Raw genomic sequence first — 144,179 nt, 5'->3', positions numbered from 1 at the left:
TGTTATGGTGCATCTTGAAGCCTTTGCTATTCCCATCCCCAGCCCTTTCTCTGCTGCTGATATGCGCTCGCACACACACACACACACCCACACCAAGAGACACAGATGCCTTGGAGATTCAGTGCCCTTTCTCAGTCTGGAGAGTCTTGTTGAGGATGAATTGCTGCTATATGTCTTTGATCTGGCTAGACTGCCCCATTCAAATTGCTTGTGCAGAGCAATCTCAGGCCCCTCTAGTTGGAATTAAGTTCTGCTGTGTTCATTGGGATTCCAGATAAGTGGGAATGGGGCTGCAGCCTTACAGCATTTTTGCACTGAAGCCCTAAACTGCTGGACTCCTATGCGCAACCGTCTGGAAACGTAGCCTAGTTGAGAAACCCCTTTCTGGATTTCAACTCCTTCCTCTATTTTAACCACAGTAGTGACCTGCTCGAACTCCATTTACAATGCCCTGCTTTGGTGGCTTTTCTTTCTTTTTTACCACTCCTCAATCTGTAGAAAGAAATAAGAAAAAAAAAAAACCATTACATTTAACCATTTTTGCTATCACTTACGCTAGAAGGGGAAAATGTCAGAACTATTGTTAGTTTCGCCTGGTTAGAAACAAATCAATAAAGCAAAGATAGGTCCATCCTGTCAGTGTCCTATTGTTCCATCAATGAATTTATATCAGACAAAATTACAGTTTCATCCATGAAGTTGTAAAAAACGAAGACTGGTCCACTATTTCACTATTTCATGTATAAAATTGCAAATGAATACATAAATAAATATTCCATTGTTTCATTGTTCCATTAGTGAATTTGTTAAAAAAAAACAACCAAAGTTTCACCTTTTCACTGGTGAACTTGTTTTTTTTTTAAAAGGGGGGGGCATGGAGGACAGCAGCCAGCGATTGGAGAGGAGGTGGCATTTCTGTCACAACACACAGTACCCAACTGGAATGGAGATGTTTGCCCAGAATGAAATGAAACGTATCAGGTGAACTGGACAGAACCACTTGAGCCAGCACAAGTTGAAAAGAAAAAAGAAAAACATTATGCATAGCAGAAAAAGACAGGCAGACATTGCGTTCCCAGTAGGGTGGGGGCAGTAGAAGACAATGTTGTGTGTTTCTGCCCTCCAGAAATGGTCAACGGCTAGTATGTGTGCTGGTACAAGCTGGTCATGAAAATTAGACCTTAAAGAACAAGCTCGTCTGTTTTCTTTTATGAACATAGATTGAAACTGTGTTATGAGAGAGAGAGAGGGAGAAGTCTCACCTCCTTTAGTGTACCTGTTTAATATCTTAGTGTTGTGTCTGTCTTCTTCTGTTTAAACAGGAGTTGTGGGATGGATTTGCAGAACATAATTATCAAACCCTCTTTCAAGCTGATTTGACTTCGAGTGGGGAATGTATTGTGGTTTGTCTCCATCCCAAGGATTTTTTAATGACATTCTGCAAAGTGCAAGAAATTGCTGGTGCTTCCAAATGAGTTGACCCTTCTTTTTTCAGGATATTTTATGAAAGGCCCAGACAAGGGCATCCTTAAATTGCATTTTTCAGATTTTTTTTAAAAATGCAATTAAGGAAAAGGCAGAAGTGTTATGTTCTATCTAATCATTCCTCTTCCTGGAAATACCCAGAGTTAATGTGATGCTTTCAGGCTAGCTAGTCAGGGGTTAGCTCAGTGAGCACATATATAGCATATAGAAGGTCTCAGAAAAGTTTGCACTCAGACATGTGGCTTCTAGAGCATTCAACATCCATTGCTCTGTTATTCCTTCTTTCCCTATGTAACAACTTTTCTTTGGTAAGCAAAAAGGTGGGAAAATTGGCAGGAAAATATAGGAAGTTTCCAAAGGAAGGATGACAGTGATGGCTGGGAACCCCTCCCCCTTAACACTGCAGGAATAAAAGCAATTGTACAGTAAATTCTTTATTTAGAAATGCCCATAATCTCTGGCATTTTCAGATAGAATTAGAAAATATTCCTCTTTGAAACCCTGCAGAACCTCTGCCCTTCTTCATGGTCTAAACTAGATGGACCACTGTTGACTCAGCATTAGGCAGCTTTGTAGATATTCAATGTGAAGTATGGTTTCTTCTTATTTTAGCAAATTCCGGAGGCTTCGAACAGGTCACAGGAAGTATGAAATGATAACAAAACGACCAAGAATAATAACCAAATCCAAAATGAACTGTGAAAAGTCAATTCTGCCTGGCACACCGGTGACCTACAGATGGCCCATTTGCAGTTTCTCTTCCTGGGCACTTGAAGAACGAAGACCGTAACAAAGCACTGATGCTCCAGCTATGCTAGAAATCAACAGCTCACCAAGTCTAAACTTGTCATTGCCCGTACCTTGATGATGACTTTCAGATGCTCCCCAGCTGCCACGCTGATGGCTCTCCCCTCCCTTTCCTCTTTGATGCTCCACAGTACCATGCTAGCAGCTCTCTTTTTCCTGATTCAACTGATATGACAAGACAGGCTGGAAAGAGAAGGTATCACATCCCCTTGCCAGTCCAGATACACGCTACCCACAAGACTGTGCTTTTGGCAACCATTCCAAGATACCAAAAATAGATTTAGGTCAGCTATGCAAAGTTGTATGTGCTAGGGATAGAGGGGGGGGGGGGAAAGTAAAGTCTTCTTGAAGACAAGCTTGATGCCTGTGGCTTCATGGACAGCTCCATGTTGTTTTCTTGGCAGCGACCCAGAATCCAATAGTTTCCCTGTGTCCTTTTCTAGGATTTTTTTTTTAAAAAAATGGAAAAAAATCAGTCTACTCTATAGCCCTAGCACTTGCTGGTAGTTTCCCATCCAAATACTGTACTAACCAGACCCAAATCTGCTTAGCTTTTTGAACTTAGCTAAGGTTACTAAGCCCCTTCATGGATCACTGCCTTGTCGTGGCGAAGGGGCTTGCGTAACTCAGTGAAGCCATGAGCTATACCGTGCAGGGCCACCCAAGATGGACAGGTCATGACAGAGAGTTCTGACAAAATGTGGTCCACTGGAGAAGGAAATGGCAACCCACTCCAGTATCCTTGCCAAGAAAACCCCATTGACAATGTTAAAAGGCTAAAAGATATGACGCCAGAAGATGAGCCCCTCAGGTCGGAAGGTGTCCAATATGCTACTGGGGAAGAGCGGAGGGCAATTCCAAGTAGCTCCAGAAAGAGTGAAGCGGCTGGGCCAAAGCCGAAAGGACGTTCAGCTGTGGATGTATCTGGAAGCGAAAAGAAGGTCCGATGCTGTAAAGAACAATATTGTATAGGTACCTGGAATGTAAGATCTATGAACCAAGGCAAGCTGGATGTGGTCAAACATGAGATGACAAGACTGAACATCGACATCTTGGGAATCAGCGAACTGAAATGGACGGGAATGGGTGAATTTAATTCGGGTGACCATTATATCTACTACTGTGGGCAAGAAACCCTTAGAAGAAATGGAGTTGCACTCATAGTCAATAAGAGAGTCGGAAAGGCAGTAATGGGGTACAACCTCAAAAACGACAGAATGATCTCAGTGCATATCCAAGGCAAACCATTCAATATCACAGTCATCCAAGTCTATGCCCCAACCACTGATGCTGAAGAAGTTGAGGTTGACCGCTTCTATGAAGACCTACAACACCTTCTAGAACTAGCACCAAAAAAAGATGTCCTTTTCATCATAGGGGATTGGAATGCTAAAGTAGGAAGTCAAGGAGTAATCAGAATAGCAGGCAAGTTTGGCCTTGGAGTACAAAATGAAGCAGGGCAAAGGCTAATAGAGTTCTGTCAAGAGAACAAGCTAGTCATAGCAAACACTCTTTTCCAACAACACAAGAGACAACTCTACACATGGACATCACCAGATGGTCAGTACCGAAACCAGATTGATTATATACTTTGCAGCCAAAGATGGAGAAGCTCTATACAGACAGCAAAAACAAGACCAGGAGCTGACTGTGGCTCAGATCATGAGCTTCTTACTGCAAAATTTAGGCTTAAATTGAAGAATGTAGGGAAAACCACTAGACCACTCAGGTATGACTTAGATCATATTCCTTGTGAGTACACAGTGAAGGTGATGAATAGATTTAGAGGATTAGATTTGGTAGACAGAGTGCCTGAAGAACTATGGACGGAGGTCCGTAACATTGTACAGGAGGCAGCAACTAAAACCATCCCAAAGAAAAAGAAATGCAAGAAAGCAAAATGGCTGTCTGATGAGGCTTTACAAATAGCTGTGGAAAGAAGGAATGCGAAAAGCAAGGGTGAAAGGGAAAGATATAAGCAACTGAATGCAGATTTCCAGAGAATAGCAAGGAGAGATAAGAAGGCCTTCTTAAATGAACAATGCAAAGAAATCGAGGAAAACAATAGAATGGGGAAGACTAGAGATCACTTCAAGAAAATTGGAGATATGAAAGGAACGTTTAGTGCAAAGATGGGCATGATAAAGGACAAAAAAGGCAGGGACCTAACAGAAGCAGAAGAGATTAAGAAGAGGTGGCAAGAATACACAGAAGAACTATACAAGAAAGATCTTAATGTCCCTGATGTCCACGCTGGTGTGATCGCTGACCTTGAGCCAGACATCCTAGAGAGTGAAATCTAGTGGGCCCTCGGAAGCATTGCTAACAACAAAGCTAGTGGAGATGACAGTATTCCAGCTGAGTTATTTAAAATACTAAAAGACGATGGTGTTAAAGTGCTGAACTCAATATGCCAGCAAGTTTGGAAAACGCAACAGTGGCCATGGGATTGGAAAAGGTCAGTTTACGTTCCAATTCCAAAGAAGGGCAATGCCAAAGAATGCTCAAACTATCGCACAATTGCACTCATTTCACATGCTAGCAAGGTTATGCTCAAAATCCTACAAGCTAGGCTTCAGCAATACATGAACCGAGAACTACTGGATGTACAAGCTGGGTTTCGAAGAGGTAGAGGAACTAGAGATCAAATCGCCAACATTCACTGGATCATGGAGAAAGCACGAGAGTTCCAGAAAAATATCTACTTCTGCTTCATTGAATATGCAAAAGCCTTCGATTGTGTGGATCACAACAAACTGTGGCAAATTCTTAAAGAGATGGGAGTACCAGACCATCTTACCTGTCTCCTGAGAAATCTGTATGCGGGCCAAGAAGCAACAGTTAGAACCGGTCATGGAACAACTGATTGGTTCAAAATAGGGAAAGGTGTACGACAAGGCTGTATACTGTCACTCTGCTTATTTAACCTATATGCAGAGTACATCATGAGAAATGCCAGGCTGGAAGAATCACAAGCCGGAATTAAGATTGCAGGGAGAATCATCAACAACCTCAGATATGCAGACAATACCACCCTAATGGCAGAAAGTGAAGAAGAACTAAAGAGCCTCTTGATGAGGGTGAAAGAGGAGAGTGCAAAAGCTGGCTTGAACCTCAACATTAAAAAAACTAAGATCATGGCATCTGGACCCATCAATTCCTGGCAAATAGAAGGGGTAGAAATGGAAGCAGTAACAGACTTCATTTATTTGGGCTCCAAGATCACCGCAGATAGAGACTGCAGCCATGAAATTAAAAGACGCTTGCTCCTTGGGAGGAAAGCCATGGCAAACCTAGATAGCATATTAAAAAGCAGAGACGCCACCTTGCCAACAAAGATCCGCATAGTCAAAGCTATGGTTTTTCCAGTAGTAATGTATGGCTGTGAGAGCTGGACCATAAAGAAGGCGGAGCGCCGAAGAATTGATGCCTTTGAACTGTGGTGCTGGAAAAGACTCTTGAGAGTCCCCTGGACTGCTAGGAGGTCAAACCAGTCAATCTTAAAGGAAATCAACCCTGATTGCTCATTGGAAGGATTGATAATGAAGCTCAAGCTCAGATACTTTGGTCACCTAATGCGAAGAGAGATCTCTTTGGAGAAGACCCTGATGCTGGGAAAGATTGAAGGCAAAAGGAGAAGAGGACGGCAGAGGATGAGATGGTTAGATAGCATCACTGAAGCAATGAGCATGAAACTGAGCAAACTCAGGGAGGCAGTGAAGGACCGGAAGGCCTGGCGCAATATGGTTCATGGGGTCACGAAGAGTTGGACACGACTTAACGACTAAACAACAACAACAACAAGGTTATTAAGTGCAGCCACCCAGCTTGATGGGATAAAGATACCGAGGAAAAAATACATAAGGGGGTGGGTTATGTGTTTTACCTGCCTTAAAGTATCCTTTTCAAAACTCAGCTCAAGCACAGATAAAATCCACGTCTAGTTTTGGGTTTAATTTGAGCTAAATGCCTTATGAAATGAGATACAAATGCATTCCCAATTCACAGAAAATGAGTATCTCTTTGTATCTGCTAGCTACCATATAGTCTAATTTGGATAGCTTTATTTCTACCAGCTTATATAAAAGAGAATGACAAGAATTTCTCTCTGCTACTTTTATTGACTGAGCTGATTAAGGAATGCCCACAAATAATCTAAAAGAGGAAGGGTCATGGAATGTTAAAAATGAGAACCAATGCTTTGATGGAGGGAGTTTGGGTAGCTAAAATACATTTTTGTTTTGTAAGAGAGAAATGTCCATACCCACTGGAAAGATCATAAGAAATGAGTCACAGAAGAAAATAGCATGAAGATTTTCCACTTAACAGAGTCTGTGGAAATTGATTGAGGATTGCAGCATCATGCATTGATTCCAAATAATTAGTTCTTCGGCTCAAGATTATTTAATTATATAAAAATGAAGCCCTTGGTTGGATATTGCAGGATGAAACACAATAATATCCACTAATAAATTGCTGTGGAGTTCTCTTTTTTCATATAAAAGTAAAATTTACTAAATTTGTTCTCTTTGCTCATTAGACAGTGTTCCTGGACATGTACAGAGTGCTCTTACTATTATTTTCCACTAATGACAGTTGCAGGGGTGGAGCAAATTTCTCCTCAGGATCTCTTTATTCAAATATCACAATTTCCTGCAGCTCATGACTACTCAGTTGTCATATCTTCCCTATATTCAACCCTCTAAAATCTAAGTTCCTTGCTGCTTAAAAACTTGGCACCTTTCTCCTTCATAATCTAAATTGGAACATTTTAAAATCTAAGATTAAGGATAAAGATCTTGAAACCTCAGGTAATGGCTTTCAGCAAGATTTCAGCCCCAGGGCATGATGTCTTATTCTGGAAATTAGGTAGAAACAGACCTTAAAAGATCATAATTTTTATGTCAGAGTAGGATAGTGCTCGATAGAGTAGGCTAGTGCTAGAGACCCAGTTTGGTGTAGTGTTTAAGGCACCAGGCTACAAACTGGGAGACTGGGAATTCCAGTCCCGCCTTAGGCATGAAGCCAGCTGGGTGACCTTGGGCCAGTCACTCTCTCTCAGCCCGAGGAAGGAGGCAATGGCAAACCACTTCTGAAATCTTGCCAAGAAAACTGCAAGGACTTGTCCAGGCAGTCACCAGGAGTCAACGCTGGCTCAAAGGCAAAAACAAAACAAGGATAGTGCTCTTCTCAGCACCAGGACATTATAAGGGCCACTGTGGTGTAGAGGTTAAGAACTGCACCTAAAGGAGACAGTCCCAGGTCTCACAATCTTATAGGCTTGTTGCTGTGAGCATAAAATGAGGGGATGATCCTGCAGTGCAGATGCTAATTTAAGTCTAAATGTAAATATTGGAATAAGATTGCAAATTCCCAGTTCTGCCCCTTGTCACCCAGTACTTTAGCATTAATGGCAGAAAACCTGGCTGTGAACTCTGATACATCATAGGAATGTAGGACGCTCTTATCAATGGGGAGGAGGCAGATTGCAAACTGAAAACAACCCACAACCACAACAACCAAAGCTCCATATATACTGTATGTTAAGGTGCAATGGCTTTCTCCACAACCTTGGAAACCCAAATTTTCCGCTCTACCTGGAGGTCACTTATTAGGGGAATTAATCTGGATGTTTCTGTATGAAAAGCATGTACTCTACCACCAGGCAATGGCTTTATAAGCATTGTTAACCTAATTGTTATGCTGCAGGCATGAGACCAGGGAGAAATTCAGTGGTGCAAGGCTTTCTGGACAACTGAGCTCAGGAGCAAGACACAACATCATTTAACATTACTTTAGACAATTGCTGGCAGACTGATATTTTCCCTATGTATCAAATGGCTTTTTTTGCACCAAGGACAAGAGCCCTTCTCACTTCATCTCATCCCATCTCACTTATACGACTGATTAAACTAAAATATTTGGTGGCGATAGTCATATTTATGCACATGAGAGAAAGATGTATTTTGAGGCAGTGGTTGGGTCACAGTCCCCAGTGTGCTTTTGTTGCATTTTGGCAAATCTGTGGGCTGTCTGGATCTGAAACAGCCATCTTGGGGAAGCTAAGCAGGTACCATAGGTGTTTATGCTGAGCCCAAAACCCCAGATTTATCCCTGAAGTCCCCTGAAAGAAAGGCAGGTGACTTTCTATAATGTTTTGATATAAAAATAGAAGTTAGCATTCCCTTATGGACAACCTGTTCCTTTGTTCCTGTTCTTTTAAAGCAGTCAACATGTGAGGTTTGGAAACCAGGTTTTTAATGAGCAAGTTCCGGATTTTGCCTGGAAAAGTGCAATAACAACAACCCTAATAATAATATCATTGTAGGAGGGATTCCTTTTTAAAAGATTGTACCCACCAACTCGTTCCCTCCAACCTGTAGATTGGCAAATGCCTCATTCAAATGTCAGAATCCCGCCATGTAGTTTTCGATGTGTCGGGATTTGCCAGCAATTGGTCAGAAGGAGAGAGAAGATGACTCATTTAGCCCACAGCCTCAGTGAAGAATATTTTTAGGAGCTCATTAAAAGAGAAAGGAGACTGAAGAATAATGATCTTAAAAAGAGATGCTGGTGAGAGAAAGGAAGGGAGTCAAAGCTTAGCTATTATTTTTTATTCCACTGACAGCTCTTAGCACCGCCACTGGGCCTGTCAGATGGAGCAACAGCATGTTTGAGACTAATATGGTCAAGACCTTTTCTGCATGCACGTGGGTGAGAAAGAACTGGCATGCGTGCACTGCAACAGGGTGTACATAGGCAGGGCTGTTCCCCAGTCCCTTCAGAGCTTGGAGTAAACTATGGGGAACAAAGTTTGGGCACAAAACTTCATTTTTCTTCTTGAATCTATGCACTAAAAAAACTGATGATTTCCCCCACCCCCCGGTAGTTATTCAAGGTTGACAGATAATAAATACAACAGAACGTATTATAGAGGAAAAGCTTAGAAATTTGGCTGCACCTTTTTCATACTTTTTGACCTCATCCAAAACAGGAGCATCCAGGAAGAGGTTAAGAAAGTCAAGAGGGCAGCTGTGACCCTGCAGCTGAAGCCCTGCCCTCCTTTTTTACACGCCCTGCATATGCATGATGGACTAGAAACAGGGGTGGGGTTTCGATTGTGTCCCAAGGATGGCATCTTGACTTTTTGGACCCTCTTGTGGGGGCCCCTGACTCAAGATGCATGTTTTCAGTCCTGTCCACCTGAGGGCAACCATAATCATTTTGAGAGCAGGGAAAATGCACATACATAGGAGATCTCTGCTTGTCTGCATCTTTTCAGGAGGTGTTATAGGGCTGAACTAGTTCTCTCTGGATTTAATGGATAATGGAAGAACAGAGGGAAAACCACTTTCCTATTCCCTTTTCCGCCTGCATGAATTTCAGAATGTAAACGCTTCAGGGAACCATCGGTATAAAATCTACACCCAATATGATAAATGGGATGAAGTCTATAGAATCTACCAACCCAGGATATAGCCATAAACTTTACAATTTTAAAACAATTTTATTTGGGCAAATGCAAACATGACAGGAAGAGCTATATAATCTTTGCCAGTAATTGGTGGGAAGCTTCTATTTGGCTATTGCTAATAGATAGACTGTGGAAGTAAATAAAATGGGAAAAAATAGAAGCAATTGTTATGTTTACATACTTCTCACTAGAATAAAATCCAGAGCTTGCTCCTGACATGGGTAAATTATCAAACCACTTTATAGGAGCTTTAGTTCTGTGTAGAAGGAGGTTGGCCACCTAATCTTAATTAGTACTAGGCTAATCTTAGCTCTCTAACGCTTTCTTTCTTTTTCATTAGATCCTAGGGACTGTGATATAATGCTAGAATGGAGAGTTATGCGTGGCCCATGCAAAATAGTTGTATTGTTGGTTGTGGGGATGGGTGGGTGAGAATAGCTGATCCAAACAGGTCCTCTGATTTGGATTATGCTTTATTTCTCTTTACAAATTTGGCTGACTGCAGGGTAGTTAACAGGCAGCAGTGACAAGGAATATCTTTTAGTAATGGGCGTGTTGTTCCCTTTCCTGGAGAAGACAGATCTGTTCACACAAATTTACGCTGTAATAATATCCAAGTTAGGCTAGTGGAATATACTCATATCAATGTTCAGAAATGTCAATCCCCCCAAAGTTGTGACTAGATACATAGCAAGTTTTTGGTGCATACGGTTCTGATAATGAATGTAGCTATGAATTTGTTTCTGGCTATTGCACAAGTTGTAGGTCTGAATATTCTGGTCAAGATTTGTGGCCCCACATTGTGAATGTTCCACCTGTTTCAGAAAGTGAAACCTGTAGGTCAGCAAAACAGGACCTTTCAATGGTGTAACCATAACTATAGATTAATGTCCCAAAGGAGTTATCCCTGGCTCAGAGCAAAAATCAGCTGTGAGAGCTTTTCATCTTTATTGGAATATAATTTTATCACTTAGTATCTTTTTCTAATTGCTAGATCCCATGAATGGTACTGAAGTACATCTAAATGGTAGTGTATTGTTTAAATCTGTTGCAATCTGCCTTGTGAGTCCTTTCAGATGATGTGGCATATCTAATATCATAATCAATCTATCCGTCTTCAAATATGGGCAGATCTTTGAGCCATGTTTAATGAATATAGGTAATATCCTAGGCATATAATAAATTGGGGAATAACATAGGGAGGGGTCATAATTGGGAAACCCGTCAGTTTGAACCTATAAATTGGTTCAGAAAATTAGGATGGCAAAATCTGAATTTTAAATTTGATATTTCTCAGGTGACTTTCAATTTGTTGAGTAGATTTTGGCTTTTAATGAGCAACCTTAAGTTCTCCTCTGTGTGGATGTGTGTGTGTATGGGTGTGTGTGCACTTGGGAGACAGCATGACAGTTCTTTCTCAGCAGCCCAATTAATTCTGATTAGCTCTACCACACCCCCTTCAAAAGCGGGGGGGGGGGAGGTTACACAGAACACTTATCAAAATCTCAAAGAAACCCACAAGGCCAAAAATGAAATTTCCATCCCTAACACAATGCTTTATAACAGCGAGAGAAATGGAGCAGATGGGTTTTTTGAAATTCTTAGTAAAAAAAGGAAAAAAGCTCTAGTTAAGATAAATTAAATAAGAATAATTGCCTGCCTGTTCTGAAACTTTTTCTTTTTTTGGCCCAGGGTAGTATCTTTATCTGTTGCTACAGTAAGTAAAACTGCAGGTCATAAATGACTAATTGATTTCTTACACGAATTAAATTTGAAGTACTTTACATGAGCAATGTGAGAAAAATAAGGAGGTCATGGAGGCTATGCCGCGTCGTGAAACAGACAAAGAAATTGATTTGAAAATCAATGCTTTGAGAAATGATTAAATGTTCTCCTTGCCAAAATGGACCTAAATGAGTCTCTGAGGTTCTCACCAAGATGAATTAATTAGAAGATTCTACAGATGCCGGTGGGATGTTGTGTTTGAGCTCCAATTTGTTCTTCTAACCTGCTGCATTGACGAGAAAGGAAGAAGCATATCAAAGGCCTTGGGGAGATGATGGAGAAAAGAATGTTCAATATGTTGCTGCAAGCATTTGAGTAAGAGGGATGTCTTTGCCCCCTCTGGCGCAGTGTCTTTGACACGGATTTTGCCCCTTGTAAAACAGCTGGAGCTGGACAAAGCTAATTCTCCCAGGGGACAGGATGGAAAAATGGTTCCTGGAGCCTCTCGGTATATTTAGTCCTTTGGAAACAATGCCCTCTTCGATGCTGTTGTAACCCTATCCCATATCCAACATCAGTAGCTTGATAACATTTTAAGCAGAAGGGAATGGGGAAGGTTTTCTGCAGGAAATGTTTTGAGTTGGGAGTTTCTACTTTAATGCTAGTTTTGTTCTTTAAACTCTTGTAGAAATCTATGATGTAATGAAGCTGACAGTGCTTGTCCACACAATGTTCTTAATTACTTTTAAAATCAGAGATAATCTTGAATATTCTCTTAGTTTTTCCTTTTCCTTTTTAAAGTAGCTACATGTATGGCCCATCATTTCATATATATTAGAACAAACAAACAAAATAATTAGGCTAGTATTCTTGAACTCCTAGGGAGAGGAGGCAAGGCAGCGTAGGATGATATAAGCTTCCCACAGCATATTCTGATGATACAAAGATCTCTGGGGGATCTTCTTCATCACTGAAAGCTCTATCATCATCATTATGCTATCTGGTTTGCTGCTTGAGCAGTGGAACCAAAGCCAGGGAGTTCTAAGATCACATCAGTGAAAGCCTTAGATCTACAGGTGGTTCTCATTTAATAACCGCTCATTCAGTGACTGTTCAAACTTGCAACGGCACTGAACGAGTGGTACTTATGACCAGTTCTCCAAGTTCCAGCCGTCACAGTGCCCCTGTGGTCATGTGATCATGATCCAGGCGCTCAACAACCAGTGTTCTTTTCTTTAAGCCAACATTCCTTTAAAAAGTCTTTCATACATCTGGTGCCCCTGATGAAATTGAAAGCGTAGAACATGTCTTCCGGAGGGGTATATTTTACAAGGAATTGCACTCTCAACTAATTCAACCCTTAATGGATAGACAGCCTGGCTGTTCATACCAATAATGTTTAGAATTTTACCTAGAAGAAAAAAGTACTCTGAAATCGCCTATACAATAGTTAAATTCTGTTTCTAAGCCATAAAGGCTTTGCTATATTCAAATCCAACAAACAGAAGTGATTTACTTAATTAATGAGAATTTATTGTATTTTTAAATTGTATTTGGTTGTTTTAATTTTTATGATCTGGTCTTGGACTGTAATAATAAATGTTCAAAAATTATGGAATTAAAGGAGCTGGGTTGGACTTTTTAGGATGGAGCAAGGGAAACCAGTGACACTCTGAGTTTAAATCAGAACATGTTTTCCTGAGAACTCGTTGTTATGCATTTCCTCGCTATACCTTGGAGGTTGCGTGGCAGGACATGACTCAAAAGCAGAATGCCTTAAGTGACTGGAAGAGGTCACACAGTTCTGTCTCTTGGTCAGTCTTAATGAAGAGCCATCTCTGAGTAAATCACAAAGTGTTCAGTTTCAGAAGGGGAGTGCTTACTGCAATCTTCCTGGACTTAGTGTCCTTCAGATGTCTTGAATGAGAGCTCTCATTAGCCATAGACCTGAAGACTATCAGGAAGCTTCAATTAGTCCAGAATGCAAGCCACCTGTTTATTGGCTGGCACTCACCACCATAAACATATTTCATCTCTACTGCAAGCCCTGCACCGGCTTGGTTTAGTTTCCAAGTGTAATTCAAGGTATTGGTCCAATACAGCTTGGCACCAAAGTATCTTAGGAATACCTTCTCCAGTTGGGATCAACCTACCCAACTTGTTTGTCCTGGGGGAAACTGCTGGTACCTTCATTTCTGTGGGTACTTATAATAAGGAAATTTGTGGTGATGCTGTTCTATGGTGCTCCCAATATTTTGAATAGCTGTTTGCCTTGACTGAGGTTGACCCCTACAGAGCTAGAGTGCTGTTTTGGAGGCCCTATGGAGATGGACATTGCTTAAGAAGGATGACTGTATTATATTTTTTGGATTGGGGGGGGGTTATGATTTCATAATTATGTAATTGGAAGTTTTTACTATGGTTGTTTTATTTTTTGTGTTTCATTACTCTAAATTACCGAGAGTCTTATGACTGCAGCAGGTAATCAATAAATGATGATGGTCATGATGACCATGATGATATGAATATGAATAACTTTAACCAGCAGTTAGAAATGATTGAAGTTATAGTGCCAAACCTCTAAAAGTAACCTAGCTTAGGAAATCAGTCAATATTTCCACTCCAGCTATGGCCTTGTTCTCACTGTGCACATAACTAGGGTGTGTGCGTGCCTGTGTGGGATGTAGTGTATTATGGAATACCAAAAATGGGTTAATTAATTCAGTCAGGGAATTAAGATTTAGCCTAAAGAGACCCAGTCATGCACAGGTTAAAGAATTTCACCCACTAATGAGAGTATCTAAATGTATCAACTGATTACAGTTAGTGTAATTATCCAGTTATCTATGGGACCTCCATTCTCCAATTGTGCCTATTCTCAGAATGGTATACATATATAGTCCATCTTCCCTCTCTCAGAGCAGAGAGATACAGATGTTATAGTATGTCGTGTCCCTTTGTACGGGGTTTTACATAACTTCCATCTCTCCTCTTTGACACGGTGGGGGGGGGGGATTTCTCTACTTTCACACAGTGTAAATCCTGTGTGGTATTTTCAGTTACATTGAAGTCATGGACCTTTGCACTTTAGATGACTATAAGCAGTGTATTAGCTTTAGGAATTATCCAGGTCCTGGCACTGGTGGGGTTGCCAGAAGCGATATCTAGAAGCTCTCGGAATGGTATAAATCACGTACGGAACATTCTGATAGCTTCGATATACCCCTTGCTGCAGCTCCAGGACCAGAGTAGCTCTAAAGCCAAAGACCAGCATAGAACAATACAATACAAAATGTATTTAAAAGAGAAAAAAATAAATCACATGGTGAAGACAGGGAAATGTATAAAATCAATCATGGTATAGTCAAAACTGCCCCAGTAGGTACTAATAACCAAAACAGTAAAAAGTCAAAGCTGTAAGAGTATCTAATAGGCAAGCTAATCCTTGATAGTGATAAAATGGATAAGATCAAGATAAAACTAGAATCATTATAATCTTACCCTGTATAAACATACTAGATAATGCATCAAACAGGAAAATATCTGCTCATTTAAAAAGTGTGTCTCAAAAACCCTGGCTGAAAACAAACAGCAAACATGTAAACACAATTATTCCAAAAAAATGTATTACAAAGGAACTTAGGAGAAAAAAGGGGGGGGGGGCAGTCAGAGGAACAAACCATTATTGGTAACTCTTTGAAAGAACCAACATCTTCCCGATGTTACATGCTGCCACATAACATTTTGCCACATTTTACATTACATTCGAGCTTGTCAGAAAATAGGAAAATGCGTAAAAATGCCTGGGCAACCTGGGAAGTCTACTAGCCATGGTGTACTATGGGTACTTTGTTACTGATTATGTGCCATCAAGTTGTTTTGACCACATTGATAGATTTTCTCCATGATGATCTGCCCCTAACCTGGTCCTTTAGGTCTTCCAACAGTGCATTCATAGCCACTGTAACTGAATCTATCCACTTTGCTGCTGATTGTCCTCTTCTATTTCCTTTCACCCTTCCCAGTATCAGAGCCTTCTTCAGAGAGCTGGGTGTTTGCATAATGTGACCAAAATAGGATAATTTAAACTTGGTCATTTGTGCCTTGAGTGAAAATTCTGGGTTGATTTGTTCAGTGATCCATTTGTTTGTTTTCTTGGCTGCCCATGGTATTCTCAGGAGCCTTCTCCAACAGCAAAGTTCAAAAGCATCAATACTCTTCCTATTCTATTTCTTCAAAACCCAACTTCTGGGTTCTTAGAGTGTCACGGAGAATACCACTGCTTGCACAATTCTGATCTTTGTAGGTATAGACACATCACGGCATCTGGATGTCTTTTCCAAGGCTTTACCAGGTCCTAGTAATCTCTTTGCTGCCATCTAGAGATCATCTGGATTTTTACCCCAGATATGGTAGCCCTAACTTTAAAATAGCCCTAAAATGTAGGCCAGTATCATTACCCCATGTGAACTTAAGGCCAGAGTGAAATTGTGGAGTCCTTGGGGTTCTCTGAGTTTGGTTCTTTTCTTGCAAACGTTTCATTACCCGGTTAGGTAACATCTTCAGTGCTAAAATGGGATGGGGTTTGCTCTCTATTTATGTGCTGTGGCCTGCCTTGCCAGTGCTGGTAAGGGTGGGGATTTTGTTTTGCTCCTCTGGTAGTTCTTTGATTGGCATATGTTTGCTGCTTGATTGTGTGCCTGGTGCTTGATTGTGTGCCATATGTTTGCTGCTTGATTGTGTGCCTGGTGGTAACCTTTGCTTATCTGGGTGATGATTGCTGGTGATTGGTTGTTGGTGAGGCGATCTTCTGGTCTTTTGTCTCTTTTGAATAGTATGTAGATGCTGTTAATCTCTGTGTGTCTGTTAATTGCTGCCTTGTCTGAATACCAGGCTTCCAAGAATTCTCTTGCATATTTGGATTTAGCTTGGTCTAAAATGCTGACGGTTTCCCAGTTAAAACTATGGTTGAGTCTGTCCATGTGTTGTGAGATTAAGGAATCTTCATCATGTCTTCTGACTGCTAGTTGGTGCTCATGGATGCGCTCTGCTAGTCTTCTGCCTGTCTGTCCTACGTAGTGTTTGTTACAGTCCTTACACTGTATATTGTAGATGACTCCTGCTTTTTCTTCTTGGGCTACTGGGTCTTTTGGTTTACTTAGGGTATTTTGGAGTGATTTTGTCGGTTTATGTGCTACAGAGATGCCATATGGTTGTAATAGTCTGTTGGTAGTTTCTGAGACGTTTCTGATGTATCACCTCACCAGCAATCAATCACCAGCAATCATCACCCAGATAAGCAAAGGTTACCACCAGGCACACAATCAAGCAGCAAACATATGCCAATCAAAGAACTACCAGAGGAGCAAAACAAAATCCCCACCCTTACCAGCACTGGCAAGGCAGGCCATAGCACATAAATAGAGAGCAAACCCCATCCCATTTTAGCACTGAAGATGTTACCTAGCCGGGTAATGAAATGTTTGCAAGAAAAGAACCAAGCTCAGAGAACCCCAGAACTCCACAATTCAACCCTGAGCTACACATATTCACCTCTATCAGAGTGAAATTACCAGCCCACATTGCTGTGATATGCAACTATTACTCCTGGCAGCTGAATCTGCCCTTTATTTGCCTCTTAATGCTTTGCTTAATTTTCAGCATGTTTACCTGGCATACCTCCACCTGAACTCAGTGGAGCTTTTCAGTGTGCAAAGGATTGCAGTATTAATCTCTGCTTTCTCTCATAAAAATGCCTAGGAACGCTTTTGAAATCTTTGGGTCTGCTTTCAACAAATATGCGGGCAAAGGGTTGGGTTGGAAATATATTCATATAAAAAATTCCAAATTCAAGCAAAATGTATTTCCTAATAATTTGGGTTTAAAAACAGGGCACGTGTCAGTATGCTCACTGAATCTCTGTATGTGTGTCAGTATACCACTGCATGTTTCCCTTGATGCGATGTGGGCAGACGTGTATTGGGTGGTAAGGTAGTCCATGGATTAGAGATTCTAACTTGCATAAAGTAACATGAGAATACTTGGAGTAAAACTGGGCTTTGGTTGCACTTGTGGCATTCTGGCCAAGATGTACCAAAACTGACCAGTACTGTCCTAACCATTAGCAGGATTAATGTGGGCCACAGGTCTGAAGACAACTGGTAACCTAGTCTATACCTTGTTTAATCTTACTAAAAATGTAAACACCTTGATTGCACGAAGTCATGATGGGCAATTGTTCAATATCTCTAGGTCCATCTGATAATGATCAAAGCACATGGAAAATTACAATTTGGAATTTAAAAAGAGGAAATGGCAAAGAGCATAAAACTAAGGGAAAAAAGGATACAGTATAATATATCTAAATGAAGATGGACTTTATCGCTTCAGCTTGTGGAGTATAGTTGATAAATATGTGCAGGAATTGAAGATGAGATTTAATTATGAATGAAAGAACTAACGTGTGTCAGTTGTATGAAATGGTGTCATCTAGGTTGTTGTGGGTGTGTATAAAAACAGGAATGCATGGGTTAGTGATAGTTGTGTGCTACACTCCAATGAGTTGTTGTGATAGTGAAGGAACCAGGTATAGCTTTGGGAAATTATATAATATCCTGAACAAATATGATCTGAGAAAAAAACTATTCTAATGGATGATATGAATGGAAGAGTGTACAGTATACAGAATATATATATATATATATATATATATATATATATACACACACACACACATACATACATACACATACATATATATATACACGCACGCACACTGTATGCATGCATACACACCCTCATACAAACATACATACATACATAGTATATTCAATATTCAGAAAAGGTGATTGGGCCATTCAGAGACCTAAGAACAAATGAGAAAAAGGTCTGTTTGTTTGGAATACACAGTTTAACCATAAATCTATTTATATGTTTGCATGCCAAAGGAATTAATACAAATCTAAAAGTTCAGATAATCTGCTTCCTCCAGGGTCCTCTGAAGCTGCAGTGCAACCACCTTCTCTACAACCTTCCCTAAAAAGGGAAAGTTGGAAACTGGATGAAAATTGTCCAGAATGGTGGGGTCTAGCAATGGTCTCTGTTGGGAAGAGGGCTAAACAAGAAGCTTCCAGCAGAGTGAACAAAATTAAAAATAAATGTGATGAAATTATTTGAGATGATACTGAAGTGAGGGAGTGCCAGAAGGAGTATTTTAAAATTGTAATGAGAATGTTAGTGATATATTGAAGAATGGAACTGAAACAAATGCTAAAAGTGTTAGTATCCAAATAATATCAAAGAACATGAAGTCATAGATGCTTTGGAAATGTTGGAAGATTATAAGGCTGCAGGTGTAGACTGTGGAACTGGAGAAATGTTAAAATATGGATATGGTTTCCTTTGGAGTGGCTGTGCCACTTGTTTGATGTGTGTAAAGACTGCATCTTTGCTTGACTGTTGGAAGATAGGCCTTATTGTTTCCCTATATAAAAGGAAAGGTAGCAAGAGTGGATGCAAAAACTCACAGCAATGTCAATTTTTAAGTGTGCCTGGGAAGGTATTTAGCACAATTCTGATCAGATTTGGGAAGTGTGATTTGGCTTTATGTCAGATAGAAGATGTGCAGAACAGATTTTTGGTTTTCAGCAGATCACTGAGAGAAGTATTTATGACACATTTGTTGTTTTAGAGAAAGCATATTGTAAAATGTATAGGTTTGAATTATGGAATTTTTGCACAGCTGTGGGGGAGAAGGTTGATTAATGAATGTGATAAGAGCAGTATATGGTAAAGGATGCATGAGAATAAATAGTTCAACGATGAGCAGGGAGTAAGACAAAGATGTATGATTGGTTGTTTAATGTATTTATAAATAAATGAATCAATAAATGTATTAAGAATAGTTGCCATAACATAAGATGTTTATTGGTTAAGGGTCTGAAAATATGTGTGTTTTTATGCATACATATACACAGGTGATGCTGTGCATCCAAGCACCCATAAGATTTGCAGTGAATATAAAATACCTTGTATGATGCAATAGGGAGCAGGGCTCTAAAAATTAATGTGTCAATGATCAAGGCTGTTACATTTCACAGGGAAAATAGAATAAATGACTGAAAATTGTGAATGTGTGTATACTTTGGTTAGAGCTTGGAAAGCCTATGATTTGCAGAAAATGTTAGATAGGTAGTTGTGATTGATAGTGGAAATAATGTGGCCAATTGCAAGTTATATATATATATGGAGAAAAAGTAAAACAAGTAGAAGACATTGTGTAGCTTGCTGGAATGTTTCTGAAAATGGATGGAGACATTTAAAGGCCTGTAAATCCTGGCAGAAAGGTGGTGGGTAACATTTGGACTGTGGCTAGGAATGAATGACAAAATAAGTGAAAATAGCTATGTATAAGAGCACCTGCCCACTTTGTTATCTGGAAGTTAGAGTTGGGTATGTGAGGAGAAGTACAAAAGTAGAATGCAGCAAGAATGTTTACTTTAAGAAAGTTCTGTGATAAAGAAGAGATAAATTCAAGAATGAATGGGTGCTGAATGAATGTGGATTGAATACAAATGTGAGTGACTAGTATGAAAGAGATACATTGAGGTGGTTTGGTTACCTAGAGAAAAGGAAGTTGTAAAACAAAGGTAGGCAAGAAGAGTGAATGGACTGAGAAGAATGGGAAGGCCCTGACTGGAGGGAGTTGATGAGATCCTCAAAAAGAGAGAAATAAGAATTTAAAGAAAAAGCAATATAAGAAGTTATGGATGGATATGGTAGCAGCAAAGATGGTTTGCTGGGATTAGAAGGTATGGAGAGATAAAGTGATCGTTGCTGATACAAATTAGGCCTAGCTTCATTTCTTTTTCTTATCACATGCCTCTAATTTCTTAGGCTTACTATTTACTCCTTTCCTGCACTCTTCATGTCACTTATCCCAGAAGGGAATCACATGGTAGTTGTGTATGTAAGGATCGTTGGATACCAACAAAACTAGAGAAAGGAGGGTCTACTGTCATTACTTTCTTTCCAAGAAGTGGTGCTACCTGTGGTAATGGCATGTGGTACAATGCCTGCACAATAAGTACTGAACCATTCACAAGTCTTAATAATGCAGAAAGGTTTGCTCTGCCAGAACACACACCATGATGGCTATGTGTGTTTGGTTTGTAAAAACTGAGCTATTTAGAATGGCATATTCAGACTGGTTAACAAGCTTTCTTTGATCACTGCATTTTCTTTGGAGGCATATTTAGCACTGCATCTCTTGAATGGTATCAGCTGCTAAAGGAATGGCCCACTTATTTTGTACAACTATACACTTGTCTTTAACACTGTCCAATATAATGACAGCTTATTATTATTATCCTACTTCGGACACATTATGCCAGTGTTTCTCAACCTTGGCATCTTTAAGAAGTGTGGACTTCCACTCCCAGAATTCCATGCTGGCTGTGGAATTCTGGGAGTTGAAGTCCACACATCTTAAAGTTGCCAAGGTTGAGAAACACTGCATTATGCAAACACCCAGCTCTCTGGAAAAGGCTCTAATGCTGGGAAAGGTGGAAGGAAAGAGAAGAGGATGATCAGCAGCAAGGTGGTTGGACTCAGTTACAGTGGCGATGAGTGCACTGTTGGGAGACTAGAAATAACAGGTTAGAGATAGATCGTCATGGAGAAAATCTATCTATGTGGTTGCTAGGAGTTGAAAACAGCTTGATGGCACATAATCAATCTTCTTTTTGCTTTTGAGTGCCATGGACTAGTCCATGCAGTTTTTTAGGCAACATTTTCAAAAATACGTTGCCAATGCCTTCTTCCTAGGGCTGAGATAAAACCACTAACCCAAAGTCACCCAACTGGTATCTGTGCCCAAGGCAGGTCTTGAACTCAGGTCTCTTCTAGCCCAGCACCTTAACCCTGATTAAACCAAACTGGCTGTCATAATGGCAGCTTAGTGAGTAGAAAGGAAAGTTGCTATTTCTATGGTGTAAGCCATTCTGAATTTCCCAGAATTAAAAACATCTCATAATAGGTTATGTGGGGATACTGTTGAGTCAGTGTTAACTCCAGGCAACTGTCTGGACTAGTCCCTTCAGGTTTTTTTGGCAAGATTTCAGAAGTGATTTGCCATTGCCTGCTTCCGAGGGCTGAGAGAGAGTAACTGGCCCAAGGTCACCCAGCTGGCTTTGTGCCTAAGGTGGGACTAGAACTCACCATCTCCCAGCCTGGTGCCTTAATCACTACCCCAAACTGGGTCTCTTCCTCATAATAGGACTTTATAGAAAAAAACAAAATGGTGCCTGTTCTTTCTCTTTACTGCTGAAACATAACTGCAGCAAAACAACGGACTTTGAAATGAATGGAATTTCCAGAAATATTTCTTGTCAATTCAGTATAGACTCACATTGCGCCACCTCTCCAAGTTAGACCCCCTCCTGCTCTTCTTCTGTACTTACTAGGTCCACATTCTGCTTTGGAAAAGGGAAAAGAGCAATACGTACAGAGCCAGCGAGTGCAAAATCCTGCTTAAAAAATACATTAATGTTCCTCCTAACAAAGCCACAATTCCACAGAGGCTGCGTTTTTCTTCATTTCTTTCTAGTGCTTCATCTCCCTTTGGGTACCTGTCATTTCTTATCAATGGCCGCTGATATGGCAGACAATGCGATGCCCAGCCTTCAGCACTGCAGGCAGCTGCTGGCTCCAGGTCAGACCAAGCTCTCTTTGGCTTGTCTCCCAAAAGGGTCCAGTCTTGCTTTAACCATTTGGTGGCTTTCTTTCCACCAAGTTACACTTCTCCCTCCACACACACCTTATTGTACATTACACTCCATATACCTTATTGTTACGGCAAGAAGGATGTGGGATAACACAATTCCTGAGTTTTAAGCATGCTTGCCCTTGATTATAGATTCACTTAGGCCAGGGCAAAGTGATAGCATCCAGAATCATGCTGGAGCAAAGGCTAATCGAAGCAACAAAACACAAGATTTAGCAGTTTTGGTGCACAGATTGGTACACAGGCAAAACTATGGTGAGCATATTGTAAAATATTATGAAGTAGAGAACATCAGCCCAACCAAACCTCAGTGGGAGGCTCAGACTGCATAACATTAACATCCTAAAGACCCAGCGAGGGACATATAGTCAAGAGCAACATACCTTTCCCTGTAAATTCTGACAGAATAAAGTCTGGTGGAATGTCATTGCCTTAGGGATTTAATGCTCTTGGTTTCCTTCATAGCAGTTCCTTGCAAAGGGCAATGATACCACATAGAAGAGATACCAAGACCCTGCTAAGCTTTAGCATCCCAAGAGAGCTCACCACGGATCAAAACTTCTGTTATTGTAACTTCTGCTGCCCACCCTCCTTGCTCCCACACAGTCCCTGGCTCTCTTCATTGCAACCTGCATCTTTCTGAGATTTGGTGGGAAAGGGGCACCCAGATTCTGTCTTGGGCAGCTACTGTTCCAGACATCAGCATGCATCTGAATGTGTAGTTTGGCAGGAGCGGCTGGGATTGTGAAGATCTTCTCACAAACAGCCAGTTGCTGAGAAAGGGATCAGTCAGTGGTGAAGTCCTGCAGCGGGCTCAGGCCACGTTCTAATGCCCAGCTACTTTAAGCAATTTGTTATTGATAAGATCTGGACTGATGGGTGTCTGTTTCCAGCCCCGTCCCCTTCAGCTGTTTTGTTCCAGTTTTTTCTCCTTCCTCCTGGGCTCCCCAGTGATATGAGGACAAACAGGCAATGACAAGATTCAGGATTTGGGGTAGAAAAAGGGAGGAAGAACTGCCATGTGACTCAGAGGACATGACAAATGGTAGCTGTAGGGTACATTTCTGGAAATGGTTGTATTAAAGATAATATCAAAGAGAGATTTGTTTTCTGTGAGTTTTTTTTTTCAAAGAATGGTTTTTAAAATAATAGGTGCTGGTAAACTTGTACAATGAAATGTCTTATTTCGATAATCCAAAACTGTGTTCCAGACAATCCTCTCTTGTAATATCTCTTTCCTTACATAAATATGGTCATTTTAAATCTATCTAATATATGAGAGGACAAACTTTTAACGACTGAATGATCTTGGATGTTGTACCATTCAACCTCAAGAGGAGTATGAATAAGGCAAAGAAAGAAAAAAACAGGGGTAGCCTAACAAATAAAAATATTTACCCAATATTGTGAATCACACATTTTGGAACTTGTTTTACATATGTTTGCCTGGTTTTCTGATTAGTTTCATAATAGACACTTGCTAAAGAAGATGTACAGGAACATGAAAATCTGCCTTTTATCACATCTCAATATCTAATATGATCCACTCTGACTTGTACATTTGTCCAGGTTCACCGGCTGAGGTCTTTCTTATCTTATCTTATCTTATCTTATCTTATCTTATCTTATCTTATCTTATCTTATCTTATCTTATCTTATCTTATCTTATCTTATCTTATCTTATCTTATCTTATCTTATCTTATCTTATCTTTTCTTATCTAATTCTTTTTCAAATGAATTTGCCAGGGGTTGAAATTGGGGAACTGTTGTACTATGTTTATCTGGTAATCTTCTTACATATACTGTATACAGTGCACAGTAAATATCCTTCTTTGGGATAGGTCAGTCTGCAAGTTATTCCAAGTTGCAGTGTTGTTGGGTGAGAAGAAAGCTCAGTGTCCAACAATTACAAACTGCTTAGCTATCTTTCTAGAATCTGGTTACATTGCTACAGCATTTTCTCCCTGACCAAGAGCTCTCTCCAATCCAGCGCCACTGCCATGCAAGTTGAGAGTGACAGGAGTTATAGTTCAACCCACCTGGAAAATACCAAGCTGAAAGACTGGATGACAATAGTGCAAGAATTCTGCAGAAGTTCCCACCATGATAGCCAGTGACGGGAGGGCGGGAGGGGAGGTGATCTTGGTTGCCACTATTTTTCAGACTCTGCTTTTTTCATTCCATATGCTATGTAGCAGGCAGGTCAGGCCCTGTGTTTGGGAGAAAAGGAGAAAACTCCCATCACACATGCACTAGTGGGGCTTATCTGCTTATAGGGGCAGCTTTAGGAGTCTGAAGACCCACAGACAAGACACTATCCTTATGATTCTTTCACTGACAAGGAGAGTCAGTGACCATTCATTCCTATGGGAGTGTTCATTGTATTATTGCAATTAGCTGGGTCCAGAGACATTTTTTTTTCAGGATTACAGTAAGGAAGGAAAAGCTCAACCTCTTGTCCCAACTTGTGATCCCAGCCCAAGTCAAAACCCCAAACTAATTGTAAGAAAAAGATAACAAGACTCATTTTGCCGATAGGAAGCTGCCTGGTATTTAGTCAGAACTACTTGCCCAGTCTTATCTTGGTGAGGTCTCTCCAGGGCAGTGGCGTGCTAGAGCCAAATTGTACCAGCTCACAAGAGCTGGTTGTTAAATTTACTGGAATTTTGTGAGCTGCTTAAAAGCAGAGCTGAGCCATGATGCCTAGTGCACCAACCAGCTGTTTGGCAGCTAGCAGCATGGCACACCAATGGCAATGGAGCTGGCAGAGCCAGTTATTAAACATTTACCAGCATACCATTGCTCCAGCATCACTGGTGATGCTATGATAGAAGATGTGACTTTAGTATGCAAACTACATGTTCTGCCACAAGCTGATGGAAAGCAGAAATCATTTGCTCAGTATACACCAATGATGTTGGAACATTACTGGTGGAGGAATAAGTTGAACCAAATGCAGCTAGAATCCATTTCAAGTCCTATGCCATGGTGTGATGCAAATGAACATAAATATTCTACTCTTATGTTATGTCTGCCCAGTTATCCAACAGATCTTTTCTAGGCACCTGGAAGCTTATTACATTTAGAACTGTTCAAGGAAAATGTAGATCGTATCAACACTGGAACCAATTTGCGCAATATTTTGCAAATTTGTTCCAATGGGTAAGGTACTGGACTAGAGATGGGGAGTGGGGAAGCCCAGATTTTAGTCCTCCCTTAGGGACAGAAGCTAGTTGGGTGACTTTAGACTAGTTACTCTCTCACCCCCACTACACTCTCAGCCCTAGATTAGGAAATAAAAAACTAATTACCAACCTGCACTGTGTTAGATAATGGTTCATAATGTTCAGTGAAGAGGCTTTTATCCTGTACTAGAGATAGATAGATGATAGATATGTAGACAGATGAATGAAAACACTGTGAGAAACCAGAGTAAAGTGATTTGGTGCCATCAGTATACTGATGATCTCCAGCTCTATGATCTCCCACCCTATTTCTTCTTTCCATCAAAATCCAAGAAAGTTGTTCTCCCCATAAAAATGAAGATAAGGACTTGGAGCTGCGCACCAACACTTATAAATAGACCATATAGACACATTCTTCTGATTTCTCCATTCCCATTATAGTCAGATACACTGTATTTCTACTTAAATAATAGGAAAGTCACAGAAGCAAAGTTAGGTAGGGTCATTTAGGCCACTTAGTCTAAGACCTTGATCAGACCAGGAATTCAGATTAAGCATCCTCAATAAATGGGTGTGTAGCCTCTGCTAAAATACATTCTCTGAAAGGGAGCTCTTGGTAATTGTCAACTGCTTTTACTAATAGGAAGTTTTTTCTAAGATTTTAATCAAAACCCAATCTTCCATAATTTAAATCCTGAATTCTGTGTCCTGAATTTTAAGATGATAGAGAAATGTATTATTTCTAAATTTACATCTATCTATTGCACTGATGATGTTACCTAGTTGGGTAATGAAACGTTTGCAAGCAAACAACCAAGCTCAGAGAGCACCAAGGATTCCACTGTCTGTCTGTCTGTCTACCTGTCTATATGTTATCTATCTTTCTTTCTTTCTTTCTTTCTTTCTTTCTTTCTTTCTTTCTTTCTTTCTTTCTTTCTTTCTTTCTTTCTTTCTTTCTTTCTTTCTATTTATCTACCAGCCTACCTACCTACCATTAGTATATGCAGATTTATGAAAGTCTAAATAATCTTTCATCTTCTTTTTTCAATAAAGTCTAAGTAACCACTTTTGTTTCAGGGGAACTGGTGAGCTGAGACAATTATTCCTGTTTCTCAACTTTAAAGACTAAAGGTCTACAAAGCAAGAGAAGACAGCCCAGGAAGTAATCTAAAATTGTCTGATGTTGCCCCAGTTGCTCCAGTTTGGAAATCTATCAGGTTTGGAGAAGGACCTGGCTTGGAGGACACTGGAGACTTTGGCTCTTTTTCTATTGCTGAGCTGGGTGCTCTCCACTCACCCATGAGAATTATGCAGCAGCCTATCCTGGCATAAAATTTGCTATTCCTACTGCAGCCTCTAACTTGCCTCTATACCTCCTTTTCCAGTAATATTAGCCATCTGACTTCTCCCCAAGGTAATGAGTGACAAAACCAAATAGATTTTATATACTTAAAGGCTACTCTTCAATGGTATTGGAATAAGGGGAAAAATGAGTTTAAATCTCCAGGACCAGATGAATTGTACCCTAGATTACTAAAAGAACTAGCTGATGCCAATGTCAGGTTTACGATGTTCAAATCCCAGTGAAGAAAAATCTCATGCAATCCAGGTTAGGGTCAAAAAAGATTTCATTTATTGGAATAGTACATGTAACACTAAGCAAAGCATTGCTGAAACTAAAGCCCGCTTTTTTCCCTCTTTGCTTTTTGCCTCAAATTCTCACCCCCCTCCTCCTAGGTGCCAGTTCTCTTTCCCACCGAGGACGCGACCTTCCACATTCCTATCTCCTGATAACAGTCCATCTTCCTGGCCTTTGAAATCGCACCAATTCCTTCTACTTTCCTTTCCCCCTCCCCCTTCTAACAAATGGCAGAAGTGAAGTGAGCAACTACTAAGCTAATATTTTGATTGCTGAAGATTCTGACAGCCAGGCCAAATCTTTATGCATTATTTTGAAAAATCCTGAAGAACTTGTGGAATGACAGAGGACTGGAGAAGAGCAAATATTGTCCCTATCTTCAAAAAAGAGGGAAAGAAAAATTCAGGAAACTATAGACCAAACAGTCTGATGTTGATATTTGAAAAAAATCTGCAGCAGATAGTAGAGGTTGATCTGTAAGGACCTTAAAAATAATGTGATAATTACCAGCATGGATTTATCAAAAACAAATCTTGTCAGATAATCTTATTTTATTTTTTGATCAGATAACTTCTCTAATAGATCATGGGAATGCTGTAGATATAATATATCTTGATTTCAGCAATGAATTTGGACAAAATACTCCATAATAGAGTGATCAACAAGCTAGTTAAATGTAGACTGGATGACATAACAGTTATATGGATAAGCGGTAGACTCTTCTTCATTGGATGTGCTCAAGCAATGGCTAGAATGCCATTTGTTTGGGGTACTTCAGTTTGTATTTCTGTACTGAATAGATGATTTCTTAAATGCCCCTTTTTATCTGTATGGTTGTATGAGATTAAACAACATCATGTTTATACATGGTTAGGTGCATGGAAGGAAGGGCCCTTTGGGTTCAATATTCCATACCATAGCTTGTTATGCTATTCCCCTGCTCCCCATCTGCCATCAAGGAATCAGAAACTGAGAGTTCATCTGAGAGATCACAATTCTATAACAGATTAAAAGTTTAAAATATAAATATAAAACTGGTCTTATCCTTGAACTGACCTCATAAGATAATATTAGGAGAAAGAGATGTTTAAATGCACTGCTGCTGACATTGCAATTTTTCCCTTGCTCAAAGTGATGGCAGCCTTTTGGAAGGCTGCTGCTTAGTGTTCTGAGCAAATTATCAGTAGATGACAAGTTTCTTGCAAGACCTGAGCTCCTCTGCAAGTGAATGAAGAAGCATTGTATGCTAGACCCACATACTTTTCCTAGCTGCTGTTTTCTTTACAATCAAGCAGATTTTCAGTACTGCCCAGCTCTTCTCTACCATCTGCCCTCCAAATGTGTTGGAACCACAAGGAGCTACAAATCAGAGTAGTAATAATCTCAGTACATCTGGAGGCACCAGTTTGGTGAAGGCTATCCTTAAAAAATGATTAGTCAGTGCTTGTCCTAAATATTCTACTGTTCTGTATGAGAGGCTATTCTTTTTAAGTCTCTACTTGACTTTTCTATCCAGACCAGCCAATCCTGGAGCTTCATCGCTAACAATCTGAGCAATTTGCACAGACCTAAAGTAGCCTCTCACTACTCCCACTATCCAACAGCAACCATTGCCTGATTAAACCTGGCTAATTATCAGTCAGTATCAGACCACCTTCAGTCCTCTGGTTGCTATGCCAATTAAACTTGCATCTCTTCTAGATGGTTGATGTATCAAGAAGGACCATGCAAAGCTGTTCTTTCTTGTGGAGGTATTTTTAGCAGAGCTTTTTTAAAAAAAAAAAAAAATCTAGCAGGATGGTAACATGTTAAAATACTGACCCTTCCCATTATTCTTTCTCACTTTCAGAGCACTTATTTGCATATTACTTATTTTCTACTCTTTTGTTCTAAGCAGTGGACTTATCCCTCTCTTGTCCTCTCTTCTTAACCCGCTTATCCCTTCAAATGCCCTTGCCTATGATTCATTTCTCTCTAGCTCTTCCACCTTTTGCTTTCAGAAGTTTTCTAACAAAAACAGCTTTATTATCTCTGTCTACTGGGGTACAGTACTGTCTACTGTCCCTTGAAAAAACACACACCATGTGATCATCACCTTATCACCTTCTGAAACACAAGTTACACAGCTCATCCTAATCTAGGCCCCTTATTTGTTTGTTTAAAATGTATTATTAAACTGCAAATCTTTTCTCTTGCAATTATTGGCTCATGGAGAATTTGTAGCTCCCAATAACATCTGGAAGCCCCTGGGTGGGAAAATCTGACTTTTTGCAATATTCATTTTTGTAACTCCATCCCTAATACAAACTTGTGCTTTCCAGATGCTCTAAAATTCCTGTATTACCTGGGGATGACAGGAATTGTAGTCAATCAATCAATCAATCAATCAAGTTTATTACAGCCCTAAGGCCAGATACAGTCAAAATATCTAATAATAGCAGTATTATATCCTTCTCTCTCTCTCTCTCTCTCTCTGCATGACAGAAAAACAGCAAATATAATAGGATCTAAAATAATTAAGAATAAAAATACTGAAATAAATCAAAATAAAATACTATTGTAAGAAATTCCAAACCTAGGTAATGGTGCAGCATATTGTACAGGTGGTAGCACAAAATGGGGCAATTTGGGCAGATATTTTTGAGTTCTTGTCCGAAAGAAGCAACATTAAATAAAAATCTCATTTCCTGACTGGAAATTTCTTCAAGATCAGATATATAAGAGTCTGTCTAGAGTTCTTATATAGGAAGCAATAAAGTAGCATATGGAATTGTAGTCCAACATAGCTGGAAAGACCAGTTTTATGAAGGCTCCTTTATTAACTTTGCCTGTCCTCTTCTTTTCTCTTTTTTTATCTCTAGTGCCATAGTTTGGAGTAGCGTTTCTCAACCTTGGTAGTTTTAAGATGCGTGGACTTCAACTGGTTTAAAGTTTAAACTGCTGAACTCCATGCAGGTTATCAGTAATAAGTGGAACATTTCCTTGGGATGACTTGGGGAATGGGATTTGCTCATGCCTGGATACTGATGCTCATTTAGAGCAGTTTTTCCTCAACCATGACAACTTTTAAGACGTGTGGACTTCAACTGCCAGAATTCCCCAGCCAGCATGCTTGCTAGGGAATTCTGGGAGTTGAAGTCCACAGGTCTTAAAGTTGCTAAGGTTGAAAAACACTGATTTAGAGGAAGGAAGGAGTATTCTCTCCTGGGTCCAAAAGGCAGCAATAGACTTTTGTTCCCACCATTATTTGTAGTACAGCAACAATCCAAATCAAGACTTCCATGTGTGGTTTTATTTTTAAAATGGATGTCCCTGCATGTACTACAAATAATGCTGCTTGTCCTTGAAGTCACAATTGTTTCAAGTCATTTCCCTGCCTTAGCAGTGGAAGGATAATATCTTCTACCACACTGGAGCTATGAGGCCAGCTAGGGAGTTCCTTCAGTGGGGAAGATGCAGGTTCTCCTCCAGTTCTCTGCTAATATGCTTTGCCTCCCAGTGCCTGCCTTCTGAGACCACTGCTGTTCTCTGCCTAACAATAGAGTCAGTCCACTTGCAGTGTGTTATTGGGCATGCACGGCATTTCTTCATCTGCTTGTAGCAAAATGAGGCCTCTCCTATACCTGGGAATTGGGCTGATTAGCAGCGTACCCCTATGTTCCCACGATATTGTGAGGCTGGCGTACATCTTGGGAAGCTGAGCTGATTAGTTACCAGCTCAGCTCCTGCTTCAGAGGAAAGGCTGTGAAAATAGTTTTGGTGTGGTTCCATTGGAGATATGGGGCAGGGAGTTTCACACTGATGATTATTTCCACCTCATCTGGGCTCTTGGAGTATTCTTCCTCCTCCTGCAGTCAATTGTCTGGAGGTTGAGTCATGGCAACTGGACTTCTTTTCTTTTTGGTAGAGACGTTTCGCTACTTGTCCAAGCAGCTTCTTCAGTCTAAAAAAGTCAGTTAGCGGGACCCCATAAAAGTCTTCCAGGGTGGCTGTGTTTCTTACTAGCATGATAAGCTTGTTGAGGGACAATAGATGTTGAAGTCCACATGTCAACTTCATAACTTCATAAATATAAACTCCTGCAGTCAAGTTGCTACCAATGTTCCCTCCTTTTCTCCCCACTTCTTCTGAATGGTTTTGCAGAGCTGTAGGTTAGCTTTTAAACACCCTCCACCCCTTGCTCCAAAAAGCAAAGGCAGACAGGGAAAAATAAGGGGGAGGGCAGAGTAGAGGCTAGTTTTTCCTTACACTTTTCCTTACACTTTCCCACTGGTCAGTGGGAAAGAGCTCTGGCTTGCATCATGGGAGGACAAAAAGCTAACAAGGGGTATAGATCTGCAAAAAAGGGAGTGGGAGTGTTCTAAGACTGAACCATGCAAGCAGGCTTATGAGTTTGGTATATGGCCTTGCAGTGGTGGGATAAGTCCCTTCTCACCATTTGAATCTTTATTTTTGATTACTAGTTTTTGAGTTTAGAAACACTGTCCTGCAAGGCAAAATTAGTGAGTGAAGTCAAAGCATAAAGGCTCTAGAAATGTAGTCTGAGGAACTTACTGATTTGAGAGCAAACTTCATAGAATCAGAATGTTGGTTCTTGTTGCCTGACAGAACAGTTTTATCAGCGGGGTCAGTAACCGATAAGCTCATTGGCAACCATATCTATGGATTCAGTGAAAGGGACACGGGCATGTCATCTCTCCCAAACAATATCCAAATAACCCTCCAAAGCAAAACTTTTTGTTCCCTAAAAAAATAAAATAAAAATCAGTTTGTTCCATGATTCATGCATCTCTTGAGTTCATGATCATTCACTATAGAATCTTCATGCTTCAGAAATCTAACTCTTCCTTCATTGAGCATTCAGAGCCAGAGAGAAGATGCCCTGGCCTGACCCATTATAAAGAAAAAAGAGGAGTGGGTTGATCGTGCCAGTGATATGCTTTGTTAAAGCTTCCATGGAACCAAGATCCTATCATGAATATCCTTCTCCTGGAGGAAAAGATCCCCAAACTCTTTGCGTCCACCCCTTCTTCAGAGAACAGCTTCCTGCTGTTTTGATTTTTTTAAACACTTGCCTTGAAAACTGCAAGGACTCGTCCAAGCAGTCACTGCAGAGTCGGTAACGACTGAGCGCAGATTAAAAAAAAAAATTAATTTCTAGCTAGCATGATCCCTAACTGCAATTTTCTGAACTATGGTATTCTGCATAATGCCTCCATCTCTTTGCCATACTTCATGTCTCTTTCAAGGTCCTTCTTAAAATCATTTGACTAACCCCTTTAGTCTTCATTCCAAATTAAAACTAAAGGGCAAAGGTTAAACATCCATGTGGCAGGCCTGCTGGCTTCAAAAAAAAAAAAAAGTTCATGTCTTCAGGCTCTACAAAGTGAAATGTATCCATACAGCACATAAAATGTCTTTCACTCCCATTAAAATGCATCTGGGTGGCACAGGGCAGATGCAATGATGACATAAAATAGGATTAGATTGCTGCTGTTATCACAATAGATTCTAAAATTGACTTTCCCCCATGTTTGAATTCATAAAGATGTTCTTCACATTTAGCCAGGTTCTTAACCATTTCATTGCCTTAGACAGAAGTAAATGAAGAAGAGAATGAATGCACTAAGGAGGTTTCCAGAAAGTCTACTAATTGCCTGGGTCATTACCTGTTTCCAGAGGTTAACCAGGCACTGGATAAAATTATCATCTGTCATAAAAATGAATACTGCTTTCTCTGATATCAAACCCTTTCTAATAGAAAGTCTTGAAATCAACATAATTCTATACCTATCCATCTTCCTGAGGATCACAGATTGCACTGCAACAAGGATTGGCTCTGTGTTTCCTCTCTTCCCAATAGTTTAAAGAGATCAGGCCATTACATCAATTTCATGAACACAGATATACAAATGTATCCTGAGATCTTGTATGATGTTTTATGTTGGAGCTTGCGGGCCATATATTTTTTTTTAATTCATGTTATGTATGTACAAAGAAGATAAGCAGAAAACTTTTGAGTCCTGGTTGCTTTAAAGATTGCTTCTTTAAATGGATCTTCTGTAGGATATAAGATAGACCTACAAGCATGGGTTCCTAAAGTTTTTGCCATCACACCTCCCTTTAGTGTAATCTAAATGTACACACCTCCCCTAAAAATCCAAGCACCAAAATGAACACAAATGAACAATGAAAACAGTATAATGAAACTTTGGGAAAAGTGGATTTATTGTAACGTGTACTAAAAAGTTCTTCACACCTCCCCTGGACTCTCTCTGCATCTCCCCAAGGGAGGTACACCTCACCGTTTGGGAAACCTGCCTTAGAGGAAGCACCAACTTCTTCAGTAATCTGATTTCACTGTTATGTTCTACAGGCACCTTAAATAACGTGGTGCACTCTGATCTGGGTAGCTTCTGAATCATTCTGTATCTCACAGATCATAGAACTGCCTGGATTGTCTTAACCACTCACTACACAAGCACGTAGCAAAAAGTTGGACAGGCAGAGATTAGGAGGTGATAAAGACTTGATAACCTCCACATACATCACTTTTTCTCCAGGTACTTATGAGTGCTAGTTCTTCATTAACTTGGGTTGGCAGCTAGTGATGAACTGCTTCAGATTCTAATCCCGGCAGAAAAGATGGCAAAGCTCAGATGCTTGTTTAGTTTTGCTTACCTACATGGTGGAGCAATAATAAAGAAGAAGGCCCTTACTTGAAATGTTGGCTGCTGTTTTTTTTTTTTTTTTGGTACCATCTGCTTCTAGCACCCTCCTTTTTTCTGTGACCAATTGGAAATTTAGTCATTTCTTCCCTTTGTACGATAATGCTTCTTAATTAAACTGTGAGGGACTGAAGTATGTGATTGAGATTGAACACATATTGGTTAGAGTTAGATTATTTCTTACAATACTACAGGGGATTAGAGAGTTCCAGGTGCCTAGCTGAAAAAGTATTGGTGATCTGTAGAGTTATATATTGTACATTAATGTTTCCCACCAGCATATGGTACTAAGGGCAAAAGGTTTCTAAATGTGCCCCTAATATTTCAATATGACCATTAAACTGCTTCTCAGTTTGTAAGGCTAATGTCTCCTTCTCCCTCTTCCTTTGACCTCCAGTGGCTTCAAATGTTAAATTGGCTGTGTTTTATTATTTATGTACGCATCTTTTTGCAAGATTCAATGAATGGAGACAGTGCAGGAGGAGTCCATAGCAAATTACATCCCCAATTTTCTGTCATTTTCTCTTAAAAGCTATTAAAAGGAAGCCCTTACATTGTTCCCCAAAATTGGCTCATTGCAAAAGAAAATGGGTAGGTTTTGTGTTTAATATTTCCCTCACACCAAAGCATTGATTCTTAGAGGGTATTTGTGTGTCTGGAATAAAGGGATCCATACAGTTCTGCTCCAGTTTCACTTGTGCTCACCAACATGTGCAGAGGAACACACGTGCACATGCAGAGCCAACTTGTTCAAAAGAGCTGGGAGCCAGAGCCATGAAAGGTTAAAGAGAAGTAGAAAGGAAAGGAAGCTTTTCAAACTTGCATAATGATCCTGACATTCCGTTTATTTTATTTGTTTATTTATATTTCAAATTTAGATACTGCCCATCTCACAAAAAAGTTACTCTGGGCGGTTCACAATAAAACAACAATAAGTATTAATTAAAATTCAATAAAAACAATATAAAAATACAGTAAAAATAGAATAAAACCAAACACATACACAAATAATAATATCTTCCAAGGTGTTGATGATCAGTAAGATGTTAACATATGGGAGCATCTTCAAGGTGCTAGCCACCCCCAGGGTTGCTTGCCCCTTTTTTTGCTCCATGCCAGTTGGCAGAGCCAGGTCTTGATTGCTTTCTGGAAGGAGAGAGTTGGGGCCTGCCTCACCTCTGGGGGGAGAGTATTCTATAAGGTGGGGGCCATGGCAGAGAAGGCTCTCTTTCTGGACCCCACCAGTTGACATTCTTTCATCGATGGGGTCTGCAGCATACCCTCTCTGCCTGACCGGGTGGGACGGGTGGATATAATGGGGGTGAGATGGTCCTTCAGGTAACCTGGTCTCATGCCATGTAGGGCTTTAAAGGTGATAACCAATACCTTGAATTGGACCTGGAAGCAAACTGGGACCCAATGCAGCTCACACAGCAAAGATGTAACATGTGACATCTTTGGGGCACCTAAAATTGCCCATGTGGCTGCATTTTGAACCAGCTGAAACTTCTGGATACTTTTCAAGGGTAGCCCCATGTAGAGAGCATTGCAATAGTCTATATGGGAGATGACTAGGGCATGAATGACTGACTGGAGGGACTCCCGATCCAGAAAAGGGCATAACTGGCGCACAGCACAGTTGAGCAAAAGGCCCTCCTGGCCACGACTGCCACCTGCTCTTCAAGCAGGAGTTGTGAGTCCAGGAGGACCCCTAGATTACCCACCAGGTCTGTCTGGGGTAGTGCGACCCCATCCAGAACCAAAGATGGTAAATTTCCGGATAGAGAGGAGCCCGCAACCCACAGCGACTCCATCTTAGCAGGGTTCAGCTGAAGCCTGTTGGTCCCCATCCAGACCACCACAACCTCCAGGCACCGCAAAAGGGTAGTCACAGCATCACTCAGATCACCTGGGATGGAGATGTATAACTGGGTATCATCTGCATATTGATGATACCTCATCCCACGGTGGCAGATGATCTTGCCCAGTGGTTTCATGTAGATGTTAAAAAGGAGCGCGGACAGTACGGAACCCTGCGGCACCCCCCAAAGGAGGGGCTGCGGGCTGGACCTCTCGCTCCCTATCAACACCAATTGGGACCAGCCTTGGAGGAAGGAGGTGAACCAGCACAAAACTGTGCCACCCACCCCCAACTCCCCAAGCTGACCCAAAAGGATACCATGGTCGATGGTATCGAAAGCCGCTGAGAGGTCAAGAAGAGCAAGGAAGGATGCACTACCCCCATCCCGCTCCCGCCAGAGATCATCCAAAAGTGCGACCATAGCCCAGTGCAGTACTTCTGCCCCCAGCCGACCATCTTGACTCTCATCCTACGCTACTGGGTGTAAAGGCAATGACTATTCCTTCTCTGCTGTAGCAGGGACCTGATCTTTTTTATTAAGGCCTGTATCATTCCCTGCAAGTTTCTGTTGTTGTATCCATCATTGTTCTTCTTGAGCAGTTGTCTGCCTGTGTGTCATGGGATGCAACTTATTTCAGTGGCACACCTGGAGGGCAGGTTGGAAATGGCTATACTGTAGGTTCCCACCTGGCAGTTTCAAGCTCCCAAAGGGTGAGGTACTCTGAAGAGAGCATTAAGTACTCCAGAGGAAAAGGTCCATACTCCCATGCTAAGTAGAAACTAAACTTGTCATATGACAACCGTTTAGGAAATTTCTGTGCAATGCCATTGTGAACTGGCAAAAGTCAGCCAGGCAGACTGAAGAAGAAAATGAAGTGGAGAGAGGGGCAGGAATAGTAGACAGAAGAATCACTTATGAAGCATAATGATATGGAGGTCCAATTTTGGACTTTACCTTGATATGCTGTTTTTCTGCTTGCTGAGTAGGCTTAATTTGAATGAAAATGTAAAAACAAGTGAATAACGCATTCTATGGATTCTAAACTTGTATATTTTTGTTTTTATCCTCTTTAACTCACTACCTTATAATTCCTAGCTCATTCTGTTATGTGTATTGAGAGACACAATTAGGTGATTCTGAAGGGAGCAAAGTGGTTTTGGAATGGAGGGTGAAAATAGGAGTGTAATATAGTAGAGTAGAAGTCAATTATGTATCCATGGAAAAATTGAAATGGTACCCATAGACATTTTACTCTACACCAGCCTTCCCAAATTGGTCTTGTGGCTAGGAATTCTGGGAGTTGAAGTCCTAACACATCTGGAGGATGCCCGGTTGGGGAAGGCTCAGTGAAGTAGGTTGGTCCTAGTTGTAAGTGTATTTGTGCTCAGGATTTTCTAATTAATTGCTGTTAATATTTGAACTAAAGTAAATGTCATTGAAAGGACTGGTGGTCACTGATTACATTTCTAGGACTTGCCCAAGACTTCTGAATGAGACCCATGAATTGTTTGATGGGTGGCAGGAGGACTCAAGTTTGCTTTCTGAAAGCACCTTCCAAGAGCTGGAGTTGTGTATGGCCCTTTCAGGGCAGAGACAACCTGACCACTATTACCCATGTCACAGATAATGTCATAGTCACACGATAGACTAATATCATAGGTTGTGAGGCTGCCTTTGGAGACAACATAGATATTTTAACTGATTCAGAAAATGGAAGTTAGATGATTGACTTTGTTGGCTAATTATTCTCAAAGACAAACTGCTGATTGTAACCTTTAAAACAGATTTCCTTTGCAAAGATGCAAAATTGGGATTGATAATTCAGCACGTACAGAGGGCTTTTCCCCACCATGGAGTGCACAGCCTATAGACCCCATCACCTGATTTTTGCTACAGTACCAAGAATCCTTTTGGTTGTATTCTTATAGCTATGATATCTAGCAAATGCACTTTTTAACTTTTAATTATTGGGGAAAGCAGGGACAAAGACTGAAGCAGGAAAATCTCATCTTATCCTCATCTTTTGAAAAGTCATGGCAAGCAGTAGCCACAGCAACAAGATGGCTGGTAATTAAAGCACTTTTGCTTCTCTGTAGAAGTTTGAAGGTGTTATTTTCCAGTCCATCGAAGCACAGAAAATCCATCTGGGTCAGAGAGAGCCAATGCTTAGGGAAGGAAACTCTTGAGGGCTGGGGTAGGACTGGTTGGAATAAAGATATTTCCTTACTAATAAGGATCCCTTAGAAAATCACAACTCTAGTTTGCAGTGGAAAAGTGACATTGTATGGGGGGGGGGGCTTAATTTAGATGCAGAACCACAAAAATAGAGGAAAGGATAGAAAAGTAGGTTGCATGCTGTGATCTTATATATGCACACTCAGAATTAAAGCTCATTGAGCTCAACACTATTTACTCACATGTAAGTGTGATTAAGAATGCAGAATAAGCTATACCTTGTGCCTTTAGAGAGGAATAGAAATGACTAAGGGAAAATAACGATGAATTGCATGGAATGTCTGCAGTTTTGTTTCCTAATTCTAAACACATGCACCCACTTAACATTGCATGTTTTGCATACTGATATTTATTCCTGTTTATATTCAATTCTCATTCTGACCATAGTCCAGAAATTGCTGTTAGAAACTGAACAGGGGTGTGCACAAAACAGAAAATCTTCTGTTTCAAACTCAGAACAAATATATTGTGTTACGGAAGTTCTGCTGAATCATTCTGGGTGGGCTACAGCTCAGCAGAAACAAAAGTCAGATTTTTTGTTGTTGTTCTAGGGCTTTGTCTAACGTCCTTGGCTTTTTCCCACTCTCCCCCACCAAAATTAATGCTCAGAAACCATATTTTAGTTTATAGCGGGCACAATACAACCTACCATTGTGTACCATATTCAAACCAAACAGACATGTTTTGGTTCAGATGCAACCCACACAAAATGATCTCTTTTGTGTATGAACCATTTTGCACATCTCTAATTTTGAATTATGATTTGGATGCAGAGACCCTTAAAAACTGCTGCCTCTAGGGTGACCCCTTTTACATTAGCAGAAAGAGGACATAAAGAGGATTCTGATTTGCATATAATTTGCACATGTGAATTTATAGATGCAAATTTAGGAATAAAGTCATTATAATTTAATAAAAAGACAATACATATCACTACAGAAGACAAGTCTAACCAAATTACTAGTATGCCTGTTCAGTCAACTGTCCAGGGGCGAAGATACTTTGGTCACTGCCTCCCTCTGTTACACCTTTTGATCCTGAAACTAAATTCAGACTAGATAACCCTTCAGAGGGTCTATCCCACAGACACTTAACTCCTAGCAAGTGATATAAGTTTATCCCACCAGACTACCTTAATTATTGCTTTCTCTGAAGGAATCTTGCTTTAACACCTTTAGACTTCTCCACAGTTTTGCATCTCTTCTTTGTTATCATTCTGGCAATAGCCAAATGCTGTTCTCTTTCCATTTTTTCTGAATTCCTCTTTGAGATTGGTTTGGCCAACAGACAGTGCTCTTTGTGCTTAGTCCTCCTCCTACTTCTTTACATGTAGATATACTTTTCAATCACTTCAAGGAGGTTTTCTTTTTAACTTTGCTTCTTGTAGACTCTGGTTAATTTTAAATTCATTCATTCATTCATTCATTCATTCATTCATTCATTCATTCATTCATTCATTCTTTTCTTCCTATTTATGTCATTCATATTCCAAATGTTAAGCTTAGTATACTCATATGGGTGTCCTTTATTCTACTGTGGATATATTTAATATGTGTGTACACACACACACATAGTGTATATATGCATGTTTTGATTTATTGCAGTGCATTTCTGCACACCAACAATTCTTTCCTTATTTCATATTTCTAAATATAAAACAAAATGGGAAGAATGAAAAGCTAAGTTATTAAACTATAAAACCATTGAATTTCCAATAATTCTTGAATTCAAGGAAAGATGGGGGTGTGGGGGGATCTAACTTCAATAGATAATTCCCAGCCTGTTTTTTACTTTCGTCTTCCTCATTCTTTTGACAATTCTTTCCAGGTACCAGAGAGAAAGAAAGGCATTTCCCCACTGTTGATCTGAAGTGCTACCCACCCACCTTTGAGTGGGCACAACACAAAACCAATGTAACACTTGTCCCCACTGCCAGTCCCTATCCTGCCTCTGTTGGGTCTGTTCCGAGTCACTGTGGAACGATTGGTATGTGAGTATATCACTCATGACAGGGAGGCAGTTGGTTTTATCACAGGCTTTGCTGCTGTTCCCCTTCAGCATGTCACCAGTCAGTGGGGAAAACCTCCACCAATCAGGGCACTGCAACACAGGTGAGGTGGGTCTGAGTTCAGGGCCTTGCCTGTCTTTTCTAGGTTGGTTTTATCTGCCCTTCCTCCCAACGCCATTTGGGCATTTCCTAGGTTAAAATGATGTAAAACATGGAAAGACACCAGAGTGGAAATAGTTAGGAGGGAGGCAGTCCCCACCATGATTGTGCTATTAGCTTTCAGGGTCTTGCAGAGTAGCCCAGTGTTTCTCAATCTTGGCAACTTGAAGACGTGTGGATTTCAACTCCCAGAGTTCCCCCGCCAGCATGGGGTATTTATGCTGGGTCAACTCAACTCAGCAAGGTTGAGAAATATGGAATATGCTGTCTGAGACTGCCTAGCCGCTGGCAACCACCTCTGTTACTTCAGGGGAAGGAGAAGTGTAATTGAAAGAGACAAATCCAGGGCAAGTGGCAAATAAGCCCTCCCCCCTTCTTGCCCACATGAAATAGTAGAGCCCTGCCTTCCTCCCTCTTGCTGGAAGCCTGAAGAGAAGTTGGTGTAAAAGCACAAATGTGGGAGGTATGAAAGGAATTCAGGCCACAGAGTGCTGATGGAGAGGGCAAAGGGTGGGAGAGAAAGGGCTGCGGTGGAGGCTGACCAGAGCGGAAGGGGCAAGTCTGTGCCTCCCAAAATACACCTCTGATTCCATCTGCTACTGGTCACCTGAGTTCACCTCCAAAGTAATAGCTGGTGAAGTATAGCAGATTTTACTGTACACACATCTTATTGGGCAGTATCAGAATAAAAAGGAAAATACTGGTATGTTGGTACACTTAAGTTAATGATGATTTAAGGGGTCTCCCTCATGGGCTGGGGCCAAGATCAGGACAACACCATGAGTAGAGGAGGGAACTGGTGTTATCAGGACAAGACCATTAAGTGCAAATGGGAACAAGGACCACAGTGGATTCAGACGATGCTTGGACAGCAAACTTAGTAATAACATCTAAAACAATCTTTTAGTCCTATCAGGTGAGGGCTTGCTTAGCTACCTGGATAAAGGCGGGGGAGACTTCAAAAATTCTTCTTCTTTGCCCCAAGCTCCAGTTTATTTCTCCCTTACAATCCTAGATTGTCCTCCTCCCCCTCCCAAAGGGGGTGGAAGAAAATTGAGTGAGGAGGGGAAAAGGAAAGGGGAAAACAAATCAATGAAAGCAGCTTACTAAGATGTACCCAGTAAAGAACGTGTTGGCTCTCTCTCCTCTCACTTCTCTGCCTGCTTCTTGGTTCACTCGGTTTGTCTGTCTTCTTTTCTTTAATTTTTCCTTTATTCTCACTCCCACCCAGCCGACAGTATTTCCATATCAAACCTGGGGTCACACTTGCAGCTGTCATAAAAAGGCCATCAAAGAGCAGCAGTCTTAAGGGCGATACTCCAGCCAACGAGGGGACGGCGTTGATTTTTCTTACACGGACACACACATACACACACTTCCAGCACAAGCACACCCCTCCACCACCTCCTCCTCCTCCTCCTTCCCCACCGGGAGATCCTTCTTCCTCCTTTCCCGAAGTTTACCCTCTCTGCCCTCCCCACCCGCTGCTTTTCTTCTCCTGCCAGCTTGCCCGGGCCACCCGTCACCATTTCCACCACGGGGAGGCAACGCGTCCAGCCCCTTCAGCGGCTGAGCATTGGCCGGAAAACTTTGGTCGCCGGGGCCATCGGCGTGGTGATGATCCTGATCCTGGTGATCCTCATTCCGGTGCTGGTGAGTTCCGTGGGCATCGACGGGCACTACGAGATGCTGGGCACCTGCCGCATGGTGTGCGACCCCTACCTGGGCAAGACCACCTCCACCACCAGCGCCAGCAGCATCCGGAGCGAGGGCGCCGAAAGCCTCAGCAGCAGCAGCGACCACAGCGGACTGCCCCCGCCGTCCACCCTCGTCCAGGGGCCCCAGGGCAAGCCGGGGCGGCCGGGCAAGCCGGGCCCACCGGGGCCTCCAGGGGAACCGGGGCCCCCGGGCGCCAGGGGTCCCCCGGGCGAGAGAGGAGACCCTGGGAAAAGCGGTCCGCCTGGCCTGCCCGGGCCGGGGCTGGGCACGGGGGCCATCAGCGCGGCCACCTACACCATGGTGCCCCGCGTGGCCTTCTACGCCGGCCTCAAGAACCCACACGAGGGCTACGAGATCCTCAAGTTCGACGACGTGGTGACCAACTTGGGGAACAACTACGACGCCGCCACGGGCAAGTTCACCTGCAACATCCCGGGCACCTACTTCTTCACCTACCACGTCCTGATGCGCGGCGGCGACGGGACTAGCATGTGGGCAGACCTGTGCAAGAACGGGCAGGTAGGCGGGCGCCTCCGCTCGGTTCCCCTGGCCGGCCGGCGGGGGGCCTCAGCTCCGCAGGCGCAGGTTTCCGTCCCTCGGGCCGGGGAGAGGAGGGAGAGGGAGGCTTCCGCCGAGCGGGGTTTTTAGAAGAGCCGGTGATAATTCGCGTCGGCTGGAGGTAAGGAAGCCTTCCCCGAACCCCTTGGGGATCCAGGATGCCGCCTCCCCAAAGCGCACAGTGACTTTAGTCCACGTGCGTGCAATTGGCGACGACGGTGCCTTGTCCCGGGAAACTGAGGCTGCAATACTCTCTAGGTCGATACGGGACTAAGCCGTACCGAACGAACGGCTTCTTCTGAGCAAGTCTGTACAGCATAGCATTCTGTGGGAGACAACTTGTAAAAGGCAATATAGACGCCCCTCGTTGGGTAACCGCAGATCTGTGGGGAGAGTTCCTTCTCCTATAATAGCAGAGTTCTCCAAGAGGTTGTGATGGGGAATATCAGTGGCAGATATCCCCCAAGTTTTCCCCCTCCCTCGGAAACCTGGAAATGATAGGAAGCTCCACAAAATGCTTCACTTATGCAAAAGGAACGAATCTTGTAACTTTCTTAATTCGGTAGAAAACTAGGTATAAGACTCCTCAACCATGTTTATATCTGATCATTCTGATGAGCACCCCCCCACCTATAAATTCAGTGTTTCCATCCTAATGCATCAAAAGAACATTAAAGTCCTGTCATTTTACCCTCCTGCTCCTTATTCTGCCCCTTGGAGTGAGAAAAAAAGTGGTCAGTGATAACCAGCACTTCCCCCCGCCCATTCTAGTGTCCCCCCTCCCTTGCTCTTACCTATACTTCTCTGGTAGGGAACCTGACATTATCCTTACCACACCATTTGTTGCTTGCATACTCTGGAGCAAGCCTCACTGAATTCAGTGGAGCTTGTGCCCTAACTCCCTTGGAGTAAGTGAACCCTGGGTTTCAGCTCTACTCAAATGCACTGAGACTGAAATCCCTTTAATTCACTCATTTAAATTTCTCCTTTTCTGATTCTCAAAATTTGTTGCATTTCAGTTTTAATGCACACACATGCACACACATCTGTGTGCACACATACCTGGGCTTGCACGTGCATGTGCACTCACATATCTCTGTTGCTTTTTAAAAAATAAATGCAGAGTGGTGGGAAGTAGCCTATCAAAGAAGGGAATTACTGCCTGTTCAATCACCCTATCCAGCACCTCAAAAATCTCTTGTTTTCTTATCAAATCATTCCTTTGTGATAGCACAAGTTAATACTGCCAGTGCCAGAGGGAGACTAGCAACGAGTTCTTGATGCTTTCTAATTGAATTTCATAATTAAGTCCAGCCTTTGCAGAATGGCTTTTCATGTTGCATCCAGCTAAAGATCTCTCTCTCTCTCTCTCTCTCTCTCTCTCTCTCTCTCTCTCTCTCCCTCTCTCTCTCAATGTGCCTCCTCTCCTTGGTAATCCTTCAGCACTGCTTAACATATGTTTATATGGATACTACCGCTTACAAAAATCTCATCTCTGTAGTCTTCATTAATCAATTTAAAAGAAATCACCACAGCCATAATGTTAGCCTCACAATCATAAACTCGAGTTACAATTTCCAGATGGTTAGTACAGTTAAGTTTGTTTCAACCAAAATAACAAAAAATCTTATGGCACTAAAGAGACAAATAAACCCTGCATCCAATGTGAAGAAAAGCAGGTATCATAATGCATTTGTTAGTCTTTAGGGTACTAGAAGACTGTTGTCATGACTTCAGTCTCCACTTCACCCATAAATATTTGTTGAAAAGATGGTTAAATCCACTTTTAACTGTTCTGATATCATGTCCTAAGAGATGTCCAATCATTAACCAATAACTAAGCAGTTAACATAATCTTGAATATGCAACAACACAGACATACAGATCCTTGCATGGCTACCTTAAATGACTTTGCTGCAAACTCACCAAGTCTCAAATGTCCATGAGAAGAAATCTAAGACTAGAAACTAGAGGTATTCCCAGAAATGTTTATATTTTAAAAAATAATTTTCTGAAGGTACACAAGGTGTAATATTCAGTGAGAGGGAGGACCTTTTCTTAAAGGTCACTGCACCTTTCTCCTGTCAGTAGTCAATGCTTGCTGCTCAAGCCTTTCAAAATGGTTTGGGTTTCCCCTTAGAGCAGTGTTTCTCAACCTTGGCAGCTTGAATGTGTGTGGACTTCCAGAATTCCCCAGCCAGTGTGGAAGTCCACACATCTTCAAGTTGCCAAGGTTGGGAAACACTGCCTTAGACATATGACTTGACTTCCTGATCCTTCTCTTCTAACCCCATGTGTTTTTGCTTCATTCATTCATTCATTCATTCATTCATTCATTCATTCATTCATTCATTCATTCATATTAATTATAGCTGCCTAACTCCAATGGACCCCGGACACTTTCAAGTGTAGAAGCTCCCTCATCTCAGCCTTGAAAGTTTATGAGTTCTCTGCTGACAAATTACATACCCAGATCAGACCTGGAGATCAGTCTCTGGTTAAAGAAAGCTCTGGTTAAAGTCATTTACAGAATCTTTTATAGTCTGAAGAAAGTACCACACAGGCTTCCCAATGTTTTATTTGACTTGAGTTAGCATCCCTGAATATTCCTCATACCGTGCCAGCCCGTACTAGTCCCACGCTTTCTGGATTATTGAGGCTACTCTGTTAACTCTTGTAGCCTGCTTTTTGTTCTGAGGTTACTGTCTTAAATGCACAAGTGGCTCAAAATACTTGGCTTCTTGAGGTGACAGGCAAAGTAGTGCCTGCCCCATGTCATGTATAAAAGTTGATTGCTCTGATAGTTGAATTTAGCTATGTAACTGATGATAGGACAATGTCCTCCCCATTAATTTGGAGGGTGCAAAATAAGGCATGTAACACAAACGATTTAGTCCTCAAACATTTCACTGCCATCTCCCAATAGTCTTTTCTTGAAGTAGCTAGCTCACTCTATCTAATGGTAGAGCAGATCTTTTAGACATTCCAGACTGGTGTAGACTTCTTTATAGGAGTCATAAATGGCTTTCTCTGGGCATGCTAGCGTATATAGCACTATATTGTTGGGCAAGCTCTACTGGTGGGCTTCCTGATTTGTTAGATTGCCCAGAATTATCACCAGTTCATTGAAGAATTTCTCTGCCCTGAACAGTTGTATGAGAAACAGAAATTTGATAGGTGCCACCTTGCCTGATATCGAAGTGCAGTGATGGAACAAAAAGGTATCTGCTGAACTTCTGTTTCGTATATAAGTCAGGACTCAACTCGTCCAGTAAACAGAAGTGAGAGGATTTGGATGACTCCTTTTACTTCTCTGTCCACAATATAGATTATAATTGTCTTCATGATTTATCTTATGCCATGTAAATCCCATTTTGGCCAGTCTTACAATAGTCTATTGTACAAGTTCTAGTGATTAGAAGTGTCCATCAACCACAAGATTCAATTTAGATCTCAATTTGGGAGACAATTTGCCTTGAGCTGATTAGAAGGCTATCCAAGTTGATTCAGGACTTGAATCCAAACTTCAGTGGAGAAATCAAAATATCTGTATTTGATAGATTTGAAATCAACAAATGGGTATAACTTCTTTCTTCTTCAGATTTGATGAACTTTGCAGGAATGCTAGCTCTTTATCACAGGATGAAGCTTGTCAATTTTCAGACTAATAGATGAAAGGGATTTTTGGGCTTGGTATGTTTATGATTGATTTTTTAAGAAATGAAAAGGTAGTTGCTGATAATGTTTTTCTCTGTAGAACTGAATCAAATTTTCAGTAAAGTGGCCTCTTCTGGTGGGATAAAGCTTATCAAATTTGAAATGATTATTCTAAAGGGTCTGTATCTTTTGCAGAAGAGAAGTCTTGGGGTCCTATCATTTAGGAGTTTCGAGAAAAGATTCCCCTAGTTTAAAAAAAAGATGGCCTCAGCACTAACACACTTGCAAACTATCACTATGGAAATTTTGCAAGTATTATTTAATTTAATGTCCAAGTAAAGTTTTATTTTGTGTACTTGATAAAATAGGGGAAGCTTCAGGAACTGCTCAGTTGGCATCAGAAATCACAGTAGGAAGGGATGGATATTGGCTGTGGAAGATACACTGCTGAGGGAGAAAGACTTCAACACCCAACATTGTCAAAATCTCTCTGCTTCATCCTTCTAGGATCTGCAATTATGGCTAATTTTTTTTCTTACCTATTGCTGGAAAAAAAAAACACTATCAGAGAGCATGGAACTCTTTTTATGGAAGTTTGTCTGCCAATTAGTGTTCTTCTCATTGAAGTGCCTCTGACAAGCTTCCAAGGGAATCCCAAGGATTCTGCAGAAAAAAGATTTAATAACCAGTGAAATAGATAAACAACTTTATCAAATTTCTCTTTGCTTGTGCGGTTGGGTTTTCCTGCTTTGTTTTCTCTGGCTTATTTGCAGAAAGGTAACAATCATATAGTGTAGTTGTGGAGAACCAATATCCTGGCCCATACTGTTGGCTGGATTTCAGCTCCCATCCATCCCAGCTTTTATGACAAATACTTAAGGTGATGAAAATTTTAATCTAACAATACAGTATTTAGGGCCTGAAGTAGATGTTATGGAAGAAAGTTCCAAATATAATTAATAGAGCAAGTGGTTATGGGAAGGCTTTTGTTTTGAGTTTATATAGAAAAATGCACGTACACACACCCCTACATGCTTTTTTATTCATTGCTTTTAAGATGTGTTTTATGTGCATAGACAGAGTTTAGAAAGTCCAGAAGCACTAGAACTAGATGAGTGAAGGTCACGAGCAGCAACATTAGGGGAAATAAGAATAGAAAGAAAGGAAGGGAAGTTTGCAGGAAGTAGATTCTTTGGTCACTATTCTTAATTTTTAATCATATTTTGCCCTGGGAAATACTGCAGTAATACTCTGAGTATCTGTGTTGCATTGCAACAAATGCTGTTCTAAGACTCGTCTCCCTATTTATGTTACATTTGGATTCTTCTATGCTGCATAATGTTCCTAAGGCCCATTCCAGCCCCTTTCACAAATGCAAAGGCCAAGGAAAGAAACAGCATGCGATTTTTAAAGCTTCGACTGTCAGCTTTTAATGGGGATGCTCTTGTCACACCTTGAATGTCACACCTGAATTTTCTTCAGTGTCACAGACAAGATGGAGAGGGGGGGGGAGAAAAAGCAAAGTCGTTAAGTAAGAAAACCTGTTTCTGCAATTCATTTTTGTAGATATGGAAAGTCTAAAAGGCCAGCAAGCTCTGTGACTTTAAATATTTAATAACTTCCCAATCAGCCAATGTATTTTTCTCCTCCTCCTCCTCTCAGTTCCCCTGGTCTATTTGCATTTGGAAAGCTCAGCTCAAGATGTACCCCAGAAGACAAAAAGTGAGGCATTGCTGTGTACAGAATGGAACCTTCGCCATCCAAATCATGCCTCACTTTCTCCCAGTTCTCTGCTTCTGGACCAAGGATAGCTAATGGCTTTTTGTTAACTGCTCCGAGTGCGATGTATCAGACACAAACCAAAATGGCCGTGGGCAAATCATCGTGCCACTTATGCCTCATTCCCATCAATCTAAAATGTGGGGATAACAATATTAGCTGACTTCACAGGAGGTGTCAAGGCTTGATGGTGGGAAGGAGAGGAGAGACACTGATTACTATGTTAAGTACTTTATAGCCTCAAGACCCAGTTCTGTCATGTCTAGGTATAAATGCTCACAGAGTTACCAAGCAGGGTTCTCAGCTCTCCAGAGTTTCCTTTAAAAGCAGCTTGCTCTGTTGATATTAGCAGGTAGCAAAGCCTATCTCCATGGTCGAGAAAGGACACACTCACTGGAGGTTGAACACTCCTTGAAAACATCAATTTGAGGAAGGGCCTGTTGGCGCTCAAGATGCCTCCACGTTTTACCACTTTCTGAACTGTCCCCCATAGGAGATTATATCTATCTCTTATGGTACAAAACTTAAGGTAGGACATGATGTTTTTGGGTTAGTTAGTGACGTTATTTCAAATGTTACTCCTCTGTATGAGGATGTAATCTGCCTGAACCCACAATATGCATTAGCCCACAATATTTCTGATTTGCTTTTGATTTAGCATGTTGCTTGAACCCAGCTATTCTGGTTTTTGAAGCATGGCTTATGAAGGAGTCTTATATATAAACCATGCCATTGTGATATTCAGCAAACCACAATTAAATAAATAATGGCATAGTTCAATACGTCAGGTCAAATCAGATTTATTTTATAGTTTCTGAAATAACCCATAATGATGGGATACATAGATCATGCTAAGCCAAAACCAAACAAACCGCATTATGACCAGTGCATGAATCCAATTACACTTGTTAACTGAGACACAATTAAGTCACAATGTAGTTTTGTTGCCTGTGGTTAATGTGTTGTGGGAAGCTAGACAATATGATTTGTAAATTATGGATTATAGTTCAATATGTTACTGTATGTGAACTCAGGTAATTATAATTTATTCAGTAGACCATGATTAAGAAAACCATGGCATCACATGTTAGATTTCTGTTATAAATACAGCTGTAGTGAATATAAATACCCAGGTTTATTGCATTGAGGCAGCAGGTACAGCCTTCTTAAGATTGAAATATTTCATTCTTCTGGTTTCTGAACATCCACCTATCCTACGACTTTCCTTCATTTAAAAAATACCAGCATGTCAGGGACAATGTACAGGTAAAATCCCTTTCCATCCCCAAATATTACCTGTGAGATAGGGACGGTTGCTGAGATTAGAGAAATAGGTGAAGATGCTGCTGAAAGAGAGGCCAGGAGAGGCAAATAATGTAAGTAAGTGGCTAAAACTGAGGCTGGAACAGAGCAGAGAGATAGGCTCTTCTGGAAAAATTAGAATTTCTACTATGTAATTTTTTATCATATAGAAGTCAAAAGCTTCACAGAGCTTAATATAACTGCTTCATCTCAAAGCCCCGCCACTTCAAAACGTGCTTTGCATATCAAAGGTCCCAAGGTTAATCCCCACCCTCTTACAGATCTTAGAATGAAGTTGAAGGTACAGAAAATGTTCAACAAACCACTGACTTAACTTCTCTGCTTATTCCTTTCTCCATTTCCTTCCACCCCCTCCCCAAAAAGTGTGTGAAACAAAAACCAAGCAACAAAACCCTGGATAATTGGTGGGGTGGGGGAGGGGAGGCTGGCAGAAGCCAGAGCAGGCTTACTAGGTAATTTCGGACCTATGATTTTGTGGTCAATTACAGTGAAAACCTGAAGTCTCATGTTATCAGATGTAGCCAATTAAAGCTGCTTGGAATGATTCTTAGCCATAAACCAGAAGTGCTAAAATCCCTACTTCTGTACAGCCATTCACAGGACAGGACAGGGCTGATTTTAATATAGGCCCGCAGCCATTTGCTGCCAGGGAGGAGGGTGCTATGTTTATCGCATTTGTACGGGGAACAGCTCTTTGGCTCTTTCCCCATTTCAGTGTTTTTAAGCAGGACTTCCAGGAACGTTGCATTGCAGTACAGTATCCAAAATTAAAGTACAATTTGTTATTGTTACTATGTAGAACTCTGTGGTTAAAGAAGAAAAATGCCCTTCCTGAAGCCTATTTTCTAACAATGTTACACTACTCCCATTTGCAAAGCACATACACAGCTCCTTCAACATCATTTTTTCCATTTTCTCCAGAAGAGACTTGATCTGTTTTAATTCCTGGACTGCGTCCTTTTGAGTATGTGCTGAATGTCTCTATCTGAAGAACTCAAGATGATATCAGGTTTTAGAAGAACCCTAGTGCACAGTACTTATTACTTTTCACAGAGAGTGTTTTCCTAGCAAAGTCAAGGAGTTGATTGTCTTGAAAAATATTTATTTCAAAATAATACTGTACAGTTAGGGTGTGGTGGATTGCAGAAGAGAGCAAGGTTCTCAGGAAGGAGGGTGTGCATTCCAAGAAGGGCAGAGAGACAAGAGACAACACAGTCCGGAGCAGGAGCACGGGAAGTGTAAGAGGTTTAGAATAGCCACTCCCTAGAATCTCCCAGAGTATATTCAATAGTTGCAGTAGTACCGATTTGGCAAGATTTTATCTATATGGTGTAAGCAATAAAGCAATAAAGAACTGAACTTGGCTGGACTGTTTCCCTGTTGTTCTTGGTCTGGGCCTGACATCAGGAGACAGAAAGTGAAACCTACCATGCAGCTTAGCATTTAAAAAGCATGTTCTGTGTAATTTGTTGCAGCTATGAATAGCACAGGATTCTGGCCCCACAAGGAGCTGCACCTCAAAAAGAGAATTTTCAAACAGGTTGGTAGAGGTGAAAATGCTGAGAAACTACCTACCTACCCATTTGATACTCCTCTTGGAACTGACCTGCAGGGTGGACGTCTGGCTAGATCTATTGAATTGAAGAGCCTTTGTAAGACAGCCATGTTTTTCTTGTGTTTGTTTAACTAATTGCACTTTTTTTGCCATCAATAACAGTCTGGTGGGCAGATATTGGCTGGTGGGAATCCTCACATTGCATGTAGTGTTTTTTTACTTTTGGTTTCTGCTCACACCAATTTCCTCCTTCCTTCCATGCATCTTATACAGTATTTGTTGAGCAGCATACTCTTCACTTTGTTTTATGTAATATTTTTATTGTAAGTGAAAATAACTCCAGCTGATTCTGCAGATGACCCTGCTGATAAAAGCCCAGGAGCAGTATAACTTAGTTAACTTCTCTTCAATTGACAGCCCTAGCCTATTGATCTCTCTGTCAGTGTCCTCCTGTCCAAAGGGAGTGCATACAAGAAACATGATCTACTAGCCAAGATCAAGACAAGGGGCACCTGTAGCAGAAGAAAAATAGCCAGAATAATCAAGCCCAGCTGAAGTTTCAGAAACAATAAAGGCTAAAAACTGTACAATTAGAGAAGCAAACATAGAGTGAAATCAGGCTGTGGAACAAAAGCCAAGGTCTGGTAAGAAAGCTTGGTCAGAGGCTGGGCACCCAGGAAGCAAGGAAGTCACTCACTGAGATCGTCTCTAGGCTTTTGGTGTCTTTTGCCCAAAGGTTTTGCAGAAACAGCAAATAATTCTCTCAAACTCGGCCAGTGTTCAATAGCTCTTAAGGAATAAGGTCTACTCAGAGAAATTCCTGACTCTGTATTTAGCTTTTATCCTCAAGGGGCTCAGTCTTCTCTTTCTGCTTGGTTCTTTGTTCTAGTTGCTGTTGTTCTACTACTTGGTAGCAAAGGTCTTGTAAGCTTGGGGATTGTACAGTATCTTCAGGAACACATGTCTGAATGGCTTTTTCATCTTACACATTTCAGCACTGCTTGGTATTGTTCCACCCTATTTCCTGTCCCATCCCAATGTTTTAACCAGTGATGCAGGGCAGTATTTCAACCACTACAGTTCTCCTTGCAATGGAAATGTGATGCACCTCTTACATTTCTGCCCAAGATTATGGTTAAACTGATGAAGGTCCTAATGGGGAAGAGAATAGCAACCACAACCCTACATTGGCTGCTACATCAGAAATCAGCTTCTTGTCTGAATAACAGAACTGGGAGTACCTCACTGCCCACAATTCCTGAAGGAGAAGCTTGTTCTCTGAGCCTCAGCTCAAATAGCTCTTTCTCTACTTCCTTTTTTTAAATATGAACCCCTTCCTTTTTGAAAAAGAATGAGGTAGTTAATGAATATTTCTCAATTTTAGGAATTTATTTATATTTCTTGAAAGATGCCTTCTTCCCTCTGGAACACACTCAGCAGGGTCTCCACCTCACACTCCAAGCTGAAGCAAGGTTGCCAGTGAAATGCACTTGTTATTTAAAGGTACCAAATGCAAAGCTCATTCGCTTCAGATCAGAGCTGAGCCAGGCAAAGCCAGGCTACATCTTCCAAATCCAGAATTATCTGAAGGCCAAGCCCCCAAAACATAGGGTGAGCACCACACTGAGTACATTCTCTCCATCTAGATGTTCATTTGCAGGCAGTAATTCCTTCCTGTCCTTCCTCGACTGTTGCTGGTCTTGGCTTGTAAAAACCAGCAAGAGATTATCTGACTAGTTGCTTGCAGAAGATAAGAAATGCCTACTCCCTTGCAGAAGTGGCCACTGCAACAGTTGGAGAGGCTGCTAAATGACCACTTTAATGGAAAGCGTGCTGGAGCTGGAGGACTGAGTCCAATAAAATTCAGGGAGCAACCTACCCTTTGCACCCAGTGTTCAAGCAAGCAGTAATCAAATAGTGCAAGGCCCTCATGGATTGCACTGCTTATCTAAATCAGCCTTTTAAGCCTAGCCCTCCAAATCTATATTGATGACAAAGAGGTGGAGAAAGTCTAAGATAGTCAGGGGAGGATCTTCTGACTAGAGTGGACCATCAAAGTCAAAATGCAAACTATTGTATGTATGTATGTATGTATGTATGTATGTATGTATTGCAGTATTGCATGAGGTTTTTTTAACTGTAGTATTCTTTTGAGTATAGTTAGAAAAATAAAATTTGAAACAACACATTGCAGGTTTTGCCAAGAGTCTGCCATAGGAAATGAAAGAAAGCACGAGAAGGATAATGGTATGATAAATTAAAAAATCTAAAAGGGGAGTGTTATAGTGTAGTTATCCTCACTTTACCAATTCATTGGATGGGTGGCCTTTTTGCTTTAGTTGATCTTCAGATATGGTTTCTTACTTTTCACAACTGTTGCAATGATTATCTAGGTCAGCCTTCCACAATTATGCTAGCTGAAGATGAAGAGTGTTGTAGTCAAACATGCCTAAGAGGCATCAGGTTGGAAAAGGCTGATCTGGACAATACATGTGAAGTACTCTGAGAACTTGAAGAAAAGCAGTTAACCTTTTGGTTTCCTTGTGAATTATTGGGAAGCAAAAGATGCTAAATTATGGTGAGGGGGAATCCCAAAGGGAGGGCCAGGGATTTGTGTGGGTTGTAGCATCCCCCTCACCTGCACTTCTGAACTGTCATTCACAGTGGGTCTCAGAAAAGTAACCCTCTCATCTTTCACAATCAGTGGAACTGCTGCTCCTGCTCACCATGGATGAAAGATGCTAGATCGTTAGGATCGTAAATCAGCGGTGGCAGTTCAGGAGCACCAGCGTCCCATGTAATTGCAATCTCTACTGGTGATCAGAGCTGTTCTGGTCTCCGGGGAAAAATAACTCACCTCTCAGTGACTGTTATCCTTCTCATCTATTATGTCAATTTTCTTCCACCCAAAGGGTGAGAGCTACAAGCACCAGGAAGCCTCATTCAGGGGATCAGTTACATAATGCAGAGAGAAAAGCTGAGGGTGTGTGATTGCAAGATCTGAGTTTGAATTATTCCTATGCCACATGAATGATGTATGAAAACAACAGCAGCGGCATTCAACGGGCAGTTTGCAAAGAGTGTGGCATGAAGTTTCTCTCCTTCCCCACCCTAGTAATTCAGGGTTCAGCATCCAGTGGAGGTTTCCATGTACATGCATGGATCTTTCCTTCCTTCCTTCCTTCCTTCCTTCCTTCCTTCCTTCCTTCCTTCCTTCCTTCCTTCCTTCCTTCCTTCCTTCCTTCCTTCCTTCCTTCCTTCCCTCCCTCTGTGTCGTCTAGCACGGCAGCATGCTGACCTAGTCATAGCTGTTCAGAAAGACACCCAGGTGCAACACTGCTGGCATGCCACCATTAGAAATTCCAAATAGGTTTGGAAACAATGGAGGTCTGGTGCCATAGCAACTGGGAAACTTTTGAGGGTTTTCAATATATTGGTATACATCGCTTCACAATCAGCTTCCCCTCAGAATGCCCCTGGGATGTTTTTTGTAAAATAATAGATTTACAAAAATCCATGAACAGAAAATACATGGAACATGGGGATGGGGAACGCTAGCAATTTATTTTTATTTTGTGAAGGGCAGGAAGCAGCATTTGTTTAGTCATGGAATGGACCTGATGAAACCTTAGCAGCAGAGTGAGGCATTCGGTTATTGACTATCTTGAAAGGAAAATGAACAAACATTGATTTGTTGATTGACCAGCTTCAAGGGGAAAGGAGTGAGCACTGATTGGCTGAAGATTTTCTAAATGCAAGCATATAGACATGACTATTACTGTACTGCTTTAATGTCAGACTAAATCTGCAAATAGTGTAGACTCCCTATCAGTCGTGGTAGTTATTAATTTGGGTTGAGAAGGAGCAGGATAAGGAAAGGTTGGGGCTTGGAAGGACTTGTAATATTAAATCAATAGAAATTTGTGATGGGAATTTGTGATGGGAATGTGATTATCAGTGTAATGTTGTATCATTTGAAAAAAAAAATAGCACAGGATGTTGTGTAGTCATACCAAATTATACCTAATTAAAAGAAATCCTTGATGGAAGGTTTTTGGCTGGAGGCCTTATAGCAGATAATGCTTTCCTTAAAAGGCATTTAGCTTGATTTGTTTGGTTAAGTTTTCTGGAGCAATCTGCCTCTTAGGCATATTTCTGAATTACTCACAGTGGATTCGGCATTACTCACAGATATTTGTGGATCTATATTTGGAGAGGGCTTCTTAGATGGAACCTCTTCAGTGTCATAAGAAGAACCAGAAAGTAACATGCTGTCCTGCCAGATTAATCATAGGTGTGTGAAAAACTGCCGCTTTAACTGTTACAGCTTTCCCCAAAGTAATTCCCTCTGTGGGGAAAGCTGTGTTACTGAATAAAACCAATAAACTGAACCATAAACTATCCAAATTGGTTAGGTTTGTGCAATGCATTAAGTCACACACATTAAAAAATCAAATAAAGGTTAACAGGAACCAAGCTTAGCATATTGTGCAAAAGGAATCATTAGGTGTCTTGCTGACCTCACTAAGCTTTTGTGTGAATACAGTCAGCAAGCACTATAGTCTCCAACGTAACCATGTTCTGTACATCAAGGGACAATACAGTTTTCATATACTAAAATGTTGGGTTTGTTTAGAAACAGGAGGAGCCTTTTCAGACAAATAACAAATAATTACACATTTATTGTACACATAGAAGCTGTCATCTGCAAAAACTGGCACTGAAAGCAGGGCTACCACATGTGGGCTGCACAGATATGGATGACTATAAGATAGCAGCAGTGTTAAGAGCTTTCTATATGTCTTCACTGCCATTTAAAAGTTGTGCAAATTTTTGCAACCTCCCAGATGCGGTATGCATAGATATAACATAATATGTGAGTGTGAGATATTGCATTCCAAGCTGGACACTTATTTCATCTTGTGGCTTCTCTCTATAATGTATACATAAATACATATATTCTTTGAAGACTGTGGAGAGTGTGAGAATGAGGGGATGATATCACCAGAGATTTAATATTTAGGCTTCCCTCAATATATGTGTGTTAAACTTTCCAGCATCAATATACACCAATTTCACTACACCAATTATTATTGCAGTAAATAAAGGGGGGAATCACCAGTTATTTGTCCCCAAATGTCAATGGCTCCATTGTGGGAAATCTATTCCCTCTCTAGCTGTTGAGATGTGAGGATTTTAAAGAAGACAATTCTCTATTTTAAGATGCCTGAAATGGAAGGATTGGCTGGTTCAAGCCCAGTTTAAAGAATAAGAACCCTGAGAAGAGAGAGCAAGGGGTATGAAATGGTCCATTAACAATTAACACCTGGGTATTAGATTGAACAAGTACTTGGTTAACTTGGACCATTTTCCATCCTATGGTAAGATGTTCTTTTATTTAATTCATCGTAATTATTTCTACATGCGTATGTATGCTCACACATTAATGCATCTTTTTCTTCTTCTTTTTGGTCTGTGTATGATGCATTTCATCATTCTAAGGATGAATAAGCATCCTTCCTAATGGTAGGTAATTATAGTTGAGATGCTCACTAGCTTGGACTGTAAGAAAATGGGGTATCAACATACCCAAAAATACTGGGGGGTTAATGTAAGCGTGCCTGAGAAGCTCTTTGGCAGAATTCTCACTGAAAGGACAGAAGATGTGACAGGGAGCAAGATCTGGGGAGTGCTTTATGACCTTATGCTGGGCAGCAATGTACAAACCAGATTTTTGCTATTTGGCAGGTCATTGAGAAAAGTATTCATGTGAGAAAGAAAGATTATTGTGCATATGTTGGTTTAGGGAAAGCATATGAGATATAAGGAATGGGCTTGAATTTTGAAATTTTTGTATGAATGTGGAGTTAAAGATTGCTTGCTGAATGTGATAAGAGTGGAATATATTAGAGTAAAGCATACATGAGAATAAGCTGAGTGCTTAGGGAATGGATCAGCATTGAGCAGGAAATAAGGCAAGGATGGGGTGATGTCCCCTTGGTGGTTTACTATATTTTTTATGGATGTTTATGGTAATGTTAAAGATGGGTTATTTGGGGATGTGAATGTGTGTATACAATTGTTGGTGACTGAGAAGCCTATGATCTATAGAAAATGTTAGACAGAGTACATAATATAGCAATGAGTATGAATCTGAAAATTAATCTATCAAAGACCAAAATGTTTGTAATTGCAGTGGTAATATAGTGAACAATTGCAAGTTATTCATACATGGTGAAAAAGTACAGCAAATAGATAATTTTCTGTCGCTTGTTAGAATGTTTACCAAAATGGGAAAATGGATAGAGACATTTTAAGACACGCAAATCTTAGCAGAAAGGTAGTGGGTAGCATGTGGACTGTTGCAAAAATAGCTATGTATAAGAACATTTGCCGTCTTTGTTATATGGAAGTGAGTTGATATGTCAGGATAAACACAGAAGTTGAATGCAGCAAGAATGGTTATTTAAGAAGTTTTTGTGATTGAAGGAGAGAGAAATTCAAGAATGAATGGGTGCTGAATGAATGCAGATTGAATGGAAAAATGAGTGATTCGTACAACAGAAGTACATTGTAATGATTTGGTTATATAGAGAATGAGTGAGGACTCAGTTGTAAGACAAATATATGAAGGAAGAATGGATGGACTGAGAGGAAGGGGAAGATTTTTACTTTTAGTCCACACTATTTTTGTATGATTTTACCCAAAATTCTATCTTGCCCATTTCTGCATTAATCTGCAAGGTTTTGTTTTGTTTTTTTAGCAAAAAATGTACTTCAAAGGGTAAATGTATTTAGATTCCAGCCAGGGAATTATGAAATCTGGTAAGTTTTAAGATTCACATTGGTTCAAAAAGTATGATCTGGTCTGAGCATTTGTAGAGATTGAAGTTGTCAAGCATTCTTAACAACTTGGGAAAAAAGGACTTCTCAGTTCTGTGATACCTAACACAACCTGATCTTAATCTGCACTGAAATTCAGATCTGTTCTGAAAATCTCTCATAGGATTTGGAACCTTTAGCTCTTTTTTTATGACATGCTTATCCATGATTAAATGAACTATGGCTTGTTTATTTATCCAATTTCTAGGCTGCCCAACTCCAAAAACATCTCTGGGTGGCTTCACTCCCTTCTGTATTTGCACAGTATACTGAAAACTCACTGCAGGGGTTGGTTTCACACAGTGCGCTAGGCTAAAATGTGGCTGGCTAGCTTGTGGCATAGAGTGAATGAACTGTGTTCCTGGGTCAGCAACCAGATTTGGCTCCAGAATCCAATCTGCCTTGGGTACAGCACTCCAACTGGAAATCCCATTTCCCTGACATATACACCTTGCTTGAAAGAAAAAGCAGCATCAGGAGGCTGCTTCTGGAGCATCAATTTATCTTCACTAGTTAAAGGATAATGTCATAACAGGCTCATGTACTGTGACAAGGCAGCTCCTTAACGAGTGGAGATAAATGGCCCTAGTGACAGTGCCAAACTGCCTTTTGCTGCCATTGGCGTTTAACAAGCAAGCGCATTGTAGAAAGACAGGCAGTGGAGGAAAGATGCATGGCTAGGGTGGGAAATAAAGAAACCACACTGGCTGTCTGGAACACCTTTGGTTGAGTTCTATGTCAACATTCAAGGACAATCTTATTCAATCCAACCCTTGTTTAATTTCAATCAGGACAGCTCTAACTTTTAAATCAATGCGCAACGTCATTTCACTGTACCATCAAATACAACCCAGTTTCTTGACTTTGTGGCTTTTCTCCCTTCCTAGCTCCTGATTCCCTGCACCCGTCCAGCTCCTTTTGTTTATCCCATGAGATCCTTTCCCTCATTTCTATCTCTGATGCCCCCATCAGTATACAAAAAAGAATGAACCGCCAAGGCCCAAGTTATAGCATAAAATCAAACTAAAGGTGAAAGATACAAGCCCTTCTCTATGTTCTGCTGATGTTGATTTCCCTACCATTTGGGGTACTAAAAATTGGTGCAGGTAGAGACAAGATGCTGGATCCTATTTTGCTATACTGGGAAAAAAGTTCGGTCATGTTCAGAATCTCAAGGATGGATGTTTTTGCACAAGTATCTTTCAAGCCTGAGTCTGATACTCTTTATTTGTATTTATTTTCCCTGACTCTCTTCACATTTGTTTGCTGATATGCAGTACATGCCACTTCACTCAGTCATTTGAATCATTCAGAGTGTTTTACTCTGTTCCCACTGTATCGCACTAGACCAGTGTTTCTCAACCGTGGCAAGTTCAACATGTGTGGACTTCAACTCCCAGAATTCCCCAGCTGGCATGCTGGCTGGGGAATTCTGGGAGTTGAAGTCTGCACATCTTGAACTTGCCAAGGTTGAGGAACACTGCACTGAACCAATTCTCAGCTGGATTATATCATAGTCTGGAAAGGTTGTGAAATGTGTCAATAGATAGCCAGGGTGGAAAGGCCCTTCCAGAAGATAATATGAAATTGGTGGCCATCAAAATGGAAGCTGGATATATTCACCCAAAGGTCACTGCTGTCAAAGTGGGAGGTATTTGTGCAGATCTTACTAGAACTAACGGGGAGCTGTGCAATAGTGATTGTGTAGCATGAGTCTATATGTGCTGGCAGAAGTCTGAAATAGAAAGTGCAGATAGCAGGTGATGATGGAGGGAAGGCAGGAGTATTTATGTTATCTATATATGCTTGCCTTGGTTAACCTTGGCAGTTAAGCAGAGTTAACCCTGGTTAATATTTTGAGAGAGGACCGACTGAGAACACCAGGACTAAAGGCTAAGATGGGAAACTGAAAAGCAGTGACAAATCCCGTCAGTAATACTGCCAAGAAAATCACATGAATGCAGTCAGCAAAAGCTTGATTCCAGAATGTCTTTACTTTATATATGCTAACTTATGATGCTGGCAACCGCAGCTGGTCTGACTGCATCACAGTGGGCTAGTGTTCAGAGGATCTCCAGATGTGAGACTAAGAGTCCCAGAACTCCTAGGTGGCATGGAATTTGGGCAGATTGGTTGTAGATGATGGGAAGTGTTATCCAATGCATGAGAAGAGCACCAGGTGGAGGAAGTCTGCTTTAAATGGAGCAGAGGAATTTCCACATGCAAGACATTTGTGTTCAATTCTACTACTGCAGCTCCCTCATGAACAGAGTATGGTATGAGGGACCATGCACGGTAACAGCATGTCATGCCTGTATCCCTCTGTCCCACACACAGTGAGAGTAGATTGGAGGGCAAGGGGAATGACTGTATCAACTGGGAGCATGCGTTGCTGATTGAAACAGAAAATGAACTTCCTTTGCGTTAGGGTTGCATCTTTTCATGCAATAAGTCAGCCTCAACAGGAAACACAAAGCCCTAATTAAGAGAGCTCTTGAGATATAAATTGATCACAGGAGGCTCAGCTCCTGAGTGATGAAGACGCTTTCTTTCTTGCTGTCTAACACCCACCGGGAGGCCAAAGCTGAAGATAAGTGTGCAAGAGAAGCACGCTACCTTTGACTCAGAAGCAGCTGTGCTTCACGGCTACGCCCGGAAGGTGCGGAGGCTGGCAGTAACAGAGAATGTGTCACATGCAGATTTAGAAGAAGTAGCAGGATCCAATCCAGCTGTTTTTTCTTGCACGTGCTAAGACAAGGAGCAAAGAACTCCTTTCCCCTGAGATCGTCATCCATTGAAATACAAATATATGAAATACAAATACACACACACACGCATACACATACACACATATGGCTGGCCCCAAATGTTTTTTTGCAGGGCAGGTCATCCTTTTACATCAAGCTGTGTACTCTCTAAAGCAGTGTTGTCCAAACTTGGCCACTTTAAGATGAGTGGATTTCAACTCCCAGAATTCCCCAGCCAGCCATGCTGGCTGGGGAATTCTGGGAGTTGAAGTCCACTCATCTTAAAGTGGCCAAGTTTGGACAACACTGCTCTAAAGCCTTCTGAGAATGTTTGGCATGGGAGGCAGTAAATCCCGCAAGAGCTCCTTTTCGCATATCTGACAGTAACTAATATAGGGCTACACTATACCACACTAGCTAATATAGGGCTGAATCCTGCAGCTTGCATTCACGAGATCCCTTACTTTCTGCAAAAGACTCGTCTGTTCCTATCTTTTTTGGAAGGAATGAAAGGGTTTAGCCAAAAATTTGCCATGGAGGGGAAAGGGAGGCCCCTTATGTTGGAGAGGCCTGAGCAGGACTGTTGAACGTAATGCAGACTCCACCTTCCATCTTTTTTCCAGAGAATTACTTGACCGCAGGGTCAGGTGATCATTTTGAAAAATGTTGGAGGTGAAAAAGCTCCGATGCTTCTGTGGGTACGTGCGGTGCTTTTTTTTTTTTAATTTAAGAAAGTTTCTAAGTTTAAGACACTCCTGAGGCCACTCAGACATAAAGCAAGAATCCTGAAAGGGGTTTGTGTCCTCCCTTTCTCTCTCTCTTTTTCTCACTCTCTTTCTGTGCCTTTGAGTCAGTTTGTTGACTCCTGGCAACTGCCCGGACTAGTCTCTGCAGTTTTCTTGGCAACATTTTTCAAAAGTGGTTTGCCATTGCTTGCTTCCTTGAGCTGAGAGAGAGTGACTGGCCCAAGGTCACCCAGCTGGTTTTTAGCTTGATGCCTTAACCACCACACCAAACTGGCTTACTCTTTGCTCCCTTTTAATTCCCTCCCCCCTTCACCAATGGGACAGATTAACAGGGAACAAACAGTTTGGCTGTGCTATAATAATAACAACACGTTCAATAACTAAAACTTAAAATTTGCGGCCTTTGGTGCCTCCCCGCCCCATTCCACCTCATCATAGGACCTATCCAGGACAGAACTATCCTGTGATGGGGCTATCACTTCTGAGCTGCAAATTCTGGATGGCCACTAGATGGCAGCAAAGAGGCAGAGGAATCTAATTCTGGCTTTTCTTCCCAAGGGTGATGGAGTGCTTTCCTCCACTCCTTGAGGCAACAGAGCTGTGTGCAAGTGTGCTTCGAGCTCCCTTTATTGCTGAGCCCTGTTTTCTCTCAGTAACAAAGTAGGGAGATGGTGCTGTCCTTCCGGTTTTAATGCAGCAAAGGAAGCAATTTGGGGTTCCTCTGATTTCTTTTTCCTCCTGCCAAAGGTCACCAGCTAAGGGGGGGAGGTGGTATCCACCAATTATATGTATGTATCTATATGTATTTATATGGCTACCTATCTCACAACTGTGACTCTGGGTGGCTTGCAAAGTGAAAACAAGACCTAACCGTCTAAACCACGATGCCCAAGGTTGAAACAATAATGTTATAGAAGCAGCATTACCAGCAGAGCTCATCTAACCACTTGGTCCAAATGCCTAGGGGAACAGCCAGATCTTCAGAGCTTTACAGAAGGCTAACAGGCTCAAGGCCATCTGGATCGCTGGGGGGATGTTGTTCAACAAGACGTTGGGGCCAGGTGCTGATGACTCCTGAGTCCAACAAGATGATGCTGTTTGATAAAAGGGACCCACTAGATCTGGTGGGCTGAGCAGGAGCAATGGGAGACAAGCAATCTCGCAAATAGCCTGGCCCTATGCCATGTGGTGTGCTAATACTGGGTGAATGCAGAGCTGGGGCTGGGGAGAACTGGAAGCCAGTGTGACAGATAGCTAGAGTAGTGGGTTTAGTCATCTGTCAGAGCCTGACGGTTAGTGGCATTTGCTATTTTGGAACAGCGCAATTCTTGAATAACTCTGGACAGTGTTATTCTGAAACACAGACATCCTCCAATCCCAAATGCTGTTGCTTTGAAAGACACCTTCTCTATTTTTCTAAGAGATTTCAAGATAACATCTTGAGAGTAGGAAGAGAGATTTGGGGATTTGTTTGTAAGCTTAATGGAAAAGTGACCATGTTTGTGGTCAAGCAGCTTTGAAACTTTTTCAAGTGTTGATATGGATTTAATCAGCACTCGGGGGGAAAAAGGGATGATGATGATGATGATGATGATGATGATGATGATGATGATGACGACGACGACATGGAACTGTTTTGTTTCCTCTTCCTTATCAGTTTTAGAGGTGGGCTCTTTTACAGGGTCCTAGATAGACTGGGAAGAGAAGAGAGAGGTGGTTCTTGATGTCTGTCACAGATGGAGAAAAGGGCCAGGCCCATACCATCTCTTCAGCAAGACTTTATTAAGAAGGAAGGAATTAGATTACAGACATACCAGCAACTGGCATATTTCCCATCATACAGCCATATGTCTTCAACAACCATTATGACAGAATCTTTCTCACATTCTTTTTTATCTTCCTTGCTGTGAATCAGCAAATTGCTGGTTCTTTGATGATTTAGGAGCTTTCAGATGACTATTTACAGCATCTTCTTGAGTCCTTATCGGTCGGGGAACTGTCTGTTATACCAGAATGGTTTGTTCTAACAGTAGGTCTTGTGTCATGAGATGAGGGAAAACACTGCTCTAAAACAGTAATGCTTACATTACCTCCATAGTGGACTGGGGTGAGAGGAAGGGGGTGAGAGGAAGGGGTCCAGAAAGAGAGTCTTCTCTGCTATGGCCCCCGCCCTATGGAATACTCTCCCCCCAGAGGTAAGGCAGGCCCCAACTCTCTTGTCCTTCCGGAAAGCAGTCAAGACCTGGCTCTGCCAACTGGCATGGAGCAAAAAAAAGGGGCAACCAACCCTGGGGGTGTGTAGCACCTTGAAGATGCTCCCATATGTTAATATCTTACTGACTATCAACATCTTGGAAGATATTTGTGTATGTGTTTGGTTTTTATTCTATTTTTATTGTATTTTATATTGTTTTATTGTATTTTAATATTTATTGCTGTTTTATTGTGAACCGCCCAGAGTCACTTTTTGTGAGATGGGCGGTATCTAAATTTGAAAAATAAATAAATAAATAATCAGGAGGCTACATCCTTTGTGCTGACATATATCCTGTGCTGCAGGATATGCCTACTCTGTGATGACGTACCCCAATGTTTCTCAACTTCAGCAAGTTCAATTCCCAGAATTCCCCAGCCAGCCATGGTTGAGAATCACTGATGTAGCGTATGGGTAAAGACTAGCACAGAATTTCCAATCCTACATAAAGCATATTTGCAGGGAAAGAGTAGCTACTGAGAAGGTGTTTTAAGCTTTCTGTCGTCCATGCAACTCATTCCTTTTCCATAGCCATTTCCCCTCATCCACATCCATGCACACAGGGAATATCCATGGGAGAGTCAAAAAAGTCCAGGTGGCAGCCACAGCTATGCAGTTGATGCCCAGCAGCTGAAGAGGAAGCTGTACAATCTTGGGAAAAGGTAAAGCTGTTTAATAGGGAGGTGGTTTGTAATTGTCTTAATCTGTGTTTTTTTTAATTCCATCTAGCCTACAGTCCTTACCTAGTCTAATCCTCCTTAGCTGCTATCATGAACATGATCATCACCATCACGTTCATCATCAACATGATCAACATCATCATGATCATCATCTCCAAAGCTTTTAGCACAAATCTAAAGTGCTGTACAGATCTTATATACTGTATATATATAGGGGGGAGGGGAGATGAAAGCGCAATCAATCTCCATTTTGAAACAAAAGCAAATTGATTTTAAAAAAGTAGATGCAAAACCAAAAACATTCTAGCCAACAGCAACTTAAATTATCAAGCACCGTTGTTTGCACCGAAGTGGAGCACAAGTCAATATGATAAAATTGTCTTCTCTTTCATTTGTAGAAAAAACTGTTGGCTTTCAATTTCATTTGTAGAAATCAGCAGTCAGAACAAGAGAGCACTGAGAAATATGATCACCCGACGTATTTGCAGATGAAGGCACTATTAGAAGCATGGAAAGAGGAACAATTTTAAAAGTTGGCAAAGCCAGATTCCACTAATACTATACACACACACACTTGAAAAATATAATTTGTGGGAAGAGGAAATGTACAGGTCAGACAACTGCCAAAATAATCTTCAGATGAAACAGGAAAGTGGAGTGGAGGAGAAAGCTGGAGCTGACACAGTATCTATTAGTCACGTGGTAAAGGGGCATATGGCTAGCAAAGACCTCTCACTGTGCTGGGACATACTTATGCCATGTTAGCAAATTGAAAACAATTTAAGGAAGAAACATCCACTTTTATTTGTTCTTTTGCAGAACTTTTATTTTTGCACTAAAACTATTCTTTTGCTTTGCATTTAGCCTCCCCCCAGCCCCCAATTGCTCAGTATGTGAATCAAAAGCCAGACAATTTGTATTGTCCAAGTTGTTTTGCCCATTTAGGCCACTGACTCCTATTTCAGACTGCATGTGAATATTGCCAAGTACTGTTATAATTCTGATCCGCTCACTGGTTCTGATTACTAACAGTATTTCACCACTGAACTACTTACTGCTTTCCTTCACTGAGCTAGCAGAGGAATTAAATCTAACAGATTCACTGGTCATTTAGTACAGCAATGTGTAGGACCGTGCAGTGCTTTAAATTTGATTCCAAAATAGTGTGGATGCTTTGAAAAATATTGATAAATAATCTCCTTTATCAATCTATAGGAGTATGAAATATATGCTGTATATAAAGGGACTTCCCTGAGAAAGCTCTTTATTGATTTAGGTTGGTTTAAAAAGTGCTCTTTGCATGAGTAAGCTTCGTTGCATTAATGAGACTTACTTATGAGTAAATATGCAGAGGATCAGAGAGGTCATGGATTAGGAAGTAAATGCCAAGTTTGACTAGTTTGCTGTGGAAATGTATAAATAGCTTATAGAGACTCATATCTTTGAGAAATTCAGTAATCTTTGGGAGACTCTTTAAAACTGTTGTTCTCCTGCATGAAAGAAGAAACAGAAGTAATTTGAAATTTACAATAGAAGTGAAGGAAAGAAGGAGGCAAGTTTGGGTTTTTTGTCACAAAAAAGCACCATTTCTCTCCCCACCCCCCCATATGCTGATGGACTGGCCAGTTGGGCATGGGATGAAGCAAAAAGGACCGCCCTGAGTCCTCCAATCACGCCCTGCCAATTGCTCTAATCTGGGCAGCAATTGGTGGTTGTTTCTCCCACTAGCAGGTGTGCTGTAGGAGAGGAATGGATGCTGGGGATCCACCAATCGCTGCTCTGAAACAGTCCTGCATTATATCTGTAAAGCCAGCATCAGTTGCCTGCCTCATTGTTGAAGCCCAATAAAGCTCAGTTCAAGCAGTGCAATTTAAGCTGACATGTGGTTCTGTTGCCTGAAGGATGGGAGGAATGTATGTTAACATGGCCTCTGTTATACACACAGTGATCATATTGTCTTCAAAAAAATAAAGGACAGAACTGAAAAAAGGGCAAATCTGAAAAAGGTTCATAAGGATAAAAAACTTGTTTATATTTGTAACTTTGCTTTATAAAGGAAAATTTAAGAGCAAAACCAATAAAATAAATCATTAAATTAAATAAATCTAAAGGACAGCTTTCTGAAATACAGTAAAGGACTGTGCTTTATAATAAGGGTCGTATGGTCACTGTAGTTATACATGAACTGAATACATTTCAACAAAAACATGAGTCAGTTTTTTAAAAATTAGAAGATAATGTAATTAAACTGATTTAAAAAGACAGCAAGACCTAGAAGCTAACCTGGTTCTTTAAAGATTGATTTCAATGATAAATATAATAAATTAATGACTAAGCTAGAACAGCATGATAAACATATCACAGATATGCATGAATTATCCTCAGAACAGAGAATTTAAAGGTCAGAGATAAAGAAGAAGCCAAACTGTAAATGGCAGAAACAAAATTGTGCAGAAATAATTTAAAGTTAAGAGGAATACCAGAAGATTTTAGAAGAAATTATTTAGAAAGAGAAATGGAACATTTACTTAAAGAGTATCTTGAGTTAGATAAAGATGAATCATTAGAAATTCAAGAAGTATTTATTTATTTATACATCATATTTATACAGCCACCCATCTCACAGATGTTGAAAAGGAGAGGTGAAAGTAGCAACCCCTTCGGAACCCCACAAAGTAGGGACCGAGGGTGGCGTTACACACCCTGCTCCCAGGTTTGGCTTATGGTCACTCAATCACACACTCACAGCCTGTTGAGGCACACAGATCTTGTCAGCCGCCCTTGCTTTCTACCTGGGTTTTCCAGATAGGTGCAGCTAGAGCAGACAAGACACACAGCCCTGGTCAACAGCCAGGAAATAATGAGGGATACACACAAATTACTTCCAACCGAACTCTGAGGCACAAGAGGTTCTTTGTAATACACGGAGACCCAGTGAATTTAAAGTAACAGCAAAACGTTACTAGTTGCAAGGTACATTTGCTCTTTCTCACACACACACATGCACGCACGCTCATCCACACTTACCCATTATCCTTCCCAACTAGGCTGCCAGGCACTAGCTAGAGGGACGGAAGCCACCAAGTCTGGATCCAAACATGACTCAGATGAGTCAGCTCAGACGACTCAGAGTGGGCAGGCTTTGGGACCCCTTTTCTCCCCAAAAGTCCTTGCTTTGTTGATTTACAAGTTGATGGGATTGCGGTGAGGGTTTCCATGTGCTCAGGCCCAACTTCTTTTGTCTGGTTCAGGTTCTTTATTTCCTTAATGACTTGCTTCCTTCTTATCTACCTCCCCGAAGGGATCTCATAGACAAGATTCCTGGTTTTTGTCCTCTCTGCTTATGTGCCTGCTTCATCTTTAGGTTATGGCAGCTTCAGCCTAGTCTCACAGTGGGATCTCTCCTCCCCAATCACCACTGACTGGGACCAATCCCGGAGGAAGGAGGAGAACTAGCACAATACAGTGCCGCCCACCCCCAATCCCTGGAGCTGATCCAGAAGGATACCATGGCTAGTAGTATCAAAGTCTGCTGAGAGGTCAAGAAGAGCAAGGATGGATGCACAACCTCCATCCCGCTCCTGCCAGAGATAATCTAAAAGTGCGACTAATGCCATTTCTGTCCCATACCCAGGCCTGAATCCTGATAAAAGGAGTCTAGATAATCCGTGTCATCCAAAGGTCTCTGAAGCTGCTATGCGACCACCTTCTCAATCACCTTCCCCCAAAAGGGGAGGTGAGATACTAGATGAAAATTGTCCAGAATGGTGGGATCCAGCATTGGTTTCTTGAGTAGGAGGCGAACCAGTGCCTCCTGAATCTAAAGAGCAGATGGCCGAGTTCACAGTCCTAAGAATCCTATCCACTTCCTCAGGCCCAAGAAGTTCAAACCAACCCCAGATAACAGGGCAAGAATCTACCCTGGGCACTCTTAAGGCCTGCTATAAGGCTGGCATCCAGCTAAGATGGAATTCAGGTGACTTTGTCTGACAGATGCTGAGTAAATTCTTCCACACCGCTCTGTAAGAGGAACTCCAAGCTCCCTTTACCCAAGAGGGCTCAAGTCACTCAAAACAAGGCTGCGAGATGGTTATCTGCAGACCCAATAAGGGCAGAGAAGTATTGCCACTTAGCCGCCCTTACTGCCACATGGTAGGCCTTAATAGCAGCTCTAACTCATGTTTGGTTGAGTTCATCCCTTGTTGTGCACCAGCAGCACTCTAGACATCTCTTTTCTCATTTCATCTCCCTCAATTCATCTGTGAACCATGGAAAATGATGGGATCCACAAGAAGAGAGAGGTTACATAAGCACAGTCCAATCCAAGACCTCAGCAACCCTTCTATTCCAAGTGGCCACCAAGGCTTCAGATGGACCATGCAGGAGATCAACAGGAACAACCCCCAGCTCCCTCTGAAATCCATCAGGATCTATCAGTCACTGGGGTCAAGCTGATCTAAAAGGTCCTGCCTCCCTGCAGTCGATAGTGGCACCAGAAAATCCCATGGTAATCACACCATGATCTGATCATGACAAGGGGGATACTAGATGTTCTCCCAATACCAGATCACATTGCCACTGCTCCAACAGGGAAACCAAATCTGGTGTGTGGCCACTGTCCTGGGATGACCTGGGATAAACCCATGGCCATCATGGCAGCCATAAACTCCTGAGCTGCCTCAGACCCCACCTGTAATGGTATGTGGGAAGGACCATGGGAGATGGGGCGAAGAGATACTACTTAGGGAACGGTCAGATAAGAAACAGCATAGCCCGCAGCTGCATAGTGTATGGAGCAAGAGGCTCAGAAGATATCCTTTCTAAGTTCTTGGGCTGTAAAGGTGAAGGCAGGAGAATTATACTTTTGGACTTGCAAGATTCTGTTAATGTAGCTTTACAATAAAGTTATCAGCCTTCCCAGGTAGACCGGATAGGAAACATGACTATATGAGCTAATTCTACTTTATTGTAAGGCTACATTAACAGAATCTTGCAAGTCTGAAAGTACAAATCTCCCACATCTCCTTTATGGCCTGGGAAGTTAGGCAGGGTCCCTTCTGAGCCTCTTTCTCCTCTCATTATGTAGCTGTGAGCTATGTCCTCTCTTATCTGACCATACCCTGTCTCTTCGCCCTGTCTTTCAAGATCTTTCTCACATACCATTACAAAAGTAGAATTAACTGATATGGTTGTGTTTCCTGTCTGGTCTACCTGGTAGGTTGACACTGCCCCTAATGAAAGCAGATTGAAGTCCCCCAGAACCATAAGTGTGGAGAACTCTATTGTCAACCCAGCGATGGAGTCAAGCAGCTCAGGCAGGGAGGTTGCTACACAGCGGGGAGGCTGGTACAATAGCAACAATCCCAATTGATCCCTAGAGCTCAACTTGATGAACAGGGTCTCACATCCGGCAACCTCTGGAGCAGTGTCCCATCTCCAACTGACACCAATCAGCCAAGCATTGTCTCTTTTTTTTATAATATTTTTATTAAAGATTATAATATTTTTATTAAAGATTACAATTTTACAAATAAAAAATACAAACTACAAAAAATAAAAGAATAAAAAGAAAAACTAAAAAGTCAGAAAGAAAAGAAAAAAAAAATAATAAAATTCTGCACTCTGAAGATGCCGGTCACAGATGCTGGCGAAACATTAGGAAACAAAACTTCCAGAACACGGCCACACAGCCTGGAAGAACCACATCAGCCATTGTGTGCCGGCCGTGAAAGCCTTTGACAATACAAAAAAATAAGAATATAACAAAGAAAAGAAATATGTAAAGAAGTAACTTCCCCTTTCGTCACAAGTATAAACAATTTTAACAACTTGTTAAAGAGAAGGTGATTTCTCTTAAAATACAACAATCTCTTCACCCCATATCTCATCTCTTATCTATAAACAGATTAAAATCCTCATCATTCAGTCCTGATCAGCAAAAGTCCATTAAAGGTTATCAGAAATAACAATGTATCTATTTTAACCTTAATCAAATAACGCACTTTATATTCCTTCCTTGAACAGATCCTTAAAAACCTCATGTTTCAATCCTAGTCAGCAAAAGTCCATTAAGGGTTACCAGAAATAACAACATCTATTTTAATCAAATGAACCCACTTTATATTCCTTCCTTTTACTTTTGACAATCTTGATCTTTAATCCCTTCAAATAATGTCCTAGAGCTTGTTTTCTTTTCATTTTTTCTTTATCCCTTCTCACAAATTCCTTCAGAACTTTAACAGGTCTCTTTTGTAAATCCAATATGTTATCCAAGTCATTTGTATATCTCTTTTAATTATTAAGATATATGCCAGTTTCATTTGTATATCCAGTATAACATCTTTTTCCATATTATTCTTGTAGCTTGTGATTTTTAAATCTACTTTTAGATTGGTCTCAGTCTTGTTAGATAAAACTTGTTCCTTTTCCAAAATATCTTCCAAAAATAGTTTATCCATAATGGCAAACAGTTTAATTAATTTCTGAGTCAATTGCTCAAAAATATCCTTCAGTACAATGAATGTTAAATACATGTTACATGTATTTAAATACATACATGTTAATCCAATGTTAAAATATTTTGCTCCATTCTGTGATAGTAAGTCAAATTTAAGTGTTCTTCCCCTTTAATTATAATCTTTAGTTCTTTCTGGTTTCCTCTAGTGTCCAACATTCAAATTTCCTTTTAAGAATTCAAAGCAACAGCATTTTCCCATGGGAAGGATTCTTAAGATTAATTTCAAAATCCTATTTCAAATCCATCTGGTCCCTTTCTCTGTTTATAACTTTCAAAATCAACATTCCAACCACCCTTTTGCTGTTTATTAAAAAAAAAAGGGGGGGGGGTTCCTTAAATGTATCTCTAAGGATTAAAGCAAACTCACCTGGTGTGTTACAAGATTTGTCAATCAGAAGGTTCTTCATAGTTAAAAAGCAGTTAAGAAGCAAATTCTAAAAGTGATTAAGAAATGAGGATTGGCAGAGCTTTATGTCAGTATTGGCTACATTGAGGCTGTGAGCTTAGATAGAATCCCTCAACTCCCAGCCGCTCCGCTCACAAGCCAACTGCAGAAATCCAGTTTCTGCAGTCTACTCATGAGGAACAGCTGTCCAGAGTGCATGTGGGCAATCTCAGGATCTCTCCTTTATCTGGGAGATTTGACCAGTCAGAAAACCCCCATCTGGTCACTGATCTCACTACAGTGCCATCTCCGCTCCTTCAAAGATGTCTAGCTCACCATATCCTCACCAGACGTTATAGCCAAGCATTGTCTTGGCCATTGCCATGGTCCTTCTCTTGGCCACTCCTTATGAAAAAAACCCTCCAAGAGTAGAAATCTGCAGGGGGAGGGCACATCTGCAAGGATGCTTCTGCAACACCAGCAGCCCAGAAAAACCCCCCCACACATGGCCACATCCGTCTGGGTCCGGCTCTCAATCCAGGCTGATAGGTTGGCATCTAGATAGTCGTCAAACAGAATATAATCCTGGATAGCACATAGAAGAAATTGACCATATTATATATTCATCATATTTTTGTTCTTTAAGACAAAGGACACAATACTGCAATTAAAAAGATGTATGATATTCTTTTAAAACATGGAGACCAGTAATGGAGGTTTCATCAGATGATCCTCCAGACTTACTTAGAAAAGAGATTTGAGATTTTTAACATCTTGTCTCCCAGACATGTTATTCCATTTCATCTGGAGGTTTTTAAGGATGGCAGCAAAGCCTTTGTGTATGCAACAGAGAATGATAATAGAATGCTTGAGTCATTAACAGTAACCGAACAAGCCAAAATAACCAAAACAGACAGAGGATCAAAAATTGGATTGGATTCAAGCAGCAGCTCTTTCTTCATAGACATAATGGCTAACTGACTTAATGGATCATATCAAAGTATTCTCAACAGATATTAATGAATTGAATAGTCTATTTCAAAAGGAAAATACTTTTTTTAATTTAAAAAATGAGACATATTTAAAAAGACAGTGCCAACTTGTTAGAATGTAAACATTTAGGTCAAAAATTTGTGACCTGGTAGAAAAAAATGGAGGAGTTATATACATCATAAATTTATCATGGAACTTGGAAAATTGATTCAAGATGAAGTAGAGAGATTTTTATTGTCTTGATTCAGAACTGAACATGAAAAAATAACAAATGCTTCAATTTATGCTCCAAATAATAACAAAACAAAATTTTATGAAAAAAATCTAATCATTTCTTGAAATTGGAGAATTTTGATTCTTAGAGATATGAATCTTAATAAATCTGGTTCGTGCAGAAGGAATTCTAGCAAATTTCCTCCAAACATTTCAGGTTATATGTTATATTGTCCTTTCAGATGAAAGGAGATAAATGTCCTTTAGAAAAAGAATATACCTATTATTCTTTTGTTCACAAAACTTTCTCAGAAATCTTCATTTGTTCAATGGCTAGTTCATTGTTAATTCAAGATCTAGCCACAGAAGTTGCAGCTTTTATTTTACAGACCACAACATGATGACTGTAAGATTACATAGAAGAACTTTTGGCTTGAAAGGTGGTTTATAATTTAGGCTTGAAAAGGTGGTTTATCATTATAATTTTATTATAATTAATAAAATGTAATTTATTATTAGTGCAAGAAGCTATTAAATTGAAGTGAAGAAGCTCTAACTCATATTCAGAACTTCTTTCAAACTAATTGCTGATGTTTCTTTATCCACAGTATGGGGTTCCATTAAAGTGTTTATGAGAAAGCTGTTTATTTTTCTGGCATCAAATAGAAAGAAAGCCATACAAAAACAAAAAGATACATTGATGAATGAATTGAAGCAAGTAGAATTAAGACATAGGCAGAACCTGATGTTGGATTTAGAACAAAATATTAAAATGATTCACAATCAAGTAGACTTAATGGAAGAAAGGAAATTTATGAGGTGATAAATGTTGCCAAATAGAAACATTTTGAGAGAGGTAATGAACCAGACAAATTTTTGGCATATTAACTGCAGAGAAAAGAATTGTTACTTCAATTTGGAATGGAAGAAGGTATGTCTCAACTCCAAAGGAGATGATGAACCAATTTGTTAATTATTTTCCATTATACAAAAAACATACCAAGTCTGGAGAAGATTGAAGAATACTTACATATAACACAGGACATGAAACTTATAGATCAACCAGATGGCTTTCCTGCATTATATTATAAGACTTTTAAAGAAATCTTGATTAAACTTAATCCAGGTAATGAACGGAATATAGCTTTAAGTACTTTCTTCCTCATGACAACAAGCTTTTATCTCTTTGATTTACAAAGAGGGGGATGATCCAACTTGTCCAGAGTCATACAGGCTTACCTCTTTATTGAATGTAGATTATAATCTTTTTATAGCTATGCTTACAAAGAGGTTAAATGGCTTTTTAACTGATCTAATATATCCTGATCAGACAGGATTTGTTACAATGAGTTAAATGAGAGACAATATCAGATATATTTTGAAAGCTATTGATAAATCAGAAAAACAAGAAAATGGCTATTATTCTCCTTGATACGGAGAAAACTTCTGATAATTTAGAATGGGCCTTCATATTCATAACTCTGAAGAAGATGAATTGTGGCTCAAGTTTTCTTATATAGATACAAAACATTTATAATGAAGAAGAAGCCAAGATAATTGAAAATGATTTTTTACCACAAATCTGTAGTATAATGAAAGGGACAAGACAAGGTTGTCCCCTGTGTCGTGTCGTGTCGTGTCGTTTCTTTTCTTTTCTTTTCTTGCATTAGAGACATTGGTAATGAAGATACTGCAAAAAAATAAAATTTCAAGAATTAAATTGGCAAATCGAGAACACAAATTAAAATTATATGCTGATTATCTTGTCCTTAAGTTACCTATTCAAAGAATGGGTATTTGGATCAATAATGGAATATCAAAAATGGAACATATATAGCAGTATCATTTGGTATCAAGATATCAGATTAATAAGACATATGTGATTACATAAAATTTATCTGAAGAAGAAAAGCAGTATCCAAAGCAGACAGGGTTCAGTATCATTGTTAAAACAACTGATACCTGGGAATTTACTTAACAAAATAGAATAAAGGCTTATTTAAGAATAGTTACAGATTTGGAAAAATAAAATGCCAGATATTTTAAGAGAGGAAGTTAAACTTGTCCTGGTTAGGAAGTATATCAGCAGTAAAAGTAGATATTTTATCAAGGATCAACTTTCTATTTCAAATGATTCCAATAGGAATTGAAGAAAAGATATGAAACAAGTGGCAGAGACAAATAAGTAGTTTTATTTGATCAGATAAATAAAGGATTAAATTTAGGGTCTTGGATTAAATTTAGGGTTTAAATTTAGGGCCTTGTAAAACAAGAAAGAATGAGGTTGTCAGACAATATCAAACCTTAAACTATATTACCAAACCAGTTGTTTAACTTGGATTTCAGATTGGATCATATCACATTATGGCTGTATTACTTCTATGGAAGGAGCAGGACTTCCAGAAGGTTTACATCTATATTTCTAGTTCAATACAAATAGGAATGTACAGTCTGTAAGAGATTATCTTATTATAAACAGTCTATTAAAATGTATTAGATAAATATAGAACAAGAAGAAATCCAGATCAAGCATCACTTGCTTCAATATTAAATATTTATTTTCATGAAAATGAATGTACAAAATTGTTGATCAATGGAGAGATAACAATTCATACAGATTGCAAGATTTAATATTTAATAAAATAAAGATGAACTCTTTCAAAATTCTCTTTTTGGAATGGTGAGAATCACCTCATTTGTTTCAATATCTTCTAAGTATTACTGTTCAACAGGAATTATAAAAATGAGGCAGAATACTTAGATTTGATTGAATTTGAAAAACTTATAACATGAAACTATGTACAACTATTGGGGCTTATTTATAAGTTGTTATTAAAGTATGATTCAGAAACTGAACAAGTCAAGGATTGTATTATCAAATGGATACAGTATCTAAACAGGGCAATTAATATGAATCAATGAGAATATCAATGGAAGATTATCAAATTTACTGCAAATATTACACTTAGAGAAAACTGGTATGAGATGTTTTATCATTGCTATATTACTCCAGTCTTGATTGCCAAAATAAGTAATTCATATTCCAAAAATTGCTGCAAATTGAATAATCAGAGCAAATCATTTTTTCCTATTTGTGGCAATATCATAAAGTTCAACAATTCTGGAAGATGATTTATTACAAAATGAAACAAATCTTAACCTCTTTCTTGTTAGCTGTTTTTCTGCTAAATATCACTATCCCTTATATCTCTACAAATTATATTGAGTTGGCGCTGTATACAATAACAGCTGCCAGGATACTTACTAGAAATCACACATAATCCCTTCTTTAGAAGAATGGCAGACTAAGTTGTAGGAGTATGCATCAATGTGAAAAATAACTCTGTATTTGAAAACCAAGTCTGATATAGAATTTAACTTGGAAACCATTTATGGATTATAATTCTGAACATGGACTTGTACCACATCTTAAGTTTGGATTTTTCTTAATATAAGGGTTTACAATGTTAGATCTTGCCTGTTTTGTCATAATGAGGATAGTTTTTAAATTTGATAGAAAATGTTATTATTTATTCTGATTGATGATTCTTACTATATTGGCTACTTTTATTAATTAATGATCATTCAGTTCCAATATGGTAATAGTAAGATTATCTCATATGTAGTATTATCTAATGTTACTGTGTAAAACTGAACAAGAAATTCAAGGTAACATTAGATAATACTGCAAAAAGTAAATCTCTATTTATTGTTTCTTTTTTTTTTTTCTTCATGATTGTGCTATTAAGTATCTGTTTAAAATAAATAATTAAAAAAACCACAGCCCTCTGCCTGGGCCTCTTACATCCATTATATTTCCATCATGTTTTATCAGAAACAAAAGCCATTTAAAATGGTCTTCTACAACATGCTTTAATAACTACTTCTTTCTGTTTCATTTCTTTCTTCCTTTTTACCTAAGCAGCAGAATTGCTGATTAATTTTCTCTGAACTTCACCTTTTAAGTAATCATTTCTTGTTCCTGCCAGAAGGGGGCTTTAATGGGTTTCCTCACATTTTTTTAACGGTGAAATTATTGTAGCTTTTCAACATAACAAGGAAAAATAGTGAAGAGAAAACAGGAAATAAAGTGTTCTTCACAGGCAGCAGAAATTGAATAATGAAGATGAAATTAAGAGACTGTTAATTAACACTCTGGTTTTTGAAGCAATAGCAGCAGAGATGAAAGCTGCAAAGAACTTATTAAAGACTCAGCAGCCCTAACCCTTTTAGGAGCTGTTTTGCTAGTCCATTTTGGAGAAGCTTATTCTGCAATTGTATTTTACATCTGTAATTTCATTTTCAATGTAAATCACAACATAGCATAACTAGACTCTGGGGTGGGGCGGGGCACACAGAATCACAGTAAAAACTGTATAAAGGGAAATCACTTGAATATATTGAATACAGACATTATTACATAGGTTCACAGGTACATTAACTATAAGCAACAGTACTGTAACTGCTCAACTCAATAGAGATGCATCCCTCAGATCTAAAAAACTCACATAGAGAATGCATGGTGTGTGTGTGTGTGTCTGTATATGCCCGCTTTATGGAATATCCTCCCCCCTGAAGTGAGGCTGGCATCATCCCTCTTGACTTTCCAGAAGTCCCTCAAATCCTGGTTGTCCCATCAGGCCTGGGGACCCCAGGGGACTGGTGAAATGTTGCAGTGGCTCCGTTGTAATTCATATCTTCTCTTTGCCCAATATTTTTTTTCTCTTTTAGCTTTGTGTATTTTAATAGTTTTAACATTTTTTAAAATCATAATAACAATTGTTTTGTATGTATATGAATTGCTTTTTAGCTCACACCCAGAGTCACTTCTTGTGAGATGGGCGGCGATATAAATTGGATAAATAAATAAATACCTAAATAAGTAAAGCTCTTTAAAAAGCAGGCAGTCCATTTTAGAAGCACAATACATATCCACACAACCTAACTCTGCCTCCCCACCCCCACCCCCACCCCCACCCCCAAACTTTGTTCACAGCTTTAGTTTCTTTGTATGAAGTCTCACAGAGCAGTTTCTCCCCCTCCTCCTCTTGGCCCTGCTTGATTCTTCCTGCACCTCCCTTTTGCTAGCTTGCCTGGATCCCGTCAGCTCAATTTGCTCTGCACCTTGGCTGGTCACAGTCCATTCTCAGCTGACCCACCTAGGGTGCTTCTCATCTCTTTGGCCTTGATTTTCCCTAACTAATCCACAAGGGGATTCCCTTCATGGGTGGAAACTGCCAGCCAACTCCCCTTCTTTGCACCCTGGCCGCAGGGAGGTTTGCCATCAGGGCGCATGCAGCGCCCCAGGGAGAATGGTTTTAATATTAGTAATATTCCTGTCTCTCTCTATAAAGCTTTGATCGGTTCCTTTGCTTTCTCCTTTTCTACCCACTGCTTTCAGGCTAACTTCTGCTTCTCTGTCTTTGTGTGTATATTTTTCTGATTATTTGATGTTATCGAAGTTTTAAAATGTATTTTTATTCTTATTGCTATTTTAATATCCATAAACCTCCTAGAGTTCATGAGGACTGAAGCAGTAAATAAATTGCATAAATAAATAAAAAATAAAGTGAGTCTGTGTCGGGTGGAGACCCTGTGTCAAGTGCCTTGCACTCACAGCTTTTATTCCTTTTTCCCAGAAGTTTTGTTTCATCCTCTCTACCCCATAGAATAGCCTCCCGCTCCTTTTGGAAGGTTTCTAATTCCATGATTTCCTTTCAGGCTTCACTTTGTTTAAGTGTTGTTTTGTTTCACTTTGTAAGAAGCCCCTATCTCTTTCCCCTCTCTTTCTTTCTGTGTACTAAAGCATCCTTATTTCTTCCCCTTTCAGGCCCTGGAACCAAATTCCTATGACCTAAGTACTTTCCTTGCTTTTCATAGCAAAGTCTGAACGGTTCATACCCATTTTATTCATCTCAACTCTACTGCATCCCTTATGATACATGATGAATAATGAAGTGGCCATCCATAGCAGACTTCTGTGTACAGTAAATGGTTTTGAATGAACTGTTTTGGTAATATTATTAACATTATTCAACTATTTCTTTATTTGTTAGATATATGTCTCACTTTTCTGTTGTGAGTATAAGGCAGTGTACATATGTGTTCCTTCCTCCCATTTCCCCCACCACCACCACCACAACCTGAAGAGGCACGTTAGGCTGAGATAGAGTGACTGGCCCAACGTCAGCTAGTGAGCTTCAGTAGCTGAGGGTAGATCTATCTGAACCTGAATCTTTCCACTTCTAGCCCAACATTATACTACTTGATCCCTACTCCACTTTGGCACATGATTAAGAGTACACAAATTATCTCCACAAATGTTCATAGATGTGCGACTGTTGGCACTGTTGAGTGTTGACTGTATTCAGGGGTAGACCTTCAGAGAAACTTCTTATCTATTAAAGCATCTTTCCCTTTTTGCCCCACTGAAACCCTGCAGGCTATGCAAGAGGAGTCACAGGGTTAACTGTTGTGTTTTCCCCCCATAATAATGATGCTTATTATACTTCATCCATCACACAGCATTGTTATCAGTATCATTACAGGTCCTTGAATGCTCTGGATATGCTTTACTCTGGAACTCTCCTCAGCTAGGACTCATAGTTTTGGGCCAGAAAAAAATCAACCATCAGTTTTAAAAATGGGGTTCAATTTCATTTACCAAAGGTAATTTTTTGGTCCTAATATAGATATTTGGTGAAATTTTTGTGTGACTTTTCAACTGCATCTTCATGCTGGAAAGGTGAATTAAGGAAAATATAACAAAAGAATTGGGTCACATGGGCATATTGAAAATTTGAAACCCACCTATGAAAGCTTGTTCTCTGTTAGCGTCAAATTTTAAAGTTTGTTCCTCTGTTCATGGGACTATAATCATGTTACTTAGAAAAAAGTTAAAACATTAAGCTGTGAAAATTCTGTTAGATGCAATAGATTCTGAGCTTGTTCTACAGCCTGCAGCACGATCACTGACATAATGATTTCCTCTCTTGAAGGAGAAAGAAAGAAATCATATTATAATGGTTTCACAGAACCCACGAATGTCAGCAATAAATGTTCTGTTGTTATTTTTAACCTCTATGGTCTTACCCCCTTGGTTATTTTCTGCAAAAAGTAGTAATAGTCCCTGTGGCTAATAAGTCTCCTGACATATTAATGATATTAAACAGATTCTGCTTATATTTTCAGATATATCCAACTTTGTATTTCCATAAGGAATGAATGGTAAATTCTCTCTCCAGTTCCTTTATGTTTATGGTTGTAATTGAAAGTATATTGTATTAAACAGCATTAAAAATGAACAGTATCCCCATTTCAGCCATAAAGCAGGTTTAGGTTCAAGTTTAATTACAGTAAAACCTGTGAAAAATGAATGTCTCTTTCCACAGCTGCTTCTGTTGTTTGGACATGGGGTTGGGGGGCGGGGGGGGGAATCCTGTCTGTCTTGGCTCCAAGCCAGGGGTGAGGACCGATGTGGGCAGACCAGAGCAGCTCCATCTGTGCCTGACTAACAAGTTGATCAGGCTGGTGACAGGCAAGCACCCAATTGCTTGCTTTGAAAATAAATTGATTGGTTTGGGGTTTTTTAGGGGGTGGGGAGTTCTCATTCTAAATACTCAAGGAGCCTCTGGGAAATATTTGAAAAGCACTGATACAAAAACTCAAAGAACCCATATTTGTTTTGTCTCTTAACCCTGTTCTCTAAGCCCAAAATGACTTATTTTGGGAAGATATAAGGCAGAGGGATCCATGAACTAAAAGAAGAAACCCCATGCAAATAACACACAGGCTGTGGCCTCACAAAACAACCTATTTACACAATTTCACCTAATTTTCTGAGCTTGTACAACACCCTGAACCAACAGCTGATTCCAGAGGCTGGGTTTGTATGACCCATGAGGCTGGAATGGGTTGGCTGGCTTGTAGATCAGTGTGCCAGGCAAACACAGCCCCAGAGTTTAAGTCCTGTAGATGATCAAGGCAAAGATACCATTCTAGTAGATTTTCTGGCATGGAGGATATACCTGAACTGGACTTGAAGAGAGGCAAGTGGTTGCATCAGGTACTGCTCAAAATAGAGGCTGTGTTCAAATTGGGGATGACTCTATTCTTATGTGTCGAGGTTGGATTTTGAGACCCATGTCAAATCTACTCTTCCATTTTTAGTACCAATTAAAAACCTAGGCCAAAATCAATAATCTTATAGGAACAGATGTGAGTGCCCTGATTTTGTTGAATTGACAGCTGCAATACCTTCCCTGGCTACTTGTAAAGATGCAGTTATAGTGGCACAGAGGTCAGGCCAACAGCTTCTTTGGTCACTGGCAACAGTAGTAAGTACTGCCCCATGTGTGGATTTGAATCCCTAACACACGGAGTAAAGGGTCAAAGAACACAGACTGTTTACAGAACTTGGAGTTAAGAACTGGGGTACCAGATCTGGGCTGAAAAAAACTGGATGACCACTAGATGGCAGCCAAGGGTTAGCATTTTGTGTATCTCTTCACTGCCTTCTAGTAACTGTCCAAATGATGAAGATTCTCAGTCATCCAGGTGGAATTATCTGGAAGTTGAGTCATGGCAACTGGACTTCTTTTCTTTTGGTTTGATAGGTTTTGCTGCCCTGGAAGACATTTATGGGGTCCCCCCAACCAACTTTCTAGACTGAAGAAGCTGCTTGGCCAAGCAGAGAAATGTATCAAGCCAAAAGAAAAGAAGTCCAGTTGCCATGACTCAACCTCTAGATGTTTATAGCCTTACTAGAAACACCTTTTCCTAAGCTTATTAACCCTGCTCCCTATAAATGCATTCTAGAATACAGTACTTTCCTTAGTGAGCCTCTAAATTCTCTGATATATTCATGACATGCCCTCTTGGTAGATAATATAGGAGGTGTAGAGGGAGGAGGGCTGTAAAGGATGGCTGATACCCATACATTATGATACATACGTATATTTGCATATACATACATGTGCTTGCATACATATATCCACTTAGGTTAACCCTTGGTAAAGCCCGGACCATCCAGATTCGAGGTAGAGCTAGATTCTGTGCTAAATAGGTGCATTGTAATTCCTGCCACTTGAGGCTAAACTGATCACAGTCTAGTTCCGCTCATACCTTCACTTTTTTCTTAAGGGAAGTGTTTTTCTTTTTCTCTTATGGAATTGGATGGCAAAAATATGCAAAGACGAAAGGTTGCCTTCAAGACCTGTATCCCACTTCTGGTGACCCCAGTTTCCTGGTTGGAATAGTGGTTCCAAATGTACGCAGTGTTATTTTTCCCATAAAGTTTAATGGGAGCCCTTATAAATTGAGCCAGGTCTTCCCTGCATACAGCCAATCAAGAGATGTCTCCAAGGTTTGGGGACCTTGAGGATCAAGAGGTTTAATGTTGTCCTCCAGATCTCCTCCTTTTGGTGGATCCCCTCTCTTTCATCCAGGGGCGAGTTGATGTAGTAGCAGCAGCAGCAGCAGCAGCAGCAGCAGCAACCTCCATCTCCCCTGCCATTCTGGTAACCCCCGGCATGCAGTTCTAGAAGACAAGCAACTGCACGGTGGCTGTTCGTACTGCACTTCCAGACTGAAGGATGACTGGAGCAAAGTGGAGCAAAGAGGTTCTCTAGTGAGGGTGGCTCTCGTTGGGGGAGGAGGGCCTCTTTCACAGATACCAACCCTAGTACAGGTCTCACCCATATCCTTCATTTGCCTAGAAGCCTCCAGATACTATTCCTTGGTCATACTAAATGGCAACCAAGAGCATACTTATCCTTAGTGGCTGTTACGTAGCTTTCCACCCCGGAGAAATTTAGCACTTTTATATCCCCAAATTAGACATCAAGCTGGCAGTTTGCAGTGAAAGGTTACCGTGGCTCCATTTTCCCCTTATTAAAGAGAATTAAAATGGGCTGCTTTGGAAGCCAGAAACTAAATAGGAATGATGCAGAGATGCAGTTCTTCGTCAGTGTTTCCAAATCCTGGCCCTTTCTTGCAAAGCTTTGAGAACTTTCATTGCTGCCACTGTTTCACCTTTTGCTTCCTCTTCCCGCCCCCCGCCCCCGTTCCCGTTCCCTCTGTCTTTCTCTCCAACCTGCCTATGCCCTTTCCTCTCCTAGGTGCGGGCCAGTGCCATTGCGCAGGACGCCGATCAGAACTACGACTATGCTAGCAACAGTGTCATCCTGCACCTGGATGCCGGGGATGAAGTTTTCATCAAGCTTGATGGAGGCAAAGCCCACGGGGGCAACAACAACAAATATAGTACCTTTTCAGGTTTCATAATCTACTCAGACTGAGGCTGGAAGGGACCCTACTGACTCCCAGCCCCCTGGATTTCTCCATGTGGCAAAGTTGGCTGCTGAATCCATTGACACCAACATATTTGCATACAGCCAGTCTCCCTCCCTGAGCTATAGGAAAGCAGAGTTGGGTCACTTTGTTCTTTTCTCTAGTGGGCACTGGGATGGCCCAACTGATGATTTCACCATTCCCATTTCTTTTTCCTTCCTCTGCATCATGAATCACTAAGCCTTTCAACAGTATTAATTTGGAGGAAGAAGAGAAAGATAGCCAAGGACCCAGGGTGAGGCTTGAGGAGATATAGTCTGGAGAATTGATCATCTCATTGCCCTTGAAGGCATTTTCATTTTCATTCTATAGGAGCTGTTGAGACATGCTGCATGCTATTGTATTGAGAGTAGATTCTGTATGTAAGTAAGAGGCTATGGATGCTTAACCTAATCAATGAAGGGACTATATGTGCTGCCATCTTACTCTCTCCCAAGATACACTTATATGTACCTTTTTAACCATGTCCAGGGCTTCCTTAAGGCTAAACATCTCATCTGAACCCAAAGCAACCACCATTTCTGGTTAGCATGAGCAAGAATTTGAAACCAACCAGAAATGGTGGTTGTTCTGAACTTGGATGAGTCGTTTAGCCTAAATTAATCCACTGAACGTAGTTAAAGAGCCACATGGCGCTAGGGTAAAATAGTAGCACGCGTGGTCCTGGAAATCTACTAGAGTGGTTCAGCATGTTGTGTGAATGCTCTCACAATGTCTAGAAAAATGGGGATTAGTGAAATTAAATCATACATTAAGATTTTTTTTTAAGGTAAAGGATTACTTTGCCAAGTTTCAAATGGGTATAAAAATGTTGACCTTGGATTTCTGTCCCTCCATGAGGGCAGTCCCAAGCGGTTCTGCTTGTTACTGTTCATGTGGTTATTGATCATGAATAACTGAGTTAGTGGAGAGCCATAATCTTGCCTTTCCCAACCCAATGTCTGGTGCTGGTGGGGAGATTATGCAAGTTTTCCAATACATATGGAGAACCCAGGATTGGAGAAAGTTAACTTACATGATCCCCCCCTCCCCCAAGCAGGTTTGATCAGGTTAAATCAATAATCCCATTAAGTATCCAGGGACTCATGCATATGCATTTGTGTGTGTGTGTACATGCACATGTTTGCACATGCAGTATATGTGTATATTATCTAAATAGGTCCTACTACAATGTAACCTTAATGTCCCCCTCCGCAACTTGCCACTGTTCTTAGACTGAGGAATAATCTCTCTCCTTTCTTTCCCAATTGTAACTTAGCATTTTAACAGAATCTTATGTTGCTGAGTTTTTAGAGGGTGAGATGGGGAAGCTGATTTTTCTTACCAAGGAAGAAAAACTCCATGAGCTTAATTCAAGCTGGGATCTTCCTTTGGGGTCTCTGTCTCTTCTTCACTAGGTCACTTCCCAGTTGACTGTGGTTTCTTTTCAGAATGGAGGGGTCTAGGGAGAATAGGATGCTTTTGAGTCCTCATCCAGTCTCAAGCCATTAAGATTGAGAAGATCAGAAGAATGACACAGGGTTGTACATGTAATTTTCAGACTCACATCAGACACATTTCTCTTTTCAATATAATTTGTCAGGTTGCCCCTTGCAAATCTCTCTACCTGCAAGTTAGTTAGTTCTTACTTAAAATATGAAAAAAAATGGCCACCAAGGTGAAACTCGTGAGACTTCTGCCCCCCCCCCAATATAGCTGGTGTAATGAGAATGGATGACTTGGTGTAGGCTTGAGGTACAGTTTTACTCACTCTCACACACACTACAAATTAATTTTGCACACCATCTTGTCTGCACAGGGTAATGATCTCTGCAGGGTGGTTTGGCATGGAGTTGTTATATAAGAAATCTTTCTTGTTTCTGTGATTGTGCATGAACTGTTTACCACACTGGCAAAGAAACTAGAGCATAAAGTGTGGGCATTCAGTTTGGCAGGTTTTTGTAGTCTAAAATTGAACAAGCTGAGGTCATTGGACTCAACTCCAGCTGGTTCCTATGCTCAGTGGTGTTCTGGTAAATGTTTAACAACTGACTCTGCCAGCTCCATTGCCGCCATTGCGCAGTGCTGCTAGTCACCAAACGGCTGATCAGTGCGCTAGGTATGGTGGCTCAGCTCTGCTCTTTTCTCAGCCGTCTCACAAAATTCCAGAACAATTAACAATTGGCTCTCGCAAGCCAGGACAAGCCAGCTCCCACACACCACTGCCTATGCTGGTCCTATACCATAAAACAGATAGACATACAGTACCTCTGAGTACAGGCAAAGTACATTTCCTACTGCCACCAAGTATGTAAAAAGGGTTTCCATACATCAGGAAGCAGGAGGCAAGAATATTAGATCAAAGCGTGCTGTTTTCAGACAGTTTGAGACCAGAATATTTTTATATTAAGGTATATTACATCATAGGTGAAATTAAACAGCAGAGATACCAAATTCCATAAAAATGTTTTATTGCCATTTTTTCCCACAGAAATGCTTGTAACTCATTAACATTTATGATTAGTTTAGATTAGTTTTTCAGAGCCTAGTGTTTTCAGATGTTTTGGACTACAACTCCCACAATCATCCATCTAGCATGGCCAGAATGGTCCAACATGGAGAGCAACGAGATGAAGACAGATCGACTTCAACTGTGCACAAGCTACTTTATTCTGACGTATTGTTACCCAGAAAATAAACAAAAAAGAATGAACCAAGACACTAAACAAAAATAAAAACAGTGCAGTCTTATACGGTGTACAATATAGTATGTTTTTACAAACGAGTTTACTGGGACTTACTGCTAGATAAGAAATGTACTGCATATAGAAATACTGTATATATGGTAAATATATCTCAGTACCTAATGATCAAATTAATAAGAATGAAATAGTGAAATACATAAATATAGATTGAATATGAAAATATGCAGATGTTGAAATATCCATAAATACATACTCCATCTCCCTACACAGTAATTAAATCCTAACAAAAAGCCAGCACAATTTTCTAGTTTGGATTGTCCCCACTCATTGGAAATACTGTACATCAAAATTAAGAAACTGCATTTCCAAAAGACAGTGTGTTTAATCTGAAAATCTAAAAAACTTCACCTGGTCCAATGACAGTGTGCTCAGAGAGATTACTACTTTGTATTGGGATGTGGGACATCATTCTGTTTCCTAAAAATCTTTATCAAATTAAGTCAACACAGACAGAGCAAACCTAGAGTAAAGGATGTTGGACTATCTAGTATTTTTTATTCTCAATTATAGGTTTTCATTTGGCCCAAATTTTGTAAGTTAAAGACATCTTTTTTGTCTTTTTTCTCACCAAGTGCAGAGAAACTGTGATAAGAGTGTCCTTGTGGTAGATTTTCCTCCATCCGTTTTTGGCTAGAAAGCCAGTCCTATTTGTCAGCACGTTAATTTTTCATTAACTTTTTTTTTTTTTTATTAACTTTTTACATGCCCCTGAGAATCCTCAGGTCACGTCACTGAAATTGGGCAGTAAACTGAGCAACATTGGATATATAATTTCCTGCCAATTTTCTACTGAGAAAAAAAAAGAAATATGATGCATAAAGAATTGCCTGGTCTTCAATCATTTAAATCAATAATTTGAAAAAGAATCCCTCCCCCAATTCTCAGAATGTATAAAATATTTCCCAGAAATTTCAGACTGGGCCACTGTGGCCCTTGGTTGCTGAAAAAAGAAATACAAAAAATGTGTGGCTCCATCCCTGATTTTTTTTTTAATGTAAAGATCATATATTCTTAATACCTCATCTTTTTTAGTAGCAACAAAGAAAGGGAAGCAGATGAAGACGCTATGGGAGCCTGTTCAACTGTCCAGTCCTCTCCTGTGCTATTTCTACCCACAGATACAATCAAAACCACCACGCTCCTTTTGGGAAAATAACCTGATTATTTGTTTCTACTTTTAAGAATTGTCTTCTTGTGATACTTGGATTTTTCTTGTAAGATGTCTTAGAACTATCTATATCCTGAACAGTAGGAGAAAATGTATTTTAAATAAACAGAAACATTGCTGAGGGCCAAGATACACCTGGTTTTGCTGCTGAGATGGCAAAAATGGGTGTTGCTTACCAGCTGTTTGGCCACAAGATATGATTGATGTACCTCATCTGGCTTAGTAGGCCACAAATTATGCAGGCCTGCCATTTACATATCTAAGGGCAATTCCACATATTCACTGTTCTCATTCCCCAGTCTGCTGCTCAAAGCTGTTTAAAGTCAATTATTTTCATCATCACTTCTACTACCCTCACTGTTCGTAGAGGTTTGCAGGAGCCAATCACTGCTCTTTCAGTTGACCAGTAGGACAGTCCAAAGGATCTCATTCCATCAGTGACACCCACCACTCCTCCTGCCCTTTAGCTGAGCTGCTACCAGTCCCAGAGTAACCAAAATCCACTCCATGCAACAGGAACATAAAATAAACTGTTGGTTCCCCTTCCTTATGCTTTCAGTTCACATTGTGTGTGTTTGTCTTGTCATTTGCAAAGAAAAAAAAATCTGACCATTTGCTGTCAGGAGAGGCCTTCTGTTTGCAAAATTGCCTTTCCTCCTGCATTTACAAATTTCTGTGATGGTGAAGTGATAGCATGGCAGCATTTTGCAACTAAATGCTTTTCCCAATAGGTGAACCCATCGTTGAACATTTCTGCAGTGGCTTCTAAACAATTAAGGACAGACACCAGGAACAGGTCACTGAAAATCAGGCTGGAGCAGGGGAGGAGAACAGAACAATTGCCTTGAGTTTAAGAGCCAGGAGATGGGGTGACAAAAGAGTTCCCATCAATGGAAAAACCGAACAGCAGAGCCACAGATACACAAGAGGAAACCCAAGCTTTGCTCCAGAATTAAAGAGCACAGCTAGAGGGAAAAAAAGCTCTCAAGACCAACTAACATCATACAATCAATCACACAGTCCCCTACTGCAGAGCCTTCATGTGGAAAATCCCCTCGACAGTGATCTTTTCCTACTTTTTAACTTTTTCATTTCTGCAGGATTATTCTATGGCATTTAAGTATTCATGACGTATGTGAAAGAGTGGTCAGTAGAGTGAGCTGTTGTCTATACACTTAGTAGGAGTCAAACCTAACTTGATAGCACTTGGCTACTATTCACCATATTGACATTTCTCCTGTTGCTTTACTTTTATCAACATAAAATCTAGCTATTTAAGAAGGTTGTTGCAGAATCAGACCAAGGCTAAATAATTCCACATTCTTCTCAACCAGTTGCCACTGGGAAGCCCACAAGTAGGATGTGTGTGCGCCCTCCCTCCTTGTCCTGTGTCAGACAAGCTGGTATCAAAAGGTGACTTGTCTCCATAATAGGAGGTAATACATAGCCTTCATGACTAATTGTTACAGATTGTGTTCCCACAACAGTGAACACCAAATTGCCCAACATTTTAAATAAGCACGTCATGCAAAACCAGCCAGTGTGGTTAGTTTATGATCTTCTAGTATGAATCCAAAAAGTACAGTTAACTAAATAAATAGCATATTGTGCAAACTTTAACCTCCATGCACTTGTCCAAGCTCCTTTTAAAGCTATCAAATGGGTGGCCTTCACTACATCCTGTGGTAGTGAATTTCTCAGGTTAACTGTTTACGACATTAAGAACTTCCTTTATCCTGTTACAGTTCTAACACATTCAACTACATTGATTTCTTCTGGTTCTATTATTATGAACGTCTGAGAAAAAAAACTATGCAGAATTTCAAACAGCTCTATTATGTCGCTCATCCATTTTTTATGCTTAAAAAGCCCCAAAATTCCAATCTTTCCTCATGTGAGAGTTATCCCATCCCCTTTATCATTTTGGTGGCCATTTTTAGATCTTCTTCCAACTCTCAATTATTGTGTAATTTGCAATGTCAACATATTACATCTCAGTCCCCTCAGAAGAATGTATTCATTTATTATATTTTGAACCATGTTTTTACTTTTGCCTTACTATTCTCTCTCACACAGAGAAAAGACTGCTTCTATGAAATACTGCAAATTAAACATTTGCACTGTTACTCTCAGAAAAATAAGAAACTCACTGATCCTATTCCCATGACATTCTTAATTTGGTTACGGGCATTATGGGTACATAAAAAATGGAGACTATGCCAGTAAAATAATCCTGGGAGAGTTAACTATAATCCAAAATTGACCAAGTTATGCATAGGGTTAAGCTAACCCTACTTTTGTCAGTTGTATCATGGGACTATTTAACTCCAGTCAATGGGCCCAATGTGCTTACCTAGCCTGCCAGTAAAAAAGCTCAAAATAAGGAATGGCTGAAAAAATAAGCTCTAGTACAGAATTCACAACCAAAGTGTGGCAACATCAAACACCTTCCAAAGCACTGATTGTCTACAGCGACCAAGCCATACTTACTCCTGCCTGCTTCACCAATGGATAAGGGGCTAGTGATGCTCTGAAGCCTTGTGGGTACTGTCCTGGGAAAAACGCTCATGAGGTGCCAGGTCCCTTCCCCAAATTATGTCCTTTGACCACATGGAGCCACAATCATGATAAGGATATTTTATTTGGGTCAGCAGCTGATTGTATTAGCTGTCTCGTCAAAACTAGGATAAATCCATTAAGATCAGCTTTTAAAATTATTTATCTGAACTACTGATTTTTCCTTTGCACAGAGCACCAGATGGAAGTCAGAATGAGAGAACTGTCATATACTCAGTACACACCATTGTCTCTTCCTGGTTGGGATGTCTTGCTCAAGTTCACGAAAATGTTTGACCTGACCCATCCGGTCCCCTGACCAATTCACACATTTCTGTATGTTGAGTCTGACAAGCTGGAATAACTGGATCAATTGTCCCTTGACTATTGCTCTAGTATCCTGAGCCAGCTGGAAGGTTTTCACTACCTTTCCCACTTCTTTTTCACCCCTGCTGTTGGAGACAGAGACAGAGACAGAGACAGAGACAGAGATATATTTGCCATGGTGGACCAGGATTGGTGCCACCATGAATGGGAGGCAAGCCTGTCCCCTTTTATTTCTGCCCCTTCCCTCCCCTATTAGCCATGGGGAGATAAAAAGCAAAATGGCTAGAGTCAGAATGCCTAGAGATGTTCCATTTTTGTAGTTCTTTAGGGATTTATCTCAGTAATGGAAGTCAAAGCAGGGCAGTTAACCATTAGTCATTTGGATTGTGCCCAGAAGGAATTACTTTAGCCCCAATCCAAGCAAACCTGAGGCTTTTCAGGGCTTAATCAAACCCCCTTCCACCTGTCACATTAATTGGCTGGGTCCATTTTCCTATCTGCACTACATGCATCCCCGATGACCCAATTAAGTGTGTTGCATGAACAGGACCTGTATGAAATATTCACCATCAAAAATATATTACCAAATAGCCTATGAATAATAGTTTCTACTACATTAAGGGCATTTGGTATTGCTGAGACATTGCTTTTTAGTAATTAGCTGGATGTAAAATTAAAACAGTGGCTTCAGAAGACACTTATTAATGTGCTGTATGATTGGCCAATCCTATATGAAGATACTTCAAAGATGTTTACTCTGTGGCGAATTCTAGTCAGCAAAGTTTCTTTGGAACATATATCAGAACCAACTTGCTTCTTCTTGAACACAATCCATCACTGATGAATCACTGTTTCTTGCTCTGTACTTGACCAGTTTTTATTCCGCATTTGAATTACTGTTTTCTTTTCATAATACATTTTTATTTTACTTCTCTTTTATTGCAAGTAGTGCTATTTTGCTATATGAAAAAAAATGAGAGAAAATCAATAATGAGAGCCCATACAGTTTTGGACAGAGAACACAACTGAATGTAACATCACCAAGAGATATTTTATCAATAATGGTATTGTTGCTAAGAAAACCACACAGACAGTTCCATGAAGTCACAGAAGCTGACTCAAAGGAGACTTGCCTTTACTTAATCTACAGAACAATTAGCAGTCAAGTCAGAGAAAACAGAGAAAAAAGTCTCTAATTAAAATAGAATAGCCCTCAAAATCTCTGTAGTACTTTTCCTTTTGCATATTGCCTCTAGCTGTGTTTTAAGTGAGATTACCCCAAACTGAGTTTGAAAATAACTTGGAGGACAATGCAGTTCACATTTGACCAGAATGTCATTTTTTAAAATTAAAAATAAATATATTTGCATGTCCTACTGAAGTAGCCAACCTCATGCTTAGTAGTTCATTTATAGTTCACTATGTCATGGGAACTCAGAAAACTGGGTTGAGTAAAACCATAATTCAGTTAACCACATATTAATATTGCCCTATCTATACAATCAATGAGTAAATAGAGTCATTTGAAAGATATACTGACATAAAATGTGTTGTCCCCATTTCTGATCCCTATCCTGCCTCTGTTGCCTCCTTCCCAGTCAATGAAGTGACCTGACTAATGAGCGACAAAGTCCACCAGAGTTTAGACACCTTAAGGATGCCTTTGGATAGTCTTAGAATACAGGGAGAAAATACCCTGGTACAACTAAGGATGATTTAAGGCTGCTACATTCTTGGATTGGAGATTCAACACCATGCAAATATAGTAGGGAGAAAAAAATGCTGCCAGGGCATATTTATACTGTAGTTAAATGCAAGTGGGGAAAAGCTTGGAGAAAGGCAGCTCCGGGCTAAATGCCGAGAAGAAGGAATCAGCGTTAATCTTTCTAAAAATAATAATATATCAATCAAAAGGGGGACAAAAGAGACATGCACACATCTCTGAGATAAAGTAACAAATAATGAGGACAGAATGACTAGGGAAAAAAATAAGTGCATTCTATTCTCTTTGAGGAAAAAGAACTCATCACCAGTCACTGACACTAATAGATAAAAAAATAAGGATCAAACCATTTCTTATTCCATGGCATATAATTAAGTTTATTGCTAAAGGGAGTTTTGAATGACTTTTAAAGGATTTGATGAAAACTGAGAGAAGAGTCTCAGTCAATAAGCTTGATGCACCAATAAAGGTATAAAACCCTTGTCAGAGGAGAAAAGGGTGAAAATGCTATTTCAGGGTGCACTTACTATTCAATAATTGAAAGCCATATTGCCCTATTAAGGTTTCAGGCTCCAACTTGACTAGGAGAAGGAATTCCTTCATTGTGCATAATGGGAACCAGTTGTCAAAACAGCAGTGTTTGAATCTGCATGTCCTTGAGTGTCTGAAAATCAGAACCATAAGAGCAAGTAAATCTCCTCCTTTTGTACATATGTAGAAGAATCTGTCCTTCCCCAACCTGGTGCTCTCGAGATCTGCTGAAGAACTCCCATTATCCTCAAACAGCATAGCCAACATCAGGGATGATGTCAGCTCTCTGAGGTTATCCAGATCAGGAAGCAGACTCCACAGGAAGACTAGAACTGAGCTTTATTGCTATAGGGTACATTAGCAGAATCTTGCAAATCTGATTGTGTTTTTCCTCCCCTCCCTCTTATATCCTAATGAGACAGGAAGGAGCATCTTTTCCCAGGACTCAACAATTTTTTTGTTTTTGTAACAGCTTCTGAATAGTTCCCTCAAGGCCATCTCCATGGCTTGCTACTGATGAAAACAGTTGATCCACAGCATCTAGAGGATCACAGATTACCCGCACTTGATTTAAGAACCCACTATATATTGGACTGCAGGTCTTTAATATATTTACATTTAAAACTGCTCCTACAGACATGCCTCTGCAAATCTACAAAAATGCTAGTGAGGGAGATTATTTGCATTATCTCCTTCGTTGAAGTGATATCAGTTGACATGGCTGAGGAAAGGGACAGCAATTTTTCCGACAATAGCAAACGTCCAATGGTAAACTAACTGGACAGACTGCCTTTTGACATCTGTCAGGCCTTATTCACAGCTGCCAGCCACTCTCCCCAAGTGGAGACCAGACCAACTGTGCTTGAACACAAGGCCTCAAGAACTTTTCCATGGGGGTGAGGCAAGAAGGACCAAAGGTCAAGGATTCTGCATGCTTCTGGGACCAAGATGCAGGATGGAAGGACTGACTTTGCATACACAAAAGACAGTAAAGCTTTTGCACTGGTACCATTCAGAGCTGGGGTCTGAGCTTCAAAACCCAAAGAGTTGCTTTGAGCACACAGTTTTCTTCTGCAACAGAATACATGTTTCACAGACTGCAGAGCTAAATGCACAGAATTCATTCCACCCACACACCCCACTTTATATATGTGTGTGCAGGCATCAGTCCTTCCATATATACCTCTGTACCAGGTAACTTACCTCTTATTTACCACTTTTCCTTTCTGTCTCACCAGTATGAATATGGCTTCCCTATTTTTCCAGATGGATCTCTTGAACTGCTTTCTGTCCCTTGCCCCAGTAGTACAGCTCATCTTACTTTCCTTTGGTTTATGGCAGGGTTTTTCAAACTGGATTCCATGAGAACTTGACGGGATTCTGTCAGAGACGAAGAACAAAAAAAATGAGTATAGCCTATTTTCTGTCTCTAGAGCTTCTAGGAATCTTCCTCATAGCTGCTCAGACCACTATTCTTAGCTGGGGAGAACAGATGCAATGGTGTCCCATGTGGCATACCTCCAATTATTATATTGCCCATAATGGGCAGAATGCCATTTGTGGTGATCTCTCCTCAACCAGGCAGCTACAACACCTTATGGGTGTCAAAAACTGAATGGCTCCATCTCTTCCCCAGTTCTTCATTGCCCTCTTAATCCTAAAGGATAGAATGTGCATTAGTGGAAAGAAGTTGTTATTTGCAACAATGACTTTAATCACAGGATTCAAGAGGTCAGATAAAACAGATTAATGTGGAAAGGAATTGTCTCCAGACAGCAGAGATTCAGAGGCTATTTGCTAGAAGGTCGATGATTGTTTTGTGCACTTCTTTTCCCCTTCACAGAGTCCACGTTGTCATACAAGCCAGGCTTCTTTTCATTAAATACCAAATGTCAGATATCTGTAGCTTGCAAAATTTCATAAAAGAGAAAGGATGTTTGGAGCAGATTGGCCACTGCTGACATCCCTCTACATACACCAACATTTTCCATTTATTCTGAATGGGGAAAGTGACAGGGGGTGGGGTGGGAGAGCAATTCTGGATTTTACATATAAAAATGTTATATTAAAAATAGGCATGTGTTTCTGTGAATAACACACCTGCGTGCATCGTCACAATAACTAGAATGCTCAGGAGTGTGACTAACAGAAGGATGCAGGGGACAGGCATGTCAGAATTCCCCACCCAAAATCTCAGGAAGGAAACTGCTGTGGAGCATCGATATCTATATAAAATTGCATTTTTTAGATTTTTCTGGCTAAACTCATTGCCCCCATGCTGTGTCAATAGGAAAGAGACAGCCTTAAGCAAGCATTAACACAACTGTATTCCAATATTAAAACTAAGCAATTTGACTTCCTCAGCTTCACTAAAAGGAAAAAAAAGAGAGAGATGAAAGCTTAAGAGGTCCACAAAGGAACAACTTGAAGCCACTGTACCTCCTGACATACATAGCAGATCATTTAGAGGGTGGGGGGAAAACAAACACAAAATGGACATAAAACATGGCCTGGTAACTAATGGGGATGAGGTCATCTGGATGCCCCATGAAATGACTGCAGTGAACAATTGCCACTGCACATTAAGAGACTTGGAGGTAGCCTAGGTTGTAGGGGGAATAGGGGAGGTGTGAACATAATAGAGGTATCTTGAGCTCCACTATGGCTACACACTGAGGCAACTTATTGTCTTTCCTGCCAGTCTTGGGTGTCAAGGCACTCAGATCCTCAAACCTGAACAAAGCCTATGCTAAGCCTTGGCTGTCAGGTAACCCAGTATACCATTGATTTAATGAACCTCAGCTGAGCAGACTTTGGGTGCTAAGTCCCATTGCATACACTGTCTATACACTCTCTGCTGCTGCATGTGTGTTAAATTCTGATTGCCATCTTACACATCCTATTCATCATTTTATACACATTTATTTATTTATATAAAATGTAACATTTATATAAAAATAAAATATATAAAATATGCATGGGTGAAATCCCATTTACCATGTTACATGTGCATAAAGTCCACTAGGATTTAAGAGATGTTCTGCTTTAACAAACACCATTTCCCTCCCTCACTGCATTGGAATGGCTATGCTACCTGGTACCTTGGCTAAATGTGCTCGAGGCTCTGCTTCAAACTTTGCACAGAGCATAGAACTGTTTCATTTCAAGAGTTGGCTGTGCTATTTGCCTCTATGAACCTCAAGTCAATGACTTCTGAAAGTTCCTGGCCTGATTGCTTTAGGCTTATTGCAAGCACTTCTAATGAAAACAGGATCAGATTATGCCTGGAGTATAAGCCAACCTTTCTTTGAACCTGATGTTTGGGAATGTCTGTTCTGCCCTCTCTATCCTGTGCTTTACTACTATTTGAATAATTGTTTCAGATGGTAATTGCTTAGCAGCAAATATCCATTCTTGAAGTGTATGCCTTAATTAGCTTTTTTTAAGAGTGTGGGAGAGAAAAAGAAAGAAGCACCTCTTCAAAATGGGACTTCTTCCTGGCTTGAGTTGGGAGAGCTCAAGTGCCAGAGCAGAAATTGTAGCATTAGCTGCAAAACGTGATGAGAAATTGACAATTAATTCCTGGATTTCCTCCAGTCAAATCCTCTGCAATTTTAACCTTTGGACTAAGTTGGATCCCAGGGCAATTTTGAGTCTAATTGGGGGTGCGGAAAGTGGAGAAGTAGAGAAGAAAACATATCCTTACTCAGGCAGCTTAAAAGACAAAGAATCAATCTTTCTTCCCCCTCCCTGCCCCACAGTTCTAGGAAGGAAGTGACTGCACTATCCTTGTCATCTTCTGGTTTAGTCATACTCTTAGCAACTCTGCTGCCACAGAACCTCCACAGACATTCCAGTCCTGAGGAGATGGTTTTCAGCAATATAATGTTGACAAATTGTGTAGCTGCTGTATGGTACATGAAATATTAGTTTGGATGAGAGAAGCCCCTTATCTGGGACCTCAGGAAAATACAGCTGCTGGCAGGGAAAACAAAACAGAATGCCTAGAAAGTTGAGGGCATGAGAGCTGCAGAAGGATCAGGAGGCGGAGTCCTAAAAGGAGTTGGTGGGGCTGAGATGGTTATCACAGTTCTTACTTTGTCATTGAGGCTTTGCTCAAGCAGTTCAGTACTTAACATTCAAAAGTTCCTGGGAAGGCACAGTAAAGTGGCTTCCCATAAGAGACACCTGTGTGGCTTAAAAGAAGGAATTGATGGGGAGTTGAAGCACAACACATGTTCAGGGTTGTCCTTTTCTAAATACAGTAACTAATTCAGCTTTCCAGTGGAAACAAACACTATGAATTGTCCTGGCTGTGAATGGATTAAATGAAATCTTGAGAATGAGGAGCAATTCTCCCCTTCCTTTTCTTACTTGTGCATAACTTCAGATTGTGGGAATATCTCCTGCCTTCAACTGTTGGGCAGTTCATCTTGTGCTAACGTCTTTGCAGTCACTGCAGTTGATAAGTGTTGTTGGGGGACTACCGGGGCTTGTCAAATGGATGCCGCCTGGCCGCAGCGAAACTGTCTTGAAGAGCTAGTAAAGTTTTTCCTCCTCGCCTCCTCCGCACTTGCTTGCTTCTGTCAGCAGCGGCTTTCTGTGCGACTGACTTTGCCTTGGATAGCACAAGGGCTGATTAGCAAAGGAAGAGGGCACCAGAGGTGGAGTCCTCACCCTCCCTCTCATTCATACACACACGCTTCAAAGCTAACAGCATTGGCAGGGCCATAAGAAGCAGCTTCAGGTCACAGGTATGGGTGTCAAGTATCCAGGATCTATTCTTAGCAGGTTAGGCAACCAATCAACACCTCTCTCTTCCGGTCTTCAGAGTAAACAAATGTGTACTCTCCCTGTCTGTTTGCCAAGTTAAGGCCCACTTTTTCTGCTGTTTCAATAACCCAGGTCACCAAAATCTATTCATCCATTCACTTAACCTCTTTGTGCAGCTCTTCTCAGCATCAATGCACATTTGGCTTCATAACAAGGGGAAAAAAGACTGTTCTACTGATTCAAGGAACTTGCAATATACAAGTTGGGAATAGGAGGAATGTAGGGTGAGCAAGGCAAAGGTAACAAGGGATGGATGAACAAACAAAGGTCTACCAAGGATATTTTGCAACCTGAGACAAAGGAGAAGAGAATACTAGGGATGCGACACCACACAATCCTAGGAAAAGTCAAACCTACTTTAACATGTTGTAGATTGGTCTACTTTTACATCCCTGTGTCCTCTGAAGCATCTTTTTGGAATCAAATGGAAGGATTGTACAGCTTAGAGGAAACCCACCCACCCACCCTATTTCATAGAGAGAAGCTGACTGGATTTGCAGATGAATTTTTCTTAAAGGTTGGCAACAGCATGCAAGTTTAAAGAGCAAAGGACACACTGTGTGTCCCACCAAGCTCTGTCCTCTTGTCACCATTCACTGCCCCCAGTACCTACCATTCATAAGTCAGCCCTATCATGAACCATGCTGGCTATGAGGTTCAGGCAGCAGATGGGGAACGGCAACACTTAGTGCCCTCCGCTGACAGTGTCACCACATTCCTCCTCTCTTCCTCCAGCAGCTGTACTGTTGCTGGCCTGCCTGCCAGCTCTGGAATACTCGCAATCACCATTCTGTGCTGCAGGTCAGTGGCTAAAGGTGCTTCTTGGTTTTTTTTCCCAGAGTGTGCCTTCTCCCATGCATCGTGTTCTGAGGAAGGGACATTGCTCAGAGCTACTCTGATACAACAGCCAATATAATTTAAACCTTACATTTGCAATTCGATTTCACTTGGACATTTCATTTCATCTGCATTTCATCTGCAAAGCATAAATAGGGTTTGCCCTCCCAGGAAAAGAGTAGGTGCAGTAGTTCTCTGGAGCTACCTGACTCACAATAGTGCACTGTGAGGAAGGTTCCTTTCCTCACAGCACAGCTTTGAGGGCCAGATAAAGCCCAGAGTCACTTGTTCTGCCACTGTTAAAAGTGCAAGGTTCTGTTAAAGCAAGCTGAGGAGAGAAGAGTAATCTTCTTTGCCTCATTTGGCACCAGATTCTTCAATGGTTCTGAGCAGCCTAGTAGGGCCAGCCCTGGACCCAGTCACAAGAAGAAAGAGATAGTTATATTTTCTAAGCCATGTCCATTTCCTGGTTCCCCATTCTTGAGTCTCAAGAAGCCATTCTGTTTCCTTTTCCTTTTTTCTGAGTAATTGTGTCATTTCCTGTGAGAAAACTTGAGTGTCCTTTTGTAAGAAGACTATCACCCTCAGCTTCTTCACTAATGTCAGCAGTACAACAATAGTTTCCCATGACTGCAGCTTGGTTCCAGTCTAGCTCCTTCACTGGGTAAAGCCAACCTCCAATGTAATGCCCAAGTAGATATAATTTAAGAGTGAGATATCCTCTCCCCACTGGAGAAATGCATGCGTAAAAGGAGGATAAAAGATATTTGCAGATAATAATTTATGTATAGGTACAAATGTGGACATTATAATTTAAATACAGGTAGTCCTCGCTTAATGACCACAATTGGAACCAGCAACTCCATCACTAAGTTACACAGTCGTTAAGCAAGACATCACATGACAATGATTGACTTACGTCACTTCCCATTCGGTTGTTAAGCAAGTCACCACCCGTCATTAAGTGAGACATCACTGCTGGCTTCTCCATTGACTCTGATTGTCAGAAGCCAGTTGTGAAGCCTGCAAATGGCAATGGTGTGACTGCAGGGATGCTGTGATGGTCATAAGTGAAAGGACTGGTCGTAAAGTTACTTTTTCAGCACTGTCGTTACTTCAAATGGTTGCTAAACAATGATCGATTGATGTGGCATATGGGTTTTAGTAGCTTGGTATGGCTGCTGTTCTGCCTTGCCTGTTAGCAGGGCTGTTGTGATGAGATGTTGAGACAGCATTTATATGTCACAGTGTGATGGGGTTCTTTTTTTGAACTGGAAGTGTATTGTTTTGCAATGGTGGCAAATGACACAGAAAAACAAGACAGTGGAAGCTTATATGCCTTTTACTCTATACAGTGATGTTATTTACAGCAGCTTTTTTACAACAGGTATATACAACTCAATACTGGTCAGGTTTCCTCCTAAGCCTCCCTCCCTCCCAAAGCTGACCTGGCTAGCAGCCAGGTCAGCTCATCAGACCTTGTGACAGCACACCTGCCCTTCAAGGCCAAAACTGAGCTTCTTTTTCCCCTGTTACTCACCCCAATGGCTGGCTCACATGAGCAGAACAGCAACCATGCCAGGGCACTAAAACCTGGTATGCCACAGTTGAGCTGTGTGTTCTCTCCAGATTCTAATACTTGTTATATAGTTTCAAAGTTCCTGCTTTCCTTGCTTTTGGTTCTTGGCCTTTACACTGGGCTTGGACTGGAGAATTCTTTGCACTTTTCAAACAGAAGACAGCCTCTGTACAACAGGACACACTGCCAACCCACCCAGGAAAGCATGTGATCTATCTATCTATCTATCTATCTATCTATCTATCTATCTATCTATCTATCTATCTATCTATCTATCTATCTATCTATCTGTCTAATCTCTATTCAGAGCACTGGGCAGGCTTAATATATTTTAGGAAACCTGGAGTGTTGGGCATGAGTGGAATTTTCCTTTTTTTCTCCCTGGTTTGGGGAAGTTTTTTTTTTTAATGTGTTGATATGATATTTATGGCTTGTGCTAATGTTTTCATGTTTCCTGCTTCTAAAGAGTGGGAAACCCCCGCCACAGATGTTTAGCAATTGAAATTCAGCTGTGAGATAGAAACCTTCAGGGACAGAGGGAAAAAGCATTTTTTAAATAAGAAGTAGCCTCCTGCAGCTGCTTTGTAACAGGCACTGTCACATCTCCAATGTCAAAAGCACAGCTAAGCCCTGAAGAGGACTAAGCATGATGAGCCACCCCAAGTCAAGCCTTCAGCAGCTCCTTTTTTGCCATCCCAGCCAGCTTGAGGGAGCAGCCCTGCCATTAACGGATAGCTCAGACTCAGAAGATGACCCTCCCATGCCTTTGCAGCTTCAGAAAGGGCCATAGGCTCTTTAAGTTTAGCAACAGTAGCAGGCAGGGACAAAGCAAAAAGGATCTCATGGCTTTGGCAGCCTTCTTAGCCCAGATCCACACTGCTTCAGTTATTGACACCACAGACCACCCACCATTTCTCAAGTGCAGGAACAGACAATATTGTCTTCAGCTTACTCCCAGCTCACTGCAAATGCAGCCCTGCCTGTGTTTTGAAGCTGTTTTCCTTCCTGAGCCATCCTAAGTCCTTCCATAAGCTTGATCCATTGCATTTTATTCAAATCTAGCAACATTCCAGTTATGATTGGCTACAGCAACTGGCACCCCTCCCCAGTGTCTAGTCATTATGCCCTACAGTGATTTCACACTGGACTTCAGGAATGTTATTTTCTCAGCTGGTAAGCACCTTCCTTTTTCCCCCCCTTCCAGTTCATCCAGTGATGGTCCATAAAGACCTTGGAGTTTGGTAAATTCTCCTGGCCACTGTTTTCCCACTTATTCTGCCAGTACATATCCATTTCACTCTGACAGCTCTCAGTGGGCACCCTTTCTGTTTCTGCCCAGGCTGGGTGAAGCATATTTTATTTTCTTTCCTGCTCTGTGCCCACTGTACTGCAATGCTTCCAAGGAAAGGGGAAGGGGAAGGGGAAGGATAATTAAGTTGCAATGTAGGCATATCTAAATTGCTTCCTGCATAGAATGTTATTTGCCCTGAAGATGAAAAGATAGCAGTAATCACCTGTACCTATACATTTTCCCTTATTGGGCCAGAGTTGTTCTAAGTAGAAGCAATTTGGATCAGGAAAATGATGTGGAGGAAAGGGTTAAAAATATCATTTCCCATTGCTGTAATTCCCACCTCAACTGAGGTTTTCTCATGGCTACATATACCATTGGAAAGAAAAGAGAAGAAGAAAGGAAATTCAGTCACTAGTTTTTCAGGAACTTATAGCATCACACATTCTTTTGCCTTTGAGTGCAACTAAACATGTGAGAAGGATGAAGGATTAGGAACCTCTGGCCTTTCTGAATTTCCTTCCCCAGCACCAATAGGTCCATTCTGAATCTATGCCCTAACAGCTACATTTACTATTTTAAATATCCAAATCCAATCACAGATCTCTCAGGGTTGTATTTAACATGGCTTTAGCCTGGGAGTAAAACATCTGCATCTACTTTAAAATACCACCTCTAATTAATATTCTATGAAGAAGTCAGAACTTCAAATATCCATTATGTAAACTGACTTTATCCAACTAGATGCAAGTTCAGGACTTTCTGTGGCCAAAAATAATCAATATAAATGCTTAACAACATTTAGGATACCTGGCAGAGATGGTGAAATTGACTATTTTGATTAAAGGAAGGACTTTGAAAGGCTTTGTTTCTATTTGGAAACTGCTTTTGGACTTTTTGCTTGATTGATATTTTTATAGTTATAGAAATACTTTGTATTAGTTTAAATATTAGAGTAACAGGTGAATGTATTATATACCTGTTCCTGTACCAAAGAAAGTCGGAAGTTATCCTTTTTTCTTTTTCTTTTTCTTTTTTCTTTCTGCACTTTAAATTCTGTTCCTTTTCTAACCTTTTCTCTTTTTCAACTGTTTTTTTTTCCTGTTTTCTTCTATTTTATTATTTGTTGAAATTTAATAAAGTTATTTGAAAACAACATTTAGGATACCACATCTAAATACTTTAATTAATGTACCTTCCTTCAAGCAGTTGGATACTTAACTAGAACATGAAAGAAAGGAATATCTACAGCTACAAAACTATTCTGTTACGTTCTTTATGTCTTTATTGTTGTTCTCTGAGATGCTCAGGGTTACAGTACATAAGATGGGTGGCTGAATAAGTATCTTAAATAAATAAATAAATAGATAAGTACTCTAAATCATGTTATCTAGTAGTGCAGGCACATTAAAGTAAGGAATCTGCTTGTGTTGGTGAAGCCCCTAAGAATGTCTGGCTGAACTGCTCTGAGTCACAGAAATTGATAGAACGTTGTGTTGGATACTTGGCGGAGCTGTTCCAATTGTAGAGAGAGGCCAAAGAGGCCAAAAAACATGGGGAAGAAGCTAGAAGAATAAAGCCAAGAGAAGGAGAATACAGGAAGAAGCAGTCAGATAGACCACATGGGAAGAGGAAAAGGCCAGGGAAAGGAATTTGAAAAGAGGAGGAAAATGACAGAGAAGCAGAGAGAGGGAGGAAGGAGTGTTGATAAGGAAAAGTGAAATTCGCATTCAGATTTTAAAATAACAAGCCACATTTTTGGTTGTAAGCCTATAGTTATATTTAAATAATGTTTGTTAAAATTGATTTTTACTTGACAATAATTCTATATCAAATGTGTAAGAGAAACTGGAGAAATATTACCCTGTCAGTATAAATCAGATGTTATACTCCTCTTCCTGAATTTCATTTTAAAAATCCCTTTTCTATTGCAAAACATCAGTGGGAAGAATGGCTCCCAAATCTCTTCTCATGCCACTGATATTTTTCTCCTCAATTCTCAGAAAGCAACCAGATTTCCTGAAGTATATAGTGTTAGGCAGGAGCTTAGCCTTAACAGATGTTTCTCACTGCTGAAGCTGCAGGTCCTGTCCTGAAGTGGGAGCACCAATTGGACTCGGCATAGCGGCAGACCATAACTTTTCATTCTTCATAATGAAATATTCTGTATCACTCAAAACTTCAAGCTTTCAAATGCAGTCCAAAATTTAGCCTAAAAATGTATTATATACTGTTTCTTTCCCTGTATGTGCATGTAGATATAGGTTGATAAGGAGGTATAGCACTTCCACAGAATAGTTGACAGAGGTCAGTCACTTTCTCTTCCATTCCTTCCATCTTCTCCATTTTTTTTTTTTTTATAGTAAAATCTGAGGGAAGTGGAGGACAAGAGGTTTTGACACCACACATGGTTCTGTGGGAGATGTGGGCTAGGAATAGCTACCAACGGATGTTGATGGACAAAAAGACAGCCCTTGATTTGGCCTGGCAAACTCCCCGATGCCTCTGCTTCTCCCCTTCTCTGTCACTGTGCTGTATCTGAATGGAATCTCTCCCTGGCTTTCTCTTAATGTTCTCACTCTTCCCATTCCCCCGTTCTCAATCTCTGCCATTTACAAGCAGTAACTGGTAATCTATAATCCAGTGGCACAAATCCCTGATTCCTTTCTGTTCCTCAAGATAGTTGATACTTAACAAGGCTTGACAGGCTGTTTCTTTGTACCAAACAATTCTCTGGGCACAGAGAATGGATGACTAGAGGCCAGTCTGTGGAAGAGCAAAAGAAGGACAGCCGACGAACTGCAACCTTGCACGGGAATCTGTCTACTGATAGGAGTTCTTTATTTCAGAATGGAGCAGCAGAAAAACATCAGACACCCAATGACCCCTTGTCCTTTGTCAGGTTCAAAGAGCAGAAGTGCCACTGAGCTTATTGTTCCCAGCTCTTGGGTGGGGACAGTCCTGTTAACCAGTCCTCCCCACCCTGCATTATCTATAACTGTTATTCCTTCCATTGGCCTTTCTGTCTCTGCTCTGCAGGGCTCCAGGGATACATTATCTTGAACTTCTTATGCCTATGCAAATCAGTAATAATTATATTACTTAGCTTAGCATGCATGTAATGAATTCTGTCTTCAGACAGAGTCCTGTATTCTTGGCAATTCTTACAACCCTATAATCCAAGGGAAGATTTGAATCAGCATAACTTTCTGTATCATAGGACAATTAATCTGCTATACCAGTTTGTAATAAGCTCAAAGCATGTTTGCTGATCTATCCACCTGGACATTAGTACATAGAAGCGTGATTTTATCTATAACTTCTGAATTGCTTAACATTATCCTTTTGCTGTTCTTGGAGAAAGGCATGATTGGCTGATTTCTATGCTACTCAATTAATGCAGAAGTTTATTTAAATATTAATTCAAAATTTAATGTCTAGTTCTGAAGGTAGGGAGTTTTAAAGAGAGCACTCAGACCCAGTTCTGAAGTTTTTGTCTTTGAGCCAAAGTCCATTTCTCTTAATCCCCAAAATGTACACGCTCTATGTGAGTTGCAACTTTTTAGTAGCAATAGTACCATTTCTGTTTAAATCCTACCTTTCTATACAGAAAAGATTCAAAGTGGTTAATAATACAAGAGTGGTCAGGGCAGAGAACTTTTCATTACTCTTTTGCAAATTCTGAATGGCTTAAATATTGTTAAATGTCAGGTAAGTAAACTGTAGGCTGCAAAGTATAGAGCAAAGCAATATTAAAACCTAATATTTGGGTTTCAGAGCCTGACAAGTATGTACAGTAGTGTAACTCACCAGTAATGCCTATGCTTTTCATGTAAATGAACTGGGGCGGAATCCTGGGTGTTCTTTTGAAACCATTTGGTCAAAAGATGCTGTACATTCTGCCACACTTTAAAGGACTGCCTTAAATAAGTTTGATTTACCTGCCAGACTCAGTATTGCATGGGGTCTGAGGTTACAAGGAAGGAAAGTGATAAGATCTGTCTATCATAGGATTGATCCATATTTAATTATGCATAGAGTAATCTCATAGTCTTGTTTCTGTAAAAATGGCCAACTATGTTGTCTTGGATGCAGCCATCTCCTATTTATCTTTTATTTTTTAAGTGTTATTGATTTTATTGTAATTTCTTTATTGTTTAAATTTTTGATTACAAAAAGAAGAAAAAATACATAAAAGTGGTTTAACAAAAAAGTGAAAAAATACAACAAAGAGAAAAAAGTGTTAATTCTAACAATAATTTCAATTCTATATATACTTATCTAATATAAATATTATCCAAGTTTATATATTTTTCTAATAGATTTATATGACTATCATGTTTTTTTTTTAACCTACTATATTTTGTATAAATGAGTCCCATATTTCATTATACTTGTCCATACAAAGTGTACATCTATAGGCAATCTGCTTATAAGTGGCAAGCACAATCAGGCCTTCAATCCATTGAATAAATGGGGCCATACATTTATCTTCCCAATGCTGCAATATCTCTCTTTTGGCCATAGCAAGGACATGGAGAATCCATTTACGTTGTCCAGATGTCAAATTCCATGTACTAGGTATATAGTTCAAAAGAATATTATCCTCTGAACATTTTAGCTTTTGTCTCACAATCATATTTATATAGTCCACTACTTTCTCCCAAAACTTGGTAAGTATAGGACATTGTAGAAACATGCTTTAAAAAGTCCTAATTACATCTCCAGCAAAATGCTGTTTTTGACAATCCTTTTCGATACAGACATAGTAGAGTCCAATAAATTCTAAATATTATTTTTTGTTGTATAAGTCATAGTTTAAGGTCTATTGACTTGCTGTAGAAGTTAGACACTCTTCCATTGTCTAGGCAATATAGAAACCTCTAATTCTTTATTCCACTCATCCCTTAACATCAGCATATCAAATTGATTTATTGATAACAAATATCTATAAGAACTAATGGTTTGGGGTTTTTTTAGTTTTAAAGGATTGAACAAATTGTTCTAATATTTCAGGTGTCTCAGAAGCTGAAAATGCTGCTGGTCCAAACAATGTTGTTAACAAATATTTTAATTATTAATATTGCCATTAGGTTACATCTGATAGATGATATTTATCTCTTAAGACAGAGTATGTTAAAAATTCATCTTCATCTATCAGTTGGTCCAAAGTCAATATCCCTGCTTCCATCCAATTTTTCCATGTCACCATCTTCTTCCCAATTTTTAATGTTGGGTTTCACAATAAAGTCAATTTGGCATGGGAAAAAGGGTCAAATCTTTTTTTTATTAGACATTACGTTCCATAGCCTTCTAACTGACAAAATTGTTTCCAGAGATATTAGAGTTTTAGTATATTTCAATCCTAATATTGTCCATCCAACCAAAGGCATTATATGTGTATATCCCAAAGTTACCCAGATTTGAAAATTAACACCATGTTGGCTTCCAGTATTTAATACTTGTCAATAGGTAAGCATGATGATATAGCTCCAGATTTGGAAGACTGAATCCTCCCGCATTAACTGATAATTGCGTTTTCGGTAACGGTATTCTCTGAATTGAAGAACCCCACAGAAATTTTCTAAACAAAGAATTTATTTTCTGAAAATATTTTTCAGATAAAAAAACTGGAATTTAGAATCCAGTAATTTCTTTGCGTGATTGTTGTGAGCTGCCCAGAGTCATTTCTACAAGCTTAATAAATTAATGTTGGTTGCCAGTCAGCCAGATGTTTAGACTGGATTTGGCAGTTTTATCCACCTATCGAGTCCTTCCCAAGGACCTGGGATAGGCAGATGTTGTTTGATGGTATTAAAGGTATCGTCACAGCTGTTCTAAGTAAAGCTGCCTTTTGCAATTGACTGATAAATGATGATGATGATGATGATGATGATGATGATGATGATGGTTGGTTCCACAGTCAGCCAGATGTTTAGACTGGATTTGGCATTTTTATCCACTTATTGAGTCCTTATTATTATCCCACTATCTGGTAATCAGAGGAAAACTGCCTCTGTATGACAGTACAGGCCTTACTTAGAAACTGAACTGTTGTGAAAGCATTGTTGGAAGACCGATCACATCATCACCTCAGGACCCAGAAGGAAAGAGTCCTGCTTCCTTTCCTAAGGATGGTTCATTAGACAGCCTGAAGGAGGGAACAGAGGGTCCCAGGCTGGACTCTTCTCCGCTGAAAGTGTGGCTGGAGGCTGGACAGCCATCCATTGGGGATGTCAAGGGGTGTTGTGTCAAACACAGAGCAGTAGGTTGGGCTAGATGACTTTCAAGGTCCCTTCTAAGCCTTATACCAGTGTTTCTCAACCTTATCAATTCTGGGAGTTGAAGTCCACACTTCTTAAAGTTGACACGATTGAGAAACACTGCCTTATTCTGTTATGATTCTATCACTTCACCTGGGAAAAAAAACAAAAGTTGTCTTTAAAAAATCCTTCCACTAAATGACAAATACAACCCACTGTTTTATGCCCAGTTTTGCAAGATAGAGGGCTAAGCTACAAGAAGCATGATTTGACGTTCATTTATAGTATTGTAGAGCAGAAATGTGGCTGAGAACAATCCTCAAACGAACGCCAATAATACAACTCTGTCGTTTTAGTTGTTTGCAGGAATGAAAATAGAGTGTGGTTGCAAGGTTGATCGCGTAGGAGCATACGGTATAAGTAATTAATTGTTTTTGTAAAATATGTTACGGTCTCCAACGTGCGTGAATTCCCTACAGCAACTATACGAACGTGGTTCTGACTGTAAAAACGAACGGTATGGAAAGAGTTAATTTCGTCTATTCTCAAATCCGTACCTCTGTGGGAGAAACAAAATCTCAGTTCCCCGTAGCTAAGCGAATCAACTCGGAAGTTAAACAACAATTACAAGTCTATTTTTTATACATCCATGCTATGGAGAAATGATTAATTTCTACGCCGGACTCGCTTTGTCTCAAAACAAGCATACCCAGGATACATAGCGGAATTCAGATAGAGCTGAGTGACCAATTAGAAGAAACCTGAAGGTCACTTGGAAGGCGAGCTGACCAATCGGAAGCGAGTAAGAAGGCGTTGCCAGGAGATTTGAATTGGAGGTGGGAAAAGGCCGAACTGCGCAGTACGTCGGTAGGCGGTGGGGGCAGCGGGGGAGAGGGGACCAAGCGGTATTTCCCTGAAGATGGGGTGCCGGGTTCCCTTGGCAAGGGAGCGATCGAGCCTCCTGTGGGTCTGCTCCCCCTTGTAAGGGGACTGGTTACACGGGAGACGCTGTTCGCAGGGGGTCGTTGGGCAGGTCTATCAGAAGGCCTTTCTGGCTCCTGCGCCTTCCAACAGCCGTGAGAGCGAAGATGGCAAGACCCGGTGAAGTCTAGAGTTCGGTTGCCATTTTCCGATCCCGTCGGCCGCCGAGACCGTTCACGGAGTGCCTTCTGCGTACTCAGTTCTCGTTGAGAGCCAGAGTCGGTACCGAAACTAGCTGTTGTCATATGGGGAAAGAGGGGTGGCGGTGCGGAATAGCCAGCCTTCAAAAAGTAATTGGGGAATGGGCGTGCTTAAAATAACAGCGCTGAGTATCGTGTTTCAAGTGTGTCAGATACACCTATGTAATAAAGGGGTTGTGTGCTACTTATTAGACCTGAAAGATTAGGGATAGATAATCATGGAGAAAATCTGTCTATGTGATCGCTAGTAGTCGAAAACGACTTGATGGCATATAATCAAATGCTACTTATTATTGCCCAGGTTGACCACAAGTTCAAGGCTGATTTGAGAAAGAGCGGTAGTGTCTACTAAGATAGCCTTCCCCCTGCCTGGGTGCCCTCCAGTTGTGTTGCATTACAATCAGGCCTACAATCTGGAGGGCCAAATGTTGCGGCAGGCTGTTTATTTTACATTTGTAACTTTCCACTGTTAACAACAAAGTGTTACGAAGACAGATAATCTGATTATTGTATGCTCATTTTTTGGTTTGCTTCCCCTCCCCCCCCGTTGTACAGTGTGGTTTTTAATGTTTAGTCTTTATTCAGAGGCCTTATTAATCTGCTGCAGCAAAAAATAGGAAATCTTTAAATTGGGTCTCTGGTTTTTTACAGATGTTACAAGCAGATTAGGAAATTTCCATGGGGCAGCAACACTATTTTTTTTCCTATTTGCACCATTTTCCTGATGCTGCGGTTGCTATTTCCCTCAGTAGCAAAGGGTGAAACACATTAGGTTAAAAAACATTATGTTTATGGCGTCTCTACATTTTTTTTCTCCCTTAGCTTCTTACTTAATCTGTGGATTCAAAAAATTGGAATTATAATTTTCAGAATTGCTTATTTTGCATAACATGATGCTATTTTCCTAAGCTTTTAGATGTCTCGGAGCTGATTCTTATCTGCCCCTTAAGTCAAAATTGGGGAGGGTAATGGGAATTAGGGCCCTTAGGAAATAGCTTGGTGTACATGGCCTGAATCTTAAGGTGAATGTGAAGAACCTCCTTACTACAAAGCCATCAGAAGTGATTGCTCTTTTCAGAGAAGACAGCTCTTATTAAAGCCCACATTTATAATCTTGCAACAAATGAATGCATTGATTAGCCAGTACAATCAATCAATGAATGTCTTCTGCCCTTAATCCCTTGTGGCTGAGCTGAGTTGTAAATTTGTTGCCTTAGCAGCATTAAAGTGAGACAAATTTATTGTCCTTTCTCCTGTTCTGGGCTCTGAACTTCAAGAAGGTTGCTGAGACTTTGGAAAGAATTCTGAGAAAAGCTACATGGCTGAATAGAGCATGAATATTATTTATCCTTTCTATATTCTGAAGTGGAATTGCATTCATTCCTGAATAAGTAGATGGCATATATGTTTATGTTTTCTTTCTTTGCATGTATCGATTTGTGCTGAACTGTACTAAAGTTTCAATACTATTCTGATATCGTGTGCCCAGCTTGGAGAGACCTTTCAAGAGCTCTTCTCAGGCTTGATAAGGATATGAATCTGATGCTGCAAATATCAGCATGCTCCCATTTTGTCCCTGACACAGCACTCTGTAATGATGGTACTCATACCACCAGCCGAAGAAGGCAATGTAACAGTAGTGGTCCGAGTGCGGCCACAGACACCACGACAGCAAGAAGGAAACCGCCAAAGCACGGTGCAGGTGCTTAGTGACAGCATGCTAGTGTTTGACCCTGAAGAATCAAACCAGCTGGGCTTCCAACTTCATGAGTCTGTCTCCCGGAAGAAGGGCAAGAATATGATGTTTGTTTTTGACCAGGTGTTTGGGGAAAGCGCTACCCAAGCAGAAGTCTTTGAGTATACAACTAAAGAGATCCTGGATGGTGTGCTGAATGGCTGCAATTGTTCCGGTAAGGAATCTGGAAGTATTTTCCTGGCCTGGCAATATGGCAGCCACATTCCAAGTGATAGCATTGCCTGATGTAACAAATATAAGAAAAAGTAGAATAATCTTCTGCTGATGCTCATTGAACTAAATTTTAAGACTCCATTAATCATATCAGATTGGGCCACCCTGGTGTCCTGGCCTTGCTGCCTGGAAATGATGGAGATTTTAACCTAACACTGGCAGGATATAAATCTAATAAATAAAAATACAATGTCAGCTGGGTTTCAGTTTAATATTGAGAATATCAGCCAGTTCTACTTCCAGTCTTTTCTCAATACTGAGCAAAAGCTTGTAACTAACTCCCTTTCCTTTCCTGGAGGAGGTGTTAGCCAAAACGTCATAGACACAATGATGCTTTATTTCTTCCATCTCCAGCTAGATACTGAAAATTTGTACATTTGCTATATAATACAGTGAATGTTTCCTTAGGTATAAGCCACACTGTGGACTTACTCTTAGATAAATGTACGGTGTATTTTAACTGTAAGTTAAATTTTTCAACAGTCATTCACCTAATTACCTCAGATGACAAATAATTGCCTATAAATGGGTGGAGAGAAATTATCCATTACTGTTCAAACAAGAAAGTTTGTAAGAACATACTGTATATGAATAGTTATAATTTGTGCTTTTACAGGTCTGGGTTTTGACATCCTGTCTCTATGGCGTCTCAGTTTGACCTAGTAAATGCAGGTTTTGTGTGCGCGTGTGTGTGTGTGAGAGAGAGAGATTGGAATCTTGTGTTAGCACAATCATTAGGCTGGCCTCGTCAGAGGATATGGCATTGGGTTGTGTATTCTGAATGGCACTTATGTAGCACTATACTTCTATCCACACAATACTATTTTTTAAGTTGTGATGTACAGTAGTCAACATGGTTTGTGCTATAGGAAATAAACACTGTTAACCTAAGCAATTGAAAATTATTTGATTTGATATACAGTCAACAGTAAACAGACAATTAATTTTAAGGGCCATGACCCCTGAAAGCCCCCCTCCTTTTTTTTTCTAAAGCCGAATACTTCCACTCTTGGAATTATGTTCAACAATATTGCCAAATCCTCAGTGGTTGCTAGGAATTGAAAATGACTTGATGGCACATAATCAAAATCAGTATCACATTTCTTGAAGCACTAGATTCTTGGCATCTGACCATCTGTAGAGGAAAGCTTTGCTAAGCTGGGTGCAAAGTAAAGGTTGCTGAAAATAGGCTGAGTGGGAGAAAGAGGGATGCATGTGTGCTCTTTCAGGTATTTTGCTCTCAGGCCATGAATGGTTTTAGCCTGTCTTGATTCTCGGACATCTTAGGGTAATATGGTTCACATTTGGGAAATGTCTCTGCATTCCTTCTTTTCCAGTATTTGCATATGGTGCAACAGGAGCTGGTAAAACATACACCATGCTGGGATCAGAGAAGGAACCTGGCATCATGTACCTCACCATGAAGGAGCTGTATAAGAAAATAGAGGTTAGGAAGGAAGAGAAGCTGTGCGAGGTGTTCATCTCTTATCAAGAGGTATTGTTCATTGCTACTGTATTAATTTCTTACAATTTTTTAAATTTTCTATCTTAGAAAAATGGCACTGTTCATGCATTCCATAAACTGGTATTCTGGTTTAATAAGTCTGGATACGCACAAGTTGTATACATTGGCATACAACTACTGATCCAATGTGGGTTTTATTCAAAGATGTTGCTTTTACTTGGGAAATAGTCAATGGGTAGGTATGAGTGCAGCAGCACTGTTGTATCTGTGATGCTGGTGGTAACAGCTCAATGCTGGAAATGTCAAAGATACACAATTACTCAAAGAATGGGGGGTAGGATGTTATCATAGCATGCTAACCTATAGATATTTCCTGAAGATGCTGCAGACTTGCAGAATCAGTTTTTTCCTTCAGAGTTCATGCAATATAAAATGTGTATGATATCAGGGCAGTGAAAATACTTTACTTGCTATCTCTGCCACATTTTAACTGTTGTTTTTTTTTCTAGGACAGTTACTAGAATAATTTATTTTTATTTATTTATTTATATATCAAATTTGTCACCACCCATCTCGTTAAAAAACAACTCTGGGAGGTTTACAAAGCAGTTAAAAATCAATTAAAATTACAATATAAAATAATTTCATTTAAATGTATTTAAATTCATTTAAAATTATTTAATTGTATGAATTAGGATGATAAAACCTTTCATTTAAATTTTTAAATACCTACATACCATACCTATGAGGCGAAAGGCATACTTTTTATGGTACAAATCTACCACTGGGTAACATCAGAAAAAAGACCTTTTGTTTATGCAGAATGATTCACCTCCACCTTGCCCAATACAATTGATTCCTGAGAGCCGAGGGACCATAAGGAATAATATGGCATACAGCACAAAGGGCTACAATACGCAGGAGTGATTGGTGGAAACTAGGAGCTACTATTCTATATGAGTAGAAATTCTTCCACCGATGTGAAGGGAAATGCCTTTTTTCAAGAAGGGGCTCGCCCACTGAAATTTTTCTAAGTACATCAATTAAAAATTATGTATGTCTGTTAAATGTAACTGTCTGGCTATCTGGTGATCTCTTTCTAACCATCTGATCAAGTCATTGATTAGATTAATTAAACAGCTCTACTAGTTTCAGTCTTTGTGCTGTTCTATACTAAATGTAATTAACTCTGACAAGTGTGTAGCTTTTTTGTAGAGATTGCTCATGGAAAGGAGAGAGAGCCAGTTTTTGAAAACTGGCCTTCTTTATTGGTGTATACTCTTAATTCAGAGTCTAACATCTTTTTTCACCTCTCTGCAGAGTTAAAGCTATAATCATAAGCAAACCTATGTGTAAGTCCAGTTGAAGGATTGCATTCTAAACACATGTTAACATCGGAAGCAGTCAGTCAAAACCTATTAGGGCTCACAGCCTATTTAAGGAGAAGGTTGAGACAATAAAAATAAATTTGGCTGCCGGGCTAATAGACAAAATTTAGAATAGAATTCCATTATATAGGATGCCCATTGAAAACACTCCGTTCTGGATTTGCAGTGTTGACATATAAACAGAAATTTGTCAGAATATGGTCATTTGGGGAAGTTATACTGTTTCCTCAATAAGTATCAGCTCCAGATTTTTAGGTGCCTGTCTGGAGTAACATGAAAAAGATGTTTCATTTTCCTCAGTGCTCACATTGACTATTTAGATTCCTCAAACACCGATCACCTACCTTATTTTTCCTGGCTTTAAGAAGCATGATTGGCTAAAAGAGTAATTGGCAAGTTTCTGGTTCTTTGGAGCTAGAAGAGGTCATGCTCTTGGCCTCTACTGCAAATCTGAACTTCCAAGCTTCTAAGAGCACTCAGATTTTTTTTAAAAAATGAAGTAGGCTGACTCCTGATTTTTGCTTCTAGGTATACAATGAGCAGATTCATGATCTTTTGGAACCAAAGGGTCCACTAGCCATCCGGGAAGATCCAGAGAAAGGGGTCTTGGTGCAAGGTCTTTCAGTTCATCAGGTGAGTATGATAGTCAGCTTGCAAGGAGGACAATTCTGGATAGACTTAAAGGATGACTTACGGACTTCATGAGTGAATGGCTACCCTCAATTATTCATATAATATTTATATAGCTTCAGCCCTATATAAATTGCTATACAGGCCATAGTGATTTGGTGCTTGCTCGGAGAGTTTCATTCCACATTGACATAGGACTCAGGGAGATGTGGTAAAGAATGGTCATGAGAAGAGAGCTGGGTAGAATTGGATGGAAGTAGATAAGCAAAGGTGAAGAATGGAGGAAGATAAGCAAAACCGCCCAGAGTAACTTCCTCATGAGATGGGCAGTGTCCAAATTTGAAATATAAATAAATATATAAATACATAAAAACTTTGAAGAAGTGGTGAATAAGGATGGGCAGAGAAAAGGGAAGGAGTTAGGGGTGGACTTAATGTTAATTTCTGCATGGCTGACCAGAGAGGGCCAGCTCGGTGTTGCTATAATTTTTTACTGTGCTGCTTACATGCTTACTTACATGTGGAATTTGGTGCTGGGTAATAAAGTCAAAGGTCTAGTTACTGCAGATTTGATTTTTCTTAAGCCCTCATTGGTGAAGCTATTAAGTGTTCCCATGAGTAAATTTTTAATGCTCCTTATCCTTCCAAGTGACAAGTTGCAGCAGTATACAGCTTGCTATATAGCACACAACAAAATGGAATCAGAGCTACCCTGAACACTTGCCATGTGTTGGACACATAAGGAAGTCTGTCAGCTGCTTCCAGAAAAATCTGCATGTATCCTTCTGTAGTGGTAAAATAAGTAGGAAGCCTTTTCCTAGAGGTTGCAGCTGCAAAGCAGGTCTTACCAAATCTTTCTTCCCCTCTATCCCTTTAGCCAAAATCTGCTGTGCAGGTCCTAGAGATGCTGAGGCAAGGAAATCTGAACCGTACACAGCATCCCACAGACATTAATGCCACCTCTTCACGATCTCATGCAATCTTCCAGGTAAGTATGGCAGGGTTCATCAGAAATGCTTAACAGCTTCTTGTGAGACATTGTAATTAGGAAGAAAATATTTCTTCATGAGTATCATTAAACCATCAATCACATGTTTTCTCCTGCAAGAACATCATTACCATAAGATCTTCTGCCAGAGGCATCAAACTGGCTATTCTCAGAGGCATCAGACTGGCTATTGTTGGAAATAGAGTGCTGAATTAGATGGATTCTTAATCATGTACCTCTTCTCCCTTCCCTCTCTATTGAGAGGGAGGAGATTTATTTATTTTTTTATGTATACCCTTTGCGTATTTTATGCGGCTCGGTATTTGATTAGCCGAAGATAGGATAGTGAATATCTACTTACTTCTCAGCTAGTGACAAAGGTAACTGTTTTGATTGGTTGTGCTTGAAAATGATGGAGCATCTCTGAATTTTTTATAGTATCTTTGCCTTTCTGCTGAAGCAGAGGTGTGCATTTTTTAGAAATTGAGACTGTGGTGATCCGCTTCCTCTTTCCAGAAAGGTTGGCTTTAAAGTACAGAAATATGAGAAATACTTGTCACCTACCTAGTGTTTTTCTGTGAGAGTCTGATATTGGAGTGGCCCCTGAAAATAGCAAACCTAGAACAAACCACAAAATCCACAGTTAGGCAATATCTTTATTACTAGCAGTGAATAATGTCCATTACATAGAGAACAATTTTTCAAGTTCTGCAGAACTGAATGGTACAAAATGTATAAGAGAGTGAAGGAAAAAGGAAGGACAGATCAGAACAAAATTGAGGAAAGATGTTATAGCAATGCATTAGGTTAGTGATTCAACGCAATTTGAACAGACGGACCTCCCTTGAAGCATGTCTGCTATTTAGATAAGCCAGCACTCTGGTATCCATACCAAACTCTGCAATTCTTTGCAGATCTGTGTGAAGCAGCAAGATCGTGTGGTGGGCACACGTCAGGATCAGCTAGTGGCAAAGATGAGCCTGGTTGATTTGGCTGGCTCTGAACGTGCCTCTGCTGCCAACACTAAAGGAGAGCGACTCCGTGAGGGTGCCAACATCAACCGATCCCTACTGGCTCTCATCAACGTTATTAATGGCCTGGCAGATGCCAAGGTAAATTATCTCTTACACCTCAACTGCTGCTACTTTGTCTGACTGGATTTAAAGTATAGGGACTCTCTCCTGCTCTGTCTTTTTAGCTGTAAATTTACTACCTAATTATTCTCTCTCTCTCTCTCAGATCAGATCAAACCTTTATTACGGCCATAAAGCCAGCAGTCAAATACAAGTAAAATGGGTAAAAATGAAAATATCTAAGGCTAAAAAGAAAAAAAAACAAATGTACAAATTTTTAGACTCCGGGAGAAGCAGATGGTGCATAGAAGCACAGAATTGGAAAGATATATTGAAGCAATGATCTGACAGGAGAAGCAACCATTAGAAGAGATATAGACATTCTGTTGAACATCTTTTTTTTTCCAGAACAGTAAATACTTTACCAAATTAAAAGATAATGGAATAAGTACATCAATACATTTCAAATTAGCTTTTTCAATCTTTAAAACTTTTTTTTAAATAAAAACCTTATTTTCTGAACAGCAGCACAATATGACTTAGTGTGGAACTGTTGGGTGGGGACGACACAGAAAAACATCTATCTTGTTCTTGCACTGGGCCTGACATTAAACAGATGCAGCAAGTAGGGCTATCTGTAGGGAATAATCAAGATGGCGACTGTGGTGGTACGATTGAAGCTTTGCCTGTTTTTTATGCACGTTACACATATGATACCCATAAAAAACAAGTGGAACTCTGATCACAACATTGCAGCCATCATTTTGGTTTTTTTAACCATACCCTGCAATCACCTTTGGCAGCAAGAGATATAGAAAAAGCACATCTGCTTGCCATATGTCCTTCATATAGATATGCTTCCAATGTTTTCATCACTAAATTCACATTCCCCTGAATATATGTATAAATGTGCAATGGCTACATTCTTTGGGGAATGTATACAATCTGCTTTTATGAAATAATGTTACTAAGGTAACATCTGTAATCCTTGTGTAGTTACCTGTCATATAAATTGGTAAAAACAGGGCAAGAATCCTAAGCTTCAACCCTGGGAAACATTTGTCTCCTCCAGAATGGCATATCAGTCTTCTGAGGTAAACAGTGCTATGCATATTTCTTCAGGTATAGAGTCCATGTGTTCAGTGGTCCTTAATCCCAATAGGAATACATGGAGGGGTTCCATTTGTAATGGCAGAAGAATTATATGAGACAGTTGTTTCATTATAGAAACTAAATTATAAATTAATTATTTTATTGGTCCACAGAGTAAAAAACCCCACATTCCATACCGGGACAGCAAGCTAACACACCTCCTAAAGGATTCTATTGGTGGAAACTGTCGGACCATCATGATTGCAGCTATTAGTCCCTCCACGCTTTCCTACGAGGACACATACAACACCCTCAAGTATGCCAACCGGGCTAAAGAAATCAAACTTTTAGTAGGTACCAAAAATTGCATTTGTAGCTTAATGGACATGGCAGTTATTTTTTACTTTTGACTCTGGATGGATCTCTTACTCATGTTAATATGCCCTTTGGTGTATCTGCTTTGAGTTCTTGAACAACTCAGAGTAACTGAAATGTTGAACTTAAGGACCTCAAGTAATATTGGTTATTATTTCCCATAATACTACAGTTGTAGGCCAAAAAAAAAAAATGGATGTGTCTAAAGCATTTCCTCTCTGTAGCCACCAGTAATTCTGCTTCAGAAATCAGAAATTCCACTGGGCATTTCCTACACATTTTGAAGCTTTACTCTAGAATCATGAGGGCTAGAAACCTCTACTGTAAGGAATTAGGATTTACAATTTATACAGACTCCATAAAATACTTTATATCTTTCTAGAAATATATCACAATACAATGAACTAAATATGTCTAAATATATAGATGCAATTTCAGTAGATGTAATTTGACAAAAACTTCCATTAAGTCTTTGGGGTAAAATTAATGTAATTAAAATGAATATCACATTAGGATTAATGTATATTTTAAGAGGGATTCCAGTGTTAATTCCTATCAGGTATTTTACACAGATGGACAAACTAATGAAAAAATATTATGGTAGGCCAAAACTCAAATATCTTGGGAAAATTGAACTTGCTCTTTAGCTTTAACATACAAGATTTCCAACTTTACCATTGGGCTTTTGACATCTATATTCTTGTGGAATGAGAACTTTTTCTGAGTATTACCATTTTGGGGCCTATTTAGAAAGTAAGTTTGTAACCCCTCTGAAATCTTAGCAAGTTTTAGGGTCCAAGCATATTAAACAGGGATTTTATTTCCAGCCTTGAAACCTGCTCAACGTATTTGGTTCTTAAAGCAGTTAAATTTTGATCCGGAATCACATGAAAAATGAACATTTGGAACAGCCCAAATTTGAAGATAGCAGGGAAGATGTTCTGCTGGAATGCCTGGGCCAAACAAGGAATATATTCTTTAAATCAGTTGATTTATAATGGTTATTTTAAAGATTTTGAGAGATTGCGTTCTGATGATTTACCCATAAGATCCTCCTGATACCAAGGAATGGATTCAGGATATGTGTCTGTTACATGTTTTTGAAAAGCCTTTATGTTCTAAACATGAGAAGATGAAACAATATGTTTCTATATGGTTTAGATTTAATGTTAACCTTAAGTATGGAATTAATTCTATATTGATACTACATGGATCTTTTTTCTTTCTTTAGCTAATTTTTCCCTTTTTTCTTTTCTTTTTTTAAATTTTAATCCTCACCAATATATATTTATTCTTTTCTCACTATATAAGCACTACTGTATTTTTTTTCTCTTGGTGTTGTAGTTATTTGTATTCCACTCAGGCTAGAAACCTGTGTTTATAGATACGAAAGTAATGGCATTGGAGGCCTAGATTTTGTCCCAGTTTTCTGCCATTGTGCAATACAGACAGTTCTACATCACTGCTTTTCTTTTCTTCTCCCAAGAGAAATTACTGGATGAGGTCAAGGGTCTATCTGTTCTAACATTATTTTCAGTACTGCCCATCTTGATGTACCGAATATATGTATTGTGTATTGACAGAAATTGGTACTGTTACAGACTTCAGAATCTCAGCTTTCATATTTGGCTTAGTCCTCATGACTGATGATGGTATAAATATTTGACACTCTTTTTGTACCAAAAATGAGAGAAATTGAATTCCACTGGCATTTGGCAATCTTCCATTTTCTCAGATACATGTTGGACAAATTCTATGAGAATCTAATGAATCTTATTTCTCATGCATTTCTCATATTAAATAGGTTCTGGTTCTTTCCCCAGTACACCAGAATTCATTAGATCAACTCTGTCAACATAGGCTATTACAGTCTGGCATATTTGGCTACTGATATATTCACGGATCCCTACTATTCTACAATTTTTCTACTTTCTTGAAACTGTAGGTTGGGGTTCCAGTTTGTGAAACAGTAGTATCACTAGGTCTAAGCCTTCTTGCAATCCGCATGATAAACATTTTTTGCTTTCTGTTCTTTGTCCTGGTATATAGATAAAACCTAATGTGGTGAGCCTGAATCACTCTAGCAGCCAATATGCAGCTATTTGTGAGCAACTAACAGCAGAGGTAAGGTTCCCTTACATTATGTCTCAAACCAAAAATGTTTTCATTTGGGTGAGAAGCCAAGGAAGGGCAAGAATTCTATACAGTAGAATAGGATCCAGTATTCTGCTTGGTTTGGCTGACCCAATGCACATTTAAGACAATCTTGGCTGTTGATGCAACTGTCTGAAGTCCTGGGCATATTGACTGTTCGGAAAAATGTTCCCTGGTAATCCACACTTAGCATCTCCAGGCAGGGCTGAGAAAGATCCCTGTCTGCAAATCTTTTGGAGAACTGTTGCTAAGCAGCGTAGGGTGTACTATCCTAATAAGGCAAATGTTCCTTGCATTTTGAAGAAGCAAGGTACAGGATTCTGCTTATTGTGGGGCATGTTGGCAATGCAAGGTAGAGATGCAATCTTTCTGTCAAGGTAGAGTTCTGTAGTCAATATCAGCACAAGGCTATCTGGTCTGGTAGATTATTTGATGATTCTTGCTGGCCTCCAAGCTAATGGCTGAATTGCCAACTATCTTCCGCTCTCAGCTGGGCTTTGCTTAGGGGAGAGAAGGCACTGAGAACAAAGTTCCTGCACAAACTTATCACACAGGGCTATTTCAATCAGGGCAACGTGTTTGTAATATGGACACTGTTCTTTGACCTAGGGAATTCTAGCTGCACCCAAAATAAGCAAACTATTTTGTCCCTGTCAGGTGGCAGAATTAAGAGGGAGACTCCAAGCTTATGAAGAAAAAATCTCAGAACTTAAGCCCTCCCCTGCTCCGGCTCCTTGTAGTCCTGAGCAGATGGAGCTCTTCAGGTGGGTCTATTGCTTCTAAAGGGAGAAAAGGCAGCAGGTGGGCAATGTCTCAGTGGATGCTATCTCTTCTGTGTGAGTGAATGCCTTTTTTATGTCTTCTGAGTTCAAGCCAGGGCATTTGAATCATGCCTGGAATTGCCTTTTCTTATCTCCTCTTTCTCCCTCTTCCTTAAAACGAACCAAATATCCTATTCCAATTCAGGGACAGATCCTTACATTCCACCACTGCAATGAAAGCTATTTTAAAAAAATGTTCTCCATGATTCTAAGTGTTGTGAAATCTACTTTGAGAGAGAGATTGTTCAGATATTCAGTAGTTAATTACTTGGTTCTTTGGCATACAGAGAAAAGTACAAATAAACAGTTTAATACTGCCCAGGGTGGGAATAGAATGAGATAGAGAAGCAATAGTATATCTAAGAACCTGAAACTATGAAGGAAGAAATTTTAAGTTTGCATGTTGTTCTGCCATGTTATGTTCCAGAGGCCTTTGGCAAGCCATTGCCTCTTAGATTGTGCCCCATTTTTTCTATCTGCCCCATCTGCAATATGGGGATAATAATTTTGACTAACCCTACAGAGGTGTTTTCAGCACTTTGTGAAGATAGTGTGTAGGAAGTACTTTGAAAACTGAATTGCTGTAGAAATATTAAGCAATAAAATGTTATAACAGGATAATAGGAACCTTGTTTGATAGATTTGAGGGACACCCTCCCCCCATTACAATATCTATTGTTACACATTGTGTTAATAGATTTGGGTCCATATTTCATTAGCAAACCATCAGGCTGAACAAATTTGTGCCTTAAAGAAGGGAATAGGCAAATTGGATTGGCATGATTTTGATTCTGTTCAAGTTGGTACTAAATAATTCTTCATCCTTGCATTGGGCATAGGTCAAAAGAGACTGCTTTAGATTATGCAGAGTTCCAAAAGGATGATTGTACAGCCATGGCACCCTTGCAACTTTTAAAATGGAATTGTTCAAGAAAAAGCTGCACCAAGGAGGTAAGAGCACAAGAGACTGTGAGAGGAGTCTATGTCAGAGGTTGTCCTGTATATGGATAGTTTCTCTCAGGGTCTGTGTGAGTCACTTAGCATTAAATTTGTCTTTCATCTAAGCAGATTTCTGTGTGCCTAGTGTGTAACAATCCTGTGAACATTTCTAAGCTAACACCCAGCAATAATTGCTCCTTGCTTCCTCACCCTGAAGAGGTGAGAATTCAAGTTAATTCACATGGAAGGAAAATCTGGAATGCTGAGTTTGATTAGGTTTTCTGCATTTCTCAGGAAAGGAGAGACAGTGAGTGCCAATGAGAGGCAATAGCAATTGAGCTTATAGCATTCATCACAGTGAAGGTGTTTTGTTCATTGGCTAAGTTAGGCTATCAATTGTTTCAGTTGAGTGCAGTTGTTAAAGTCCTTGTTTCACAAACCTGCCTCTGCATATAGGTTGCCTCACAGAGTATTTAAGGAGTAAAATAAAATTGCTGTATTACAGTGAGTATGAATAATAGAGACCTGTAGGTAGAATGTGGCCATTTTGTTTAGCAGAAGGAAGTAGGATTTATCACAGTTTGGTCTCCTTGAGCTTATGTTCCCCAAGCTTATTTGTTTTTCCAGTTCTTTCCATCACTATTATTCCCTACCTCAAACCTGAGGTCATATGTGGCCCTTGACCTACTTTCAAAGTCCCTCTACAGAAAATCATTTTAGGCACCAGAGAAGAGGGATCTGCCCCTTCCTCGGTAGCCTGCTGGGCCAGGACAGGGAGAGAGAGTCAAGAGAGAGAAGAGAAGTGTGGCAAAAAGAAAAAGAAAAAGCTGGCTCTCTCCACTTCTCATTCTGATCCTGTCCAGGTGTCATTATCTACAAGATAATGTGGCCCTCAACAACAACAAATAACCCCAATTCTCTTCGAGATACGCTAGACTTGGTTCATTTGGGTTGTGTATTATTCAGCATCTTTTAGAAACCCAGCCACCATCTTAGCTGTTGAATGAACCAAGCTATTATGTTAAACCATTATGATTTATTTGTGCATAGCATATGATGTCAGCAGAACAATTGTATGCCGTTAAAGAAAATTCGGCCCATTTTGTGACCCCAATCACTGAATGAAGGTTTTTCTTGGCTTTCTGACTCTTACTTCTAACTTTTCCCCCATGACATAACTATGGTGGCAGTAAAACACATTTTAGGCTTTTTCATTGCCAGCACTACAAAGTTCTTCTTTTCTTCCCTTTCATAAAGATGTACTTTTTCCCAGCCAACTTGACTTATTTTCCTCACAAAACCTGTATTGCAATGTTTGTTAGCACCATTGATCCACAAATATTCCAAGCCAGTTCCTATGTGTGCTTGCCATCAGCCAGGCCTCTTTGGCATGCAGAGGCGTTTCTCACGTTAATGCTGGGGAAAGATAAAATTGGCAAAGATTTCTTGCATTCTTCATGAGTGCAAATGAAATAAGCCTTCTGCCTTTTTCTCAAGTTCTCTGTGCCCATCAGAAATCTCAGAAGAAGGTTGTGGTTCTTAATCTGAGATGTGTTTTGGAGAAGGTAAAAAAATAGAAGTTCATGGCTTTTTTTTTTTTTTTTTTACCTTTTCTAAACTGCAAAACAGATAAGAAAGGAGGTATGCTGCTGGGTGATATTTTTTTGCCAGAGAGCTATGAGCATTCACTTTTGAAATGGCAAATGGATTTGTGGATGTCTGATCAGCATCTAGTGAGCTTTCCTTCCTCTTCAGTATTTAATAGACACTATATGTCTATTATACAGCAGCTCGGCCAATCGGTCTCTGAGAACTTGTAAATAACAGTTACAGTTCATATATAATATAGATCCTATAATCTTGTACCCTCCATTTTTTCTTGGATTAATTTAGTACTCAGGAAGAAAATCTGAATGCTGTTGCCCAAAGTTTTCAAATCTAATGAAGCATCAGGAAAAACTGAAAACTGAGTTGCAGGGCATGGACAAGCAACAGCTGGAAAGGTGAGTTGGCATCTTTCAGTTCAAAATGAAGGGTGAGCAACTCTTTTTTTTTTTAGCTTGCCATTTTATACATGCTAATACCTATATCGGAGTCAAATAAACATTGCAGATGTTCCCACATTTCCCAACCCTTGCTTTTTCCGGGGGCTGAAAGAAAACAGAGACTAGCCAGTCCATTTCTTTGCATACATTCATTTAGACTTTGACACTAAAATGCTAGCTCTCTAGTTGAAAACCTCATAGTCATGTTTTATTTCAGGCTTGTACTAGCTACTCTGCTTGTAGCCAAAAGGCAGTACAGTTGTTTGAAAGCCACCAACCTCCTCACTCCTGAAATGAGAGTACAGTTTGACGAGCTGGCTTCCTTACTTCATCAAGAGTCCCATGGAGCCCTGAACATTTCTGCTTTGGATGGGCAAGATGAAGAACTGGATGTGCAACAGCTTATGGATCATGGTGATTCTTTGGGTAAAGTTCAGAGGAGGGGGGAATATTGAAAGTGCAGGGCAGTTCAGGTATACTGAACACCAACAATGTTTGTCACTGTTTCTCTGTCATAGCTGTCCTTCCAGCCTCTCTTCCTGCAACCAAGTGTGCCAGTCCTAAGGTCAATCCTGGAATTCAGCCTGCTGAACCAGAGGCTGAGCTAATTCCAGATGCTACTTTGGAGACCCCCCACTACTCAATAAAGAAGAGGAGGAAAGCATCACAGTCTGAAAGAAGCATTCCATCTAGTCAAAGGGGGCAAGCAAAGCGCCGGCGGAAGGCTTGCCTCTCATCCCAGAAAGTGGGTTCTCTGAAGGAATGGTCTGATTTTGCCCAAGTGGATTGTACCAGCACCCCTCTTGGAATGAAAGCAACATCTCCCAAACCAGTTGATCATCATATTCCATTATATTGCCCAACAACAGTTACTAAGAGTCGTATGCCCCTGGCTCCCTCAACCATTCAGAATTGCTCTCCTCCACGAAACTTGAACACAACTTTTGACCTTTCTGAGGAACCCTGTCCCCCAGCCTTGAAGCTCAGTACTCTGGAATACCCTGCTTGGGAAAGTGTCCAGCATGTCTCCAAACATCAGGGGGTGCCTCTTATACCCAGGTAGGACCTCCAGAAAGGCAGCTGCTTCCAATTATCTTATTTGCAGAGATTTAACCCAGCAGTTCTTGGACTCCAGTGGCCTCTAATAGGGGTGGGCAGTCTGTTGTCTAGCTGTGGAGCCAACAGCTGTGGAGCCAATGAAGTCTTCTGCACAGTTCAGAGTGCACCACCAAGCAGTTATAGTTGGTTTTCAGCAACATCTGCTAAGTTTTGTGGTGGTGGCACATTGACCAAAAGCTCAGATGATTTGCGCAGTATCCTGAGTAATATTCAGGTGGCAGGCTAGAATATTGGTCACTTCCTAATCCACAGTGTCGTCTTAGGCTCTGTTGAAAGGACGAACAATCTTTGAGTAACTGCGGGTCTCTACATTATATGAAGTCTACAAATAATATTTGCTTTGTTCTATATCCAGACAAGAATAGGCAGGGTTTGTGGTTTTTGTTGTTTTGTTTTGCAGTGATAACTTGGTTTGGGAACCAGTAGGCAGTTAATATGGCTGGAACCAATGTTGGGTGGGGCTGGCCAGACATCCCACTGCTCTCAACCCACCCCAAACTAACATAGTCACACCTTCCCTTCGTAAATTGTAATCCTATCTCACCTAAAGTTGTTGAAAGGTAAGAGATTATGGACAACACTGACACTTCCAACAAAATTACCCTCACCACCAGTCAACAGTTTGCTTAGGGGTGGGGAGTGTTATTTGCTATAGAGATCAGTAAGTTTGTGAGGTGCTTAAACTTCTACATGAGCAACACAGGTTCCTACTGGTTTTCAGCATTAGCTTTGTGGCACGTCTCTGTAAACTCTTTGAAGGGTAGGACATGTAATCTGGCATGCATGTAACCATTGATTTGGTTCCTGATGCTCTCAGTAAAGCATCTCAGCTTGGAAAATCATCTAGCTCTTTTTAAAAATCCATTATATGGATAAAATATAACCATTTGTATAATATGTAGATTCAAAGCATAACCCTTAGAGAAAGTACAGTGTATTACTTAAATACTACTCGTCATTGTGGGAAAACACCTTTCATAATCCTTTGATATATTTGAGAGCAGTTGAGATACTTTTTCAATTTTTTTCACCTAAGATAGGCTTCATCCCTGTCAGTCTTCTGAAATTATGTCAGTAGTATATTCAAATTCTTTAAAATACGTTTATCTTTCTTTTCTGATGAATTCTGATTGGTATGCTTTGCTTCCTGGAAACCAGATTTCCTTAACAGGGATCCATCAAATCTACCTGTATGATTTACCTTCTCTCATGGATCTCTTTCAGGGCCTCCATGCCTTTGTTTACTATGAAAGGCTCCTCCATCCCAAGGGCATCATCCTTGGCCTCCAAAGCATCATTACAGAAGAGGAGGCACACTACAAAGTAAAGTCATTCTCAGCTTTGAGAGAAGTTTGGTTAATGTGGAAATTATCCTCGGTGACTTTTTTTTGGGGGGGGGGTGCCTTTGAGTCAGTGTTGACTCCTGGCAACTTCCTGGGCCAGTGCCTGCAGTTTTCTGGGCAAGGTTTTTCAGGAGTGGTTTGCCATTGCCCCCTTCCCAGGGCTGAGAGAGAGGGACTGGCCCAAGGTCACCCAGGTGGCTGTGTCCCTAAGGCAGGACTAGTCTTAGGTGCTTTAACCACTACACCAAACTTGCTCCCTGCGTAACATTTAATGGACTGTATGGCTTCAGACTTGGTGGCAGGGGATACCTTGTCCATTATTGGGGGGCAGAAACTATTTTTTGTAAACTTTACAGGGATGAGTTTTTTCATGGATGCCAACAATGACACACCAGTCTGAAGTGGTATAGTCCATTTCAGTCTACAGCCTTATTCTTTGCATTCTTGATATGGTTAAATCGGTGTATTTCAAACTTGGCACCTTTAAGATGTGTGGACTTCAACTCCCAGAATTCCCCAGCCAGCCTGCTGGCTGGGGAATTCTAGGAGTTGAAGTCCACACATCTTAAAGGTGCCAAGTTTGAAAAACACTGGGTTAAACTCACTACCGGGATGCAGTACATGACAGTCATCCTTATTAGGAATTGTCAAACATTTATAGCCCGATACATATCCCTTCCTGCAATGCTGCTGAGCTCCAGGACTTGGATAGCTCCTAAAACACTATGTAAAAATGGAGAAATGTGAAGCCATATAAAACCTTGTCCCTGGCGCCTGACATAAAGTAACATCTGTTTATCAGTTTTTCTGTTCTTTTTTTTTTTTTTTTTTTTTGCTTAAGGTAGGTGGAATGTATAGTCCATTCTAATAGATTCTTGGTATGGGAAGCTGTATAAAAAAGTTGATTAAATCTATTCTGAATATGTGTAAGAATAGGTCTCAATTTTTTTGGTTGTTGGATAGGGACTATGTCAAACAGCATGGGAAGTTGTAGAATAGCTTTTCTGAATCTGGTGCTCTCAGATATGTTCAACTCCCATCAGCCCCAGCTTCCAAATACGGCTACGAATAAAACTATATTTTCTCTCTTTCCAGTTCTACCTCCCGCTTGCCAAGCAGCCGCATTGCTAGGCTGCAGGGTCGTTCTGTAAAGTCCTCACAGGTTGTGAATGGCCCAGGTAAGTTGGCTTTAGTAAGCCAGTGGGTATAATTTTATAATTTCAGTTGTCGTGGGATGGAGTTTGTGGTTGTAGTGGAAAACAAGAGGAAATAGAATTAATGGTAAAGATTCCTATTTTAAAGAGCTATAGTTGTATTCACAAATGATTGTTGTGGAAGCACTGGCCCTCATTTATATTTCCTGTGCTCCTCCTTCCTGTTTTATATAAGTTTAGTAAAAAAAACTTTTAGGAAGCATTAAAGGACTTAAAAATGCGTTCATATTTGCAAAAGCATGGAAATTGCAAGTTAAGGTGTTCATCTTAAAATCCACAGCATGTACGTAGCAAACTGTTTCTGCATTTTCTCATAGTTTCTCAAGCCAAGCATATTTCTTTTCTTTTTTCAGCTCAAATCCTCTTCAGGCTATAGACAATTTTGGCATAGCACTTGGCTGTTACCTCAGTGTTTAAGCACATATAGGGATTTGAATAATAGTGTCAGTACCTTTCCATAAATTGAATATACATGTGTATGATGTTTTGGGAACTTATTAGTTGGCACGTTCTTTGGTTCAAGCAACATTCTAGTTTTATGTAAGGTTATTTTTATTGTTTAAAAGGGGTAAATGCTTTAAAATGGCAGGGGTGTGGATAGTCCCCTGTCATTGCTGGAACAGAGGTAAAGAGAGTAATCCCAAGTTATCACCATTCACAGATTTACCCAAGATCTTCCATCCTAATCTTTTTTTTCCCCTCTGCCCAGGACATCCCTCTGGCATCCCTGCATGGAAATGGCGCTAGAGATTTGTTCATTCCCAGGAATCAGCATTCTACTGTATCTCATTACATGAAGCTTTTTTATACATTCTACTTAAACATTAATAACATTCTGACGCCCTATCCCTTCAACTTCTTCTATTCTTATATAGCTATATCTGTATCTGTATATCTGATCTATCTTTTGAATAGCACGTGTACATTGAATCAACAAATGGAGGCTGAATAGCCACAAGTTGTTAGGAAACAACAGCAAACCTAAAGTGTCAAGTTTGGTTCAATATTATACAACAGCTTGTATTGTGATTATAATTTGGTACTCAGCATGTGTCTATTGGGTAAAAGAGCACTCAGGTTTCAAAACTAGCACATTCTAGACCAAAGTTAATGATTCTGCATTTAGTTGTCTTCTCTGGCTAGTCGTTTTTTTTTTTAATTATTATTAACAAAAAAACCCTCTCAGTTTTACTCTTTGTCTTTCTTCTGCACCAGGGCCCAAGTATGGAGGGACAGGGAGTTGGGGGTAAAAAAGATACTCTTTAATGGCACTTGGAGAGCCAGGAGTCCCAGTCCAGGTGACAACCCTATTTTCAGGAGAGAAGACAGATTATGTTCAATTATGCTTTAAAATAAATATGGATATTTCCTATCTATGAAGCCTCTAGTGTAAGATTTGCTGGAGCCAATTAGAGACAGAAGCAACACTGCATCATGAGTTAGCTGGCCAGCCCAAGCCCCCTTTTTAGACAAATGTGTCAGTGCAGTTATTTTAGGGTTAGAGTTGGGGTTAACTGTTGTTTGAGAGCCATTCTTTGTTTCCTAAAAGTCCCTTGCATGCATGGAGAAAGGAGAAGAACACGGGTCACTTCCAGTGAGAACATGGCGAATGGATGTCCCTGAACAGCAGGGACAACATTACAGTTGAATCAGCAGCTGAATGCTGTATCCGAACTGCTGAAATCTCTCCAGAGAAAGGAGAGATCATGAGATTGCCCATACATACTCTGGACAGCTGCTACTTATGAGTAGACAGCAGGAACCGATGTTTCTGCAGTCACTTGGGTGTCATGCAGCTGGGAGTCAAGGGATTTCATCAGGCTCACAAGCGTAATGTAACCTCTAAGGACTTTAAGTTCGACTGATCCTCATCTCTTAATCACTTTTGGAATTACCTTTTAACTGTTTTTTAAATATTAAGAACCCTTGAAACAGCAAGCTTTACAGTATTCATTGGGGGAGTCTCCTTCAGTCCATAACAAAAGGATTTATAAATACAAAATTAAAGACTCAGAAAAAATTATTTTTGGAGTAAACAGCAAAGGGGTGATTAGAGTGTTGATTTTGGAAAGTTTTAAATGGACTACGGGTCCAGATAGATGTGAAATAAGACTTTAAAATTAATTATATGAATCCTTCCTGTGGGAAACTGCTGATGTTTTTTAACTCTAAAAATAGAAACATAAGATGGACTTTGAAGTTTGGACACTAGAGGGAACCAGAAGGAATTAAAAAGTGCATTTAAAGGAGAAACACCTAAATTACTTGCCAACAATGGAACAAAATATTTTAACACCAGATGCATTTAAGGATATTTTGGAACAATTGATTCAAATTAATTGAATTAATTTAAAAAATATTTACTATCATTTATAAACAGATTGTAAATGATGTTGTGGAAGAGGAACAAGCCCTACTGGATAAGCTGAAACTGATTTAAATGTAGATTTGGAAATAACAAGTTACAAGAATGACATGGAAGGCAATAAGATACTGGATATTGTGATGGAATGGAATTATGAAGGCCAAGCTCAGACAGATAAATGTTTTCTTAGCTCGCCAGAACCATGTGGGAGGAACGAGAGGATGAAAGTGGCACCTCCCTGAGGAATTCACACTTGTGGCTGGAGGACTTTGGGAACTGGGGTTTGAGTCTGGGAACATTGATGTCAGGCCTAGCCCAAGGAACTCCAAGAGACAATGCCAATTCAATCCAGCTATGTTTATTAGCTACAACCTCTAGCAAGAATCTTTCCAGACTAAAACCCCAGTTCCCAAAGTCCTCCAGCCACAACAGTGTGAATTCCTCAGGGAGGTGCCAGTCTCATCCTCTTGTTCTTCCCACGCAGTTCTGGCGAGCTAAGAAAACGTTTATCTGCCTGAGCTTGGCCTTCATAATTCCATTCCATCACAGATATACAGATAAAACTGGCTGATGCTTCAATGATTAAAGGAGACATACAAATAATAAACCAGAAGAGTGATATAGATAATTTTCTATACTAGATGTACAAAAGAGACCTCTTAAAATTTTGAAGGATTCTGTGACAAGAGGCAAAGCAAAAATGAAAAGAAATCAAGCTCTAAGAAAGATCTGTTGAAGTTTTTAAGATTTTTCTGAGAAGAGACAAAAAATGAAAAGAAATCAAGCTCTAGGATATTATTTGAGGGGACTAAAAACTAAAATTGTAGGGAATAAGGGGAAGGAGAATAGTTGGTTTGTTATGATCAAGGGTAAAACAGATGTGTTATCTCTGACAGTCATTAATGGATTTTTACTGACTAGGACTGAATGACAGGTTTTAAGGTTCTCTTTTTCGATAAGAGATGAGATATGGGAAGAAGAGTTTATTTTGTATTTTAACTCAATTTGACTAACATTAAAATAGTTATGTGGTTTTTTAATGGTCACCTTTAATGGATTTTGATTGACTATGATTGTGAGGTTTGGGGGATTTTTTTTTATAGATAAAGGATGAGATGTAGAAGGAAAAGAAAGGATTATAAAGTGGGTTCTGGGATTAAGCTTAAAATAGATATGTTGCTATTTCTGGTATCTCTTAATGGACTTTTGCTGATTAAGGTAAAATGACAAAGTTTTTAAGACTTGTTTATAAGGAGATGAGATATGGGATGAAGAGATTCTTTGTTGTTTTTTAAGAGAAGGTGATGAGTTGTTAAAAAAATTATACTTGCTGTGATGAGGGGGGAAGTTACTTTATATTTTTTTTCTTTATATTTTTTCTTTTTTTCCCCCTGCATTTTATATTTTTTCTTAACTTTTTCTAGTTTCTATTAGTTTTTATCTGTATAATTGTAATCTCTAATAATATTATTATTATTTTTTAAAAAGAAAAACAAAGAAAAAGGATTATTTCACAAGGGATAGTGCTCTTGGGGACAGTAGCAGCAAACCTCACAGAATTTTTCTCATTCTCACTCTCTCCTTATAAATACAAATCAAGCAACCAGAGTTGTAAGGAGATAAAGAAGCTAAAAGGGCAGTAATCAATACTCCTGTTTTAAAATCAGAGCAGGCCTTTTTGCAATCTGTCTCAGGCAATAGGGAATGAAAGCAGATGAACAAAAGCAAGATGGAAATGATTTGATAGAAAGATTATGTCCCTAGCAAAGAAAACTGATGAAAAAATACTGCTAGGTACATCACGTGGTTCAGTTCAATGCTTTAAAAAAATAGGTAATACCATTACTATTATCATTACTGTTATCAACCTGTCAAAAGATTTACCCAAAGCAGATCATAGGGTATAAGTTTCCTAAGTTTCTCCTCAAGTGTAACATTTCCAATGCAGGATTGTTACCAAGAGACTAGTTTGTCTATATCTGTCAGGGTCTATATTGTCCCATGTTGGTTATTTTTTGAAGGGAGACAAAAAGAACACAGTATGCTGGCAAAAGTGAAGGGTATGGAACAAAATTAAAATAGCATAGAGCGTAGAAGGAACTGCACTGTTTATTGTCAGGTGGACACTGGACAGTGAGGGTCAAAAAAATGCAGAAGCAACTAAATCGGGAGAAATGTTGAAAAAAGCATGGGAGGTTTAGCATGAGATAATAGTCTAAGAGTTGACCAACATGATGGCCATTTCCTTGGAACACTTAATAGCTCATTGTGACAACATCACTCATGACCAATTGGCCAAACTCAAACAAGGAAAAAAACAATGTGAGGATAGGCTCATTATCTCACAGTAGAGTCGGAATGAGTTTATTGAACTATGCAGTAAAAATGGTGTAGAAGGCCATCCTAGCAGAGAGAGAAGGCCATTTATTATTCTATCATGTGTGATGTTACTCCTGATGTCTCCCATCAAGAACAACATATATTGATATTCCGATTTGTAGTTCACAACAAAGATTCTGGTACATTTAACATTAAAGAAAGCTTTATTGAGTTTATCAGCTTTGATGTAAACACCGGAGAACAGATAGCTGAAATGCAAATTGCCAGCTTGAAAAAATGTAGCATTCCCCTTGATTGCAGAGGGCAAAGTTCTGATAATGCATCTAATATGTCAGGAAAAACAAAAGGTGTTCAGGCCTGCATTATGTTCAAAAATTAACCTGCTGTCTGTTCTTGTGCTTCTGATTCACTACATCTTGTAGGTGTTAATACTACACCAGCCTATATTGAAATGTTCACATATTTTGTTTGCGGGCAGCAACTTTTTTTTTGTTTTTCAAGACTAGCTCCCTGAGGTGGAAGAATAGAACAGAAAAGATATACCACTCATACATACTAGTCTGCATGGGTTAATGTTATCCATTCACCCGCAAAGAATCTTTTGGGTATTCTGCAAGCATTTGTATTCTCAAATTAAACTTGACGCTCAATCACATCTAGAAGTATTGAAAAGATACTTCCGCTCATTTTCATGCCTTTTGTTGGCAAGCTTTTAGTACAAAATTCTTTCAAGTACTCATGACAGAAGCAAGATTTTACAAGCCAGAGAAATCTGTCCTGAATCAGTAGCTCTCATTGCTCATATTTTTGGAGAAGTAAAACAACTTAAGAGAACAGTGGCCCAACATTTTTCAAGTTGCGTGTCTTGTAGCAGAAGGCATGGGAACTTTGCAGCAATTAACTGAAGAAAGCAGGAAGTAGAAAAGAGTACATGTTGATGCTAGTAAGGAATCATGTGTCATCCTGTGATGAATTTTTATTCAGAATGATGGTTTTCAATATAACTTTGGATATTATCTGCAAATTGAAATGCAGGTTCAAAGCCACCAACATGTTTTGCATTCAGTTCAGCTCTAAAATATGTGACATTGGGGTCTGAAGAACCGGAAGAAGCCTCTAAATGGTCTGCTTTTCAAGCATCTGACAGATCTTTCTGAACATTTTTCTTGGAGAATGTTGCAACTGGGGGAAACAAAATCCAATCTACTTGTGGGAAAGAGTAAAACGTGCCCTGCTAATCTTATCAAAAAAGATTTACAAAAAAAGCCAAACAGCCCACAACTGATTTTTAGTGGCAGAGGTCTTTTGCACATGACTGCCAATGAGCAACCTTTATACTGAATTGATCTATGTGTTTACTGCCATGTCGGTCCATTAGAATAACAACAAAAATCCTACCCAGATATTACTATTCTCAGAAGCAACAGTAAAAAAAAAAAAGTTATACAATAAACAATGTATAGTTGAGTAAAACAGAATCCTTTATGCATGAGACTTTATGCATATGGGATGGGGTACAGGCAAGGGTCAGCAATTTATCATGCATCATGTGGCTAATTTCTGAGCTCTGGAACAAAGGCAGCTATGATGCAGCTGATCCAGTTACTTTCAATAATATCTTGCAAAGGAAGATAAATCTTCTGCAAGGCAATTTAATCCCTTCCTCATGAAACAGACCTGTTTGCCACATCCCTCCCCATCATGCTTAGACCCTGGAGGTATGGCAACTATATTTTTTTTCCTTGTAAAGGAAATGCAGAGAAGATAAGGGCTACGTAGTCTTGCCTGCATTTTTTCAGTTCCCAGCTCCTTTTCATTTATAGTAAAAAAAAACAGGAAAAAATGTAACGCATTGCCATATTTAGCTTGCCATCCAAAAGACATGGAGATGTGCAATATGCTATCTTATTGTCAAAGCTGGAAAATAATGCAGGTAGCAACTAAAGACTCCTAAAAAATCTCATATTCCTGTACCATGAAAATTCAACCTGCTAGGAAAATGATGTATTATTAAAGGTGTATTTAAGCTACAAAATGTGAATGAGTTTTTCACATATGCTATTTTATAGAACTCATATTGGATTATGTATATGCTGACAAAATAAAATGCTCTGGTTTCATTATGGAGAAACTAAAATGTGACTCTGTTTCTGAATATCCTAGGGGGAAACAAGTGGGGGGGAACTATACTATTACAATGTTTAGAGGCATCCATGGAAGGGAGTCAAAACAGTCAACATGACAGCTGTGTGATTGAAATTCTGCCCCTTTTTAATGTCCCTCACGATGCATGTACAAAAGGTGTGGAGCAACTATCATGCAGTCATGGCTTCCTTGACTTTTTTGAGCCCCCACCCCCCAGCTGCAAGAGCCAGTGGTCATGTTGCACCAGCAATCTCAGAACTGTTGACTTATCGTGGTTTACAATCCTGTGCCTCAGCCCACACTTTTCTTTTGTCACAAACAGAAATAAGGCTAACCTTGATAAATATGTAATGGTATTATTTTAGAACATAATCTCAAGTTGCTTTGTATGTTTCCTCAGAAGTTAGTCCTAGAATTTTCAAGTATTATTAAAGGATTGTCACTGATTTGTGGATTATTATTGCTGTTTTGCTTGCTTAGAAGTAAAGAATAGGTCATGACTTCTTTAGAAAGTATGTTGGAACCCGAGAATTTGCCAAATTTAGAACCAGGAAGGGTGAAGAGCCTTTTTTGAGGTGGATACTGGATAAATGTTTGCTGGGTCTTTCCTGGTAAAAAGTAAGGGCTAGTGAGAGCAGCAAAAGAAAACACGAAGGCCAGCAAGGATTATGTGAAAAATGCTAACTCTGCCCCAGACATACATGTACAAAAGCCTCCAAGTGATCAGTCTGCAGGCTACTTCAGCCCTTTCAATTTGTGATTTATTTATGGAAGAAGATTCTGTTAAATTAGGCCTTTGAGCTTCCCAGCACTTTTGTTGGCCCAGATGTGTAAAGAAAACAAGCCGTGGAAGAAAGCCCCCCCCAGCTCTATATTTTAAAATCTGCCAGTTGTCCTAAGCCCATTAAGTAGTCTAATTCTCAGGGGTACTGGTTTGTGATGCAATCTCTTCTGACAGCCCATCATCCATCTTTGGCTAGCCCTGGGATTGGGTAGAAAAAGCTGTATCTGAACATTCTCCCTCTAGGGAGAGGCTGCACCCCCACCTCCGCGCACACACATGTGCTCCTGCTATGCTTCCTGACCTAGATTAAGAAAGAATTGGTTTTGTAGAGAAATCTGGCTTGCAGACGGGGCGCCACTTTGCATTGTTGGGCAGAAAGGTTGTAATTAAAATTCCAATTGCCTTTGAGTGTGTGCCTCTCATTAGGAGGTCACGGGGAAAGGGCTGTCCTCTGCTGAAAGGAGAAAGCATTTGATTTTATTATTAGGGTACAGTAGTTGCAAATGATATGCCCTGCTTTGATCCTGTCTTGTTGGAGAGGTAAGGCAAAAACAATTGGGCAGACTTCACTGAGTCTTTTGCTGGTTACCCCAAATACCCAGTATTCAGTTGTGGGCCTTTCATTCCTCAGGTGCAAAGCCATCACCGCAGAGATAACAAGCCTGCTGAAGCAGTACAGAGGGTTGCCTGCCACGGTTCCATCGTCTTCACCGCCTGCCTGCTCTCGATCTTTGAAGAAGCAGCAAAGATGCAATTAAGTACTACATTCTTTGTGCGGAACAGAAAGACAAGAGACAAGGCCCTATTAATACTCTGCAATAAGACTGGTTTATTAGTAAAATGCAAAGATGGACCAGTTAAGTTTAGTAAACTGAAATTCAGTTAATTTCACTTGGTTACAATATTTAACTCTTCCTTTAAAGTCAGTGGCATGTTAAAAAAAAAAAAAAACAGTTGGACCAGAAGGCCTACATTGGAGAAATCTGATTTGAATCTCCGCTCAGCTGTGAAGCTCACCATTTGCCAGCTCTCAGTCTAATCAGCCTTGCAAGGTGGTTATGAGGATAAAAACAGGGGTTTATTCACCATCCCTTGCCATACGCTGCTCTTGAGTTCCTTGAGGAAGGACAGGACTGTTGCATAATATTAATATTTAATTAATGCCATTTTTATCCCTGCCCACATTTTAACTCTTTTTATGTTATCATTTTTCAATGTGTTTCTCAACAGACCATTCAAAGACTCTTGCAACCCTTGACTCATGAAAATTGTATACCCTTCTTAAGCCAGGTTAATATATTTGTTCCCTCAGAACTGTTCTGAGGCAAAATAAATAATTTAGAAAAGCTACCTTGCCTTCTATGATTGCAAATAATAGAATGAGGTTTGGAGCTACACAGAACTTCTCTGTAGGCATAGTTGATCCACAGTGGTTGTAGTTGCTGCTGTGAGAATAAATCTGCAATAGAACCAGTCATACCTGACAAGCCATAATGAGATTTGTTTTTAGCTTTGCATGTTGTATGAACTAGGCCAATGTATACAATATTGATCTGATCAAAAAGAAATTGGGAGATCATCCATAACGGAAAGCAGAGGGAGGTTTTCATTATAGGATGGCTGGCAAGTCTACAACATTTCCATGTGATATAGAACCTTAGTTACAATGAAGAACATTTAACTGGTTATTGCAAGCAGAGTGAATCATGAAGCATATCAGCCCCCACAAGGCCAAACTCTGGTGTGGAAGTAATTTGTTAGAAATGTCCAGACCATCAGTGAAGCAATTAAGGACCCCAAAGACAGTAGGCTTCAGTACTGTGGCCTTTTCTTTCTCCCAAATTAGCCAATGAGCAAAGTATTCCAAAAGACAAACAATACTTGGGGTGATAACTATGAAGAGGGGTGCTGTACCTACACACAGCCTCTTCTTCTATGTGAGCTTTGGAACATTGCTCCAGAAGTAACATCACTTTCCTGCTAAGAATATCTCAGTTAGCCTTCCTTGGGGACTCATATTGCCAGCTGGAGAAGCAAATGCTTCTGTCTAGATTGACCATTGGCTTGACTCAGTAGCACGACAGCTACTTATTGGGAAGAGAAAAGCAGCAAACCTTTACAGGGAAGGAAAAGAATATGCACAACTTTGGCTGGATGGGAATTTTTTTTTTTAACATTAATTAGGCTTCTGCACTGCCTTTCATCACCATGTTTTTAAGATACGTATGAATAAAGCAATTATCAAAACATCAAAAGCATTGTAGGAAATTAAAATGGCTATACTGGACCTAAATATCCTTGCAAAGCCTTGGAGAATTGATGGGTTCCTGCCTGTTTTTGAAATGATAATATTGGCAGCAGAAAACCTCCAAGATGGAGGAGTTCTAATAAGGGGGCTCCCCAGCCAAAATGTCCCACTACCTGAGCTTACATGCATGGAACACATCAGCAGGAAGGGGCAGGAGCAAACATGCCTTCAAGTTTCTGGACCCTACACCTCATCAGGCTATTAGGAAAAACTGACCCTTGAACTAGATCACAATTCAGCAAGTTATTTCAATCTTGGCAAAGTAGGGTTCCAGGGATTGGTTTCTAGGAGCTGCATTCTGCACCAGCTGAAATTTCCAGATCATCTTCAAGGCAGCTGATAAGGCTTTGTGGCAGTCTAAACTTGGGGAGATTGATTATGTGCCATCAAGTTGGTGTCACCTCTTAGCAACCATGCAGATATATTTTCTCCATGATGATCTGTCCCTAACCTGGTTCTTCATGTCTTCCAGCAATATACACTTCACTACTGTAACTGAGTCCATCCACCTTGCCGCTGGTTGTCTTCTAATTCCTTCTACCTTTCCCAGCATTAGAGCTGTTTCTAGAAAGCTAGGTCTTTGCACAATGTGCCCGATGTATCATAATTTGAATCTGGTCCTTTGTGCCTCAGGTAACAACTCTGAATTTATTTGTTCTATGATCCATTTGTTTGTTTTCTTGGCTGACATAGTATTCTCACAAGTCTTCTCCAACACCAAAGTTCAAAAGCATCAATACTCTTTCTATCCTGCTTCTTGAAAGTATAGTTTTTGCTTCCATGGAGTTTCACAGGGAATGCCATTGCCTGCCCTGTTCTGATCTTTATAGGTACAGACACATCATGACATGTGAATATCTTTTCCAAGGCCTTCATTGTTACTCTACCAAATGTTATTCTGCAGCGTATTTCCTGACTTCTTGTTCCATTACTGTTGATGGTTGATCCTAAAAGGCAGAAGCTATCTACCACTTCAATACCTTTATTGTCAGTTATAAGGCTGGTTGTCGTACCTGTTGTCATTAGTTTGGTCGTCTTTACATTTAATTTTAGTCCCATTTTTTCACTGTGATACTTGACTTTTATTACTAGAGCTTGCAGATCTTTTTCATTTTTGGTTATCGGGGTAATGTCATCAGCATTGTGTAAGTTACTGATATTTCTTCCTCCAGTTTTAAAGCCATTTTCTTCCAGTCCAACTTCCCTCAGTATATGTTCAGTGTATAGGTTGAATAAATAATGAAAAGGTACATAGCCCTGTCTCACTCTTTTGTCAACCTGAAACCAGTTTGTTTTGCCATATTCTGTCTGTTCTGTCACTTCCTGACCTTTATTTAGGTTTTGCATGAAGACAATGAGATATTCTGGAATTCCCATTTTTCTAAGCATATTCCATAGCTTGACATAATCAACACAATTGAAGGGCTTTCTATAATCAATGAAGAACATATTGACTTCTTTTTGACATTCTTTGACTTTCTCAATTATACAGTGTGCATTAGCAATAAAGGAAGATTAATAGACATGGATAAATGTAGCAAGCCCAATCTTTTTTAATCTGGCGCCTTCCTGATGTGTTGGGATTTCAGTTTGATGCAAAGTTGGAGAAGATTGAACTCTAGATGTGTTTGCACGATACACTTGAGCATGATTAACTTAATTTACTGAATTTATCCAGTTGACTAAGTTTGCACAACATAAGGATTTGCACAACATGCTAGGCTAAAATGTGATTGGCTAGGCCAGTGTTTCTCAACCTTGGCAACTTTAAGACCTACGGTGTTCAACTCCCAGAATTCCCCAGCCAGCCTTACTATATCTAAGCTAGGCTGTGATTCACAATGTTCTGGATACTCAACCCTTTGACTAGGAGAAGCTGTACTGGTACAGCAAATTACCACTAAGGCTACTCGAATTTCTACTCTTATGACCAAGTTGGATCTAAGAATACCCCCAGACTGTGGAGGTGGTCTTTTCCAGGTACAACCCCATCTCACCAAAGATTGAGCTAGCTATGCAGACAGACATCTCCTTTACACACCCCTTACCTTGCCAGAAGCAAGTTTTGTTACCTAGCCAATCTATTCCCTGTTCCAAGCAAGCATTTCCACTTCCTTGCCTCCTGCCTCAGATGTCAAAGAGAAGTAAATCCTTTTCAAGCATTCAGGTTCCCAATGGGTTTACAGTAGAATCAGTTAGGATCACATGAGGGCAAGTGGCCCAGGCTTGTTACCTCTGCTTCCTCTTCACTATAATCCCTTCACCCACACCCACCCCTGCTCTCTGTGAGGCAGCAGGTGAATTACTGGGGAGGGAAGCATGCTCCCTAGGCAATTGAGGAAAGCATCCATACTTCCAACACAGATGCTCAGCCTTAAACACCGAGAGATGATATGTCTGGCCATGCAGATGCAAAGGAGGGAGGGAGGGACAGAGAGATCAGAGTTTACCGATTTGGTCCAGTTATTCCTCATGTAATTTTAATTGTTTCATTTGAAGATTGTGGCAGTGACACAGACCAATGTGCCAGTGAACCCTTTCCTTGACACTTGCCAAGGATTCCTACTTCACCTGACTTTTCTTTTTCAATACTATTAAAAATAGACATATAAATACATTTAAAGTTGGCATGCTGCAAAGCAATGTGTCAGCTCTAGTATCATCTATTTTTACAAGAATGTCTCTAGGCCCCACATATGCCCCAGAGGTATTTTTAGAAAAGAATAATTATAGATGGCTACCATTCAGTGCTTTGTTTGGAATTTTATCACTGGCCCAGTGGAAAAAATGAAGCTAAATGAGGAGCAGCAGTGTGATTGGGGAGGAGAGGGAAGCACTTCACCCACTTCACCTTTTGGTAAATAGTTGTTTTGTGATCGACCAGGTGGCCACTAAGGCAGCCATTTTGGGAGAGGATCCATGACATTCTCTCAACTTTTGAATGGGGGATTGGTAACAGACTTTGACTCCAAAGCCTCTCCCTGGGCTATGGAGTTGAGCCAGCCCTGGATTAACCATTAAGCAAATGAATAAACCCATGCTTAGGGCCCCAAGGGGAGGGGGGCACCAAAGAGTTTTTCCCCCTAGCTATCCGGCCCTTAACTCTTTCACTGTCACACTCAACTTTAGTCAATTTTTTGGTAATTGTCCTTATCTGCCATGTTCGCCTTTAATCTGCATTGTTTAAAAAATGTTTTCTTTGGCATGGTGAGTGACTAAAGTTTAAAAGTTTGGTTTGAAGGTGTTGTCAGTTATCATATTTGTTCCCATCTCATGGCATAAGAGTTTTGCTTCCATCAAGAGGCACCATTGTTGGGCTGTGCATAGGGCATCAATTGACTGTAATCCGGCCCTGAGTTGAGTATTGTGCATAAACAAGAACTGGACAAGAACATGTCTATGTAGAGAATATGTAGCCCACATATTTAAAGGAGCAGGCTTGTCTCAGAATGGTGGGGCATTACCACAGGTATCCTGTACTAGGCACAAGGATGGCATGTGTATTATGACATCATCTTTTAAAGTGATGCAAATTATATATTTCACATCATTTGCACAATGATATCATGTATGTGATACTGTTTTTCCCCTTATCCCCCTCATAAATACCCATGTGTTTTGCACCAAGATAGTTTTTCTCGAATCATGACTTTGATATGAGCAGGATTACACTTTCTATCTCTTCAGACAGCATAATCTGACTATACTGGTGGAGGATGATAGGAATTGTAGTTAGCCTGTCTGGAGAGTACAAGGAAGACTGCTCCAGGAAAGCTGGCAGTCACATTATTTTTTCTCCCTTAGAGATAATTTTTAAAAATGAAATATACTTTTAAAAATTTTGGAAAATGTTGCAAGGTTTGGGTGGTTGTGGGATTAAACTGATGGTTGTCAATAGCACTGTATGCACCTTTTCAGGTATCCCAGGCTGCATGGAGTTACCTCAGTCTTTATCTGGAGAACTCTGGTCATTTGCTAATCTGAGATAAGGCTGGGAGTTTTTTTTTTTAATGGGTTAAGGTTCTATGTACATTTTAAGAAGTGTTTAACTTAAACAAATGACCTGGTACTACTTTGTACCTCCATACCAAAAAAACCCATCAATCCTTCTGTGGGTTTTTTGACTGCCATAGAGAACTTCCATCTGCCAAAAGAAGTTGTAAAGTGTTTGAGGAAATGGAAAAGACAGGATGTATCTGCTCCCTCTTTCATTAGAAGAGCAGTGTGGCATATGCCCATCCTCAGTATATGCCAGCAAGGAGTTTTGTTGCAGGATGACACTGGCAAAGGAGCTGGAGTGGCAGGTCCAAACCCCAAGTCTTCCTCCCAACACCATTGTCTTGGCCCTGTTCATTTGCATCTGTTTTAGCAGAGAACATCTCTTGTTGGCCAAATGTCCCAGCTGGGATCAGTTTGGGCCCAACCAAAAGAGCTTTTAATTGTTGACAACTAAGCCTAACCAAGTCTTCCAAGCTCTTTGTTCGGGGTTTTGCAGTGGGGAGAGGCAAACAAGCTTAGCAACGTCCTAGCTACAACTGATTTTGTCTGATTTAGTATTTTCCTCTGGTTAGAGAGTTACCACAACAGGTAACTAAATAGGGGTGCCACAAAAAAAGGGACAAGTCCTGGCTCAAATCTCCTCTCCTGTGAATACACAAGAGTCCTGAAGCAAGTCACTGTTTCTCACTCAGTTTCTCCCCTCCTCGTTTTCAATGAGGGAAAAATAATTTTCATCTGCCTACAAGACATGCAGCAGAAAGGCACTGTATAATTTTTAAATGTTTTATTGTTTACTATCTTGATTGCTTGTTTTTCGGCAGAATGGCATTGTATTGAGATTTTAAACAAAAAATAAAGTTAGAAATGTGAATGTTAATTCATACTATTTTTCAGCTGCACGGGCTGTTTCCTTTCCTGTAATCATTTAAACTACCTTTTTTTGTATCTGTCCTTAAAGTCTGGCAACCTCTAGGAGGCTCTTCTTGAATAAGCGATTTTGAATAAGAGATCTGATTTGTGGTCAGGCACTTTCCCTTTGATCTGGAGCCCAAGCAGGTAAAATGTTTAGCACTGCAATTCATAGCTGCCATCTAGTGTCATTCCAAAGCCCAGCCTGTTATATTTGCTCACAATTCCTTTCCACTGGCTTCTGTCTAGTACTTTCAGCCAACTAGCCAGAAATAAACAACCTAACCAGTACTGAGGTAATTATTATACAGAGGAGCAAAGCCTATATCTGCCTAGTGTTGTTGTTGTTCTTTCAAAAGATTATACTTTTCCATCCATGTGATATTTCTCTGGTGTATGTTTAATAATCGCATGTACACACCCAGTTACAACTGACATTGACAATTACTAAGGAAAACTCTACATGTACCGTTCCCAAATCTGATATACTCTCCATGTTGGCTGGAGACTGAATTCCAAGACTTCTAGACATCATCAGGCTAGAAAAGACTGCAAGTAGATCACAGCTACTCAGTACCCATAACTTCAGTTCCCACTCTACCACAAGTCCTGGTCCCAACCAGTATCTCATTTGGTGTTCTCTTATTCCAACAAGCGATTGGAACTGCTAGGGGTTTTGTAACTTCCTGTTTACAGAGCTGGAAGACACATCTGTCAGTTCTTAAATGCACAGATATAAAATATCTGACCAATCCTTATGGCAAGTTACCTTTCTCTGTATTTTAGGGTGGAGTAGTGTTCTTTACACTAGTTTGGAAGGGAGCTACTAAGATACTTAGGACAATATAAAGCTTCTTCATCTCTTTCTCCTCAGTCTTGGTTACGATGAACATTTTCCCACTTTCTAGAAGACACTCCCCTACGTGAAGGTATCCTGTATCGATAATGCCGACCACTCAAGAACTGTAAGATGGAAGAGAGCAGAGGCCCTGAAATTGCTCATGGACACCTAGTATTCATGAAGGAGACTAAAGCAGGGGCAGAGATCACTAGGCTCCTATTATTCCCACTGCAGTTGCATTTTATTTCTCTTTCTACTACAATAATGATTTCCAAATGTGCATCTCTATATATTGGTGCAAGTTTTATACATAATGCCAGTCCTTTTTCTCCCCTCTTTTGTCATGATGAAATACAATAGTCACACTGCTTTGCAGTTGGCCAAGAAACCTCAGAGTGGATTCCCTGGGTGGTTTGTTACATTACAGAAATCCTGCTAGTCTCAGTGCTGCCCCTCTTTAAGAATTTCTCCCTCGGTGTTGCTAGTGAAGGAGGCCAAAAGTTCTTTTCAGTTGTATCTCCTTACTCTGGAGCTGGAACCTTGAATACAGCCTCTGGGGACTATGGACTCTTCCATTAGTGCCTTCTAGGGTCCATGCCCTGCCTGGATTTTTTGATTAATCTTAAAAAGAATAATTAAAAATGCCAGCCTCCAGCATCTTCTTTATTTCCAAGGATGGGTCCCATAAGCTTTCTTATAAAATACAATCAATGGGCAATAGCATCCCAGTGCTTTGTTTGAAAATGTTCTCACTTGCCTAGAAAAAAGGCAGAGTTTATTAATGCATATAAAGACACATACATCCATATTCATACATACATACATATAGTACATACATATAGACACCATATAACAACACAAAGGAAATTTTAATATAAAGTAATTTAGCTTAATACCAAAACCTTTATTATAAAACAAATACCTTGATGTTTGCTCTTCCTTCATTTTTCATTTCATTTCCAATGGTATATTTAATTTGGAAAAAAAGTCAAATAATCACAATACTTGTAACATTAACACCTGAAACTGTAATTAATAATGATAGAATATCCATTTTTTCTCTTCTCTATATTTAATATTCTAAGCCACCTAAATAATAGAATATTAAGAATCTAGGTATATTATATAAATATAATTGTACTGAAATAACATATTGTACCAAAACGGAGAAGATGGAGCAATAGATGGCTAGATGTATTAATCTGCGAAAGGATTGAGCTACTGTACTTCTGTATTAACACTTTATGGATATATTTTTAGTTTCTACAAATATCACTCATTTAATTGTTATTCTGTCATTCTTTTCTGGTTTTATTAGCATTGTTATGGTTGTACCTCATCATAACTTCTGGTTGTTATATTTATCAATCAATCAATCAAATAGAAAAAACGCAAACCAAGCAAGATGAATATGGAACAGCCTGCTGGAAGGAGGGGCTGAGGAGCATTCAGGTCAGTTAGTGGTTATATTCCCTGTGGAAGCCATGTTGTAACCCAGCCAATTGCGCTCAACGCTCCAGTTCACATGTTCTTTCAATTCTAAATGTGCCTGCAGCCCTGTGCTAGTGTCTGAGTGACTTGAGTGTGGTGTTGGACCTGAACTCCCGACATGCATATCGTTAGAGTTGTGGGTCCAACAAATCAGGAGGGCATTAGGTTAGGAACTGTGTATTATATTATCTCACAAAGCTTGTGGTTCTAAATTTATATTGTATAGGAACTGCAGGTTTATATGCAATAAGCAGCGAGGTAAGGAAAGCATTCAAAGCATGGCTTCTGAATTATTTTCCAACCCCTTTATCAGCAGCAGCCATAGGAGGCATCTGTATTTTCTTCTCTATAAAGGAGAAACATATGACACTTGGGTGTGGGAAGGTGTTTCTTATCTCCCCTCGTACTGCACTGTGTGTGTGTGCATGCCCTGGGCAGCATGGGTCTGGCTGCACAAGGTCTGCTGTGGGGGTGCTTAGAATAGGGCAGCTGCCCACATTTGGCATCTCTGCCCAACTGTCTCTCCCACAGGGATGCGTAAGGGGAACTTTTCAGCATTTCCCCCCCCCCCTTTTTCACAGCCCCCAGCCTGTTCCAGCTTATTTTCAGACTTGATCTTTCTTTTGCTGGCTTTTCCTTCCACATCAAATCTGATCCCATTCTGTTCAGTTTCCAGACCGTTACCATGCCAAGAGACAGAGCCCCAATCCCCTTTGCATCGTTTATTTCCAACATTTGGTTGGGTTGGAAAGAATTAAAAAAACCCGCTACAAGCATCCAACAGTATCGATGAAAAGCGGAGAGTTGGATCCATGTGGCAACTGGGTTCGTTTTTTCTTGCTCTGTTTAGGCCGTGGTGGCCCAGATATATATTTGTCATTGGGAAAGAAAAAGGAAACC

At 40.1% G+C, this 144,179-nt stretch overlaps 2 protein-coding genes across 6 annotated transcripts; both read left to right on the top strand.

Annotated features, from left to right (window-relative positions):
- Nucleotides 1–41,636: 41,636 nt before the first annotated feature.
- Nucleotides 41,637–85,181, top strand: C1QL1 (complement C1q like 1). The gene is made up of 2 exons (XM_088143357.1): nt 41,637–42,329; nt 82,218–85,181. Exons 1-2 carry the CDS (start codon nt 41,709–41,711, stop codon nt 82,395–82,397), a joined length of 801 nt encoding a protein of 266 aa, XP_087999483.1. The 5' UTR covers nt 41,637–41,708; the 3' UTR covers nt 82,398–85,181.
- A 22,005-nt stretch (nt 85,182–107,186) lies between these two features.
- On the top strand, nt 107,187–138,062 carry KIF18B (kinesin family member 18B). 5 transcript variants are annotated; one of them, XM_088143355.1, is made up of 16 exons: nt 107,187–107,500; nt 108,941–109,392; nt 110,789–110,946; nt 112,833–112,937; nt 113,812–113,922; nt 114,837–115,034; nt 116,261–116,437; nt 118,512–118,586; nt 119,274–119,380; nt 120,277–120,388; nt 122,270–122,379; nt 122,639–122,847; nt 122,940–123,480; nt 124,765–124,863; nt 125,979–126,061; nt 134,363–138,062. In XM_088143355.1, the coding sequence occupies exons 2-16, from the start codon at nt 109,077–109,079 to the stop codon at nt 134,386–134,388; spliced, it is 2,427 nt and encodes an 808-aa protein (XP_087999481.1). In that variant the 5' UTR covers nt 107,187–107,500; nt 108,941–109,076; the 3' UTR covers nt 134,389–138,062. The 5 variants fall into 5 exon arrangements, with proteins under 5 accessions (XP_087999481.1, XP_087999480.1, XP_087999482.1 ...); XM_088143354.1 differs by lacking the exon at nt 134,363–138,062 and adding an exon at nt 126,807–128,643 and having other exon boundaries at nt 109,068–109,392; XM_088143356.1 differs by lacking the exon at nt 134,363–138,062 and adding an exon at nt 126,807–128,643 and having other exon boundaries at nt 122,639–122,835.
- Nucleotides 138,063–144,179: the final 6,117 nt, after the last annotated feature.

This window comes from Python bivittatus, unplaced genomic scaffold (assembly GCF_059951505.1).
Source record: "Python bivittatus isolate LINGU-HERP-01145 unplaced genomic scaffold, Pbiv_v1 ctg000410_np1212, whole genome shotgun sequence".
Taxonomy (NCBI): Eukaryota; Metazoa; Chordata; class Lepidosauria; order Squamata; family Pythonidae; genus Python; species Python bivittatus.
Note: the sequence above shows the minus strand (reverse complement) of the source record. Positions and strands in the feature narration are given on the sequence as shown.

Coding starts and splice junctions, on each gene's coding strand:
- C1QL1 (XM_088143357.1), top strand. CDS start 41,709: ATGATCCTGATCCTGGTGATCCTCATTCCGGTGCTGGTGAGTTCCGTG. Junction 42,330..82,217: donor ACCTGTGCAAGAACGGGCAG/GTAGGCGGGCGC, acceptor TTCCTCTCCTAG/GTGCGGGCCAGTGCCATTGC.
- KIF18B (XM_088143354.1), top strand. CDS start 109,077: ATGATGGTACTCATACCACCAGCCGAAGAAGGCAATGTAACAGTAGTG. Junction 120,389..122,269: donor GAAAAAGCTGCACCAAGGAG/GTAAGAGCACAA, acceptor GGATTAATTTAG/TACTCAGGAAGAAAATCTGA. Junction 123,481..124,764: donor GGGGTGCCTCTTATACCCAG/GTAGGACCTCCA, acceptor GATCTCTTTCAG/GGCCTCCATGCCTTTGTTTA.